At 47.0% G+C, this 144179-nt stretch overlaps 1 protein-coding gene and 1 long non-coding RNA gene across 2 annotated transcripts; one reads left to right on the top strand and one right to left on the bottom strand.

The window, feature by feature from the left end:
* Positions 1 to 80953: 80953 nt before the first annotated feature.
* ICE1 (interactor of little elongation complex ELL subunit 1) lies at positions 80954 to 137189 on the bottom strand. The gene is made up of 19 exons (XM_026506660.4): positions 136869 to 137189; positions 124139 to 124197; positions 123574 to 123608; positions 121100 to 121118; positions 120231 to 120342; positions 118685 to 118761; positions 117683 to 117720; positions 115995 to 116077; positions 115762 to 115801; positions 115624 to 115680; positions 108583 to 108669; positions 105358 to 105767; positions 98457 to 103259; positions 97065 to 97233; positions 94402 to 94562; positions 90755 to 90945; positions 88703 to 88809; positions 82838 to 82936; positions 80954 to 82016 (listed from the first exon to the last, which is right to left on the bottom strand). Exons 1-19 carry the CDS (start codon positions 136950 to 136952, stop codon positions 81835 to 81837), a joined length of 6813 nt encoding a protein of 2270 aa, XP_026362445.2. The 5' UTR covers positions 136953 to 137189; the 3' UTR covers positions 80954 to 81834.
* A 284-nt stretch (positions 137190 to 137473) lies between these two features.
* Positions 137474 to 140166, top strand: LOC130543683 (uncharacterized). The gene is made up of 2 exons (XR_008959179.1): positions 137474 to 138408; positions 139294 to 140166. It is a non-coding gene; the product is annotated as an uncharacterized LOC130543683 (long non-coding RNA).
* Positions 140167 to 144179: the final 4013 nt, after the last annotated feature.

The following is a 144179-nucleotide window of genomic DNA, read 5'->3' as shown; positions in this document are numbered from 1 at the left end:
TGTAAATGTCAAGACGAGCCTGGCTTCCACCACCACGCAGGTGCAAGGCAAGTCTGCCTGCTGTTGCAGTACTCAGAGGTAGGTAGGAGACTTGGGAAGAAAAGGCCTGCCTCTCCTGAGTGGAAGCTTCCAGAAGATGGTGTGTGTGTAATCCTGGAGCAGGGAGGCTTCTCGAAGTGTAAACAGCAATAAACCATCAGCTTTCTGGAAACAGTGCATGTTCAATATCGTGCATAAACATGATCTGATCTGTGGTTTAAGGCTCGGATGTTGGGAAGCACGTAAATGACTCAGCGGGTGTGCGTGAGGAGCTCAGGAAATGGTGATGATACGTGAGTGCAAAGTGCTCTCGCTTCCATGCAGTTGGGGGTTTAGCCAGTGGAGGGATGCCCGCTGCCTTGTAGATCACAGCCGCCGAGCTCCTGGAGGCTCCAGACTCTACACTCTTCCTTCCCAGAATGTTCTCAGGCAAGCTAACAGCACCTCGTTCTTAACTGAGAATGTGCCTTAGCAAAGGGCGCTCATCTGGAGGCCCAGGGACCATACCGCCCCACCAGCCCCCCCCGCCGAGTCTGGGACATGCAGCCCACATGCTGGCGGGCTCCAGGACAAAGAGCCTGGGGATTGCAGGAATGGGCCTGCGCTGAAGTCAGGGGAGGTGTGTGGCAACATTGTGACTATTTGGCAGAATCTGCTAGGAGGGTCTCTGCAGCACCTCAAAGAGCTGAATCCCAAATATTCCTCTCAACACAGACACCACCGACACCAACAAGAAGTGCTGTTCGCAAGCAAAGGCAAAGACATTCCCAGTTCCTTTCTTAACACACCCAGCTCCCCTCTTGTTTAAAACATTGTTGCCCATACTTGGACCTGTATGACATACCGCCTTCTCAAAACACAAAACAACAGTCCTTTAATACGTGAGTACTACGTAATTACATGTCTGCGTGTATGAATGATCCCATTCTAATTTTTTTTTTAATGGCAGAACGGACCAATGATAGTAATCGGAAGGTTTTTCTTTTTTTCAAAATAAAACTGGCCATGAATATTTGTTTCTCTTTGTTTCTGATTTCTAAAATAAATTTAGTTCTTAGTATCACTCTGCAGCAAGTGTTTTTGTAAGTAGACACTGGCTGTAGTGTCAGGAAGGAAAATCCAAGCCTGGAAGTCAGAGAAGCACACAAACAATATTCTCTCTGATTATTTGCAGGCTCCAGAAAACCCAAAGTTGAATCAGCAAGATGTGCTGAGGGGTGAGTTGGAAGCATGCGGGACCTTGAGCACTTAAAACAATGCCTTGGGGGGCGCCTGGGTGGCACAGCGGTTAGGCGTCTGCCTTCGGCTCAGGGCGTGATCCCGGCGTTATGGGATCGAGCCCCACATCAGGCTCCTCCGCTAGGAGCCTGCTTCTTCCTCTCCTACTCCCCCTGCTTGTGTTCCCTCTCTCGCTGACTGTCTCTATCTCTGTCGAATAAATAAAATCTTTAAAAAAAACAAAAACAAAAAAACAATGCCTTGGATATTGTTAGGCTCAGTAGTTGTGTGACTAACATACAAGTAAAATAAAATAAAGTAAATTTAGTTTTTATTACAAAATGGTACACGTGACCGTGTTAAGTTGCATAAGCAGACATAAAGCAGAAGAAAATGATGACAAGGTATGGGTACAATACCTCGAAATGTTGTTATTTCTCTTTCTAATGTTTGTTCTGTTCATTTTTTCTTTCTTTTTTTTTTTTTTTACAAACATTAAATTCTATTTCAACTACTGTTTGGTAAACTTTATTATTTAATAGGAAACAAACATGTTTTTCACATCATTAAAAGTCTAGTAAAAAAAACCTGAAATCATCAGATTAAAATGTATTCGTAATCAGCCTGCAAAAGAGCTACACAAATGTCTTCTGGAACAATGAGCATCATTGTGAGGGAATCAATCTGGGCACGTGAGAAATACTTGATTAATGAGCTCTAAGTGCGTTTATTCGAACTCCGACGGATCTGGAGAACACCTGTTGTTGTGCAGAAACGCATGTACCCACACCGCTATTGTGCTTCCGGGCACTAACACGCACCGGAACCTATACCCCACAAGGGGGCACGAGCTCAGAGCTACTCAAGAACCACTCCTGACCATCACAGGCACGTGGTCAGCGCTTGCGGGATGCACCCAGTCATCACTTCCGGCGAGCAAGCCCACCTGTGCTTCATTGTCACATCAGGGAATGTGGTCAGCCGCTCATCAATGACCAGGCTCCTCAGCCATGGGGAATGTGAGTAAGATAATACACACCTCCAGGTCTGTGACTTCTTGGAAGTTTCTCTGAATACTCGGCTTCTAAATTGCACTGAATCAGCAGCTGTCTGAATGCACTCTCCCCTCCGGAGCCCGGCATCCCTGTTGCTGTGTCTGGTCGGCCACTCTTCATGCCGTCTAGGACTCCGTGGTGTGGCAGTGCCCAGAGTGTTTATCCGTTCTAACGAAAGTGCATTGTTTCCAGATGTTGACTGGTGTACGTAGTGTTAAAGTACGGAGGCTCAGAGTACATCCTGACAAGCGGCCGTGCAAAGTGGTGCAAATTTGCATTTCTTTTTTTTTTTTTTAATGATTTTTTATTATATTATGTTAGTCACCATACAGTACATCCCCGGTTTCCGATGTAAGGCTCGATGATTCATTAGTTGCGTATAACACCCAGTGCACCATGCAATACGTGCCCTCCTTACTACCCATCACCGGTCTATCCCATTCCCCCACCCCCCTCCCCTCTGAGGCCCTCAGTTAAGTCAAGCAGAGAAAGACAACTATCATATGATTTCTCTCATCTATGGAACATAAGAACTAGGATGATCAGTAGGGGAAGAAAGGGATAAAGAAAGGGGGGGTAATCAGAAGGGGGAATGAAACATGAGAGACTATGGACTATGAGAAACAAATTTGCATTTCTATCCCAAGTGCACGAGACAGCCGGTTTCCCCACATTTTTGCCAAATTTAAGTCTGCTTTGTCTTTTTTTTTTTTTTAATTCTAGCACCAAAACAATCAGCTCTTCACTTGTTATTTTTAAAAAGAAAAAAAGAGAGAGACACAGAGGGAAGTAAATCGTAAGAGACTCTTCACTCTAGAGAACAAACAGGGTCACTGGAGGGGAGATGTTTTGGGGGGATGGGGTAATTGGGTGATGGGCATTAAGGAGGGCACTTGTGATGAGCTCTGACTGTTGTATGGAGGTGATGAATCGCCAAGTTATACTCCTGAAACTAATATTACACTACATGGTAACTAACTAGAATTTAAATAAAAATTTGAAAAACCCCTAATTGGGATCGCTTTGCATTAATTCTATAGAGCAATTCAGGGACAACTGACCTCACATTCAATCCACCTGCAAACACAGCTTATAGCATTTATTTAAGCTCTTCCTCGGTTCTACTCAGGAAACTTGTATGGATTTCGAAGTACAGCCCTCGTGCATCTTTTGTACTATTTCTTCAATTCTTATGGTTGTGCTCCTTGTGAGCAGAATACAGCTCCATTTTATTTTTTATCCAGTCTGACTGTTCGTATCTTTTCATTGGAGTATTTAGTCCATGTGCATTCAGAGGAATGACTGGTATAGTACCATCTTCCTTCTTTTTTAAATTTGAGCAATGCATCTTATGTTTTATTTTGTCTCCTTTATTGTCCACTTTCGGATTAATCAAATACTTTAAATTGTTTTATTTTCCCATCTGTTGGATTAGCAATTAAATATTCTTTTAGTGGTTACCTTAGACTTTATAACATGTATCCTTTTAACCTTTGTTTATTTATGATACTTTTAACACTACCCTGACAGGGTCAGAACCTTCACATTTTTAACCCCTTCCCACTGTATTATCATCTCGAATTTAATTCAATACATATTAGATTCTATAAGACAATATTATAATTATTTTTGCAGTCAAAAATCATTTCCAGTTATCCACATATTTATCTTTTCATGTGCTCTTCATTTATTTCTACATTTCCTTTCGTACAATTGTAACATTTTCCTTTCACTTGAAAAACTCCTGTAACATTTTTTAGCGTGTGTTGTTGATAACAAATTCCCTTAGTCCTTATTTGTCTGGAAATATCTTTACTTCATGTCCATTTTCTCCAACATTTTTTTACGAAATTGTTCAAGCCCGCAGCAAATCTGCAATAATTTCACACTAAACACTAACATGCACACCCAGCTTCTACCATTAACATTTTACTCTATTTGATTTATCACACATACAAACTTCCATCTATCCATCTATCAACCTGCCTTGTTTTATTACATTTTATTTTATTTTCTTTAAGATTTTATTTACTTGACAGAGATAGAGACAGCCAGTGAGAGAGGGAACACAAGCAGGGGGAGTGGGAGAGGAAGAAGCAGGCTCATAGCAGAGGAGCCTGATGCGGGGCTCGATCCCAGAACGCCGGGATCACGCCCTGAGCCGAAGGCAGACGCTTAACCGCTGTGCTACCCATGCGCCCCTGTTTTATTACATTTTAGAGTAAACTTTAGATATCAGTACACTTCCTCCAAAATACCTTACTATCGATATTATTCTAAGAATTTGGCATTTGTTAACAGTTTCTCTCATTTGATGTAAAATGTATATACAACAAAATACACAAACTTAGCTGTACATTCTGAGTTTGGAAGTGTGTGCGCATACCTGTGCAGCCCAATGTCCAGCAAGATAATGAACAATATCACCCCAAAACTTCCCCGTGTCACCCCAAATGTTTCCTATGTTTTTCTCATCAATTTTCATGCCAACCCACAAAAAGTAGGCACCTTTCTGTCTTTTCAAATCAAATATTAATTTCCTCTTAACAACCAAAAAACATTGCTAGATGCATTTAAAAAGACTTACATGAATGGAGAGATAGGCCATATTTGTGGATCAGAAAACACAACGTTCAGATGTCAGTTCTTTCCAAAGTGAACCAGAGAGTCAATGTGATTCCAAATACAGTTCCAACAGGCTTATAATCTAATAATTCACAAGCTGATTCCGTAATGTATATGGAAATACAAAGGACCTAGGATGTCCAGAACCATCCCATGCAAGAAGTTCAAAGCTGGAGGACTTCGCAGGACACCACTTAGCATTAAGATAGAGTGAACAAGACAGGACACAAAGACAGAGTGATCTACGGCACAAAATAGAGGACCCCAATTGAGGCCCATAATAAATAGTCGCTTGATTTTCAAAAATGTTGCCAAAATAATCCAAAGAAGAAAGAAAGTATTTTCAATAAATGATTCTGAAAAACTTGGATACAAAAAAAACAAAACAAAATAAAACAAAACAAAAACACATGACTCCCATCTCACACCGTGCAGAATAGATCTAAACATAAAAAATAAAATTGTGAAGCTTTAGGGGAACAAAGAGAATAACATCATCGCTGTGATGGGTAACTTTTCACAGGTAGGTTATACAAAGCAATAACCATAACCTCATCAAAATACAGTGTCCCGGTGATTAAAAGACATCTTTAAGGAGGGAAATCCACTAGCCACAGAGTGAGAGAAAATATCCTCAAAATCTTTAGCTGGTAAAGAACTTACATATAATATGTAAAGAACCTCTACCTTCAATAATAAAAAAAAGAGCAATCCAACACGAGGGCAATTTTTTAACAGACACTTCACAAAAGAAAAATGCAAATGATTAACAGCGACCATACAAAGGCTTCAGTATTTAGTGGTCCCTCAGTGAACTGCAAATGGAAACTACAAACAGACAGCCCTGGACACCCCCTAGAGTGACTAAAATAGAGGCGTGTGCAGAAATTCTGGACAAGATGTGCTCTAGTGGGAATCCTCGGGCGTCGTTGCTGGCAATGCAAAATAATACAAACACGTCGGATGACGATCTGGCAGTGTTTTTTATAAAACTATATGCACCCTTACTGTGTGATCTCATAACCCCACTCGTGGGTGTTTATCCAAAGGAAAGGAGAACAAATTTATATTGTGTTTGAAGAGCTGAGTCAACCTGTTTTCCAGAGCGTAGACCGTATTTGAATGCATGTTTCCTGAAGACACACACTTTATTATCAACATGACTCCCCACTTCGCACACAGTAAAACACACGTGTGCGTAGGAGCCGTCCAATACGTACGATATTACATGTGTCAGGGGCGCCTGGGTGGCGTAGTCGTTAAGCGTCTGCCTTCGACTCAGGGCGTGATCCCAGCGTTCTGGGATCGAGCCCCACATCAGACTCTTCTGCTAGGAGCCTGCTTCTTCCTCTCCCACTCCCCCTGCTTGTGTTCCCTCTCTCGCTGGCTGTCTCTCTCTCTCTCTCTCTGTCAAATAAATAGATATTACATGTGCCGATGGATAAACAGTGGAGCGGACACCACTGTAATGGTAAAAAGTCTTCGCTCACCTGCTCCTCTCACGCACAGGATGTGTGATGGGCGGGATATTCCAGGCACGTCACAGAGCAGTACTCCAGCTCTCCTTTCACCGTCCAGCAGATAACTGTCAAGCAGCCAGGGAGGGCCTTTGTGCTTTGCTCTGGAGGTGAGTTTCAGCGCTGGGTGCTGCTTGACCAATAGCTGCTACAAGCAGCCAAGGCCAGCAGCTTCTATCTGCCTGGAATGTGATCTGGTGTCACTTAGAAAATGTCCCGTAGGCAGGGCATATGAGGATCAATTCGGTCAAGACAACTGCTCACACGCAGCTTCCAGAAGGCTTGAGAGTTGAACGTGGACAAGCAGCCTGATGGCGGAAGTCCTCACTGCTAAGACAAAGGGTGGAGTCCTCTGTGCCAGGGCCATCGGACTCACGGCCTCCCTCGTTCACTGAGCAAGTGGCACCTTCGAGAAAGGAGGCTGCTGTGCACATCCCCAGACTGGAGCACAATTCGGGAAGTCGGAGTTTTCTTTAAGCCAACAAGAGAGCTTTATCCCATTTCGATGATTCTGCGTACTATTAATAACCTAAAATGATGAGAGCAAATTTAATCTTTAAACTTCAAATAAAAAATAACTCTACGAGTACAGAAGTTCCTTGAAGGAGCAGTCATTTTCCCACCTAACGTATTATTAGCAAACACTTCAGCACACTAATTATTTTCACAGGAACTCGTGGAACACAAGTGAAATGCCACTGTGAATGTCTTTCTGCAAGAAGCCGACACTGAAGACAGTTTAATTGGCTATTATGCTCCTGAAATAAGATGTAAATTATATAAATAGTTACAATCCTCAAAGTATATGCAAACACACTTTAAATGAATTGCTCACAATTAAAAGGTCCAGTTCCTCAACGGGATCACACTGCAGCCTCAGACACTCAGGCAAGGCCGGGTAGGAAAGGGCCTGGACCAGCGGCATCTGGGCCACCAAAGACTCAGCGTCGTCCCTCCGCCCAGACAGGGCGGGCAGGCCTGGGTCCAGTTCGAAAATGGACCTGTTCGTTTCCAGCACCGAAGTCCAAACTCTTCTTTGAGTTTTCAAATCTCTTTTTTGACTGCAACGGAGCTGATTATCTGTCCACTTGGGAGCAATGAATCAGATGGAGGGAACTGAATAAAATTCAAATCATGCCCTTTCTCTTAAGTTAGCTTACGTGGGCTTCTATTTCTTAAGCCAACCAGCCCCAAGCTGAGCTAACTCTCAGCGATGTCGGTTTCCTCCCTGTCCCCGTCTACCAAGAGAGCCACAAGGGAAGGAGGCGTCTGTCATCTTCCTCAAGCTCTCCCAGGGAGTCAGCGATGGTTCTGGGCATGAGACCAAACTCTCCTGACCTATTAACCAGACCCGTTGGTGTATCTCACATTTACTTCCTATGTTTAGATAATGAGATAATTTTCATTCAACAGGCTATTAATTATTTGACTCAGCATGAGCACTGAGTAACTCTATCACCTTATACGAACAAATGATAGGGAATTTCAGAACTGACCTTGTAGCTACTAATTGTGCCTCTAAATATTCAACAGTACAGAGTGAATACTCATTCACTTTTTAATCTCAAATTAAAAAAAATTAATCTCCAATTTTTAATCTCCAATGAGCCAAAAGGTTCATAGCATTGTGGAAAAAGCATCATTAAACGAATAATGAATAACAATAACAAATAAAAACAAACACCAGGGGGGCGCCTGGGCGGCTCAGTCCATTAAGAGTCTGCTTCCGGCTCAGGTGATGATGTCCGGGTCCTGGGATCAAGCCCCATGTTGGGCTCTCTGCTCCTCTCTCCCTCTCTCTCTCACTCGCTCTATTTGCCCAGCACACACAGCAGGTGGTAGCAGAGTTGGGATCTGCACCCACATGACTTGGGTATAGTAACCACTCTGGTGTCTCATGTGGGTGCTGTGCACCGGGCTGGGGCCCCCCACCACCTGGCACCTCACCCAGGAAGCTGTGTCCCCTAACCCCGCAGCCACAGCCAACGGCTTATTGATTCAAGCTACAGAAGACTGTCCCCTGCCTCAAAGGGGGTAACACTTGGTGTGATTTTGGATCCAGAGCTCCCCCCCATCCCCAGATCTTTCCCTGAGACCACAGCCTGCTCGCTCAGCCTTCTCCCTCCCCAAGCTGAATGGCTTTGTCTTTCAGGGTTTTGTTTCCTGAGAAGCACGGCTTTGACATTCACACACACCTAACCTCTGTCTCGAGATTCCGCTCCTTGGGGACGCGAGCTCACAGGATGGGTTATGACATCAAAGTCGGAACTGTTGCCTCTGGAAGACAAGGGGAAGAAGGAGGGGAGGTCCCAGCCACTGCCACCCCCAGGGGCCCACCTGGGGGATCTGTATGACCCATCTCGACTAGTTTTGGCTCTGTGGCCAGTCTTCACTCAGAGTGAGAGAGAGGTGGTGCTACTCGCAGGACACAGGGACCGACCTCCTAAATGAGAAGCAAGATCTGATCGCTGGGGTGGCTCCTGCGCACAGCCAGCCGGCCCAGCAGGCACAGAAGGCAGCTGCCTGCCCCCGGGGGAATGCACCTTGAGCACCATGAGGTCCAGACCGCACTAGCACTCAGGTCATCCTCACGGTGCTCGCTGGAGACCCACGCAGAGCGGGAACAGTAGTTGGTAAAAACAGCAACCATAGGGACGCCTGGGGGGCTCAGTCGTTAAGTGTCTGCCTTGGGCTCAGGTCATGATCCCAGGGTCCTGGGATCGAGCCCCGTGTTGGGATCCCTGCTCCGCTGGGAGCCTGCGTCTCCCTCTCCCTCTCCCCCTGCTTGTGTTCCCTCTCTCGCTGTGTCTCTCTCTGTCAAATAAATAAAATCTTAAAACAAAAACAAAAACAAAAAAACCCAGCAACCCTAGCCTGATAAGGGTTCGGTCGCCAGGCTCTCAGATCTGGAGGAGGGTCGGCTCAACACTGCAGGCGGTCCGCGCAGATCCCCCTTGCTGGTTAGCAGTGAGGATTCTGAGTTAGTCGGAGAGGAGGGAGCACTTTCAGTGTGGGCCGTCTGTGACATGGTGGGTAGAGGTTATTCTCAAGCCCCCTTTTGGAAGTTGCCCAGACTTGTGACCACAGAAGCATGGGCAGAGTGAGGTTAATGTGGGACCCGATTAGACCCCCTCCCCAGTCTGGCGCCCCCAGCTGTCGTGGGTATTAACGGCCGGCCCACAGCCACGGCCTCCCTGAAGAGTCGGCCTCCGTGACCAGAACTGTTCGTCCAGTTCACCACCTCCCTCCCTTCCTTCCGGGTGTTCCAACAGGGCCATCCCTCAGTAAATCATGAGCACCCAAATCCCTGTGTTTGAATTCTGCTTTTGAGGACCTCAAGCGAATTAATCCACACGTAGTTATCATCATCCCTGTAAGAAGAAAAACACAGCTCCTGATTTGCGGTTAGTTTTTACAACACACCTTAGAGTTTTCCTGGGTCTCGTAAGATTGCAAGCCATAGCCACACACAATGTATGATATTTGGTACAACTGAGACGGCAAAATTAAACTGACCGGGCATGATACAACTGCTCCACAAAAAATGACTATCTGCGTACACACAGGACCGATTCATCACTAAATGGCTGCCTCATTACCCGTTTTCATTCGTTCTTGTTGTCACTGGCTAAACCTCGACCCTATTCGAGGTGTGGGGTATCTTTGGTCCATCTTCTCAAGAGCAGACTCCTGTTTCCAACTGATAAGATTATTTTCTTCAGGGTCTCCAGGGACATGTCATCGAAACTTGAAAAGAAACAGTTTCATTATATTTTTGAAAGAATTTCTCTCGTGTCAGCATAGTTGTGACAACTTGTCCGTAACATACGTCGATTCGCTCATGGGTGAACAACACGGCAGCCCTGCAGAGAGCCTTCCAGACAGCCGGCACGGGACGTTTTGTGTGGGGGACTGTCTCCGAGCTGTGCAGATCCAAGGCCAGAGGGCTGTGTTGGGTGCCCGGGGCCTATCCGTGGGACGGGAACACACGATGACACAGAGGTTTCATTTCAGAGGGGATCTTAAAAAGGCCTCTGCAGCCCGAAGTCTCCAAGCATCCCCCCACCCCCGTCCTTCACTGTTTCACATACATGCCTTTCAGGTCTTTTCGTTTGTGATTTGCTTACGGTGCAGCAAGAACACTTCCCGTGAGATCGGCGCTCCTAAACCGTCGAGTGCGTGACACCGTGTTGTTGACTGTGCCACAGTGTCCTGCGGGAGGGCTCTGGAGCTTGCTCCCTTGTGTAACTGGAACTTAAAGCCTATTAATTGGTAACTCCCAGCTCCCCTCCCCAGCCCAGCCCCTGGCAACCACCCTCCCACTCCTTGGCTCTAGGCATCTACTTTCGGTGTGTCTTTCAAGCGGAATCATGTGGGATTTGTCTTCTTGGAGCTGGTTCGGCAGCGCTGTCTCATTGCAAACCTGCTCCTTCCGTAAGGCTGAGCGGGCCTTCCATCGTATGCCCGGAGCACGCTTACGTCACCCACTTGTCTGCGGATGGGCATCTGGCAGTTTCCACATCTTGACTTCTGTGAATGATGTGTAATAAACACGGGAGTGCTAATATGGGCTTGGGATCCTGAGTTCAATCCTTCTGGAAAATAACCAGCGGAATTTCAGGTTCATACGCTGGTTCTATTTTTAACTTTTTGAAGAACCTCCATACCCTTTCCACGGGCTGCTCCAGGTTGCCTTCCCACCAGCCGTGCACAGGGCACCAACCTCAAGGATAACACCACAGAGCCTGGGGGCTGACAGAAGATCATGAGACAGGACAGAATCTAAAACCTCTGACCTCAGTCTAAACTTTTCCTGAGGTCAGCATTTGAAGCTGGGGGAAGAAAGCTAGGAGTGGTTGACACACGGAATATACAATGTACACTCAAAATAAAATAAATTCATTCTTCCAGCAGTGCCAAGCAGTCAGTCACCCCACGGGGCTGTGCGGTGCCTGTCCCCTAGCCAAGGCCAGGGAAGAAGGACACACAGCAGTGATGACGTGTCTGGTTGAAATCACTGCTGAGTCACTTCCAGCCATGTTGTGGATCTCAAGGACAACCGCCAACAGGACCAAGGATTTGCAAACAGCCGGACTATGATCCTATTACAACAGGAGAAAGAAGCTAACCCAAGAATATGGGAACTTTTAATATTCCTCTCTCTTTTCGTATTTTTTCTCTCTTTTTAAAAAAGATTTTATTTATTTATTTATGTATTTGACAGAGAGAGAGATGGTGAGAGAGGGAACACAAGCAAGGGGAGTAGGAGAGGAAGAAGCAGGCTCCTAGCAGAGCCGGGAGCCCGATGTGGGGCTCGATCCCAGGACCCTGGGATCATGACCTGACCTGAAGGCACACGCTTAACGACCGAGCCACCCAGGCGCCCTTCTCTTTTCGTATTTTGAAGTGTTTTAAATATGCCAAAAAGAGGAGAAAAAGACAGCCAACACCCACTTACTCATCACTCTTTTAAGAAATATTGAAATGTTGACAAGTTATCAGAATTATTTCAGATTTTGTTTAAAAATATATATATTTCCCACCAGCTTTTTATAAGCGCTCTCTGATTCCATTTTAAAAATTCACTACTTTTCTGAAATTTACATGTATCATTCATGACACGTGAGGTTTTTCTTTTGTATGTTCGTGTACATGAATAAGAGTGGTCTCGAGTGATGTTAAATTTATGTGAACAACAAATTATTCTGAATGTGTTCTGCAGTGTGTTTTTTTCCATTCCAATAGAATAGAAAATTATTATTTTTCTTTTTTCTTTAATTAAAAATTTTGCCCACCCTCCTCCCCCTGCCTCAGGCAACCACCAATCTGTTCTCTGTATTCATGAATTTTTTTTTCAGATTCTGCATATAAGGAGATCGTATGGTATTTGTCTTTCTGTGTCTACTTTATTTCATTAAGCATAATGCCCTCAAGATCCATCCATGCAGTTGCAAATGGCAGGATTTCCTTCTTTCTATGGCTGAGTAATATTTCATTATATACATACAGCTATATATATATAGGGAGAGAGGGAGCACATTTTCTTCATCCACTCAACCATCCATGAGCACTCGGGCTGTTTTCATTCTTGGCTGTTGGAAACAAGGCTGCAATAAATATGGGGGTGCAGATATCTTTTTGAGGTAGCACTTTTGCTTCCTTTAGATAAATGCCCAGAAGTGGAATTACTGGGTCATATGGTAGTTTTGTATTCAGTTTTTTTTGAGGAAACTCCAGATTGTTTTCCATATGTATGTGTGTATGTGTCTGTGTTTCTGCGTATACACGTCCGTCCGTATATACATTTATTTTATATAGATTTATTTTATTTACCATTTTACATTTATGCATTATTGAACTTGGTTTGTTAATGTATTATTTAGGGAGTTTGAATCTGGGATCCTGGGTGACACTCTCCCTTCCTTCTTACCTCTATTCTCCATGTTTCACTGAGTAAGGGGGCTGCTCGAGCCTCGTAGAAGGAGTTAAGACGTTCTACTGCTCTTCTGGTGTCTGGAACCACTTGCACGTGGTGGGAGGGATCTGATTCATGAAGGTTTGATAAACCACCAGGAATGTCATCCATCCCCAACACGCATTTGCAGGGAGTTTCGAGAATAATCCGGGGCTCAAATAGAGATTTGCTTTCTTTTTGTTGTCTGTTGTTGTATTTTTTTTTTAATTGTTATTGGCATAGCATTTTCTCTTGATATTGGCTTACAATTTTTACGCTCTGTGATATCCTTAGTTATCTCCCTATTTTGACTCTCGATCTCACGTGCACCTTGTCTTGATTGGCTGGGCCTAAGGTTCGTCGATGTTCAAACCTTCTTGGTGAAGCACCAGGTTTTCACGGTTGGTCTTGACCTTACGTTTTGTGTATTTCTTTAATTTCTTGTCTTATTTTTATCATTTCTTTTATTTGATTTCTTCCACTATTTTTTCTCTAATGTGATTTCAATACTTGGGTCATTCATCCTCCATCTTTCTCCTTCAATAACGTATAGATTTAAGATGATAAAGTCTCTTACAGGAATTTCCTAAATTAACAGTTTTAGCAGATAGCATTTCCATTATAACGGAGTTCCAAATTTTTTAAGTTTTATTATGATTTCTTGTCAGACCAATGAAATATATAAAAATGTTTTTAATAGTTGCCTCTAAAGCATGGTTAGTTTTACCTCTGTGTTGTTTATTGATTTTGAATTTTCTTATTAGTGAGAGTCAGAGAATGTATTTTCTACACTATCCAAAAGGCTTCAATATTCAGAAAATGACAGGATTATTGATAAGCACAGTGTGAATCTTCAAAGACCTTGAAAAATACAGAGCAACCTCAGAATTTTCTAAAGCTCGGTGGGACTTTGATGGAACATGTCACATCGGCCCTTAGAGGCCCTAGCAGGACAGAACCAGCTGACAGAAGTCATCTTCCAGAGCACAGAAGGAGGCCGTATTATAGGCAAACCATTTTAAATCACTACTTTCAATGCTGTCCTTTTAAACAGGCCCATGACTAAGACACTCTGGAATAAAATATTTCATTGTAATGCCGCTCCGACCAAGATAACATTTATCCTGAAGTTAAAATATTGGAGATTATGTCCAGCGTAAATTACATACCAGTGAGTAGGGTACCACCGTCTCAACCACAGTCCAGGCAGTGGGTGAGAGCAGGGCAGCTGAGAGTCTGGGCTCCGTGTGTCCTTGGATCGTCACCGGGGAGCTGCTTGAGGGGCAGGCAGACCAGCGGCTCCAAACGGTCACAGCTTGTGGCCGTGTGAGGGGGCACCTGTAGCATTGGTCATTTACGGCCAAAACAGTGCAAGAACCATCCGTGAAAACAGGGCCCTCTCCTCCCAGGAACTTTGGGGCCACCCTCTCCCACTTTTAGCACAAATTAACTGCCTTACAAAGACAATGAATATTCCTGGACTCTCCCCCAAAACAGATACAAGAGACAGGGTTGGCGTTATTAAGAAAATGAGAGCTAAACAATTGTTAGGGGCAGAGCCACCCATCCTGCAGAAGGAGAGTGAGGACGGGTGAGGCTACTCTTTCTCCGCCAGCACAGGCATCACCGCGCTGGTCCTGTGGGCACCGCAGCTCCTCACAGAGCCTACCCCGAGTGCCTGGGGCTGCCCAGCCCGCTGTGGTCAGCCGTTCTGTCTGCTGTTCATCAAATCATGGTTCAGAAATTAGCTCGTGGGATGAGGTTAAAATCATAAAATTTGGTTGCACAGAGCAGACTGTATCTAAGAGGAAACATTCTGAAATCATTTACATTTTAATTTTTAAATTTACATTTTATTTTAATATAAGGTCCCGCCTAGGTAGGCACACGAGAGGAGACAAGAGGAGGGTCAGAAATGCCTTGAAGGGGCCCATTCCAGGAAACAACCTTTTCTTGCTGATGTCATGAAATCCTGCAACAAGCCTGAGTGTCCGTGACCCCCACTCATGCAAGAGGATTGCCTGGCAATTACCCTGTAACTGTCTCCATATGAACTTGTTTCTCTGCCTCCAAAAGCCACCACTCCAGACTGACTTCCAAAATTCAGAAGAGTGCTAGCCAAATCTAACACCCAGGGGTGGAAAACAGACCTCCCAAGGTGTCCCCCCCCCCCCCCCCCCCGGAGCTGAGATGCCCTGAAGCGGTGTGTTAGAGAGAGAAGCTGTTTCAATGGGACTTCCCCTCCCTTCCTTGCCCTCTTCCCTCTCCTGGCGTCTGCTCTCTCCGTGCACGCTGCTCGCCGCCCTCCCTAATCTCCGCCAACCCCCGAGGACTTTCAGCGGAAAGAACAGTTTTGTGAGAAACCAGCACCTTCTTGGGGGCTCCAGGGTCCCCCAGAAGATGTGTCCACCTGGAACCTCAAGACATGACCCCAGTAAAACGGCCTTTGCACATGTAACTAAGGCAAGGCTTTCGAGATGAGGTCATCCTGGATGAAGGTGGGCACTACGCCAGGTGTCCTCACACAAGACAGAACAGGAGAAGATGCGCAGAGGCAAAGGCCATGTGACAGTAGAGGCAGAGACTGGCATCTGGATTGCAAGCCATCGCCAGACGCCAGGGTCATTCTCCCTCACAGGCCTCAGAAGGAACCCACCCTGCCAACACCTGGGTCTTGGGGTTCTGGCCTCCAGAGCTGTGGGAATAAATTTCCATTGTTTCAAACAACCCACATGCGGTCCTTTGTTACGGCATCAATAGGACACTCTGCACCGCCCTTCCCCCAAAAGCACCCCTTGTCCCCTGATTACACATGGCCCCCTCACATTAGCACCTGTGCCTTCTTCACAGTCATCTCCCCAGAGCTGGTGCATGGTGCACCCTGGGAGCTCAGAAAATGCCCATGAATGACGCACTTGGCTGCGCTAGGCTCTGTTACATTAACCCCCCCCCAACCTGCAGACCACAGAGGCAGCCCTTCCCACTTACAGTGATCTAACCTTGTGCCTGGGATTCTGCAGCAAGTTCAGTGCCCACTTTGTTCCTCTCAACAACCCAGAACAGTTATTGCTCTCCCCATTTCATGGATGGGGAAACAGAAACACTAAGGTCAGATACCCTAGCCAGAGTCTCCTAGTGCTGTGCCAGTGCTGGGTTCAAGTCCATTAGCTCGGTTCCTGACCATGTGGCTTCCAATGCTAGCTAGAACTGATGACAGGCTTAATGAGCACTTTCACCTGCTACTTTATCTTATGTGGACTTGGCTGCAGTGGGCATGATAGGAGGAAGATGGATGCAGGGTCTGTGCACTGCATCAGCAGGAGCCAAGAAGAGGTGATGAGAACGGGAGCGATACTGCCCTCTCTTGTTACCACAAAAGGGAACAGATCTGCCCCCTGTAAAAGCACCCCTGGACACACCTTCTCTCAGTCCCTTCACACCAGCTGTTGTCTGCCTTCGTGTCTGGGTCTTTCTGTTGGAATCCTGCACCCTTGGAAGTTTTTGGTTTTTTTTTTCATTATTGTGAATGTGTCAGACTCTATCTTATGTGTAGAAATCTCAGGATGACTAATGGGACCCATTGCAGTGAAATCAATGCCTAATGCATTGTTCACACATCATTTCTAGAAAGGCAGGCGTTAAAACAAAGCATTAGCCAATACTCTTTATTAGATGATCGCCAGAGCAGCGGGAAAGTGTATTTTAATTTCCCTTCCTTATGAATTTCCAGTCAGTTAAGGAAGGGTTTGATCTGTCAAGCACGTGGGCCTCCCCCTCTCTGTCAGTTTGCTCTTAAATCCACACTCGCACACGGCTCACTCTGTCTCTGTTGGGTGCAATGTACCTTTATGGGGTGCAACTTCCATGACCGTGCTGTCTGCAAACCCTGGGCTCCCAGCTGTGGCTCCAGAGGCAACAGCCACAGTGTTCTCCAAATCAAAGAAAAGGAGCCAAAAAGAAGTTTCAGATGAAAGCTATCATGGAGGGTCTGAGTACCATGTGGTCATTATTTTTCTTATTCTTATCAAAGCAATGCAGACACCACTAATTTTTATTAACGCTTCCATGCAACACCCCATTCCATCCTAGCCACAGGCTACAAAGCCTCTTCTCATCTCAAATGAATCAAGAGGATCCATGTTGACCTTGCTCTGTAGGAACTAGCAAACAGCTCTTGTGCCAGATTGCCAACCCATAAATCACCGCCCCTTCGGGAAGCTTCACGGGCCAACAGATCGGGTTGCCTCTGAAACTGCTCCACACGTGAACATCAGTTCTGAGTTCCAAACACCCAGGGGCCCTTTGGGACTGACCCATGCTCCCTTCAAACCCCCTGTTCCCAGGGCACGCTGCAGTGTGTGACCTCTAGCGTTACCCAAAACTTGAAGGGGCTACGCGGACACAGACACTAGATTGTGACTTGGTGGGTGATTCGATACACTGGCTCTGCACACACACTACCCAACAAGGTTGTCAGCTAAACTACCCGAGTAAGGAGCGCTGCTTTGATTTTTAGTGCAAATCATCCCACCCATTGTCCAGTTCTGCACTTTGCTCGAAACAGTCTCTAATGACCAGCGGGCTCTCAGAGCAGGACGCAGCAAGGAGAGGACATGATTGCTGTGCTAATGGGTACTAGGTATCTCTGTTCTGGAATTTCCCATTTCTTACTTAATCTAGTCTCAATAAAAGAATCAAATTATTTTTTAAAAAGATAATAAAGATTAACCTTCTGACTTCAACTGCTGAATGTTTAAGATGCCGTATGTAAGGCCAAGCCAATGACTGCTTATCCACATGAGCCTGTCCCGACCAGCCCACGTCTGACCTCCTCCAGCCCTTGATGAGCGCTCGGCTCCTCACTGTGCTTCGGGCCCTGGACACTGGCCTTAGGGGTGTCTCTTGCTCCTTGGCAAGATCACTTTCCCAAGCTCTGTTGTTGTCCCCAGGCCCTGTCACCTCCACACCTTGATGAGGCCAACACCCAGCTCTGCCCTCAACTGGTCTGCTCCTCTTTGTCACCTGGGAAGCATTAATGTTTTGAATCACTGGCTCCTTCAGAGTTCAGGGCAGGGACCCTATGGAGAAGCCAAAGAAAGTGAGCCCTGGTTCACATTTCGGTTCTCCGCGTCTCCTCCTGCCCCCTTCCTCCACCCCAAGTCACAACCTGCAAGCCCCGCCCACGGTCAGCCTAAACAGAAGGCATCTGGGGGTCACAGTAGGAGTTTTGGTAGTGGGGTTCTTGACTCTTTCCAGTCGGGCCTGATTACAAGGAAGGAAAACGTGCTCACAACAAGAGAGCAAAGTTGATGCGTGTCGGCGGGTTGCTGTCCCCTGTCCGGCAGTTCTGCGTGCCTCCTGCCTCCATTTCCCAGCCTCTGTGTCTCTGTCACAACTTTGTAGGCACGACTGTCCCCAACTTTCTCCTCTCCAGACAGCGCTTAGGCCTTGCCGAGCCGGGGCTCCTCAGAGGGCTGCCCGACCCTCAGAGCTCGAGGTCACAAACGGTGACCTACAAGGGTGCTGCAATTCTTCCCACCCTGCGCTCAGAATCTTGAGATCATTCCCTCACATTTAAAACCAACAGCATAAACACGTGCCTTTCCCGCTCTCCTTTGTAGAGAGAGCCCTGGGCAGCCCTCGGTCTGAATGTGCACGTGGCACTCACTGGCTGGAGCCGGTCACTCGGTGCGTCTCACCCAGTGCAGACTGCAACCACCACCCCCCCCCCCGACACAGGCCCCTGTGGCTTAACTGTCCCGGCGGAATCTTGGGTCCTCCCAAAATTCACGTGGCGAATTCAAAGCCTCAGAGTGCTGGCGTACGCCGCTGGGGCCTCGGGGAGGCGATCGGGTCAAGGGCATAGCGTCCTCAAGAACGGGGTTAGTCTCCTTACAGGAAGAGGACAGAGCTGGGTAGCTCTCTTTCCACAATGCGAGGAGGACACAGTGAGAAGGCATCGACTCCGCCCCGGAAGGGATCTCTCACCAGAACCGGGCCGTGCCGGCGCCTGTTCTCTAACTTCCAGCTTCCAGAAATGTGAGAAATAAGTTCCTGTTGTTTAAGGCGCCCTGTCTGTGGCGCTTTATGATAACAGCCTGAACTAAGACAAGAATCAAGTCGTCAGCCAACTCACGAGGCAGTGACCCACCGGGGTCGTCGGAGTCTCCTAAAACACTGCTGTTCTGATGTAAAGGGTCTGGGGTCCAGCCTGGGAGTTGGGATTTTTAAGAGGTCCCCGTGTGATTTTAAAAGCAGCACACAAGGGCCTGACGTGTAGCCTTGAGGATTACTTCTTGTCCTGGACAGGAGTCATATGGCCTCTTGGACCCTTTTTACTCTAACACTCCACTATTGTCTGATTTTTTCCCCTTAGTCCGTTGGGCATCATAAGAGAAAAAAATAACTTACCCTACATAGTTTAATATATGTTTTGCTTTTCAAGTTTAGTTCAAATAAGCCTTAAAACATGGAGAGCAAAGTAATCCTTTTTTTTTTTTGCTAGCTTTATTGAGATATATTTGATATAGAACATTGTGGAAGATTAAGGTGCACAACGTGTTGATTTGATATGCTTACCTACTGCAAAATGTTCACCACCACGGGTAACAGCTCCATCACCCACATAATTACCATTTCTTTTTTTGACATGAAAATATATTTCTTTCTGAACTTCTCTGGTTAAAAAGAAAACAAAATCATTCATGAGATTTAAACTCCAAGCAAGTAGAAGTCACATTTTTATTGCACTGGTAGCACCGGATTGACAGTTTGCGATTAATGATTCGGAGGGAAGGAGAAGAATTTCTTGCATCTTGAGATAGCTACTGTCAATAACGTCTAGAACTTACAACATTAAACTACCAGGTAGAGCTTTCTTTACACGGGAAAAAGAGCCTCCATTGGACAGTGACCATAAGTAAGCGACAGGTGGAGGAGAGAGTTAAAAAACACATTTCTTCATTGTTAAGTGATGGATAAGTATCTCTCTGTGGATCATCTCATTTATCTGCACACCACCACCAAGATAAGGTTCCTGGAATTGCTCCCAGATGGCAGATGAGAAAAGAGAGAGCTTAAGAGTTTAAGTAATTTGCCCAGGGTGACACAGCCAGGAAGGTATAGAACTAAGACTAACTCTCCCAAACCTTGGGCTTTGGACAACTGTGATCCTTCATCTGCCTGGGGGGCATAAGGAGAGAGCTGGGCAGTCCCTGTGCCCAACAAGCCGCTCAGCTGGCATCACTCAGTTCCACCTGCTAGCCAGGGCCATGACTAGGAAGAAGCATGCCAAAACGGAGTTCAGGGACAAGCGAAGGGCAGAGTCCACAGGGAGAGAAGCCAGCTATGCTCACAGGCTCTACTCGTCTCCCTACCAGGTAAAGATGGCTTATTTATAGTCTATCCCCTTCTCTTAGCAAGATGAGAACTTCATGGAGAAAGACTCATCCCCATCACACTTAGCTGCCCCTGTCTTGCAGGCTGCTGAAAGCTGATTCACACAGATGGCTCTGCCTGCCTGCTCTCAGCATCACTCTGTGCTCAGTACCAAAAGTCTGAGAGGCAGCCAATGGCTATCACGCACCACCTGGACATCCCCTGGCTCATCTTGAAATCCAGCCATCTGCATGGCCCTTGTGCATCCAAAAGCACTCTGCAACGAGTGTGGGGATGGAGCACCGTGGCCTGCCTCCTATCTTGCCCTGAATGAAGCAGCTACTCAGCCACTGTGTCTTGAGAGACAAGGCGAAATATGTCACACTGGATAATGTCACTTGTGAGAGAAGGTGTTGCTTCTCAGCAGATGGCTGGCAGCACAACACACGGAACTTTAGGGGACACAGCAAGCTGCCCGCAGACACTGTCTGGGTCTGTGCACAGCAATCACATTAGAAGGACGCAAGGAGTACACGGTGAGAATATAATGAATGTAGGCACAGCTTGGCAGCCTATTTATCCCTGGTGGTGGCAATTCAGAAGAGCAGATGGGAAATTTCCATAGAACGAGTAAATTCTGTCCATGTTAGGGAACTTCATTTGGGCTTGGAACCAGGATGTCTCTTGGTCAACCAGTAGGAGATGAAGCAAAAAGGTGGGCAGAGCCCAAAGCACGAAGCCCTCTGTGCACACGGTATCCCACTTGCTAATTCCTCAATCTTCTCTTCTGTTTGTGCATGAATGCTTTCTGTGAACTGACCCCACATTTGTCATGGATGCTGTCTCCAGTTCCCCCTTATCTCAGATCTGACTATCTCAGGTCAAGTAGAGAGAATCGTCATTGATCATCTCGTATGTGAACAAGACCCCACAAGACCATATAACATAATTGGTTTTGGTTTTTCAAAACCCCCCTCTATTAATCTCAGCAAGCCAGATGCACCACTTCCGTGGAAGGGCAGGTGGGAAAAGCTCATGACTGCACTTCAGAGAAGGAGCACTTTACGGAAAACTTTACTGAGCCAACCACCCCACACTTCCTCCCCCAGCCTCCAGCCCTCTTAATCCTTCCTAGATCCATGTGGACTTTGGGGTGTGAATGTGCATCACTATTATGGGATCAACTACTAAATTGTTCTCTTTTTTCTAAAGATTTTATTTATTTATTCAAGAGAATGAGTGTAGGGAAAGGAACAGAGGGAGAGGGAGAGGCAGACTCCATGCTGAGTGTGGAGCCCGACGCAGGGCCTGATCCCCCGACCCTGAGATCTTGACCCAAGCCAAAACTGAGAGTTGGACGTTCAACCAACTGAGCCACCCAGTTGCCCCAACAACTACTAAATTGTTCTTGATCCCAGTCCTATTATGGGGAATAAAGATCATCATGGATTTTGTCAGCCATTATTGTGTTTATGTCCTTCTAGCTCTCTCATATATAGGAATGGTATGAGAGTATCACTATAAAGAATGAAAAGAGGACAGGCTTTCAGTGAATCATGCCCCCCACTATGAGTGTTTTCATGAGTCCAGACTGTATTTAACCACTGTTCGCAAATACAAGCACCCAGTGAGTACCTCAGATAAACCCATGTGAGAAATCTGAAGAAGCCAACAGAACCCAAACTGCTGCAAAGTTGGGGGGGGGTTACTGGATTCAGGGGGTAAAATGCCATCTCTGGGGACAGATGTGATTGCCATACAGAGAAAGAGAGAGACTAAGTCCCAGTACAGCACATTCATTCATCTCTTGACTGAAACTAAATTCTAAAAGGGCATCATTTGCTCCCGTGGGCTTACTGTTTACACACATGCACAAAGACCACATCTCATATCTAGTAACTCTCCTTTTTATAGTGTAATTGTAAAGCTTTATCCAAGGATCGCACAGGCGGGAAAACTAGCTCTGAGAACTTTATCAGAACTCAGTTTTCCCAAATGGGTAATGGAGTTCAACCAATCTCTTCACTTAGAAAATTAGTAGAGTGTGGGAATCTTCCCATAGGTGTGTATAAATATATATATATATATATATATATATATATATATATATATATATATATATATATATCCTACCCACCCATTCAAGGTTTAAAAGCTCAACCTTAGGGAAAAACAAAACCAGCATAACCACAACAAAAGACACTCTAATTACCAGAAACAGCTGACAGTTGGAGCTCAAGGCAGAACCTAGGACAGCTCCTCACCTCCCATTCTCTCCCCTCAACATGGCAGCACCTGACTTTCTGTCTTCTCTTCTACTGTCCACGGGACTGCACTGAGAATGTCACTGTAGCTCTCAGTCCTTCCTCTGACCAGCCTAGTGGCCTTTCCTCAATCTTCTTTCCCCAGCTTTAACACTTTGAGCAATGCCTCCTCTTGCAATTCTCTCCCACCCACTGGGTCTTTCTGCCACCATTGTGATGGGATCCCTAACATCTGCTCTTCCCTTTACTCTCCTCCTGCACTTCCCATTCTTCAAAACTGAGGGTCCTACCATGATTTTTCTCATCATTAGTTCTTATCCCCAGCTTTCTACTGTTTACTCCACCAATGTTGCATAAGCATGTCTAATTCAATAGGCTGGATGTTGAACTTAGCATTTCCCAATTTACTCTACTCCAAATAGTCCTATTTTCTACTCCTTTCTGGTTTCACAGTTGAAAGATTTCCTTAAAAATTCCCTTCCATATTTTTACCAGTTGATTTTTGGAGCTCTTCTTTTAAAGTCTCTTCTATCGGCATTTTGCTTCCATTTGCACTGCCATATTCGTTACTCATGCGTGGACTTTTGCAATTATGTTCTGTCTATGTCCTCTTTCTCCTCCAATTCACTTTTTATACTACTGCAAAACTAATCACTATAAAACGCTGCTTTGAGCAAGTCACCCTCTACTGAACAACCATGAATGACCGCTCTTTGCCTGTCAGATAATGTGTAACTCCTTACCATGAACTCAAGATATCACCTAGGACTCTCCACTTATTATATTCTTTTCATTATGCCTTCATTTATTCCGTTAGTGCCTACTGTGTCCCAGGCACAGGGCTGCATACTGGTCATTTACTATTTCACTGAATTATCACAACAACCTGCCAAGGTTGGTGCTAACGTTCCATTTTGCACATGAGGGTATGAGACATGGCAAAGCCAGGAGGCTGCTGCAGTCACGTGCATTGGACCTCATGGGTGTGGTCTTAACCACAATACATGTCATCATCCATGCCATCAACAGCTTGGTCCTGATGGCTAAACATACGCCCCTATGTATGTGGCTAATCAAGACTTTAATGGATTTACTGTATTCAGATTAGCTGCAGACTTCCACTCCAGCTCACATTGTCTTTGCAAAGATGCTCACAGCTATAGCTTCACTATGCTCATTAAATCAAATGTCAGAATTCTCTTCTTTTAAATGCTAATTAAGTCCCCACAAGTCTCCCACTTCCCATAATTAAAGGGACTATCTGGCAACAGACAATAATGAAAACTGTAGCCACAGAGTCCCGGAAAAGACCTGGATGGAAAATAAGCCTGAGAAGGTCCAGTCAAGATGGGGAGGAAAAATCCAAAGAGTCCATGGTCTGGAAACCAAGAATGAGACAATCGTATCAACAAATGTTGGAGAGGATGTGGAGAAAGGGGATCCCTCTTACACTGTTGGTGGGAATGCAAGTCGGTACAGCCACTTTGGAAAACAGTGTGGAGGTCCCTTAAAAAGTTAAAAATAGAGCTACTCTATGATCCAGCAATTGCACTACTGGGTATTTACCCCAAAGATACAGACGTAGTGAAGAGAAGGGCCATATGCACCCCAATGTTCATAGCAGCATTGTCCACAATAGCAAAATTGTGGAAGGAGCCAAGATGCCCTTCAACAGATGACTGGATTAAGAAGCTGTGGTCCATATATACAATGGAATATTACTCAGCTATCAGAAAGAACGATTACCCAACATTTGCAGCAACATGGACGGGACTGGAGGGGATTATGCTAAGTGAAATAAGTCAAGCAGAGAAAGACAGTTATCATACGGTTTCACTCATTTATGAAACATAAGAAATAGCAGGGAGATCAGTAGGAGAAGGAAGGGAAGAAGGAAGGGGGGGTAAACAGAAGGGACAATGAACCATGAGAGACTATGGACTCTGGGAAACAAACTGAGGGCGTCAGAGGGGAGGGGGGTGGGGGAATGGGATAGGCTGGTGATGGGCATTAAGGAGGGCACGTATTGCATGGTGCGCTGGGTGTTATATGCAAATAATGAATCACGGAACACAAAAACTAAGGATATACTGTATGGTGACTCACATAACATAATAAAAAATTATTATTAAAAAAAAAAAGAAGGGGGCACTGACTTCTCAAATGCTACCCAGAGGCTGAAGCCAGTGATAGCTGAGAGGAGGTCCACAGCTGCCATTTCTCTTAAGTCAGACCAAGCCCACAGGGAATTTTGAAACATTCATTGTTTCTATAAAGAGTGAAGTCATGACAAATACATGAGAACAATAAATAAATATAAAAATTTGAACTACTGTGTATTCTTTGCTAATTGTGAGAGGCTAGAAAAATAAAAGCACGATGCACTGACCATTCCTGTGTCAAGAAATTCCTCTGGCCAGATCAGCGCCTCTTATTCAGCAAAGGGGACCTGTTGAGTGAAAACAGCAACAACAACAGAGCAGATGAGTGCTTTGGGATTCCACACCTGGCAGCCCTTTCCCCTCGGAGTGAAGTCCACCGGAGGATCCCAAAGGTGATGCGGTTTTTGCCGAGAACGCTTTATAGGATAATTCTTACAAACTCTGGGATTCTGTCGCCTTTGCCAACATGTTGCATCTTGTTCATGTGACCACAAATTAAGGATGTGATTATTTAGCATGAGTGGAAAGGAGGGAAAATCTATTTTTTACTTTATTATCTTCATTTAAGAGCTATGCCTAATGAGGCTTCAACCAATAGGGAGACTGATTTTGCTAAATTTCTGTTTGCAGCCCTCTTTCTTAATCTCCTACGTGCTGCCATCCCCACCCACCATATTAAGGCTATCCTCTGTGGTCAGCTTAGAGAACAACCATTAGTATCTCCAAACTTTAGGTGCCATTCAGACGTTGTTTGGGTTTTATTTTTAATTAAAGAGATAGCCTTGAGTACCTTGAACACTATGGACTGAATTTCATTTTAAGAAAAAAAAATGTGAATGGGGTACGTCATCAGTATTTTATGTATCAGTGCTTTATGAATAATTTTAAAGGTGGGGCTGAGTATCCTACTCCCCGTTATTGATATCTTTCTGTATTGTTTGACGGATCTCAGCCACGGAAGAGCCACTGTCAGAGGGCCAGGAATATTCACTCTGTGAATCAGGCAGGATCCCGCTGCTTCTCTCCCAGACTGCCCGCCTTCGTCCCCCAGAAGTACCACACTGCCGTCTGGGACTGCAGGGCTGCCGGGAGGGTCCAGGTCACTGAGTCCTGTGAACCGGGGGACCCCGGCACAGGACATAAACACGCGTGCTTAAAATGTCCTGCAAGGTAGGAACGTAGGGACCAACTCCTAGCCCAGCTCCCTGCATGGCTGGTGCCCACACTGTCCAATCTGCTCCTTCTCCCACCTTCAGTCTGGTGACAACTCTCGGCACAAATAACCCTAATACTCGGGCTATAGCTTTACACGTAAATATGTGAACAGTACTCGCTCACAATAGAAGTTCCAATCCTAAGCTGCCGATTTGGGAATCTGATGTGGAGTTAACTTAAAAATTATGTTTTAAAGAATTTTTTCTAATGGAAAAATTAATGTGTATTTTCACCATAGAAAATTTGGAAACTATAGCAAACAGAAGAAGTTTAAAATCACTGTTGTTTCTTCTATCTGAAGAGAACCGCTGCTAACAGTGGATTGGTGTATCTTCTAGTGTAGATATAGAGAGATATCTGTACGCACCGTGCATGTAGGTATACGCATGGAATACACACTGTGTAATAATACACATGCTACGTGTGCACACGTGTATACATAAACATGTATATAACACACAACACATGCAATACATACTTACACGCTACATGTACGTATGGAACTAGTAAGACAATACATGTCAGCAGTGATTCTCTTTATATCTACAATACATGTATCTACAGGATATATCAATAGATAAATATTTACGACTACATTTTATCGCATGCGTATGTGCACACCCGTACATTTGTCTGAACGCAGAATCATGGGTTACTTACCAAATTAAGGTAACTCTTTCCACGGACACCATGAGCTTGCAGTCATTCCACAAAGCCCCCGCGTCCCTTCGACATCGTAATCCTGCTTTGAGTGGCCCACCTCCCTGCAAACAATGGGATCATAGCGGTAATAATATCTGGGTGCGGGAGGGCTTCTGCAGGCAGGCGTTGTTCTCAGCAATTCACATGCATCCGTTCATTTACAGCTCCAAGCAGCACCACAAAGCTGTGAGTGGGGACACCAAGGCACGAGGTGCCCAAAGGCACCCAGATAAAATGTGTTGGGTCATGGAGGGATTGTGATATAATCTGACATATATGTTGGTCTTCATCTCCAGTCCCTGACATAGAGCTCCTAAAACCCTTGTCATTTCATGGACGATAGGAGCATCTTTTGTTCTCATGTGGTGACTCTTGGAGGCCCTCAGGTAGCTTCCAGGAGGAGACAGGTCATCAGAAAGACCAGACTTAGATTAGAAGCTGGGAATTTTCAGCCCCGCCCACCTTTTTCAGGGAAGGAAGAGGGGCTGCACATTGGGTTAATCATCACTCATGACTGCAAGATGAAACCTCCTTTCAAAACACCCCTGGATGCCAGGGTTCCGAGAGCTTCTGGGCTGATGAGCAGATCCCCATGCTTGGAGGGTGCCGAGCCGCAGCTCCACGGAGACGGACCCTCCCGGACCTCGCCTCACTCTTCATCTGGCTGTTCATTTGTATCCTCAGTGACATCCTTTATAATAAATCCATACAAATGAAGTATTTTCCTGAGTTCTGTGAGCCTTCATGACACATTGTCCAGCCGGAGGCAAGGGCTGTGGGAGCCTCTACCTATAGCCAGTTGCTTAGAGCCCGGCGATAAACTGAGACCTACAGTTGGGGTCTGAAGAGGGGGCGGTCTCGTGGGACCGGGCCCTTAGCCTGTGGGCTCTGGGCTAACTCTGAGCAGTTCGTGCCAGAATTGAATTAAATGGTAGGTTGCCATCCACAGAGAATTGCAGAATTTCCTGGTGTAGAAAACCTGCCCATTCAGTAGGTTTTCCTATCAAAAATCATAAAATCCTAGCTGTCTCCAATTTTATTACTAAAAATGATATAATGAATATCTTTATGGCCAAACGTTCATGTATATCTGTGATTCTTTCTCTAGGAGAACAGTTTTAGAAGCACGATGCTGAGCTTAAGTATATGTTTATTTTAAAGACGTGCCGTGTGCCTCTTCCTCAATTGGGCTCCATCCTGTTTCTTAATTTGTGGGCTGGTGAGGGAGACACAGTTATTTCTGCTTTTACTACTCTTATTATGTACCACAGTGGACTCCAAACAGGAGCTCCCTCCCAGAGATGTGAGGCTCCTTCTCTTCCTCAGTTTCCCTGGGCGGGCCAAGCTGATTCAGCATCGCTGCTGATAAACAGCACAGGGCGTGTTGATGGCGCTGGGGCACCGTGCCCTCTGCCATCCGATACTGGACCTTTACCAGCATCGTGAGCAAATACACCAGTCCGGAAACCCTGCCAGCTTGTTGCAAGGCTCCTCCATCAAGGTCTAGCAATGGCTTTATTGGAAGAGAGCCCCTTGCCCCGAGTGGCTGGAGATGGCAGCTATGAATACAGATCGATATATGAATGGACACTAAGTCTATTTCTATTCAAGCTCCAGCATAGGGGCAGCTTTTCAATTTATGGTCCTGCTCAGCAACCCTTTTCTTTCATTCCTCGTTTACTAGAAGCTTCCAAGTATAATGTGCTCAGCACGGAATTCAATCAATATCCACATTAACATCCTTTCAAAGGCAACAGCCCACCAGACAAAGTTCTCACTTCCTGTGACCTTGCTCTGCACGCAGGCTGGGCATGTGCTCAGCGCCGTCCTTACGACTCCCCTGCCAGCGTGCTGCAGGCATCATCTCCCAGATAACATCCAGGTTAATTAACCTTTAGGTGAAAATGCCGAGGATCCCTGTGATACTCACTTCCTTCTCGCTCATTACATTCAGCCCGAAAAGCAGCAAGGAGCTGCAATAAATGCATTAATTAGGAAAATGATTAAGTGCAGTTGCCTTTATTACCTTGGCAGTTAATCTTCTCTGCAAGGTGCCTGAAAAGTCACCCTCATCAGGGGGGAGTCCATGCAGGGGAGCGGCAGCTGTGAGAAGCCCTGGGTCCTTCACTTTCTCACTAGAAGATGCCCTCAAGATCCTACCAATTCCACAAAAGCCCAGCCCAACACCGAAAGAGAGCATGGTCACCTGCTCTTCTCCCAAGCCGCTCTGCTGAGAATGTCTTAGAAGAAGGCATGGACATCTGCCACCTTTGTCACCAGCAGAAAGAACGAACCACGTCACCCACAGGTGGGAGCCCTCACAGGCTGTCTAGTGTCCCAGGTGCTTGATACGGACTTCCACGTGTGGCTTGAATGGAGATTAATAACAACCCTTGGTAAGATAGGGCAACAGTTCCAAAGAGAGAGAAAGTGATCAGTTGACAGACCTCCTCATCAAGGAGATACGGTCAAAGCTAAACAGCACTCTTCCAGGGTGATCATGCCCTCCAACCCCAGGGGCCGTGTTGGAACCTGATCTACCCTGCTCCACCAGGAACACTCACCGGGGTCGTGTTAAATCGCATCCAGCGGACAGACCGTCCAGAGGACCTCTCTCTCTCTCTGCTGTGTATGATCCCAGTGTGCCCAGTGGGATGCTCTTCCTCCCGTTTCCCTTCAAAAGCCAAGCCTGGGGGCGCCTGGGTGGCACAGCGGTTAAGCATCTGCCTTCGGCTCAGGGCGTGATCCCGGCGTTATGGGATCGAGCCCCACATCGGGCTCCTCCACTATGAGTCTGCTTCTTCCTCTCCCACTCCCCCTGCTTGTGTTCCCTCTCTCGCTGGCTGTCTCTATCTCTGTCAAATAAATAAATAAAATATTTTTTAAAAAAGCCAAGCCTGGCATCGCCCACCCTTCCTGACACCACCCAACTCCCTCCACTCCATGTAGACACGGTCACCTTCCCGCCCACCACCTGATGACCATCCTACAAATCACAATGTGACACTCTTCCCAATACACTGAAACTCACCCGCTTGGCTCGCTTTCACGCCCGCCTCATCCGTCCTCCAGAAAGTGCGTGCCGCGTAGCAGGTGCTCAGTAAACGTGCACAGAGCCTGAATTAGAAGCCTGATACAGAATATCTTCTGCAAAGATTTCAGGGAAGAAAAGCCGCTGTGCTGCAGAGTCCGTGGGAAGGTAATACTAGCCTGTGTCAGGCTGACTGACTCTAGGAGCTGATGGAGGACAGGAGGCTGAGGGGGGAGAAGCAACAGCGGTCCCACCTTCGAGGCAGGATTCTCCTCGGGAGCGCCGTGAGCGTCAGCTCAACGCCAGCAAAGCTCCTCCCACAACCACCCTCTGTCCCTCTGTCTGCAGGGGCCCCTGGCTTCCTGCCGCTCCGTCCTGTCTCCATATGCCTTCCTGAGAAATACAACTGAATCTCGTTAAAGGTGAAGTCTGAGACTCAAGAATTTTGACATTTACTGCCTTCTACGGGGAAAAAAAATACCAAATTATTAAAAATTAAAATTATTACTAGCAGTGACTGGAAACCTCTTCTCCCCCATCAGTTCCAAGCACCTGCTGTTGACAGAAGTGCCTCAGCCGTGGTCTGTCCTGCTCGCTCCCGCCCCCTCCCCACCCCCCCCACCCCACCCCACCCACCCGTCCTGCACCCAAGGCCTCTGCCAGTTGCGGCCAGGCTGACATCAGCAGAACAGAACCAGCTCCGTTTCTTAAGGAAACCCATGATGGAACTCCAGCTTCGTAACCTGCCCTTTAATCTGAATGAAGAAGGAATGGACTCATTTATCTCCAGAGTGATTTGCTACCATATTTGGAGAACAACAGCAAGGGCCCCACATCCTTGGAACAGCTCCTTAAAAACCACAGTTACTTCACTGCCAGGAACCTCGTCCGCTTTGGGCCTCAATGGCATGGAAATTCAAAGCGAAGCCAGTTCTCTCCACCAGCGCAGACACTCCTGGTGCCTTGAGCATGGGGAACACCAGGCCCTCGAAGCTGGGCTCTGCCCCGTCTGGGTTGAATCTGCACTGGCTCATTGCGCTGCCTGGTCTGCAAAATTCACGGAAGTCCCAAGGGCCAGGACCTCAGAATGTGACCTTATTTGGAAACAGGGTCCTTGCAGGTGCAGGAAAACTGAGATGAGACCAGACTGGAGGAGGGTGGGCCCTCCTGCAGTATGGCTTGTGTCCCTATGAAAAGGGGAGTTTTGGACACAGAGACATGCACAGGGGGAGAACGCCATGGGATCACAAAGGCAGAGATCGGGGTGAGGCCTCTACAGACCAAAGGACACCGCAGTTCAGCAGCAAAGCACGGAGTCTAGGGGCGAGGCCCGGTGGACTCCGGCTCACAGCCTTTCAAGGAGCCACCTGCCCACAGCTTGTTGGGGACCCCCAGGCTCCAGGAGCAGGCGAGCAAGAGCTGCTGTTTCAGCCGGCCCCTCTGCGTGCGTCGTCACAGCGGCCCCAGCAAATAACTCGTGGCCCTTCCTGAGCTCTCTGCACCGAGCTTCTCCTGCGCTCTGGCCCCGGAGCTGAGCTTCCCAGAGCAGGCAGGAGGCCGTTTTTGCGGCCACCTTGCCCGTCCCTGGAGCGTGGCTGCCCCGTGAACAGGTCCTGAGGACTCCCGGGGGGTCAAACTGCCACCCTGGGGATTTGGACAGAAAGGGCAATGGGGGCGCCTGGGAGGGAGACAGCATGACCCCGGGCGGGATGAGAAGCCAGGCCCTCCCTGTCGCTTCTCCACAGACTGAGGATGGAAACCAGGGCCGGGGGGCCTCTTGTTCCAGGAGGCAGACCCGGCTGGGGGCGGTGGCCCCTTGGTCTCTGGCATCAGCCATACAAGAATTCAGTCATCCCAGCTCAGCCCCGTCCAGCCCGACTGCGTCCCCCCCCCCCCCCCCCACCGTGCTCTCGCCTTGTCCCAGTGGAAGTTCGAGCACCAAGCCAGGCAGCAGCTCGGATCTGGGCACCACCCCAGCCAGGCGCCTCTGGGCGGCCAGGAGGACACTGTGTCTGAAAGGCAGGAGGGGAGCAAGGCCCTCTGGCCTGGCCTTGCAAACAAGCGGCCATAAGGAGGAGGTTCAGTGGGTCTGCAGGGGGCAGGGGAGGCGAGCAGGGAGCAACAACGAGGCCTCCCCCCCCCCTTCAGAGCACCCAGGGGCTGCCGCTGGACCCCAGGCCGGGCTGGTGGGCCCATCTTCCCCCTCAACAGCGGCCCACTGCCCACCTTCAGGGGGCGCTTCTCTTCCCCTGGGGCCAGCTCTTCAGTGACGGGAGACCCTCAGGACTGGGGCCTCTGAATTCCACTTGGAGGGCGAGCGCGGGCTGAAGCAGCAGGAGACACTACACAGTGAGCGTGTGGGAGGAGAAGGGAGAAAGCTGGCAGGGCTCCCCCAGCCGGGAGATGTCCCCAGGCGGCCCTGTGCAGACACTCCCGCGGCCCAGCTCCCGCGCTCCAGCCCGGCTGTGGCCAAGAGCCAGAACGAGGACAGGCTGCCGCTGGTGACCTTCATGTTCCAGGTCCCTAAAGCTCCCAGCTTGGACTACTTCTCAGGAAATATTTCCCCCCGGGACTCACCATAGCGGGAACATCCCAGGCACCACCTCGCTTGGCGCTGGGCCAACGGCATGATCTGCAAAGAGTGTTCTTTCTCGAATGTGCAGACACTTGCCAAGTGCACTCCTGCAGACGCTGGACGTTGGTGTGGCCGCCACCGGGCGCTGGCACGGAGCCCCACAGGGCCATGAGGTGCTTATGCACTAAGCCTGGAGAAAGGGACACAGACTTTTTGCCCCCAGTCCAGAGCACTGGAGTCACCTCTTTCTGCCTCTTCGACCCCAGGGTGTCTCCCCGACCTCGGCTGGAAGAGCAGCGCGGGCTGCGAAGCGTGGAAACGAGCTCTTTATCACCCATCTGAGCCAACATCGCGGCGCCACGGCTCTGACGTCCCCACACTGAGCTGACCTTGACACCGCGCCATCTGTCCCCCTCACGTCCCTGTGACTTCGCATCAGGGGAGTTCGTCTACAGCAGACTCGCCCCAAGCAAGCATTACTTCTTCCTGGTATTCACACCTATGTGTTTTTGACATTCTAATGACTCTTAAATACGCATAATCATTTTCAAGAGAGGCATTCCACACTTTATAATCACTTGCATAAACCCACCGATGTGGAGAGCTCGCCCCTGGAAAGGGGGCACAAGCGAGCTGTAAATTTAATTTGCTCTCACATCTGCCGTCATTACACGGGAGCCTCCTGGGCTCATGACTGTCCGGGACGCATATGTTCTGACGCCTCATGTTTGTTGTGACTGTTTTTAATTATAAGCACTTGCACCAGAATGAATCACCGTTCAAAATTCCAGTGGGGGAAGTAATTTCTTTCTCCTGAGCTAAACTGAACCAGGGCACATTCTGGCAAGAAATGCAGGGGCTCAGAAGGATCCATGACAGGAGCGAGCCCTGTTTGCCGCTGTTCCTGCAGGGGAAGAACTGACCCAGCTCTGGGCTTCCGAGCAGCACTGTGCAGCCGAAATTTTCAGAGAGTGGCTGTCAAAGCTCGAGGAGCTGCATGAGCCCGGCGGTTTCAGGGATCCAAACACCCCCCAGCCTTCCACTGGCCACCCGTTGCTTAGAGTCCACGCTCTCCCCTCTTGTGCTCTGCAGTGAGCTAATATCAACGAGCAAGGGTTAAGACAGTGTGCCCACTGGGAGCCGTGCACACCCCCTCCAGGACACACGAGATTCAGGGACCCAGAATTCCCCAGCCACACAGCCACGAGCCCCGTCCAGCTGATCTTTCTGGCTCGGTGCGCCCAGCTAGACCTCAGCGGCAGAGTGCAAGGCCCCAGGGGACGATGCAGGTGCCAGCGGAGGGAGCACAGACCCTCATGCGGGGTACGTGAGCACTGACCCTGGGGCTGTGGGGCAGGGCAGAGGTGGGCTCAGAGGGGGCTGCGAGCCTGGAGCCTCCTCTCCGTACCCTGGGGGAGTCTGAGAATCCATATTCAAACTGGCCTTCCCCGAGGTCCTTAGAAAGGCACAGTGGCCAAGACCGGGGGAGAGAATATGTTCTGTTCAGCAGCTATAACCCTAACAGCCCTGGATTATAACCTGCCCTGACCGTGAACCCCAGCGGTGGGCCTGCCTTGGCACCTTGCCAGATGCCCAGAGCCCCTCGGTGGCCTGGCCTGGCTTTGTCCAGCAAGGCCCTCTCACAGTGGTTGTGAAGACTGTAGAGAAGCAAAAGCCTCGGAGAGTAAAACCACAGTCCTGAAAATAAATTCTTGTTTAAGGGGGGAAAAAAAAGCACCAGAGTGACCCCAGTGTGTTTTATACGACTGCGGGGTGTCATCTTTTTCTTTTAGAACCCAACTTTATGGGTTAGTAAGGAGAAAAGGTGGTGCTTGGTTTTGAGGGACAGTTTGAGGCTCCCACAGAGCCAGCGTCCCGACAGGAAGGGGCAGCCCTGCGCTGCCTCCTCCCCTTGGACAACTATATTGTTCATTCGTCTCTCCTTCACATGGCCTGGCAGCCCTCCTGGGCGAGCCCAGGGACTGGGGTCAGGCAGAGATCGGCGGGGTCCCTGGGAGCTCATGGAGAGGAGACGTGGTGTGGCCGCTGGAGCAGCAGCAGCTGCGGTCGGCTGGACGGACCAAGAGACCTCTAGCAGAGGACAGAGTTGAAATGCAGTTGGAATGCAGTTGGGGTGTATGGTTTGGTCGTGTGGAAGTTGGGTGGAAGGCGAGAAGCTTCCAGAGGCAGCTCCAGGTAGCAAAGCCTAAGAAGGAACAGGCCAGAAGTGACCGCAGACAAGCGTGTGATCCAGGACGTTGTGGATAAAAGAGGTATGGCCGGAAGTGCAGATGGAGACAAGTCTCAATGGCTTTGGATAGCCCACTGAGGACTTTGGACTCTACGAGGCTGTGGGCGAGGGCACAGGGTGAGGGAGGTGGTACTGTCTATGCGAGATGCCATCACTGTGATCACCTCTACAGAGCGTGGCTGACAAGGAGCTAAGGCACAGAGCAGGGAAGGGAAGGGCCCTACCGCCACCAGGAGCATGGGCCAAGGACGCGGCCCAACAGCCCAGCACGCCTTCACGCAGCATGTCCACTGTGTCCTCACACCTCCACAAGGACGTGATGCCCAGTTTGGAGACCCAGCAGAGACTCAGAGAGGTCCAGTCATTCACCATGCAAAGCACAGATAGCACACCAGCATTAGCCCTTGGGTCTGAGTAGCCCCGAAGGCCATTTCCACCCATTATTTCACAGTGAGGCATCAGAAATTTAAAATTCCAGTATATACAGTTCTGTAAGACTTGGTGACGCATTATTCTGGGAGGTAGGAAAAAAGAAGGAAAATAAACATAACTGAAGCTTGAAAATCACTCATTGTATAAACACATGGAGGTTCAGGGCAGGGATTTATTTGGGGAAAAGAACAAAAGTTCAGTCATTAGGCTTGTGGACTTTATGATAAAAAAGAAAAAAAAAGAGCACCCAGGATGCTCGGCAAATAAATTACATTGCACGAGGGGCGGAGGCTTTGGAGACCAGGGCGTGGAGGTTTTGGTTGCAGGTCTGTGCAGAAAAGTGCTGCCAGGGTCAAGGACATCAGGGAACATAGGTCTCAGAAAGAGGGAGTGGTTCATTTTATCAAATGCCTTAGAGATCAGGAACTTAAAAAACAGAATGTCCTTATTTTGATGATTTTGCTTTAACCCGAGTAGAAAGAATCTGTGCCCCCCCAAGGTTAATTAGAACACATATTTGTACAAAATAGAGGAAATCAACCAAGCCAAAGACTATTGCAACGGTCCATCTCACAGGAGCTCTCGCTCTGGGAGCCCAACAGGCCAGCTGCTGCCCTTCCTGAGTGTGGGCTGGACTTAGTGGCCCACCCCGAAGACAGAATATGAAAGGGGACCGGGTGTGAAGGGTCCAAGGGCACCACGCCCCGCCTCTCCCGGGAGGTTTCCCTTCCACAGGGAAGCCAGAAGTGGCCAGTGTGGTGAGTGAGCTGAGGCCATGTGACTCAATGCCATGGGACACCTTGCAGTGCCCGTCCCTTTCCGACCCCCACCCCCAGTCTGCCACACCTCTCCGCCAGGTGTCTCTGGGGTGCAGCTGACATGGAGAGCAGTCTCCGTTTCAGTGAACGAAGAGCGCCAAACACACGCGCTCCGGTGAACACACAGGATCGGGAAGCGAGGCCCGGCTGCTGGAGACATTCCGACCCAGGAAGGGCGTGAAATCAAACAGGTCTTGGCTGCGTCCCCAGCTGCTGAGGAATTCCTGACGATCCTCAGGACATTTTCTCCCATCTCGGTCCCCTGTAGGGATGCTGGAGAGCAGTGATAAATGGCCCGTCACCTCCCTTGCCGTTCTGTGTCCAGCTATTTGCTGACACTGGGTTCAATGCTACACAGTCCACAAACCCTTTTTAAAATGGCTCTAAAATGCCCCATCCACAGCCGAACCCCATCCTGCGCTTCTGAATGCTCTGTGTCACCTGAGTGCTCTGAATGTTGTCACAGCCTGCGTTTCTCAGACCCTGTTTCTCTTTGCCCAGGAAAGGGTCCATGCAGCAGCGTCTATCGGGGACAGTAAGCTGGAGTGGAGTTGGGCGTGCGGGTCTGATGGAGGGCTGTGTGCGGTATACTACCCTTCATCCGGTCATCTGTTGACGGACATTGGGCTGTTCCTACCCTCTGGCTCTTGTATGTGTACCGGTGACTATAGACACACACTTGTTGAGTACTTGTTTTCAACTTTTTGAGTCTATGCCTAGGCATAGAAGGAGGAAGGGGGTCATGGGATAATTCTGTGTTTAACTTTTTGAGGAACTGCCAAACTGCTTTCAACAGAGGCCGAACCATTGTCTTCCCATGGCAATGTACATAAGTAGGCTCTGATTTTTCCACACCTCACCAATGCATGTTATTTGCCTTTTCTTCTCTTTCTTTTTATAACTACTACAGCCATACTGGAGGGTCTGACATGGTATTTCGTGGTTTTCATTTTCATTTGACTGATAACTAATGCATTTCTTCATATGCTTGTTGGCCATTTATGTCTTCTTTGGAAAATCTGTATTCACATTCGTTGCCCACTTTCTTAACTAGGTTGTTTGTCTTTTGTTGTTGAATTCTAAGTGCTCTTTACATATTTTGAGGTATATATCAATGATCAATGTGTAATTTATAACCATTTTTTCCAGTCTGTACGTTGTCTTTCCACTTCTCCATAACGTCCTTTGATGAACAGAAGCTTTCATTTTGATGAAGTCCAATTTTTCTGTTTTTTGCTGGTGTTCATGCTTTCAGTGTCAGACCCAAGAATCAATCCATTGCTAAACCCAAGGTCATGAAGATGTACCCCGATGTTTTCTCCTAAGAATTTTATGATTGTAGCTCTTATATTTGGATCATTGGTCCATTTTGTGTTAATACCTGCATGTGTGTAGGTAGGCGCCTGACTTCCCTGTTTTGCACGTGGAAATCGAGCGATCCCAGCACCAGCTCCGAGAGACGATCCTCTCCCACGTGAAGAGCCATGGCACCCTTGCTAAAAATCAACTGACCATAAATGTGTGGGGTTATTCTGCACTCTTGGTTTTATTCCATGGGCCTACATGTCTGCCTTTATGCCATTTTCACTACTGTAGCTGCGTATGCCGCTTTGTAAACGTTTTGGTTTTACTGAATAAATAGAACAAGTTCTATAATAAGAGAACTAGAAACATTCTCCTACAATGTCATCAGTCAACCTCTTCTGTGTGAGTTGTCCGTATTTCTTTATTATCAAGAGCAACAGAATAAACACACTTATAGTTTCATAAATGAGATAACCTGCAATTATTCCTCAGAATAACTTCCTTGAAGTAGGATCACTGAGCCCAAGATTTTGCAAAACTCCCAGAGTGTGAGTAGCTGTTGCTGAATTCCCTTCCCGAGAAGCTCTGCTAGCTTGTCCCATCACTGGACTGAAGCCACTGGCTCTGACCCTGTGTCCCATGCTCTGTTTGCCCCAGCCAGGCCCCAGTGATAATTGTCCCTCTTCTCTTCTACTTCCAACTGTGTTCCATATCACATCTTCTTCTTTTCAGTTTTAAAACTAACTGCATATTGGAAAATGTAGCACACCCTTCGTACGTCTTTAGCCCAGAGATTGAAAAAGTCAGCTCCCTTGAAAAAACCTAAAAGCCCCATTCCTAATGTGATGGCCCAGCAAGGACGGTGTTTCGTCTCGGTGCCGCTTGGCCATTGTGAATCCACTAGGCACAGTGAAATGACGGGTCTTCGAATCCCTACCGGGCAATACCAGCTCCCAGTAATTGCCTTTAGAACAGAGATGACGGATGAGCACTGATAGTGGAAACTATCCCACATAAATAAAGTTACTCGTCTCAACTGAGTGATGCCGGCAAACAGAGCCCTCCAGAGCCCACTGGGCAGGGATGACACGACAGGGAGAAAGAATGCCTCCTTCAACCCCGGAGGCAGCCCCTGCTCCCTGCACCCCTGAGAAAACGCGATTCTGAAAATTCCTGCTCTGTGGCTGACACCTCGTCAAAGCCACACGGGCTGAGAAGGTTCACCGAGACAGACCCGTCCTTTGCCAGTGAACTCAGAGCAGGGGTTGCGGAAGGGCACACGGGGACAGAAGAATACGGGAGATACTCAAGTCCCTGTGCTCTGAATGTCCAGGGGTGAGGTGCACGCCGCAACTCAGGGGCTGCCCGCAAAGCTGCCTGGCCAGTGTCCCCGCGCCCACTACAATCGCTGAAGTACCCCTCTCGTCGGCACGAGGGCACAGAAGGGAAAGTGCTGGAGGCTACTCCCATCGTTGAGTCATGAGCAACCACAAAGAAGAGAGAAACTGCGGCTGGACTGAGCGGGAGACCAGACTCGCCACCCATGTGCCACCTGTTCCCGGCCCTGCACCTGCGCAGACCTCACCTGTGGACGGGCCAGTGCCTACCTGCTGACCCTGGCCTCCATGCCATGCTCCAGGAAGCCACCGCAGCCACGGCCACACCGAACCCACATACAGAGGGGTCCCGGTGGCATGCCCCGTGTAGACGCTGCCCTCCCTAGTCTGTTCAGGGTGGACTCTCTCCTTTCCCCTTCTCCCTGTTTCCCTCTCCTCTCACCCCTTTCCCCAAAAGGGACCCATGTGAAGGAGAGAGGGGACGACGAGGGAGGAGCTGTAGATCTCAGTGCATGATCTTGGCCTGCTGGTCCCACGGGGCGCAGACGTGAGGATGGGCTCAGAGGAGTCTCTGAAGGGGAGTTTCCATCCAGAAGAAGCCCAAGTGGGCACTTCTGCCTGAAAAGCATCGTTTGCACTGGAGCGTCGGTACCACGGCCTTTCCGAGACAGACGTTCCGGAGTTTGCAGTTATTTCCAGGCTCCTTACAGAATATGACACAGAGCAAACGAGAGATTGGAAGTAAGGAGAAACGGAAAAGCAGCTAGGAGTGAGTAGGGTAAGGCGAATGTGCTAGACAGCAGGATAGAGGCGTGGGCTGCGATGCAAACACGGTAAATACAGACACGGCTTTCCATTTTTAGGTTCACTTCACAAAGCACTTCAAAACTGGCATCTCATCATCTCCTAACTACATCTCCGGGGTAGAAAGCATCAGCCTTCTTTTCCAGAAGAGGCGGGGGGGGGAGACGCCCGTGGCCCAAGCAAGGTCACGGAGCTCGTTAGTGGCAGACGTTAGCTGCCCCCCGTCTCCCGACTCCTGTTAGCATATCAGCTAATGCCAGAAAGAAGCACAAGGAAGAACACATTTAAGAGCCCTGATCTAAAGTAGAGCAGAAGGGATTTCGCAGAATGACTCGGAGCGGGGGCCATGTCTAAACAAACGGGGAAGCATCGCTCTGAGCGGAGGAAGAGAAGCGGAGGGTGGGTCTGGAGCCGGGCTTGAGGACACAGCCATCCATCTCCACAGCCTCCGCGGCTGAAAGCACAGAAGCCACGTCAGAAGGAGAGCAGCACACAGCAGGTGAAGTGAAGCTTCCAGATGGAGCAGAGGAAGGACAGAGGTGCTCAGAGGACCGTGCCAGGGTCCTGGGCAGGTTCAATGTGGGTAACACCATGGGGTGGGGGGGCGGATCCTGAGGCAGGGGTGACTCACATCCGAGACTCTGATCACAGCTTTTTGTTACTTTGGGTCAAACGAGTCTGCCGGCACGCCTTAGTTCCCCATCTGACACTTTCCTTCCAAAGGTGCTTGAGGAAAGGGTAGTAAAGTCCACCGAAGGATTTCGCCCGGAACTCTCTGATGGGGCCCCACCCGCCACGGCTAGTGTTTTCATTTTTAGGGCCTTGCTTTCAGAAAACATGGTGATTTGTTTTCCTTGGAGAAAGATCAGAACAGAGTGGCTTTCAGTAGCCATTAATCCCGGAGACCTCATTCACTATTCTGTTCAAAGAGGGCAGAAACCAGAAACAGATTTCAAAGGAAGGCTCCTCTAATGAGCAGAGACAGACAGGCAATCTGGGAGTAATGAACCCCGAGCCCATAATCAGCCACTGTGTCACAAAGTGTCCCCAGATAAGAAAATCCTCTGAATCTGAACGAACACACAAGCACACGTCTTCCCTGGTGTGGCTTCCTTTCTCCAGAGCACGCCCTTCCACCTGTAATTCCTTTCTGCTTTTTCTATCCCTGCTTCCCTCAAAGGCCCAGGCGAGTGGTTTTGGGAATAAGAAATCTGTTTATTTTATCTCACCCAGTGGTTCTCAAGCAGAGATGACCCCCCAACACACACCACTCAGGGGACATTTGGAGAGTCCAGAGATGTTTCTGACGGTCGCGACTGGCCGGAGGTGGTTCTGTGAGCTCTGGTGGCGGGAGGCAGGGACCAGCTGATCATCCTGCAATGTGCAGGATGGCCTCTAGGACAATAATCCAGACCAAAATGTCCCTAGAGCAGAGGTGGAGAAAGGCTAACTGAAAGACATGAATAAATCCGCTCTCCACTGTCACCTCTGAGGTCAGAACTGTTCACACTCTAATCCTGGGGTCTGTCTTCTTTCTCCCACGTACCGGATTTTAACATTCACACATCTGAACAGGGACACGTGTAGGTGACGCGCTGTTGTGTTCTCCTCCAGCTGAAGCATTGTCTTCCTGCTCACGATGCCCCTGGCAGATAAGGTAGGCCTTCATTACACAGTGATCAGGGTGGGGATAGTTCCAGAATGTTGACTGCCTGGGGGAAGGACACGGTGTAAGAAACTAACTTCAGCAGACCCCACATGTCCGTGTTTTGGGCAAGAGTTCCAGAGGCCGACACTCCTACCTACCTGCCTTGTAGAGGTCTGCTACCTTCTGGACGCCTTATCCTGTCCCGATTGGCAGCGGGATCCTAAGAAAACGGAGGCCCCTCTTTAACCCCAGACACACGTGGCTACAGGGAATTTGGAGTCTAGCATGCGTCGGCAAGAAGAAGGAGTTAGGTATGTTTTTAAATCATAGTGAAAACAACAAAGAAAAAGTCCACTAGAAATACGCACGCAACAAAAGCCAAAAGGTGGCCAGCACCCAAACAGTCATCCGTGATGGATGGGTGAGCAGGAGCAGCCTGTCCGGTCATTGGCGGTACAGAGGAACGAAGATCTGGCACACGCGGCAGCACAGATGGACCTGGAAAACGTGACGCATAGGCATGTGTCATATGATTCAACTTACATGCAACGTCCAGAGTGTGCAAAGAGGATGAGACAGAAATAGAGCAGTGATCGCCGGGGTCTAGGCAAGCAGGCGGTGGGGGGTAAGCGCTCACTGGTGAGGGTGTCCCTTTGGGGCAATGAAACTTCTCCTCAACGAGGTGGAGGTGGCTGTTTGCAGGGCACCGTCAGTGTACTGAAAACCACTAAAATGTAGACTTTCACGTTGTTAAATGGTGCATTTTCTATTCTATGAATTTATCCGAGTTTCAAAAAAGAAAACATGTTTTGGGACCCTTCACTTGGGAAAATCAGATGAAATGAGTTCTCTTGAATGGGAGGGAAGTTAAGTATGAAACACCATCCAGAACCTATTGACTTATGAAAAATAAAGCCAAACAAATAGCAAAAATGATCCCAATGCCAGGTGTGTGTGGATGGTAAATGACAGCATGCAGTCCTGGCGCTGGTTTTGCCAGTTCTGGGACAGGATAAATGAATACATGTCAAAGAACGTAAGTCAGTCCCTCATCACTGGCCCGCCATATTGTTCCGCCATTTTCATTTTTAATTGCTCCATGCAGCTTCGTTTCACTGTGACTCTGAGAACCGAGTGTAATCACGGTCATCGCTTGGGTGACTGCCTATCCATTGGGACCCTGAGACCTCCCTCCCCAACTCTGTCTCCACCACTGGCATCAATGAGTGTCCCTTCTGGAGTCGAAACCTTGTCTGCAGATGGTCCTGGGGAGGACAGAGAGTGCCAGGAGATGTCATCTGTTAAGTCGGCGTGACCCTCAGCAAAGGGTCAGGTGGCCAGCCCCCGAGTTACATAAACCACATTGTGCTTCCTACCAAAGCCTGTGTCAGGCTGGAGACCCTGAGAGCTTGCACAGGCAGAAGACAAGGAGGAAAGGCAGAGCCATTCTGAAAAGGAGGTGGTTTTCTTTTTTTTTTTTTTTTTTTTAAAGATTTTATTTATTCATTTGACAGAGATAGAGACAGCCAGCGAGAGAGGGAACACAAGCAGGGGGAGTGGGAGAGGAAGAAGCAGGCTCATAGCGGAGGAGCCTGATGTGGGACTCGATCCCAGATCGCCAGGATCACGCCCTGAGCCGAAGGCAGACGCTTAACCGCTGTGCCACCCAGGCGCCCCAAGGGGGTGGTTTTCAACGAAGGAAGGTAGGGGCGGGCTAGGAGGAATGCCAGATGGGAGGTGGCAGAGCCCTGAAGGTTAGCTTCATTGCCTACCCCTATCTCCAGGCCCCACGTGGAGCTCAGTCTCCTGTCATCCTGTGGTTAGACCTGACTTTGTCCACACACTCCAGCACCTCTCTTCTTTCCTTATATGCCAGAAAAGGTAGACTTCAGGGTTCCAGAATGTTCCAGCAACTTGTCAATCCCACAATCAAATTCACAGGTCAGTCATTGGAGAAATGTGGAACCCACTTCGACCAAGACATTCTCTTGCAGAGGAGGACAGGTGTGTTCAGACTGTCAGACTTTGGACATCATTTTTCTTGCTCATTTGTATATCTCGGTTGCACATGACTGTGTTTGGCATTTGGCAGTGTTAGAAGACAAACGGAGGCCTGTCAAAACTGTTAAGAGTTTATTGAGCAAAAATCCATTCAAATCGGCAATATCCAATCTAGCAGCTAGAAAGGAGTTCCGAGGTCCTGTAAAAAATTAGAGGGTTTATAGGCAGAGGGGAGCATAAACAAGGAAGTTATACTGGAAAAAAAAAAAAAACCAGGTTGGTTATTGCAAGGTCACTTCCCTTTAGGGGATGGAAAAGGGAAAAAAATCCCTTCTACCCTCCACAATTCTTCCAGCTGCTCTAATAATTAGATTGACATGACACAGCTTAACAAGAGAAAAAACAACCCACGAAGTTTTATTATGTGCACTCAGAGACCCAATAATGAAACTGAGACCCAAAGAAATGACCAATGAAGACGGTTTTTATACTTTTTAGACAGACAATAAATCTGTGAGCAGGTGATAAGGCAAAAATAATTTTGGGAGCTTCAATTACTAAGGAATTCTAAACAGAATTTGAGCTTTTAGTAAAAAGTAACAAGGGGTGTTTTTTTCTTTTTTTTTAATTTAAATTCAGTTAGCCAAGGTATAGTACATCATCATTTTTTGATATAATGTTCAGTGATTCCTTCGTTGAATATAACACCCAGTGCTCATGATATCACATGCCCTCCCTAATACCCGTCACCCAGTTACCCCCCCTTCTGTAACCCTCAGGTTTTTTTCCTGGAGTCCAGAGTCTTTCATAGTGTGTCTTCCTCTCTGATTTCTCCCCATTCAGTTTTCTCTCTCTTCCCCTAAGATCCTCTGCACTATTCCTTATGTTCCACATATGAGTGAAACCATGTGATAGTTGTCTTTCTCTGCTTGACTTACTTCACTGAGCATAATCCCCTCCAGTGCCATCCATGTTGCTGCAAATGGTAGCCATCCTTTCTGATGGCTGAGTAATATTCCATTGTATGTATGGACCACATCTCCTTTATCCATTCATCTGTTGAAGGACATCTGGGGTCCTTCCACAAGGGGTGTTTATACAACCTTCTGGGCTCAAAGTTCCGTTTCTCTGGTGGTAAGGGTGACTCTTTATGTCCTGGTACCTTTCACGCGGGACATTTATTTCCTGCTTTCTGGAAGCAAAGTGGGGGTTAGAGTGTTCTTTTTGCACTGGCTGTTCTTAAGTATCTTTTAATTCAAAATAAATAATCAGTATGTCAAAGTGCGGCAGTTTGGGGCAGGGTCTTGGCCCCTACAGGGTGTATAAGGCAGATCACCTACCTGGTACCCAGGAACTGAGAGCCCAAACTGGAAGTTGGTTCTTGGCTTGGTGATGTGGGGCTTGGCATAAGCAACTCCATTTTGGGATTGTTGTCTTGTTTTTAACAACAGTCTGGGTTATTTTTTTTGGTTTGGAGTAGGGTTTAAAAATTACCGTAGCCACCTGGAAGCTATCCAACCATTAAGAAAAAATAGTTCCCATCTTAAAATTGTGTGTTTTTTTAAGGATTTTATTTATTTGAGAGATAGAGAGTGAGTAAGGGAGAGAGAGAGAGAGAGGAAAAAAAAACACGAGCAGAGGAGAGGGGCAGAGGGAGAGGGAGAAGCAGACTCCCCACCAAGCAGGGAGCCCGATGAGGGGCTCGATCCCAGGACCTTGAGATCATGACCTGAGCTGAAGGCAGATGCCCAACTGACTAAGCCATCCAGGTCGTCCCTTAAGATTGTTTTAAATCCTGACATGGTTTTTGTTTTAAATGTTCAAACAACAGCAGAAGGCTTTAATGAAACTGAAAAGAAAAACAAACTGACTAATATATAAAGTGTCAAAAATCATAAATCTTTCTAGGCTCCTCACATGGGCGCCCGTGCTTGTCTAAAAACGCACATGGAGGGGAAACTGAGGACCACAACTGCATGCGGCTGCTTCAGTGATTACACGGTCACTACACACAGGCAAACACCTTGCTTTGTGAAACGCGCAGTCCCGGACGCTGAGAGAACACAGCGGGGGGCATTCACACGGCACCCACCGTCCTACCCGCGTTCACACGGACCTGAAACCCCTCACTGTCTGCTGAACTTCCTCCTCGGGAACCTGGTCTATGAGCAAGCCTGGGCTCAAGCCTTCCGTCTGTACTGGAGCCAGGTCAGAGGAGGTCCTGCAGGTCAGAGGGCAGGACAGTGTCAGTGCCCGAGTCCAGGCCCTTGCCGAGGGGTGCGGTCACCTCCCACAGGGCCCCACTCTGGATGGGGGGACGCCTGCAGAGCAGAGACCGGAAGGGGAGGGGGTCGGTGGCCGTGTAGGTTGGGGTTGACATGGATCCCAGGCTACTCCTTGCTCCTGAGGAAGGGGTAAGGAAGGCCAACAAGGACTTCGGGGTGTAGGTGGGAGCATTTAGGGACTCCTTTATGCGTCTGGAAGATGCACTCGATGTGTGAGTGTGAGTGTGTGTGGTGCACGTATTTGTATGTCCACACACACACACAAAGATGGGCATAAAGAGTCAGCTTGAGCTGTTGCGCAAAGTACCACAGACCAGGTGGCATAAACAACAGAAACGTATTTTCGGAGGCGCCTGGGTGGCTCAGTCCTTAAGTGTCTGCCTTCAGCTCAGGGCGTGATCCCGGGGTCCTGGGATCGAGCCCCCCATCGGGGTCCCTGCTCTGCTGGGAGCCTGCTTCTTCCTCTCCCACTCCCCCTGCTTGTGTTCCCTCTCTTGCTGGCTGTCTCTCTCTGTCAAATAAATAAATAAAATCTTTAAAAAAAAAGAAAAAAGAAATGTATTTTCTCCCAGTTCTGGAGGCCAGAGTGCAAGACCAGAGTGCCCCCAGGGCTGGCGCCTTCTGAGGCCTCAGGGGAGCTGTTTCCTACCTCGCTCCTGACTTCTGGTCTTCGGCTTTGTTGTCTTGTGTGAGCACCCCTCACCCCTGCCCTCTTCTTCCTTGCGTGCGTGCCTGTGTTCACGTCCCCCCCTTTTCATAGGACACCCGTCATGTGGGGTCAGGAGCCCACCTACTCCAGGATGGCTTCATCTTAACTAAATACACCTGCAAGGACTCTAGGTTTCAGTAAGGTCACATTCTGAGGTACTAGAGGTCACAGTGTCAACATAGGCATTTGGGGGAGGCACAATTCAACCCATAACCTCTCCCAACACGACCACATTCAGGGGCACACACATACTCAGACACACACGCTCCGCGTCCTGTCTGCACGTGTATTCCCACCACGGGCACGTATCTCACTGTGCTGTGGGGCTACAAGGTGCAAACGTCACAGAGAAGCACAAACCTGGATTAATCCAGAATACGTGACTCACTTCCGGCTTTCTTTTCCATTGCCATATGTCAGCGTATCACTGTGCCCGTGCCATCCAAGCTCCAGTCCCTGGGGTTTCTTCAAACCCAACAATCCTGGATCCCATGGAGACGGGGATAAGGAGAGGGAAGTTCTTGCCTCGGGGGTCCTGGACTCACACCCTTACTCTACTGAGAATTAATGTAAAGAGAGTCGTGTTCTAACTTTGTGCTGTGGTTTCCTCAGTACAATAAAGTTTCCATAAACTTTATTTATGCCTTGAATGGAATTCATTCATTCCTGCCTGCATTTGGACTTTCTATCTGCCAGTTACCGACAAAGAACGGGGCACACAGAGACCATGAGAAGCAGCCCTGGGGTCTCCGTCCTTCATTTTCCTTCTGTCTCTCAGACTCAGTCACTCTAAACTGGCTGACGACACGGGTTCACCGGGTTTCTGACGATCCTGCCACGTGGTGGACAGGGTCATGGGCAGCCACGCTTTAAAGCCTGCAGAGACTGCTTTCTAGGCCGAGACTGGCACACAAAACCAGCCCACACCCGCATACTGTGCAGAGTTTGGACTCACTCCGTTGCCGACAGGCAGAACAAAGGCCAAGTGCGCCAGTAGGACTCCAGCCTACGGGGCGCTTACGACACAGGCCTTGTGCTGCCCGCTGTCCGTCGGCTTCCCCACCAGACCCAAGGGCCTGTTGCAGGGCTCCCTGCTACGCAGGCTCCCTTTCGGCCTCAGCCCGAGGACGCACCGCAGGACACCGGAGGCAGGGCGAGAGAGTTGTGTTTTCTCCATTTCCTGTTCCAGACCGTGCTTCTGGCAGTGACTGGGGTCCCTTCTCACCACTCCCACTCCTGCTGAGCTCAGATAGAACCCTTTCCTCCTTCTTATTAAAGGGAAAAATTATTCATGACACTTGGTAAGATGGCGACGCAGACTTTATTCCGAAAGATTCTTGCAAGAGCTCCAGGAACCGCCACAGCAGGGCTTCACAGTAGGAGAGGGGGCTGGGCTCAACTCTGAATACGAGAAGGAAACGTGGGAGTTTATAGCAGAGGGGGGATTCTGGCTCACCTGGCCTCTCAGGACTCTTGCTGGAGGCACGCTGGGGGTCCGACATCATCAGGACAGTGCAGGTGACGGACCAGAGCCGATGCTGGGGGTAACCGCATGGGCAGGGTGGGCGGTTCTGGCTAAACCAACTTAACAGGACTTTTGCTGAAATTGTGTGATGCAGAGATGGACAGGGAAGTCCAAAAGTCGGGGTCCAGTTTGGAAGATGGTTCAGAGAGCCCTGACTGGGGTGTGGTCGAGGAGGGACACTTCACCACCTTGGCCCTCTAGGTCTGGGGAGTAACAGTAATCTTCCCTCCTTGTTTCCTCAAATAAGCCCACACGTCGGAGAACAGACCTCTCCTCAAGGTCTCCCGAACCATCTGACTTGGATTTTATCTTCTGCCGGGCCCCTGACTGATCCATGCCTGGGGGCCAGGCCTGTCCCCGTGCACCACTGAAGTCGTCACTGGTTCCCAACGCGAGTTACTGTTTTGTTTCTTGTGTCACCGTTCAACAGAACTCTGAAGCTCTCCTAACAACAGACAGATCCTTCCTTCAAAATGGAGGCATGTGAAACATGGCAGCTCCCGCATGATTTCCTGTGTGCTCTCAAGGCCTCCCAAATGAGTGGCTTGTGAATAGGGAAGATTTATCACTGTCATCCCTGCTATTGAAAACAAGCCTGCACCTCACATCAGAGCATTCCAGCTGCCGAGAGCAAAGTCAGACAGAATCAGCCCCTGAAGACAGCTGGAAGGCCTCCCCACCAGAGCTGGACTGGCGCTCATTCTCTCTCTCATGAATGCTGATCGCCTTTAAAGGGAATCTTTTCTGCACAGCGGTGTCCACACTTCCATTCTGAGCCTCCTTTTGTCACTGAGAACAATGCAAGCACTGAGCCCAGTGTGTGGAGTGACCCATCTTGTCTTGCTAAAAAAATCCTGTCATGACACAAGGTCAGGTAAATCAGAATTGGGTAAAACATGGAGGAAGAGGCCTCCTTCTTTTCTCACACTCACAGAGTAAAATGGTATCTTTCTTCTGCTAATCTTCCTTCATTGACTCCAGAGACCAACAACAGCTGAACTAAAATAAATATTTTATATCCTGTTGTTCAAAAGCCACCTTAAGGGGGTGCCCGAGACATATCCCACAGTCCAAGAGCCTGGCGGGGCTCCTCTCCGTCCAACCTTAAAGTATGCTTCTCTGGAGGGTGTGACAAGGACCCAGGGCTATCTCTGTCCGCCCAGTCCTTCCAGGTCCCCTTCCGGCCCCGTCAGTCTTGTCCCGTGGGTGGCCTGCCTAGTTTCGCTGCACTTTCTGTAACTTACAGCCCGGCATCTTTCTGCTCCCTGATGACAGCCTCCCTGGTGGCCAGATGACAAAGCACTTAGCTCCCCGTCCTTGAGCAACACGGAGTGAGACACCGGCCTGCAGAATTCATGCTGAGCACCTGCAAGACAAACCACCTTGAAAATAAAGACACGTGGAACCTCCTGAGGTTCCTCCATGTTCTAGAAATCCAACGCAAAGCTGAAAGATGCCTCCACTAAAGGAAAACAAGGTGTTCAATGGAGGCTTACATGATTAAACGCCTCGGGTCGTATCTGGAGGCACAGTGTTGGCTGGACGCTAATGCCCTCACCCATGCCCTGCAGCTGACCAGCACTCCCATGTCCACAGTGTCTGCGCACCAGACAACGTTGACCAGGTGACAGACGAGAGGCTGGCGAGCCACAGCCCGTGGTTGGCCCTCAAGTATTTCCAAATAATATCAGGCTTTGGTCTTTGGGAAAACTGGCCGAGGGTTCAATAGCAGATCCTAAGAACACTGTTTCTAGATGAAACCACGTTCCACTTACAGAAATTTCCCTCAGAACATAAACTCTATTAAATGTGAGGATGTCTATGGAGGCTTGGGATTAACTCAGTAATTTATTTACAAATAAAATACTCTTCATACATACTGCATTAGTCAGGTACTCTAGAGAAACAGACCATAGGCTATGTATAGACAGAGAAAGAGAGAGAGAGATTTATTTTAAGGAATTGGCTCATGCAACTGTGAGATCTAGCCAGCCTGAAATCCTCAGGGAAGGCTGGCGGGCTGGAGACCCAGGGACGAGTTCATGCTGCAGCTCAAGTCTGAAGGCCTTCTGCAGACAACCTTCCTTCTTAGTGAACTTCGGTCTTTCCTCCTAAAGCCTTCACCTGATTGGATGAGGCCCACCCATATTAAGAAAATTTGCTTTAATCAAAGTCTAACTATTTAAATGTTAGTTACTTCTAAAAAAGTCCTTTAATAGGGACATCTAGACAGGTGTTTGACTAAACACTGGGTATGGCTCAGCCAAGCTGACGCATTAAATTACCAATTGTACATACGCACATATACAGAGGTAAAAGGTAAATAATAAAGAATGGCCATAGAATGTGCAACTTGTCTACCTTCAGGCAGTAACACATTTGAGTTTTTTGGGCTAAAGTCCTACTAAATAAAATTAAAGTCAATAGCGTTAGACAGTCTTCGTTCCTAAGAATAAACACCTCTGTGTACCTAAGTTCTCCTTTCTGGAAATCGAGGTGCTTCTGTTTGTGCAAGGCGCTCTAACAAAGTGGCGTCGTGCAAGAGCCAGGGCGCAGGGGAAGAGCCAGCCCAGTCTGACTTCACCTCTTGGCTCCTTTATACACTCCCCGTGTGACCTGTACAAGCGATGCAACCTCTTTGGGCTTGTTCCCTAACCTGTCAGGTGAGCACGGAAGCATGGAACTTGCAGAGCAGTGTGAAGAGGTGTGCCTGAGAAGCATAAGGGAGCTCTCGGAGGCAGTGCCAGGCACACAACTATGGCGTAGCAAACGGGGGCTGTAAAAGTGAGCCAGAAAGGGTTTCAAATCACTGTCTACCATGCGCAGCGTAACAAAGGCAAACTCAGATGAAGACCATAAGGACACCCGAGCAGTAAAAGTAGCCGAGCGTCAAGGCAGAAGGGGGATTGGTGGTGGCCAAGACTCTGCAGCGTTTCTAGGCAGGTGAGGACACGGGAGATGCAGCCAGATGGTCCAGTGCCCTGTTTAAGGGGATGACCATCTCCACGCTGATTTCACAGGCAGTTAATATCAGAAAACACAGTCAGGTTGGCAGTGTATCTGAGCGTCCTGAACATTCTAGAGCAAAAATATTGCAGTGTTGTCATGAGAGCTGTCCTTTCTAGCATGATCATAGCCGTGCAGAAGGAGATTGGCAGGTAGCTTCGATTTCTTCCCCATGTATTATATGCAAAATTTCTACAAAATAGATTTATCTAATAAATGGTTAACATACTTCTATACAGGTGAGTTCCAGCTTCACTAATATCAGACTAACGCTTCCCAATGAGAACAACCATAAAATCTGAGCAAATATTGTTGAAATGTATTTAAAGTTGTCATAAAACTAATACAGCAATAAAAAATTATAGAACCAAGGTTTGAGAGAAAAATAAAACAGGCGAGTCTAGCATTTGGGGACATCTACCCTAGAAGCTTCCCCTCCTGCTGAAGCGAGCAGCAGAACACAAAGTGATGACCACAACCTTTGACAGACTCCCAGGGGTAGAGACAAAAACTAGAATTCAGGGTACTCCGGCCACAGAGGGTGGCTCTGTAAACAGCGAGGCATCGAGCTGGAACATCAAAGAGTTAAAACCTAGGAATAAAGGTGGAGCACCTGGGTGGCTCAGTCTAAGTGCCTGACTCTTGATTTTGGCTCAGGTCATGATCTCAGGGTCATGGGATTGAGCCCCAAGTTGGGCTTCATGCTAAGTGGGGAGTCTGCCTGAGATTCTCTCCCTCTGCCTCTCCCCTGCTCACATGCTCTCTCTCTCTCTCACTCTCTCTCTCTAAAATAAAAATAAATAAATCTTAAAAAAAAAAACAACAACCTAGGAATAAAGGTAAACCAGAAGTAGACTGACCTTCAGAAAAAGATGTAGTCAAGCATTGATCCACACCTGTCCCTGAGAGTCAAGGTAATCCCAGCTTTGAGTCCCCTCTCCTAGTTAGGGTCCTCTACGTAGGAAGAGAGCATCACACCGAGCTCGAATTATCTCTACAACTTTTCAAATATAATGTCTGCACCCAGTCAAAAATTACCACGCATGAGGAGATAGGAAAACATTACTTAAAATACAAAGAAACTTCAACCCACAAGGGATCCAGACAATGGCACTGTCAGACACAGGCTGGAGAGTAACAAGGCTTAATGTGCTCAAGGAAATAAAGGACAGGCTGAGAATTTTTGCACAGGACTAGAAACTATTTTGTAGAGAGCTACCAACTATTTTTAAAAGCCCAAGGAGATCTTCAAGGACCAAAACAAAACAAAACAAAAAACCTACATTGACACCATATTAATGAATTTAACAGAAAATTATGAAGAGCTGAAAACAGAATTGGCAAACTAACAGGTCGGTCAGAAGGAATTACCCAGACAGCATGATGAAAATGACAGAAAGAAAATAGGAGAGACAGGGATGTGATAAGAAGGTCTCCATTACCTGCAACTGGAGACCCAAACACAAGAAGAAAAATAAAGAAGCAGAGGAAATTATGATAATTTTCAAAAACTAACGAAAGACCTAAAGCCACATATTCAATCAGCTCTACAAACCCAAACATGGTAATTGCAAAAAACCCTCACCTACACAGACGTAGGAAAATGTAGAAAAATGAGAGAGAAATCGGGCAGAGAAAAAAGACAAGTGACTTTCAGAGTGGTGTCAGTAAGAGTTACAGCTGACTATTCCTAGAAATGATGGAAGCCAGGACAAAATCAAGTTCTGTCTTCAAACAACAGCAACAAAACCAAGCATTTAAATTAAAATTCTAGGAAAAATATGTCTTAAGAATGGAAGTAAAATTAAAACATGTTGAGGCAAAAAATGGACAGAGTCCATCAGCTTGAGGACCAGCCTGACAGAAAGGCTGAAGAAAGTCCTCCCAGTGGAAGAGAAATGACTCCACGTAAGACCTGAGACAAGAAAGAGAAGGGTAAACTTCAAACATGTGAACAAATCTAAATAGAAGTGTCCACATCAAGTGAAAATAATACACAATTAAAGTAAATGACAAAAATAACACAAGAGGTGGGACAAGGCTACGTGCAGTCAGGGCACCCTACCTTTCCCGCCACGGCTGGAAACAAGTAAAAGCATTATTTTATATTAAGCTTGGTAAGTCAGGGTGCCTGTTGCATTCTCTAGGGTAATCACTGGTTTAAAAAGAGTACGTAACGATGAAGATAATGAGCACGGGGGATGGAACAATTACAAAAATACTTAACCAGTTTAATAAAAAAGGCAATCTTAGAAAGAAAAACATCTCTTCCAGATATCAGTGAAGTCATTCACCAAGCATTGATCATAGAGCAGGCATGTCATTGGCCCAGAAACCTGTACCTGGTAAGAGGACCCCAGGTCCTCCATAGAGTTGGACTCTGTCTCTTGACTTCTGCCAGAGAAGGGTTGCGTTGAACTATGATGATTATATCAGATAATGATGTATATATCTGCAATACTATAAAGGCAAGTCCCAGAAAGTAGACAAAAGAACATGGAATTTGAAATCATAACAACTGTAGTTCAGACCCAGTGCAATCATTAAATTACATTGTTTTAGCACGTATTTTAACAAGAAAGATCTGGAAGAGAAAATATGGAGTATTTATCATTTTTAACAGTAACATGAAACATTACAACTTTATGGCCTTATTCATAATATAGATTTTAAGTGAAATGTAGATGGTGTATAGTCAGAAATCCCATCAGGGTTAGGAGTGGATGAACCACAGGAAAACAAAGATCTGATAAGAAATTAGGTGGATCAAATTCTCCCCCAAGAACCTGTCCCACATTAGGAATTTCGGAGATTTTGAGGGACTCAGAGGGTCCTCAGAGAGACAACATAAAGAGTTGCAACACATCTTGGAGCTCTAAGCTGTGAGAATAAGTATGTAAGGTTGGTCCTGCTGGTGTCTCTTCAGGAATCACTGCCCTGAGCTTGTGCCTCTTTTGTTCTGGTCTGTCAGAAGGTCTGTCCCGTTCGGGAAAGAGCAAAATCATGATCGGCAGTGACATCTGTGCCTCAACCCACACCTTCCCTGGGAACTCTAAGAGAGTCCATCTAACCATGCATGGTGTAAAGTGCGGCAATGCTCCTGATGGAGACTGGCCTGCTGAGCTTCCTTCATCTTCTCTCATCTTCCTCTGAGCACTTTGTCTCAGTTTCTATGTCTCACCTCATGGGGCCATCAGACAGGGATGGATGGCATCCTGCCTTCAACATCACATATGTGATGATAGATCCATGAGAGGGCCCATCTAATAGTCCATATTATAGCTTTTCCAAAAGAACTGTCCCAAACAAGAGGAATAAGACTCCATCAAGGAGAGTCTCCAAGTCTCCTAACCAGGCTCATAATACTGACTAAATCCTAGGGCTTCAGGCTTAAATTAGATTAAATTGGAGGTAAGCACCTGGAACAGAGTAAGTTCTACAAACAATAGGAATCATCATCATCATTATTGTCATCATCATCTCTACCATCCTTGTTCTTATCACCATCCACACCATCATCACCACCATCATCATTATCATAGCCATCACCACCATCATTACCATCATCATCACCATTATCACCATCACCACCATTGTCACTATCACCATCACCATCATTACCATCATCATCACCATTATCACCATCACCACCATCGTCACTATCACCATCACCATCATCACCACCATCATCACCATTATCACCATCACCACCATCATCACTATCACCATCACCATCATCATCACCACCATCATCACCATTATTACCATCAACATCATCACTGTCACGTCACCATCAATCAATACCATCATCACCATCACCATCACCACCATCATCACCATCACCACCATCATCATCCACATCACCACTCCCGTCATCATCACATCACCATCAACACCGTCATCACCACCATCAGCACCACCATCACCATCATTCTGGAGCTGACACATTGTTTCTTCCTTCTTTGTTTTTCCAACCTCTCACACTCCAGAGTGCTCCACCTCAGACCTCTGGAAGTAGTGTGCCCAGCCATGCCCATCCTAGAGGCACCGGCAAACTGGTGTGGCCCCCCTCCCTGACCACATGAAAATGGCAGGAATGCACGACAACAGCCAGCCATGCGCTATGTGAGCCAGACACAGCACAGACAAGCCTGGACACACGGCTTTGAGCTCAGTGGACACCGAGCAGGAGGACCCTGGTCCCAGGAAGCGGTATGACCAGATGGCTAAGAATAAAGATATTAAGAAACTGGCTGCCTGTGATCTTGAAAGTGCAACTGACTCATGGCCACGGGGAGTCTCTTTGGAGACTTTCACCTTGATGTTTTGAATGGAGCTCATTGTGATGCATGCCTGTTCTGCTTATTTATAGCGATGAGATATAACCCAGGTGAGTTATTTGGCAGCAGGGAATGCTGCTGTTTTTAATCAAAGCAAATAAAAAGACAATCTCTTTATTGAAAAGCTGTATCCTCAAGGCCTTTTACAGACTGCAGATGTGCGCACCTTAATCTTACATTCCTTTGAAAAGAGAACGCTCTTGAAACGCAATCTATATATTCCTAATTTCACAAGGAAATACTTGAATAGTTCTACCTTTCTGAATCAGAAAAGAAAAGAAAGGGGAAAAAATAAGCCGGCTGTGACATAAGAACCATCCCAGGTCACCAGCTGCAAGGCCACATGCTGGGGGAAAATCAAGTTCAAGGCTACCAAGCCTCAGGCTGCTAAGAGGCAAATTCGGTTTTGCAATATAAATACGACAAATCAAGACAATGACTGAACTATGAGGATGCAAAAGATGAACAGAGCAGCAGAACCCAGACCGTCCAGGGTGATAGCTGCAGACTTCCGTACTGTCAGAAGAGACTGCGCACCCACAAGGGAAGGGCAGGCTGCAAGCCCCCCGGTATCTCCTATACAACAACGGGAAATGGGGGCACGTGGATTCCAGTGCTGAAAAGCAATAAAGAACACATCCATCTCCGTGCGTGCTCCCAGGGAGAGACGTGAAAGGACAAGCTTCCTGGCTGAGTGGACAGAGCGACACCGTGTCCTCGAGCAGGAAAGAGGGAGGATCCGTCTGGGGTGTGGCTGAGGAAAAGCTTTTGCTTAACTCTTCAGTTCTCGTGACTTTATCGACACCAGTGTGCAGAAAACACTGGTTTTCTAACGTGATTTCTTCACCCAACCAGACTGGAAAAAAATAATATTTTAAATTTCTCTTTATTTTTTAAAAAACTGGTTTGTGTTAGTGCAGATAGAATTTTTCCATTTCTTTGGTTGTTGTACTCTTCTCGCAGGACTCTTCCACCAAACCAGTGATACCTCACGGAGGCTTTAATCACGAAAAGAATGTCAGGCCAGCAAGACGAGGCGCCAGGACTCAGGGCCTGAGCTCGAGGAGATAAGTGTGTGTACTCATGAAATGTGTACCGGGCAGAAGAGTGTCTCCCCGAAACCCACATCTACCCTCCGACCCGGAGCCTCATGATGTGACTTCCTTTGAAAAGTTGAGGAAATGGGTTGAATAACTTGCCTGAGATCACTGAGCTGGTGAGACACTGATTTGGGATTCAAATCCAGGTCCTGCAGACTTGAGCAATGCTGGCCTTTCTACCTCCGTATCCTTACCGCTCGATAGGGGATGGCACGTTCTGTACAGTTCTTATGCCATGTGTCATAGGCATAGGGTTCCCTACGCCACTGTATCAGTCATGCCACTTCCAACTGCACTGCTTTTTGTGGGTTTTCTTTGTTTTTTCCAAAGTGCCTTATTTATAATTTAAAAAAAATAGGGGCGCCTGGGTGGCACAGCGGTTAAGCGTCTGCCTTCGGCTCAGGGCGTGATCCCGGCATTATGGGATCGAGCCCCACATCAGGCTCTTCCGCTATGAGACTGCTTCTTCCTCTCCCACTCCCCCTGCTTGTGTTCCCTCTCTCACTGGCTGTCTCTATCTCTGTCGAATAAATAAATAAAATCTTTAAAAATAAATAAATAAATAAATAAATAAATAAATAAATAAAGGAAAATGAGTCCAGATGTGTACAGCTAGACAAACATCACAAAGTGATAATTATCAATGAGCTTCTTGTATTTGTGAGTCCATGCCCTTCATCAAGAGCACCTTTGAGAAATTCTCAGCCATCATCTCTTTGAAGATCATCTCTGATCCATTCTCTGTTTTCTCACCTTTGGGGTGTTAATGCTCTGAGCATCCAACCTTTTCATGATGTTTCTCCGTCCCTCCATTCTTTGCTATATTTTCCATAACTTACTCTTTCTGTGATTCAGTCTGGATATTTTCCTTCTCTTGCCTCTAGTTCTCAGGCAAAACCTGACTTTCGATTCTTGAACATACTCATCACAATTATTTTAAAGTTCATGTCTGCTAATTCCAATATCTGGATCCCCTGTGGTTTGGTTCCTGCTGTCTGGCTTATTCGTCTCACCTGTTTGTTTTCATTACACTATCATTCTGTGGGGAAGACTACCTCTCACTTTGGCCTGGAGGCCAGGGTTGGGTGAACGTAAGGTGGGGCTCCTTCTTCAGGAGACCTGAATGGTTCCTGGTTTAGCCCTACTCTTACATAATATCCTGCGAGATTGTCACCCGAAAGCCTGGGATAATTCCAAGGACTTCTTCAGGAAGGTCTCTGAGATCCTGTTTCTGTCCTCCAAGGCCCGGGAGACTTTTGAGAGCTCAGACTTTGGTTACTACAGCACCTTGAGAGTAAAGTGGCACCTGACCTCAGGGTTTTTCAACACCTGCCATCCTTCCAGGGTCCTGGCCCTCAAATCCTGTGGCCTTGGGAGCTCTGCAATGGCCACAAACAGACAGGCCTCTTTCCTTTATATTGTGTTCAGTTTTCTTACGGTTCTTGGTGGAAAGGTTGGTCTGCATTATCTAGAGTCCATCACCGAAATAGAAGTCTTTTCTAAGTTGCTTATAGCACATTCACAAAAGTCCTCCCATTGGCTTTCATAGCCCATCAGCGTGGCGGATGCCTAGAAAGACACAGTTCATTGGGCCGTCCCCACAGGTATAAACACAAATGACTTCATACAGTGCATTAAGCACATTCTTTCAAATAACCTCCTTAATGAACCTTTTTTTTTTCTGCCTCCTTTTGTGTCAGAAAGGGCCTATAGAATTCATTTTTTATGAAACTAGTAAATCTCTCTTGGGTTTCATCATGCTGTGTTCTTGGTAACTGTCCACTTCTCATTAAAACATGCGGGTTATAAGTTTCCAAGTAGCAGTTGGGGCAGGATACGGGGTTTCAAGATGGACAACATAACCTCAAACTTAATAAATGTATTTTCAGGGGGAATAAAGAACTCTAATTAAGAAAGCAACATGACAGATCAGAGAAATGGCATCAAGCAAGTCGATTCTACACGGCCTAATTTATTATCCGTTTCTTCTCCAGATGCAGCGTGGAGGATGAGAGCCAATAATTAGTTTGAGCTGAAGCCTTGCTCAGAGTCTGCCTGTGTGCATCCCCCAGACTCTGGGCCTCGTTACTCTCGGGACCCCATCACAGAGCCTGAGCATGAGGGCTGGGAAAGGAGGCGCAGAAGGGGGGCTCATTGCACAAAGTAGAGATGGTGTTGGGGGAGCTGCCTTTGTACAAATGAGCAAAGATGTGCTCACAGATGAGAGTGGGCAAGGAGGAGAGAAAAGCTCGCACACTCCCTGCCTAATGACTACTTTAGGTCACTTAGGAAACATACTCCCTAAAAACATCTATCTCATGTGCCAAATCTTATCAAGGAACACCATGTTGAGAAACATTCTGAGGTTGAATCAAGGTCAGTGACACAGGACACTACTCTGAGGGGTGACATAAGACACAGGCTTGCAGTGCACAGGTGTTTCTGTGTTTGCCACTTCTCCCATTAAAATGTGTGTACAATGACGGTTATTCCAGACTTGCTGTGGTGTGTCAGGGCACACCATTATTTTTTCTCTTGTTTCTAAAGCAACCTCATGATGTAGTTAAGACAGGTATCATAAATTCCATTTACAAGTAAGAAAGCTGCAATACCGAATGTCACAGGATTTGACCACATCACCCCAGCTCCTTACTGACTGTTGCTCCCATTTCTATTCAACTTCCCCACAGTCGTAAGGAAGACAGCAGGTGCCTGATGACCCGGGTGTTGTGTAAAAAAAATAATAAAATGGACCAGGCAAAGATATTCACAGCATTGTTCTCAAAGAACACAATAAATATTGTCTAAAAAGCAAATGATTCTATCCATTCATGTTTTTTTAAAGATTTATCTACGTATTTGAGAGAGAGTGGGAGGCAAGAGAGAGAGAGAGACAGCATGTGCGAGGAAAGGGCAGAGGAAGAGGGAGAAGCAGACTCCCCGCCAAGCAGATAGCCTCACATGGGGCTTGATCTCACAACCCTGAGATCATGACCTGAGCAGAAATCAGGAGTCGGCTGCTCAACCGACTGAGCCACCCAGGCGTCCCCTTCCCATTCATGCAAAAAAATTAAACATGTAATTCAGAATCTATTACAAAACATAATTAAAATATAAACATTATGAATGATCATGAATATAGTCTTTTTTCATATTACTGATGAAAGACCACACATGGTTAATACTCCAACACATAAGAAAATATAAAAGATGTCTTCAGGATTGAAAACTTTAACAGCTCGTCCTTGCGCGTATGCAAAAACAAGGCAGGAAAACAGCAGTTCAATTCAGTAAAATAAATATTTAATTGGACCATATGCAAAATGCATAGAATATACTCTATGCATAGAATATACTAGAATATAATCTACTATGGGTTACATAAATGTACAAATAACTATAATCCAAGATATGATACATGATATTGGAGAGACACAGAGAAAATATCGAGAGGTCACCGAATCAGGAAAATTGGAAATAAGCATTCAGAATGATGACTAAATGAGCAGGATTTTCATTTTTATAAATATTTAAAATTTACTTTCAAATTCAAGAAGGAAAGAGAGAGAGAAGTATTTCTTCCAATTCTGTGGATTGAGTCTGCTCCTATTTTTCCCCCCTGGAATCCTTAGATGGATATGAACAAACCAGGCTGCTAATGCATTCACGTCTATACCCAGGAACCTTTGTAAGATTGTATATAACAAGCCTCCATGCTTGTTGTATCTCAGAACTCATGGCATGGGTTTTAATTTCTGCTTACAGATCGTCACAGGTTAATAAAAGGGAAAATGTCCTCTACGAATGAATCATAGAAACCAAGAATTTGATGTAATTCCTTCGACCTTAAATAGAAATATCTTTAGACTATTCAGCGTGGACTATTACCCACTTTATTTTATGGCTCTCCAGGAAACAAGATATGAGAACTCCTTGCATCAAGTGTTTTGGCACTAAAGCTCCTTTGTGTTGCGAGCTCTTCTCTTAAGGATGAACACCTTTGTACGGGACACACGGAGAGAGACCTTACAGTTGCATTACTAACGTCTAAAGTTTCTGATCTATGAACAAGTCTCAGCAGTGGCATCTCTGTGTTGTCATCTCCCCTCCGACCTCCCCCGCATCAGGCTGCCTTGTGACTGCTTCAGTCAGTCAATGTGGTGGAAGTGAGACCACCCGACTTTTACAGGAAGGTCATGTAAGTCATGCAGCCTCGATGTGGCCTTGTGGAACACTCCTTCTTGGAATGTTCCTTCTCAGAGCCCGGCCCCATGCAGTGAGAAGCCCAAGCCTCATGGAAAGCCAGTGTGCAGGGACTCTGCTCACCGTCCTGGCAGAGCCCAGCCTTCAAGCCACCCCAGCCCAGGCACCAGATGTCTCAGTGAGGAAGCTGCCAGATGCTTCCCGTTCCAAGCTCCGGTCACCCCAGCCATTGGAGTCTTTCCAGATGAGACCCCAGGCCTTCTGTACTCTGAACAACTTCCAGACCCGTAGAATCTGGGAACATGACAAATGGCGGCTGCTTTACGCCATTAAGCTTGGGCTCGTTTGTTATGCAGCACTCAGCAGCTAGGACACCCACCATGATTTTGGCCATGTCACTGCAATGTGTCCGGTGTCCATATCACAATCCTGTTCTATTCTAAGTTCATGGCCTCTGTCAGTCCTTATGAAATTTTTCCATCTTACCACTCACCCAGTTTGCACTATTTTTTCATAGTCATATTTCGGTGTAGTTACTTCCATTTTTAAAGTTTTTTTCCTAACTTATTTATTTATTTATTTAAAAGAGGGAGAGAGACAGAGCGTGTGAGAGTGGGGGGAGGGGCAGAGAGGGAATCTCAAGCAGACTCTGTACTGAGCACGGCACCTGACTCGGGGTGCTTCTCACAGCCCTGAGATCACGACCTGAGCCGAAACCAAGAGTCAGATGCTTAACCTACTGAACCACTCAGATGTCCTTATTTCCATTTTTAAAACCATCCTAATATCATGTTTCGATTCTTTTCCATTGGCTGTGCTTAGGGTGGTGCTATCATGAATAGCTTTGTGTGTGATTTTGTGCTGGAGTTTGGGACTGGTTTTATAAGACAGATTTTTCAGAAGTTCAGTGACTAGGTTAAGAAGGATTAATGACTTACGGCTCTGGAGGCGTACTGCCAGGTTTATTTTCAAGGAGTTATAACAATTTAGAGTGACACCAATAATCTATGAGCATGTCTGTATGACTGTACCCTCTCCAGCTAAATTAAGTCTTAAAATTAAGAAAAATATTAATTTGAAGCATCACATGCACAGATTAATTTATCTCCCAAACACATGTAGATGTGGGATAACAACAAAAGCAGCTACAACAATAGGCACATTCGAGTGTGGGCTGAAAACCAGATGAAGTATGATTTAGAAGTGAAAGAAGAAATCATACCTGTCAAACCTGCGGGAGTGAGAGAAGGCGAAGGGAACAATGCAGCAGGAGGGATACTCAGAGGCGTGGCTAGACTCTGTGCACAGGAAGGGAGAGAGACAAAAACAGAGAGCTCCAGGCAGCTGGGTGCATCACCGTGTCAAGCAGGATTCTGAGGCTCCATGAAAGCCACTGGGGGCTGAGTACTGGGGCATGCTAGATGGGACTCAGTGTCAGCGGGGTTTTCAGGATCAGTGTGTCTGCAGAGCAAACCAGGTATTGGAGACACCCCGACAAGAGTCATTAAGAGGAGGTAAGAAATGCTGACCCATGGTATCACTAGGATAGAATTGCTACCCTGTTTATCATCCCATCGTTTCCTCGGAGGGACATTAGGACACAAGCTTTAGATAAACAGCTTTAGGAAAATAATTACAAAAAACAATTTGGAATGGGAGTGAACATGACCAAAAATTTGATTCAAATACCCTGACCATTGTTTTCCAACTAACAGCTCGTCTTCTTTCAGGTAAATGTAGCTCCTAGAACGAAGAAATTTATGAGAATATTCAAAATGGCATTTTAAAAGAGTGTGTTCCTTGAAATCCCACTGTTTAACGGCCAGCGTGCTGCGCTGTCCTATTTTTTCCCGGATACCAAGGGTTTGCGATAAAAACATCTGGTCTATGTGAGCTGGGTTTTGTCAATAGCACATTATGTAAATAAATATCTGCTTAAAATGCATCACACCGTTGCAACTGATGTCATCAGCTACCCAGTTTCCAAGAACAGTATGAAATAAACCACCAATTAAGCCTTGTCAACAGGAGGAGAACAACAGATAGAATAATTCGCTTCGTTCAGGCTCTGCTCTGTGCTGGCATGCAGCAGCCATGTAATTCAGGGCCCTCGATGCTCCTGGACTTGCAGAAAGAAATGCATCTTCCCCCAGATCACATTCACGTGCTTGGCACAAACATCTCACGTATACAGAATAATCAAAAGTTTGTTTCCTGCGTGGCCAGGAAATGGGTAAATTAAATATTCTAGTTTATAATGTAAGCTCTATTTAAATATCAGGTGTGTGTGGATAATCCCTCACCAGTGATCACTTATATTTGCATACTGACCTATGGTACGCATAGTAATTTCCCATGTATTACCCCATTTCGTTAGCATGATTTGACAAAAAATTATTAATGTCTCCACTTTTCATAACTCTGGTCCTGGATGGGTCCAACTGCTTGCCTACATGTGGGTAGCCAGTGAAGAGGGCAGAAATCATACCAGCACCAAAGAATGTGCTTTCGAATTTATGCTCTCCTGTGTACCTGAGCCCCCAGCTGGGCCCCCAGACTCCCACGACACTTGGGCCCCAAGATGCCAGCCACACCTGGGCCCTTAGACCACCAGGCCAGAGCCCTACCGTACTCCAGACTCAGTGGGGATTCTGTGCTCCGCCCAAGAGCCCACCAGGGTCCTGCAGCTCTCACCCACTTCTCTGTTGTAATTATCAGGGGCCCCTATGGGTTCTACTCCCTGTAGTTCTCCCAGTGAACCTAACACAGGCCTGTGAAGAATAAAAGATTTTGTAAGGTCTCAGGGGGTCTGAGGACAACCTTCGACATCTGGAGAACTCTCTGGTTTCCATGGGCACTCCTAATGGAATAGAAAGGTCTCTCTCTCACTCCAGAGCTCTTTGAAGAGATTCCTGCTATTTTCCAAGGAGCTTTCTTCTCAGGTAGAGGGCATTCTCTGCTGGGGAAGCATTGGTTTCCTTCGTGGGCCTTTGAAGAGAAGGAAAAACAACATGGTGGCTTTGAATGCTGCTTGATAGGACCTGTGGGAGCTGCTCCTGGTGCTGGGGCCCTGGCTGGCCCCTCAAGCAGCCAGTTAGAGCATCTGTCTCGGGACCTCAGCGGACTTTCACGTGTAGGAAATGTGACCACATAGGGGAGGGACAGCAGGACAAAGGGCAGAACAGCAGAGCAGGTTTAGTCCAGGGTCCCCGGCTTGGAGCTGGGCAGCCTCTGGTGATGTGTCCAGTTGGGGTCCCAAGAAGCAGACCTGAGACGAGGAGTGATATGCGTGTGATAGGGAGGAGGGACACGCAGAAACCAGTGCCAGGGTCAAAGCTGAACAAGGACGGGAAGGAAGCCAAGCAAGGAGAGATGTCAGCAGAGTCCTTCAAGTGCAGCTTAGCTGACCCCACAGGGAGCTCTGGGCATGACCTCTGCCTCCCTGAAAAAGGCAGCCAGTGCCAGGCGCCCATACCCAGAGACACAGTCAGTGGTCACCCCTAAGCTCCTGGCACTTCTGCTCTGTGCAGAAGGGAGGACAGGCCCAGCAACCTAAGGCCAGAGCCTCGAGGAAGAGCCCCAGCTGCTTGGACTGAGTGGGCACTGAGAGGGGAGCAGGCCAGCACCAAACAGCCTGGTGCCCTGACGACTCACGGCTGACTTTCTGGGAGCAAGCCCACGGCTTCTCTGCATCCCTCACATTCATCACATGCCTTCCTCAGAGCCTCCTGCTGCCGTGTCCCCAGGCCCCTGAGCACCTGACTTTGCCTGGGCCACAAGGCACCTCCTGATCATCTCCCTGAGGCCCCCAGCCGACTGCCCGGAGGACCGTGCCTCTCCAACACCATCACCACCGGCCTGCCCCACCTCTCTGGCACTGCCACCACTTCCAGAACTGGTCAACATGCTAACACATGGGATCTCCACCCAGGTGGCTGCCCCGGGGACATGCAATCATTAACACGGGGGTGTGTGCCAATATGAGCCAGGATAAAAAGCAGCACACGTTTCTCCTCTTTCTCCCCCCTAGGGTGGTTTTGCCTGAGTCATCCTGCAGAGAAGGTTCTCCTGTGCACACCTGACCGTGGCTCTCCCTGGCACCGCTTCCCACCAGCTATGAATGTAGTATGTCCCCCCAAATTCATATGCTGAAGCCTAGCCCCCAGTGAGATGGTACATGGAGATGGAGTCTTCAAGAGGCAAATAGATCTCCATGAGGTCATGAGGGTGAAGCTGCTGTGATGGGACTCATGTCCTCATAAGAAGAGACACCAGAGAGGTTGCTTCTTCTGTGTTCTCTCTGACATGCAAGGATGCAGCAAGAAGACGGCCATCGGCAAGCCCGGAGCAGACCTCCCCAAGTTTGCCAGCACCTTGATCTCCAGGATGATGAGAAATGAATGTGTGTCACTTAAGCAGTCCAGTCTGTGGCCATTTGTCATGGCAGCCTGAGCAGACGAAAACAACACCCCTGGTGCTTCACACTCCTGCTCCCTCACTCCCCAACACACACAATCCAGCAGCACGCAATCCTTTCCCCAGGCTCTGCTTTCTGGAGAATGCAGGTTTAGTCACAAGTATTTCATTTTTAAAATGGAGACCAGCAGGCTTGCTGTGAGAATGGAATCAAACGTGAAGAAGCCAACACTTCTCATGCATTGACCACCTGCTGATAGAGTGCTAAGCAGTGTACATTCTGGATCTGTCCCCAAACAACCCGGGAGGGCAGTCCTGCTCCCATCCTGCTTCATGGAGGAGGAAAGTGAAGTAGAGAGATTTGTAGAGATTTGGCCAAGGTCAAATTGTGAGGTCAGGGGCTCCTCAGGGCTCCACGCTTGCAGCTTGCAGTTCTGGCCCCAGGACAACACCTGCTTTACCACTGTATGTGATCTGAAAAGCCAGGCGTGGTCAGTAGGTGATGGCTTCCCTGCCCCTCCATCTGTGTTTACCATTATGATAGAACATCAGCTGTTTTTAGTTCAACATAATTTTGTAGCATGATCATCCCCAAATGCGTGCTTCTAGTTTTGGGGACAACCGTCCCCACGACATCTCCTACAAGCACTGCTACCACATTGGGAATTGAGTCTCAAAAAAAGCAAAATGAACGGACTGTAAAAAGGATGCTAAATTATTCTGCAAGATCCTTAAACATGCACAAGTACTCATCTTAATAAATATTTATTCTCGGAAGCTGGTGTTATTGCTGGAACTACTTGTAGCATGTTGATTTTTTATGGTACCAAAAAGTTCTTCAATTTTATTATATTTGGTTCTTTTCGACTTAACGATTTTGCAAATAACTTTTTGATTCCAGGAAAACAGATGAGTTAGAAGTCGATGGTTAGAGCTGAGTCACGCTTGAGTTCAGAGCCCCTCGTGTTCTTTCTCCGTATTATCTGCCCGTGCACAGCACAAGGGTTGCACACTGTGCTTCTCCCCTCACCCCTTTCCTTTCAACCGTAGAGGAAATTTTTTATCACTCATGGGAAGCCAGCATGGTATGCTTTTTCCAGATAATTGGAGAAATTGATGCCAGCTACTTTCTGTGTTTTTGGGCAGTTTTCAGGCACAAGCCTAGCCCCAGGCCCCCACTGGGAGAGCGGCAGGTAGAGGAAGGAAGCAGACAAGGGTCTTCCTGCCAGAACTGAAGGGCGAACGGCAGACCCTGGGTAATGGGGGGGCTGGGGGGCAGCCTCCTCAGGAAGGCTGCAGGGGTGAGCCTTCAGTTGTTGAGAAGCATAGTACTTGTTGTCCAAGAGTCTGAAGGGAAGGAAATCCCAGACACAGGTAACGTGAGCAAAGCCACAGGGGATGGAAGTGCACCCAGTCGCGTGTTCACGATGCAGGTGGCGTGTGAGATGAGGCTGGAGAAGCAAGGAGCAAATAATGCTGGTCTCCCCATGGGCCCACCACACAGCCAGAGTGCCAGGCGAGTGGAAGCAGGTGACCTGTAAAGGCAGTGGAATCAGCACCCTAACAACCAGCAGGGAAGCTGACCCAAGCCTGGAAGGAGACAGAAGGCTTCCTGTGTGTCATCTCCAAGACAAGGGGTGCAAGGGGATGCACAGGCTTCCTGGCCCCACCCAGGGCTCCCTCTGGCTATGCCTTCGAAAAGGAGGAAAGAAAAGAGAGGAGGCGGGCACCGGGGACAGGGGTGCCTGCGCCCATCTGGAGGATGGCAAGGTAGCATCCTTCGTGGTCTGAAGCTGGCTGATTTCATGTCCTTAAGAGGAACTGGAGATTGGGGATCGCTGCATTGTTTCTTTCTAAGCCCCCAGTCTTTACCTTCCTTCTGCTCTGGAACCTGTGGCCTATCCCAGTTTGGATGCCGCTGTCTTCCTCGACTCTGTGCTGAAGACAAGTCCACACCGTCAGATACGGTGAGGATCACAGGCTGCAGCTGGGCCCCATCGTGGGGTTCTGCAGTCCACCGGTGCACCCCGCGTGAGACAGAGTATGGCGTGGCTCTCAAGAGGCAGTGCTGTGGCTCTGGATAGGAGCTGCTCATCCGGGATTAGAAGCAAGGGCTTCACACACCCTGGGGTGGGGGGAGGCCGTGAGAGTGAGTGCGACCGCACGCATGCCTTGTGCTGGCGTGGACCAGGGTGGCAGGGTGCAGGCAGGGTGGACAAGGCTCTCATATGCATTCACTCGGGGGTTCCAGTCACAGCCAAGCAATCGATCCTATGATGACTATGAGAACCGACATTCCCCAGCTGGTGTGTTCACACGAGAGTCACAACCCCGTGACTGCCCTCAGCAGAAAGCAGCACATGGTGACTTAAACTCTCACAACCCTGAGATGGAGAGATGGCAGTTCAGCAAGTTTGAAGACAACCACCGCTTTTCACTGAGGGAATGGTGAACAGGGACATCGTGAAGGGGAATGTGATGAGCAGTGCCGCACGCTGTTTTAGGGACTCTGGTTTCAGGAACATGAACGCCCCCATCTCCAAAAACGCCAGCTGAAGACCCCCTTGTCAATCACTTCAAGAATGTTTCCTTCCAAATAAATAACCTGTCACACCAGGCCACCTGGCTCCTCAGAGATGGGCTGCTGTGCGGGGGCGTTCGTGTGGGCTCTCCAGGGACGCAGACCAACAGGCCATACGTTAGTAAGGAATATGTGGTTTTGTGTCTCTGGAGAACCCTGGTATGATGGATGGATGGATGAGACAGATATAGATAGATAGATAGATAGATAGATAGATAGATAGATAGATAGATAGATATGGACAGATAGACCTTTATATATCTATAGATACGTGGACAGATTCTATCTATAATTCTATCTATATCTTTCTATCTACATTGTATCAGTCCAGGTTCTTCAGAGTCAGAGGACCAATAGGACATACATTAGGATATGTAGTTCTGTGTCTCTGGAGAACTCTGACTAATGCACTACAGATAGATGATAAATAGATGATAGATACATATTAGTCTCAGGTATATCTAGACACGATATCTCTATACATCTATACAGTTATTTACATGGATAGGTAGAGAGAGATTATGTCTACCTATATAATATCTAACCTACATATCTATTGTGGATATTAATCACATTTGGAAAATACCTTCACAGCAACATGGAAACAGGTGATTGACCAAACAACTGGGCACCACAGCCCAGCCAAGCTGACATATAAAGTTAACCGTCCCAGCTGGTATGTATTTCCTTCCCTCCAGAATTTCCATGGGGCAAGAACGGTAATCCTTCCCCAGAGAACACACGGGCTGCTGAGTCTGTCAGCCCTAGGTGTTGAAGCAAAGGGAGCGGAGGTGATAGGGAACCAAGAAGGGTTGAAGGTCTGGGGCGGGGGCGGGGGGATGCAGGCAGAGCCGGCTACTCTGGGGGTTATTCTCAAGATCCACTCCTTCTTCCCCCGAGAAATTTCCCTGAAAGCCCCTTCACATTTCAACTCTGCCCTCTCAGCCTCAGGGCTGGCAAAAGTACCCATTATCACACAAGGAAAAAACATTTTTAATGTAATTTACACACTGAAATGCTCGGATCTCAAGTGGATTATTCCATGAGGTGCTTCGGCTCAGGTCATGATCCAGGAGTCCCTGGATCGAGCCCTGCATCGGGCTCCCTGCTCAGCAGGAGACTGCTCTCCCCTCTGCCCTTCACCCTACTTGTGCTCTCTCTCTCACTCGCTCTCAAATAAATAAAAAAATCTTTAAAAACAATGGATCTCATGCAGGGGCGCCTGAGTGGCTCAGTCAGTTGAGCACCCAACTCTTGATTTCAGCTCAGGTCATGATCTCGGGGTCGTGAGATGCAGCCCCCCTCAGGCTCTGCACTGAGTGTGGCGCCTGCTTGACACTCTTTCTCTCCCTCTCCCTCGGCCCCTCCTCCTTGGCTCACACACACTCTCTCTCTCTAAAGAAAAAAAGAAAAATCTTGTGCAAAACACATTTTAAAACCTGAATTACAAGGTACTCATATAGGGCGACTGTACACTCTTTCCTCAATTTGGCAATTAACGAAGATGCTGACGACTGGCTTTCATACACCTGGGGGCGTTAGATGGCCCCCGAGATCTGCCTGCTGTTCTTGCCTTTCCAGCTGCTCTCCAGCGCCACTCAGACCTACCAGCCACACCTACTTATCTCTGTCAGTCTCCTTGCCATCTAAATAGTGCCTTCTTCACATCCCTCCATTGCGTGGCACAGCAGGCGTGGCAGTCTCCAGACGGACTCGCCACCTTGATTTCTTCCTCTCTCTACTTTGAACACGCACACATCTTCTATATTTATACAAATATGCACCCTTTCTGGTGCTCTTCATCGCTTTCTACAGATTCAGAATCGGAGCTGACATATTTCTTTAGCCTGAAAAAATTATTTTAGTGTTTCTTGTAGAGAAGATTTAATAAAGAGAAACGCTCTTAGCTTTTATCTTCTCAAAATGTATTCATTTTGTCTCCATTTTTAAGTTAATCTTTTTATTTTGAAAGAATATTAGATTCACATGCGATCTCAAGAAACAGAGAGATTCCATAGGACCCTTTACTAAGTTTCCTCCAATGGTAACATCTTGCCCAAGCTGCCTACACACCACAGCGAGGATACGGGCACTGGCGCAGTCAAGGTACAGAGCGTCCATCCGACAAGGATACACTATGGTGCTCTTTTTAGTAACACCTCACACTCTCGACCCCTGTCAGTGACCCCTGGTAACCACTACTCTGTCTCCCCTGTCTGTAATGTTGCCATTTCAAGAATGACATTTTACAGGATGTAACAATTTGGGATTGCCTTAGCTTCATTTTTAAGGCTATTTTTCAGGATATGGAATTCTGGGTTGACAGTTCGCACGCACATGTGTCTGTGCGTATGTGGGTGCATTCTCTGTATTTTTCCTGATTGGCTTTTTCTGAGCATTTTGGGATCGTGGGTTGACATCTTTCATCAATTTTAGACCATTCGGAGCAAATATTTCATTAAATATTTATTCTTTCTCATTCTCTTTTCTCCTTAGATTCCAATTACACACCTACTGGACCATTTGATACTGTCCCACAAATGGCAACACTCATATATAATCTGGTTTTTTGGTTTTGTTTTATTTTTTAATATTTTTCCTCTTTGTAGTTCAGTTTGGATACTTCCAATTAACCTGTCCTCAAGTTTACTGATTATTTCCTCTGCTGAGTCATTCTGGTATTAAACCCAATAAAATATTTATTTCTGATATGATATTTCTTATTTCTACTTGATTTGTTTTCAGTTTCTATGTGTCTGCTAAAACTCACCATCTCTTCATACCTATTATATACCTTTTCTTTCTAGTAGATCATTTAGCACATTTCTAGTTATTTTAATGCTTTTGTCAAATAATTCCAACATCTACGCCATCTATGGGTCTACTTCTATTTACCGTTCCCTTTCTTGATCAGGATATATAAGAACAGTAGAGACTGAAGTAAATAATATTTCCCTTTAGGCACTTCCTTTCTGGTTCAGACCACTGGCTTGGAGCAACCAAGTAAATGTGTTTTACACTTAAGCTAGCCCTGAGCCTTTTGGCAAGTTTAGTTAATCCACCACTACCTTCAAATATTTTGAGATTGGGCTTAGGATTTTTCCATTCTGCAGTGCTTGGGGTCTGGGCAATAGCAAGACTTCCCAAATTTCTTCATGTTACCCAAATCACCAATTTTCCACACATGAGATCGTTCTGATTAATAAGTCAACCAATAGTTTTGCACATTGTTGGGGTGCTCTCTTTGCTTTCTGGTGCAGCCACAGGCCTTGGGTTATATGTAGACATCTTGTTCTGCCTGGATTGCATGGATCAGCTCTTTCAGCTCTCCCGCCCCTCCTGCAGCTAACGTTCGTGGACAATCCCCCCGGTCTCTTGCTCACACCCAGTCCTTGACAGCTGAAAATCCAGAGTGTCTCTGATTCACTTACATAGTTATCATGCTCTGCTTCTCCCCTCCTTTTGTAGGTGGTTGTCTTGGATTTGGAGGACGTGCCATGAATGTCAGGGGACATTCTCCAGCTTTCTGTCCAGCTCTGATCCTGAGCTCTTGATTAAGGCCTGTGGGAAAGAATTGCTCTTTGACCGGGGGTCCTCAGAATTCTAATCTATCAGCCTCATGTGGCCATTAAAAGATTGTTAAAATTGATGCCCACTTCTCCTTAACCCCACGTATGGCAGAATCCTTTTTCTCTTGTATCTACATCAAGAATGGGAGTAGCTATGTCTTTCCTCACCTCTGAAAACCTTGCCATTTTCTGAAGTTTAGTTCCTTATGGGATTTTTTTACATCCCAAGCTCTCTGATTGGTTTAGGATTTTGTGGGTTATACATCCTGTTTGGGTTACTGAGAGCAAGACTCTCTTGGGAAACATCTTCTGTGTCTCTTACCTTCTATTTTCTACCATTTTGTCTGAGTTGTCTTCTTGTAATTATGTGCAGAGCAATCTTAAACCAATATCTCATCATGGGTAACTAATCTGCTTATATCCTGCCTTCTGGCTTTATATTTTGAAATATATATGTGTGTGTGTCTGTATCTTTGTTTTTAGAAGTTCTATTTTGTTCTTCACATCTGTTGCCTGATGAATCTCCATAATCTCTTGTTTTCCTGCTATACTTTCATATTCCCATCCAATTTCTTTAAAATATGAAATACCATTATCGTATGTACCCTAAATCTGAGAATAAGACATATACAAACTCCATAAATCTGATTAAAAACCTAGTTTGTTGCTTCTGGAAGTTCCCACTCATGGGATGGGTTTTATTTTCTCAACTGTTTAGTAATTTTGTGGTATGAGTAGGAATCCATGTTCCTTGGAACTTTACCTATGGGAATTCTTTAAGGACTGGGCTTAAAAAAATCTTTCCTCTGATAAGGATTTGCATTTGACTCCAGGTGTTTTAAGTACAACTAAACTGGGATCACTGCAAATGAATCTGAAGGGATAGGGGCCGTACAAGTGGTGTACATTCCTGCCCACGTTCACTCGAGTGCAGGACTCGGGGTAGGAATTCTCACGCGAGATACTGGTGTGTGTGTGTCTGTGGTTTTCCTTATTCCACCCACAGCTAGGATGAAGTGGGGATCCTGTCCCTACCTTCTTCTGTGGTTTTTTTTTTCTTGGCTTGACCCAGAGTTTCATCCCTACCTGTGTCCTGGCTTCATGGGATGCGGTTGGCTGTCACTGATGGACCTCCTGCGCTTCTGGCCCCAGGCCTTGTCATCTTTACCCTTCTCTGTGGCCTGTACACCTCAACCTCTTTGCCACCTGGTTGACTCCATCCCTTTCTCATCCGGGCAGATTCTGATCCCTCCCCCTGTGGATTTCAGCTTCCTTGTCCTGTCTCTCACCCTCAGGAGATTTTCTGATTTTCTGCCACCTCAACTGTGCATTAGATTTTCAATGTTTTATTCAGCATTTTTTAGTTGTGCTCCTTGTCTGCAATTCTGCACAATTCCCTCTTTATCTTTTACTTCTACTGGGCTCTCCCGACAACTAGTGTGCAAGTTTGTGGTTTCCAGGGGCCCTCGGGAGCCATTTCATTCATTCACTCATTCATTCATTTTAGAGAGGGTGGGGAGGGGCAGAGAGAGGGAGAGAATTTTAAGTAGGCTCCACCCCAGCGTGGAGCCCAACGGGGGGCTCGAACTCACGACCCTGAGATCAAGACCTGACCTGAAACCAAGAGTTGGACGCTTAGGCGCCCCACGCGCCCAGGAGCCATATTTTTAAAGCGCACTTCAGGATTTGGGTAAGTGCAGGGTAGCTGTGTGTACTTCTCAGAGAAGGTAGCCACGCACTTCTCTGGATGCCTACCTTGCAGAGCTTCTGAAGGGGAAAGCCTGCTTCTTCCTCAGGCCACTGGCCCATTTGGACTTGAAGAACATTGGTTTAAGGTGACTTTTATATTAGTCTTTGCTTTGACAGCTGTAAATGTTGAAATGAATGCAGATGTTACTAAGTTTAAATGTCTCGTTACCACAAACTTACTTTTAGTCAAATTAAATTTCAAACAAGCACTTAGGATATTTAAAAAAGGCCTAGCGATCATTTCTAATTTCAAATTAACCATTGGGCAGAAATACATCCTTCTAAATGATGACTGGAAATTGTCTGGTGTTAACTGCTCTTAGAGGTTTTTCGGAGTGAACGGTGGAATAAGTCTGCAAGCTCAGTGAAGGGAAGTACGTAATCAAATCTGGAATCACACATGTTGTGAGCCAGTCCAGGGTAACAGTGGAAGTGGATCTTGGAATTCTTAATATGCACTGCTTTTCCCTTTCTGCAGAGAAGAAACACCTCATGTGTGGACACACACCGGGGGCAGACAGTGGCCCGGGCATTAGAAACAGCGGGTTCTTGCGGCGCCTGGATGGCTCAGTCCGTGAAGCATCTGCCTTTGGCTCAGGTCATGATCCTGGGGTCCCGGGATCAAGCCCTGAGTCGGGCTCCCTGCTCAGCGGGGAGCCTGCTTCTCCCTCTCCCTCTGCTGCTCCCCCTGCTGTGCTCTCTCTCTCAAATACATAAATAAAATTTTTTTTAAAAAAAAGAAACAGCAGGTTCTAGACTGAAGCCACCGAGACTTGGCTCACACGCCATCTCTGCTGCCCCGTGGCCAGATCTGGGGGCAGTGGGGCTGACGTTCACTTGCTTCGCGTGGTGTACTGGCAGTCCTGCTCCGCTGGACAGGGCACATCCACATCTCCCTTCTTCCAAGAGACATCCAGAGACAATGGGAATGGCTAGAAACCAAGTCTCACCTTCCTGACGCTGGTGAAGCCCAGGATCTGGGACGCAGGAAACACCTGATCCACGGCTGTCGACACTTCACGAACCAGCAGCAAGTTCCTGTAATTCTGCCCAGTGCCCTTTACCAGCCCGTGTTGTCACTGATGCCCAGATGCCCTAGCCTGCCTGCCCCTCAGCTCTGGGAACAGCAACAGGGATGGCCGTTAGCTGAGTTTCAAGCAGCCTCTTAGGAAGACAGAGACATAGAATATTCCTGTTTTAATAAAAGTAGTTTGCCTTGAAAAACTCTCTACCAAGCAAAAATTTTAAAAATTTAATCAAATGAAATTAGTGGCACTTAATTACTTCAATAGTTAGCAAAGAATATTGTGATATTTGGGTTTAAACTGGAACATTTAAGCAAATCTCCCACGCCCCCCCCCCCAAAAAACCAGAATCAACAAGAAAACAATAAAGGCAAAAAGAAAACTATCAAAATAATTCCATCCCAATGGTGAAAAATTACTAGCTGCCCATTATCAATCCACCAGGATCCTGGCAGAACGCTATCAGAGCATTAGTGGGCTGCACTAATGAAAAGCAACGTCTCCTGGGCGCAAATTCTCAAGATCCGAATGGGCATTTTTCAGGGGTGCTGTGTTTTCTATAGAACAGAGCTTTAAGGCCCACCGAAATCTCTTGGGTGACTCTGAGAAGGATGGGACTCACGGTGTGCATCAGTCATGGCTACACCAAGACAGACCAGTCCCGGGGATGCCAGGAGCCTCAGGAAGTCACCAGAGAATACAGACATTGCCCACTCCACCTCCGCCTGAGAGCACGCATCCCTGGCCCTGCTTCCAGCCCAGGGGTTCCAGGGAAGCCGCCCTGGGATTGGGTTAACTGGAGGGGCGTGGTCTCCGAAGCCCCTTGCCTGAGGTCCCTTCCCCCGCCCTTCAGGAGCCCGGCACCACCAGCCTGCGCGTCTGTGCTTCCGCGGTAGGTCGCCCCCCCGGAACACACCCCAGGAGCACGTCTGGGTTCACCTGCAATCCGTGTGAGGTCCTTTTGTGCCTGTGCTCTCCTGAACCTGGGAACCCGCGGCCGGGCTGGCGGGGGCGGGGGGGCGGGGGGGCGGGGAGTTCCTGCAGGCGGCTAACCAGGTGCAGCGCGCCCCCTCCCGGGCAGGCCGGGCACCACGCTTCCCACAGAGGCCACCTGCACCAGAGTGTTTCTAAATCCTGGGCACAAGGGTCTTCTTATTCTAACATGTTTCGTCTCCTTCTCCTGTCTCCCCACTTGGCCACGTTGTGGAATTTGAGTGAAAAGGAATTGCCAGGTAAAGGGCCAGATGTAAAAACAAACCGTGCACCATAACCTCTCCCTTTTCTTAAGCGCACTGAGAAAATGGGGGGGAGGGGGCAGCCAAAGAAAGCCAGAAATAAAGCCACGTGAACTGACAGTTCCTCGAGTTGTATTTGTCTTACTTTGTTTTTTCCAATGTATTTCTGTTTAGAAATTAAAGTTATAGATTTCAAAATTGCATCAGAATCCAGAAAACTAATTTCCTCATCACTAAACAAACAGGCTTTATGAACAGGAAGACCCATGCAAATGTTATTGTGGATGATCGCCAACGTGTTAGGAGCCTGGTTTCTGTCTCCTTAAAAACACAAATTAGGAAAGGTCAGGAGTGAGCGCTTTCAAAACTGTTTTCCCCTCCAGCACCAAGGTAACAGATTTCCAATCTGCAAACAAAGCCTCACCCTGGGGGGTAGACGCAGAGGGGAGGCTGTCTGCACACCCCCTTGGACTGAGTCACACCCTTCCTTCCACCCCAAGGGAGCTCCCCAGGGACTGTCCCTGGGGTCTCAGGCTGGAGACTGCCCTGCAAAGGGACGCCTCCCATTTGATAAAGCACTTCTTTTGAATTTGAAGGTGGGAGCCAGGGTCCTGTTTGGTTTTCTCAGTTGGTCTCTCCTTGGATTTTTCCAGAAGAGAGGACTCTTGAGCACTTACTTGCTGCCACCATGAAGGACCAAATTCTGCTTTTCTAGATGTTTCCGCACTCACGAGGCTCTGGAATCAGTGAACACCCTATAATTGGCAGGTCCTCTCCCTGGGAGGGTTGTCTCTTTCCTCTTCTCCCCCATAGCCCCAGGGTGATGGGAAAGCAAATGCTCCAGAAGAAATCGTTGAGAACCTCTGAATCATTGATGGGGGCACCCCGTGCTCTGCCAGCACAGACCTTCCTCTGCCAGGGTAGGTATGAGGGCTGGCAGGGGCTCCGCGGAATGCCAGAAACCCCTGTAGGCTAAATGTTTTTTTTTTTTTTTTTTAAGACTCCACACTCTTTCTCCACAAACTTATTTTTTTCCACAACGGAGAAACGTTGAAAAACCAGAGAGATACAGGTCAGGAGACCTTTCTGGCTGCATCAGCACACTCAGCACTTACCAAGTGTTCCTATCGAGGAAGTATCTGCAGGTCAGATTTGGGTTGTCCAAACATTTGCAAACAGGACTGTTTTCGATTAAAAGAGGAGTCCTGGATTATATCTGCTAACGATAGATGGGCAGGTCGAGGCGCGCTTTCCCTGCAGCCCGCGGGAGCAGGTTCCCCGGGCCCCTGGGGGACACGTGCGAGAAGTGCCCGGGCAGGGCAGAGTACCTGGCACGTGTGGTTTCGGCCATGCTGTCAACGGTTCGCTAACCTCTGGTCCCCTTCCATTAGTCCACACGACCGGGATGGCCTTAAATACAGCGTGGAACAAAGCAGGTGTGAACAGACACTGACGGTTAACTATCATACGACACGTTTGCCTCTAGACGCCAACCCCCAAAACATTACTAGGGGTTTGTTCGTAGAGGATTGCCACACACCTTAAATAGGAATTCCTCAGAAGTCAGAATGTTTCCTTCATTTGGGGATTTGTTATTTATTAAGGTCGTTTCTAAGAACCTAGCTGGTGTTGGGCTTGGACATCATGCAATCATGGAACAGTAATGCACCTGAGCTAGGGGTTCAGGTGTAAGAGCCGTCTGGGTGAAAGCTGGGTTCAGAAACCCCACACACCCCTGCTCACCAGGCCTCCCCTTCGGCCAGCAGTCTCCGGCCCACCCTTTACGGGGAGCAAGAGTCCCAGTGGGAGCTCCCGCACCCAGAATCCTGACGCTGGAGCAAAGCAACAGTCCTCCAGACCGGACTCCCCGGCACCTCCGGCTTCGGAGGGTGCCCACTTCAAACGGCTCAGCAGGATTCAGCTCTCTCGGTCACCCCAGGCCCTCCCGTCCCCGTGCCTTCCACCAAACAGACAGCATCCCCAGAAGACCCAGTTCCCCATGGGCAGGAGGGTCCGCAGCTCAGCTGTCAGGGACCTCTGGGGTCCGGGGCAGACAGGGGTGAGAAGGCATGTGGCCCCTGATGTTGGCCTCAGGACACTGCCTGTGCATGTGGAAGGAAGCCCGGGAGCCTGGTCACGGAGCTGTCGGTCCAGAAAGCAGGGCCGGAGGAACGGGCCGGAGGGAGACGGATGGGCCAGCATGTGACGGGCTTTCATTTTTAATTTACGACATGCATATAGTACAAAATCAACATGAAAATTAAAAAAATACACTGGATCACAATGCAGACTATTAAAAGTGGGTATCTGATACATATTTACATATGAAACATGACAACCAAGTGGAGCAGCTTCCATGAACGTGAAAGGCGCGCTGGGCTCAGGGTTTACACATTCCACCCCTCGCCTTCCTCCTCTTTCGTCAGTTGTACACTCGTGATTTAGGGTGAGATTATCCCAGAGCAGCAATTAATGACTATTTGTTAAGAAAAAAATTAACACTCTTAAAGACTATGCGAACAATTTAAAACAAAGAACGGCAGTTCTAGACAGTGGGAGGAGGGGAACAGGCTGCCCTCCTCCTCCTCTCCCGTGTCCCCCAAAATGCATGAGGAAGGGACAAGGGGGGCTAGGCTGAGAGTGGCTGGGAGGGCAGAGGCAGCTCTCAGGGCTTCCCCAATGCTGGGGGGTGTGCACCTGGCCCGGAAGATCGTTACGCACAACCCCAGACAGCCCCACTTCGGCACTCAGTGGGTGTGGGGTGAGGCCACGCCCTCTGAGAACCTGGGGTGCGGGGATCAGCCCGCCACGTGCTCCCCTTCAGGGCACCCTCCCTGGGCAGAGAGCCCCTAGACAGGCTGGGCAGCACCAGCTTTCCCAGCAGGAGTCAGAGGCCCACCTGGGGGAGGCCAGGCTCCAAGTGTGCACACTGGGCATGCTGGGGCATGTGTGCCAGGGAGCCCTGGTCCTAGCGTCATGCACGAAACCCCAAAGTCCCCCATAAAACGCCAAGCAGACACTGTTGCTTTCCTACAACGGGAGTGTGCCATTCCTGCTGGCATGTCACTCACGGCTCCATCTTTGCCAACACTGTCTGCGCTATTCAACCACACTCAACACACTGGCTCAGTGCAGGGACCGCTCTGTAATTCACAGAAATGACCCCAGCACATGGAGACAGAAATGTCACACCGTACAAGTAGGTCCTCCTCACAATTCTCCAAGGAGGAACACGAACAGTCTGTTTCACAACCATGTACTGAATTTCTCTGAGAAAGTGCCAGGCAAACAGAAGGACATAACGGAGGAAGGCGTTTAAGTTAGTGTCTGTGTATTCCTTTTGAAGCCCTTCCCCCCAGGTTTCTAGAAGATTCCACAGCAAATCCTTTGTGGCATCTTCAGTCTTCATGAGGCAGGATGGCTTGACGTACATTTCTGGGCTCTCTGCACACTACAGATTCCTGACAATACGGTTCTATGCGAGAGGACACATTAGGGATGTTATCTGGAAGAACTGGGCACGCTCAGCGTGGGCGGGCTGACGTCACCGCTGTTCACACGGCCTGGCTCACCAGGCGAGCACTCAAGAGCCTTGCCACCCACCAGTGCCACCACTGACCCACCTGGCCACCTTATTTATTCATTTTGTCAAAGCATTCCACACTCTAGGATCATTGAAAAATATCCAGGAAAGAACACAACAGGCAAAATCTGTGCATTTGCAGTTGGCGAGGGAGAGGAGTGCTCTCAATCCCACAGATCTTACCTGTTACCCTTTCCCTGCATCCTTCCCGTTCACTGCTGGGGAGAATGGGCCCAGGCTCAAAAACGCACTCACGACCCAACATGTGAACAGAAGCAGGTCTCCCTGGGTGACAGGCGCTGAGAGTGTGACCCTGCACTTCAGCCACATCCCAGTTAAGGTGCCTGCTGCGGCCAGATGGTGCTGTTCATGGGTGAGGCTGCAGCGCCCCCTAATGGCCAAGGTGCAACTCTTTCCATTCCCAAATTCAAAATCCAGTCTCCTGTTCTAAAAATTCAAATTGTGAGTTACACTGTCACATCCTGTCTTAAGAAACAAAGCAAGCAGCAACCCAGTGGTCTCAGGGTGAGAAATGACAGCCTGAAGTATCACATGCCAGTGGATTCTGTGTTTGGGATGAAAGGCTGGGAATTCCTGAGGAGAGCCCATGGGGACAGGGCTCAGAAGTGAGCTAAGATCACGGGCCACAACTGCTCGCGGTCCCTCCTCACCGCCACGGTCCCAGGAAGAGTTCCTCAGTCTCCTGCACCCTCAGCACCCAGCGCATGGGCTCACATGCGCGTCACCACAGGAGCAGTGGGCCAGGCCTGCCCGGGCTGCTTAGTAAGCTATGTGGGACCCAGCTCGGGCCACCTGGAACCCGTGTGCTTCCTGGGTGCACAGGACCCAGCGCAAGTCTAAGGCCCCCCATTCAACTCCAGGTTCAAATGTTCATTCACTTGGCTGTTTACTCATTTGCTTTAAATGATACAACCCGCGGCCGTGTTCTGCTTGGGTACCAGAAATTCAATCTAACAGCTTAAAACTGCGTCCCCCGCTGCAGAGGCCAGAGCACTCTGGGGGAGGCCAGGTCTGCTCAACAGGCCACAACACCAAAAGGATGCTAACAGGTGAACTCCACGCACCTGGCAGCCGGAGTACAGCAACCAGTGGAAAACGTCAGTGCTTCCGATCCTCTGCCAATCAGAAACACATAAACCTACCGAGGTTAAAAATCACTTTTGAAGTGTATGACCAACCCATTCACCAGGCAAACTCCCCCACAAGCCCACCTGCAAACCTAATCTCTTTGCCTTAACGCCCTTACCTTTGGAAAATGCTGCCCAAGGTCACCGCCACCCACCGGAGGCAAAATGCAACCATCACCTCACCTGACCTTGCGGCTCCAGCACAGACGGCCACCTGCCTGCCTCCCCTGCCTTCTCAGCCGTGACCAGGAGACAGCCGCCGAGGGACCACACCACTGCCCCCAGCCCGTGCAGCTTCAAGTCACAGGACATCCTGGTTGGCAAGGTCTTCTCCCTCGTGACTTCATTCTCTCTCTCTCTCTCACACACACACACCCCTTTAAACAGCCTCCCCACAATGTCAACTCCCCAACTTCTGCCCAATCTAGTCTACCTCCACACTTTCATCTGTAAAGGCTGCCATCTCCATTTGGATGCCTCTCGGTTCTCACGTCCCGAACACACACTTAAGATTCATGATTCCAACCACCAAACCTGTGCACCTGTCCCCAACCCCAGGTACCCAACTCAGTAACCTGGGAATCTCAATTCCTACCTGTCCCTCTCCCCCAGTGCATGAATTTAGCAGGGATCCTACCTCCAAGATATACTTGAAACCCATTACCCTTTATCTTCTGTACTGCCACCCTATGCTCTCCCCAGACTTCCTGAGCGGTCTCGGCTTCCCCTCTTGCCCTCCTTCCATCCCTTGCCCCAGAACAGCCCTAGTGAAATGTGATCACATAGGACACCTCTGCTCAAACCTCCACCCAAGCACGAACGAGCCCAGGGCTGCCCAGGACCCAGTGACGGCAGTTACCTGTATGACTGAACGAACAACACTCGCCCCCTTAAACAGCATGTCCGGGCTACACCAGCCTCCTTCCCGCACACAGTGGGCTCTTCCCTCTCAGAGCCAGTCACCAGTCCAGGAGCGTCACTTGTTTCTTCTCAGGGCTGGCTCCCCCCTCCCAGGGCCTAGCTCACCTGCTACCTCCTCACAGGGCCCCTCCTTGACCAACACACAGAGAGGAGTGGCCCCGGCTACTCCAGCGTGAACCGCCGCGCTTACTTCATCGCGCTTACTACAGTTTCTGACAATTTCTGACGCTCATTCACGGGGGGGGGGGTGTTCTCTCCCGGAGGTCACAGGTCTTTGCCAACTTAGCCCTTGCTGTCTGCTCTCCAGGCCCCCCCTGCCCCCCACGAGGCCCCTAATACGAGTACATGCTCAGCAAACACTGGCAGGAAGAACAACACGCCAACAAAAAGCTACCGAAGGGCAATGCAGTTATTTATAAATCTCAATTACGTTCATTATAATTACTTTAAAAACACGAGGCAGGGGTAACAAAATAGTTGTCACATGTTAATTTTTACAGGGCAGCAATATTTCTAAGTAAACGAATCCGATCATGAGGGCCAATCAGTACATAATTATCTGGTCTCCAATATCGCTACGAGCATCTCGGAGAAACACGCTCGATGATGGCATGTAATATTTCTATCATTTGGAATGGCCATTTTATCTTTGGTTAGAGTGGAGAATTTTCCATCTTTGGTTAGAGTAGAAGTAACGCCCAGTGTCTTCACTGATCAGAACAACCGTGTGCATGGCTTACTTTTATTTTTTATTATAAAAAACACATACAAGAGTTTTAAGAAATGATGAATATAAGACAAATCAGAACCACGGTGAGTTATTAAACCCATTTTCTATGTACAAATACTAAAATTCCGAAAGTGGAATATCATCAAATGTGAAACACATTATAGCCCGGTCCATATATACACGGCACACACAGAGACCAGCCCACGCGCGTCTCTGGATCGTCTATGTACACGTCGCTGACACACACCCTGCAACTGAACTTCTACTCTTCAGCCCTCCTTGTCCTGACACAGTGACAGTTTGAAGGACCTGCAGAGACAGGACGAAGATGCACTGGAGTGGGTCTCTAAGGCTCTCCCAGGTTTTCCTCTGACCAGTTGTACCTATACCTTGAGAAACAATTTTGTAGCCCGTCTCCAGCTAAGATAGTGGGAGAGTCTTCTAGCTCTTTCTTAGCCGATTTATCTTTTCCCTAGTCAATCATTTCAGCGCAAAGTCCAAAATTAGCTCAGGAACCAAATCAATGCCTTTATATTAAATTCATTATAAAATGCCACTCAATTTTAAAAAGCGACTAAAAGGACACTTTCTGCAGCAAAAAAGGGCTAAGTTCAAGTTTTTGTTGTTTGACCAAGACACAATAATACAACCCACATGTCATGGAATCACAACAGCCTTAAGTGAAATGTATGCGGTTTGGGGAAAGGCAGCCCTGCCACGGCTGGCTTCTGTCTCCTCGCCACAGCGACGAGAGCCTCTGGGCATTTCTCTTCTACGTCTTTCCTTCTGAAACCTCAGTTTGTGCTCCGCGAGCTGACTCATCTATTTATACTCGAGATATGTAAAGGCACTTCTCTAGACGCAGTGGCGTGGGGCGGCTTAGCCGACCTCCTCCGCACACAGCGAGCTGACTTCCTCCAGGCAGCTGAGCACCGCGGAGGGCACGCTGTGCGCGGTCTCTTGGCGCCAGGCCTCCAGGATCTTGGATATTTCCGCTGGATTGCTGGGACTCAAATCACAGAGCGCGTACACAGCCGCCAGCTGGATGCCCCACGGGATATCTGCAAGAAATTTTCAGATCAGTCGTTACACAAGAACACGCTTGTTATTCAGAATGTTCGTGTTGTCCTCCACCAAGTCACTCCTCCCATACAGGACACTCTGCCGGCAATGAAAAGTAGAACAGAAAAACCCCGTGACGAAAAACTGAATTAAAGACGCATCTGCAAATGGGAAGAAACAGAAGACCAGAAGAGCTGTGTGCAGGTCCCGGTGCCGGCCCATCTCCCGGGCACTGGCAGAGTCAGCACAGGACACGCGGCCGCAAAGGTCCCGGCCTTGCGTGACCAACGCCAAACTTCCCAAAGCAGCTCCGAAGAAGCATACTCCATACTGAAGTTTCGACAAAATGTGGATCCCAACACATTCGTCAAAGAAGTGACTCGAATGGACAGCCACAGGAAGTGCTTCCACATGGGCTCTGAGCACAAAGCACGCAGAACCGAGTGAGAAGCAGCCCATCCTCGCGCCCGCCTGCACAGCGCACGATCAGAGGGGTGGCAGGGGCTGGCAGGCCACCGCGAGGCCCGAGACTCTGTTGTGTGAGCCTTCTCATTTAGCAGAAGGTTACTGAGAAGCTATTTAATTAAACTCCGGTGCAGCTAAATTGTAGTTAAATTGTAATTCAAACACCACAACCCAAACCCACAGCCGCTCCAACGTCAGTGCTGAGAACACGGGCAGAGCCGCGGCTTTTCCGATTCCTCCCCTCCCCCGACCACGCACCAGTGAAGGGCACGGAGCACACGCAGGGAAACTTGGAAAGGGTTTAGCGGGAGGGATGCAAGGGACTCAAAAATCATTTCAGTGCACAAAGGTTTACCTTCGTCCTGGGCATGCTGTATGAACATGCCAATGACGGAACTGATATTCTTCACGGCCGACGGGAAGCCTTCCTTCAAGCCCAGCTGGCCTAAACGACCTGGGGGACGCAAGGGAAACAAAACGTGAGCAACTGTCAGTGAAATGTTAACGTGTCGTGAGACCTGAACATTTCTGCTCTCTTTCCCGTAACACTACTGACGTTAAGCTTAAGGATCCTAAGTTCAAATGGGTACATGTTTCTTACACGAAAGCAGGTTCAAGGGTGAGGCGCCAGGGCCCCACAGAGCACCGTGCATCTTACTGGGGGCAGGGGCGGTGGGGACCAAGACGACCAGTTACCCCCGCTTTCTCTCACACTCAGGGCACAGACAGCGCACAGCTTTCCCAGCGAACGTATCATAAGGAATGGAATTAGGAGAAAGAGCGGCTGCAGCAGCTCACTGTGAAATGGCAGACTTCTGTGAGGTTCCGAGACCCCCTGCGAGGCTGCCCAGCACGCCCGGCTTTGGCTGAACACTCGGCCCTCTGACCCGGCTGTGCAGCACAGGGACTCTCCAGTGTGGTTCCCCCAGAGTCCTCAGGGTCAAAATGATTTTCACGACAACACAGCTTTCACTCAGGAGTGACCTGCCCTCTTCCCAGGGCTGAGAGCAGACGGACGGAACGAAAGCCAGGGCCCTGGGATGACTGGGCGCTGGGCACCAACCAGCGCGGTGGCGGCGGGAGGTCCCTCCGGAGCCCTAGGCGCCCCGGGTGCAAAAAGCGAGTTGCACTGAAGAATGTCCTCTGTGAAGCAGTGACAATTACTCCTGTTAGATCTAGACCTAGGTACACAAGTCTGTAACCTTCTGTGGTCGAAGGCAGGGACACCGCACACCCGGGCACACTGGCTGTCCCCAGACACACACTTGTGCATGCAGTTGCTTGACCTGGGAGGGGAACCGGGCGCTTCTCCATGCAACACCCACATTTCCCAGAAAGAATGACTGACAAACTATAGCTATTCAGACCGAGACAGGAATTTTCTCAAAAATGAATAAAGTGAACCTGTCACTGCCGTCAAAGATAAAGTGTGAGCTCTTAAGCAAAACTAGAATTTTGGAAAAATCAGCCACTCGGGGTTTGACAGCAACAAAAATTTAAGACTTCTCAGATGAGATCAGCGATGATATTAATGCCTGTTTTCTCGATACTGTTGACATTTGGAGGATCTATGCAAATCAATATTTTCCAAGTGAGAAGAGCAGGTCACAGAATCGTGAATGGGCAAAAGGCCTCCTCCAGGCATGTGCGAGAGCCCTGGGCGGCAGGGCAGGAAGGCTCCCCGGAAGGGTTCAGACTTTATGCTGCATCCAGCCTTCAGGGAGTTACCCCTTGTTGAAGTCAACGCAGTGTCAAAGAAAAATAACAATAATGATCTGAAACGGCTATTAAAATACTCTCCTTTCATCAGCTCTATACAAAACTGGATTTTCTTCACACACTTCAACCAAAACAACTTTACTGCAAGAGCCTGAGAGCAGAGCAAAGAGGTCCATGAATCCAGACAGTAAAGAGGCCTGCGACAAGATAATGGGCCGGTTCTCCTCACTCTTGCTGCTGGGGAAATACCATTCACAGACAATGTCATTTATGTTAACACTGGTTTATTATTATTAATGTTAAACGCATAGCTAAATGTTATTTTCAATTTCGAACATGCTAACACCTGGTAGATACGACCTGGAGTGACAGAAGCTCCGGCGGTTCTCACCAGCGGGGACCTAAAGCCAACTGAAGGCTGACGCAAATAAGACGATGCCCCACAGCTAGCACCCGCTCACCCAGTCCTTCCTCTATTCCAAGGGTCCTGGGACTCGAGCCTGCTTCAAAGCACAGGCCTCATTCCCTCCCTCAGGACGAGGCCTCATGCTCCTTGTCCCTCCTCTCTCATGGGGAGAGGACTCTGGGACACGCCCAGATGAGCTCTTAACCACGTCCTCTTCCTGGGTTAACGACAGGACCCTGCGATCTCACTGTTCTGTGTCCACGTTTTCTCAGTACTACACACGTTCTCAGGTTTGTATATGAACCCAGCCCCTTGGCTTCATCTCCATCTTGAATATGGAGAAACTGAGGCCCAGGACACTACAGAAACCTTTATTCCTTAGCATCCCGGAGAGAAACCAACTTAGTGCTGGTTACATGCGACCTGAATATTGTGACAGAGAGCAGACACTCAATAAATTCTTACTGATGGATGAACGCCTGGAAAATTTTAAACCCAGAATGAAACTATGAACATCTGGATAATTTCTGGGAAATCTTTCACTGAGGCTGAAAAGTAATGTACTTCAGAGATGAGGAATTTCACTTACTGATCACTCAATTATCTGCTTCCAATTAGATCAAACTGGTAACTGTATGCCACCAGACCTGTCCTCCCAGACAATCTACCATGGGTGTTCAACACATAACTGATAGTAGAGATGGGGAAGGGGCATGTACCAAACATAGATGTGGACTGGTCCAGCCCTGGAACGTGAATGCATTCCCAGGTAATACAGAACCCTGTTATAATGGCTTCCTGTTCTTTCAGTTAAAAATGCTTAATGAATTGGATTTTATAAACTATTTAAATTAATGGAGCTATCAGGGGTAAAATAAGAGGAAATCATGACTCAGAGGCAGGTGGCTTAGGGGAAAAAACTTACATATATGATGACAAAGATGACAGACAAATTTGCTCAATACATGGGAAGAAAGGTCTTCCTACAGAAGGAACAGGAGTCCAGGGTGGCTCAGCCACATTAAACGACAACAGGTAAGAAACGTGGCCTTCACCTCCGTGTCAAAGACAGCATTGCACAGCACTCACGGAAGCGTGAGGAGGGCAGCTGGGGCCTGCTGGGAAGGGGCCCAGGTGGCCATTCAAGACTGCAGGTGCACACGTACCATGGGAAAAGTGAGCTCAGATAATTTCAGAGAAAAGGGAACAGGTCTGGGAAGAGATTGGGTACAAATCGACAATGGTTACTTCAGTCAGCCCCACAAAAACCTGCTATGGGAAACAGTGTTCTCCTAGCTTCTAGGCTCCAGTCAATACCAGATGGGCCATGGGGGGTTAATAAGCTCTTTGGGGGCAAAAAAGGTACCACACAGCTCTGCACTCAACTCGACCCAGCCGCATGCTGAACTTCAGTCTCCATTCTGCCACCTCCCCATGGTATGACCTCAGAAACGAGGGCTGAGCCTTTCCAAGCCTCACGTCTGCCCCAAAACGGGCAGACTGAAGCAGGTCCTACCACTTCTCCATGGCCCCTGAATCCAGAGCAATGCAAACACTCTACAAAAAGCTCTAACACATCAGCACTGAAGATATTAGAACCTCACCCAATAATCCTACATCTGCTAACAGCGCTGTTCACAGCCCTACCCACCTTCAGACGACCCTGAACTGCTCTGACAGAAAGTGCCTCTTACTTCTTATGGAGTGAAAAATCTAGTTAGGGTTTTGCAAATCTGGAAATAAGAAAAAACACAACTCCTTTATTTTATGAATCATTAGTGATTTCGGTCATTATTATTAAATCATGGCCTAGCAATTCAATGACTTGCTAAATTCTTCAGAGAGTGTCAGCTTCAGAAACTGCAAGAAGGTTCTCTAAAGGAGTTTCTTCTTAGAAATAGTTTGAACTCCCAAGTCTGACAGGTACACAGAAGGGTCCATGCACATCTGACCCTGACACGACTCCTCAGAACTCTGCCGGCAGGCCTCGCCTGTCTGTGCTCCCCACCCTCGATCGCCCACCCACACCCCACCCCATCACCCAGCAATATCGCTTCGGTGGACAGACAGCCAGAGCACCACTGGCTGAGCCACACTGGCCAGCACCGGCCCACGGCACCATGGCCAGCCTGGCTGTCCCAGCAGCCCTCTCCTGCGTGCAGACCGAAGGAGGGCTCTCCAGGCCTGGCTCTGCGTTCACTTTCACCATCACCACCTCCTAGTTATCCACCCTTTGGATCACATTCGATATTTATATATTATCATTTTACCCTCCAATACTGTTAACTATGTATTGTCAATTACTCCCAGAATATATAACTTATTACATACAACTTTAATTATGTGAGTATCCATATACATTTTCTAAAAAGCTTCTCAGGCAATTTGGACGACCAGCCAAATATGGAAGACTCCTGGAAGCCAACCAGAGGGGAGACTCATGCATGAGGCGGACCCTCCGCCACAGATGCACAGGGACTGTGCGGAAGTCACCAGAGGTGCAGGCTTCCACTCTCCCACACCCGTCTCCTCTCCTGTTACGACCAACACACATGTAAACAAACACCTCTGCAAACACCAACGGCAAAAATCACACCATATTTTATAAGCAGGACTTCAAAAAGTTTATCATGTTTTTTCAAAATTCCAAAGATACTTTATCTGGGTCAATATATCTATTTATGGATTTAACAACATCTCCCAATTTTTTAAATTTTCAAATAGGTTTTATAATTTAAAATGTCAGTTCCAAGTATGAACATTTTCTTGAATCCCTGAGAGAAGATGCTCCTGAAAGCAGAGTAAGCAGACGTCCGGATGCCAGCCGACCGCTGAGAATGCTGTCCCTGGCCCTGCTCTGTCCTTACTGCTTCCGGGTTAGGGCTGAAACTGTTCCTCAGGGGATCCTGACATAAGGACTCACTTCCACTACCTTTGCAGGCATCTCTTCTAATTCCCTCAGCGACTCCAGCAATCACTTGGCCCCCACACTCTCTTTTTGGTAACTTCACCCCAAGTGTATTTCTGGTGCTATCCAGTGGAATTACATGTCTTCCTTGAGAGCAGGCTGCTGCTTGGACCATTTTTCATATTTGCTTAGCACCATGTTCTTCGGTTTGCATGTAAAGTATGCACGGGAGCAGGAAAACCTATTCACTGAGACGGCAACACAACTCGCCGTTACATATATGTCACAGACAGACCTACTTATGGGACTTACTTAGATAACTTAAATATTCACAAACCTTATTTCAAGTGGTACTATCTCAAAGTTCTAATTAATTAAACTCCAAAGATCCTTAAAAGTCATGGTGAGTACGTTCCAGCCTCTGAGGGGCTGCAACACAGGTATCAGATGAGCCTCGACGGTGTGCCCCAGGGGCAATGACTACGTGCTACAGATGGAGAAGTCCACTCAAAGTAAGAAGGGCCTTCTGAAAATCAACAGATCCCATCACTGATAATTCTGCAGGGCCTGGAGAGGGACTTGTCAAAGATGAGGCAAGGAGGAAAAAATAAGTAAAAATAAAAAATAAATAATTGTGTGGGTGACAGGGAGCAGAACTAAAAACCCACTGAGGTCCTGTTCACCCAAGATGGAAGAGAATCCATGCCTCATTTAAAATCTGTTTAAACAAGGATTTTCATTTCTGTATATGGGCTTGAGGAAAACAAAGCTAGTCCCCAGTCACAGAGCTGTATGACGTGACCATGACTGGGCCAGCAGAGAAGAACGTGGTACATGAGGGGGAGACAGCAGGTTATAGACACCGAACGAGACCCAAGCGTCACGGACCACAATTCTGGGTGCTGGTGCACACGTGTGCGTGTGAACAGAAGGACCTGAGCAGCACACATTCGATCACACGTACGATGGACCACATGAAGACCTCATCTCTGACAAAGTCAGAGAAAACATTAATTTATAAAGAAAGAGTGTGAGCGAGGAGAAGGCAGTGAGAATGCATCCACTATGGCGGTGGTAAAAATCCATCATTACAGTGAGGGTTTGGTTGGCATCTATTATTACACTTTTATTCTCCCACCAAGACATGATCAATAACAAGGAAACATTTCATAAAACAGACAACTCACCAATCAGCCTCAGTATCGATGCTATAATAATATCAGGAGTATATGCAATGTTCGCATGTCCTTTCCTGTATTTTATCCACTTATCCATTACAGGCCACAGCTCTTTACTAGAAAACAGAAGCATATGTATATATGTGTGTATATGTATGTATATTTATGTACAGGAACATGAAAAGCATGCATGCTCACTATCACTCAAATATTAACAACTTAAAAAAGGCCCATAAGAAAGAGACAACTGATAAAGAAAAGGGACTTTTCTTTTTAATTTACTTTTTTTTAAGTAGGCTCCATGTCCAATGCCGGGCTGGAACTCACAACCCTGAGATCAAGAGTTGCACGCTCTACTGACTAAGCCAGCCCGGCGCCCCAGAAGAAGGTCTTCTGAAAGTGTATGAGATCAGACACTGGAAGCTCATACACTCTCCAACTATTCGGATATTTGGGCCCACACGGGCTTAAAAGAGGCTACAAATGCCTATGCTTGCATCTTTACTCTGTTTTCACCCTTTTTACAAGGCTTTGAGTAGGGACCCTGGACAACATCCCCAAGTCAGAACTGTCAGAGGTGGGAGTCTGGATTTTCACTGGGACCTTCCAGACATGCATGTGGCACCTGTGTTCTAGAAGCCTCTACCATGTCCCAAGAGGAGCAGAGAGCTCAGAGGCAACAATCAAATCACACGTCAGAAACTCTCTACTGACTGAAAACACTGCCAGCTCCTTTCTGCTTTCTTTCTTCAAAAGTGTATTTACTACTTATGTGGTATTTATAGTACTAGAAAAATTAAACGCCAACACACACAAGAAAAAAGTAAATTAAAAGCACCCCAAATAATACATTTTCAGATAATATTACTCAGCTAATTCTGGACTTTTCTTTCCCCATGCTTCTCTAGGTGCACGTATGTATAAACCCAGGAGAGGTGACCACAGCGCTTGGGGCTCCGTGTGGGGCATTGCTCAGGCAGAGATCCTGCTCTTCAACACTCAGTCCTCACCCCCCACAGGGATGCCCAGAACCACCTCTGGTGGGCTTACCTGCACCCTGCTGCTGGGCTCCCCCGAGGAGTCAGGAGGCGAGGCCCACAGGAGGCACTTACAGCTCTACACAGACGGTACTGGACGGACCGCACCGTCACTCCCTTAGTTAGCAAAGCACGTGAGCTACTCCCATGTCAATACCTAAACATCACTCACAGCCATTTATTTTAATATGGCAGTATCTCCTTATATACAAGTACCATAATTCAATCCCCTATAGTCTGACATGTAGATAAATGATCTGTCCCTAGTGTTAAAGAGGAAAGAGAGCACAGTTTTCCACAGAACACATTCAAGTATCTCCAGGATATGAACTATCAATCCTTTGTGAATCCTTTTTACTGTCATAAACTCCTTTAAACCAGCCTTTCTCAATGAGACTTCCAAGAAAATTAAGATCTACGGAACGATCACCTGAGTGACAATTTTCTCTGTTCTCCCATCTCCCATTCTCCCCGAGGTGGTATGTAGCTAGTGCCAGAACTCTCAGAGCACAGAGAAAAGCGGATTCCGTACGTAAAACAGATGCCTGAGACGTAGCTCCCTCCTGAAACCAAGGTGAGAAGGGCTGCCAAGCTGCAGTTCTTACTATGTCTGTTCACGTGGGTTTTCCAGAGTATCTGAATGTTCAGACCTGCTCAGGACACTTCCTCCTACGCTAGTCGTGGATGGCTCCCTACACGGGCACTGCTCTATTGAGCTGGGGATACGCCAGTGAACCCAACCCCTCCTTCACGAGAGTCACTGCTGCTTGGAGAGAGATAGTAGTAACAGAATGTAATGAAAAGAAGCTATAGCCGCCACAAAAACATAAAGCAAGGGGATGTGACAATAATACAAGTCTTTTAACAGTAGTTTTACCAACTCTTACCCAAATCAAAATGTCACTTGTAAATGCTTCAGCGACCTTCAAGAGCAAAAACTATTCAAACCACAATTCAGCAACCACTCAACAGGCTACCTTCTAATTCAAGAACCCAACTTCCAGTTAGCAAAACAGCCTTGTACCTTATAATGTTATCATGTGTCCAAATCCACTTCTGATGGCAGCAGAGCAGGTCAATGGCAAATATGTACTCCCAAGTGTTATCACTTAAGTCTTCACCAAATGTTTCACTGGACTGAAATTCTGTTTTTGGACACAGCTGTATGGTCAATAGCAGCTTAGAAACCATGAAACCCACGTCCACAGGAGCATTCTAGCAAATGAAAAAAGAAAAAAAACCCCACAAAATAAAATTCAGAGTGTCAAACGTAACACATCTACGTTAGTCATCTCACAGAGTGTAACAAGCATTAGATGAATAATCATTTGATTTTCAAAGACACTTTTTGAAAGCTGTATTTGAATAAGAAATCATATTTCTCTTAGTCATAATACTTGTCCTACGATGATTATAAGCATAGAGGTTAGTAGGCCAGATAAAAAAGATCCAGGCAGGGGGCACCTGGGTGGCTCAGTTGGTTAAGTATCCAACTCCTGGTTTCGGCTCAGGCCACGATCTCAGGGTCCTGAGGTTGATCCCAAGGACTCTGCGCTTGAGACTCTCCCTCTGGCTCTGCCTCTCCCCCCAGAGGGCACACACACTTGCATGCTCTCTAAAATAGAGAAATAAAATCTTAAAAAAAAAAAACTCTAGGCAGGATGCAGAATCTAATCAGGTAGGAAGGAAACACTGGCTACAATCCAGATGGAAATGCAAATTTTTATTACCTCAAGTCAGAGAATTAAAGTTATTTTTTTCAACTTTAGAAAGTTCTTCAAATTCTATCTGACCCTATTATCCTTCTGACCCTAAATATCAGTCTTTTTACAGAAATTCATAAAAGCGAATCAGCCAGCACTAGACTCCTCGTCTGGCATCTTTCACACCTGTGCACGTTTGATGACAGGTACCCGCGTTCTTGCACGTGCCCGTAGTCTCAACACTCCTTCCTGTCGCTGAATATCATCCTTTACATGATGGACCAGTCTGCTTATCCACTCTCCTCCTGACAGACATCCGGGCTCATCCTGCCTGAGGCTAGCCGTGATGCTGCTATGAACATGCATGTAACAAGTCTTTGTTGGACATTAATCTGACTTCTCTTGGACAAATACCTAGCAGTGGATTTACAATTTTTTCTTACTTGTGCTATTTTTTATTGGGTTTTGTTACTAAAAATAAAGAGAAGGGCGCCTGGGTGACTCAGTCGGTTAAGTGTCTGACTCTTGATCTCAGTTCAGGTCTTGATCTCAGGGTCATGAGTTCAAGCCCCGCGTGGGGCTCCACAATGGGCATGGAGTCTACATGAAAAAAATAAATAATTCAATAAAAAAAAACTAAACAGAATTTTCAATCTTTTCTTATACTTGCAAAAGACTGGAATTATTTGGTTCTTCAAAAGATTAGGCAAAATTCAGATGGAACCTACACATGCTTTTTAGATGGTAAATTTTACATCAACGTTTCCACTTCTTTTAGATTAACTGAAAACTACTGGTTTATCAAGTGTTCTACCTCTAAAACCAACTCTGATGATTTTTATTTTGCTAAGAAATCATCCTCGGTTTCCAAACCTGTCACTACGGAGCTGCAGGTGGTAGCCTTCTCAACCTTTCTCCTCCATCTGGAGTCTATTTTCTTTCTCATTTTTGAAATCCTCAGTATTTTCCATTTTCTCTTTTTTCATTAATCTGACCTGGGAGCTATCTGCTTTGTTACTATTTCTTAAAGGCAATGTGTTTTTCTTCTATGTGTTTTTTGTTCTCTGCTTCATTACTATTACCTTTTAAACTCTATTCCTTTTTTCCTAGATTCCTTCTCAGATATTTAATTTCTATGATGATAATCAGCCACTTTATTATTTAATAATGAAAACATTTAAACTACCTTAATAAGTTTTGCGAAAACTAGAGATCTTTGGTATGAAGGGTTTTCCTTTTCAATGACTTTTAAAACATTCATTTTACTTTCGAGTTCCTATTTATGCCCAGATTGTCCAGGACCGTGTACACCAACTTTCAAGTAGTGTTTATGGAATCTTTGAATTATTACAGCGAATTTCACTGAATTACTACCAGAGAATTTTGAGTATGGAATCTTTATTTTTTAAGAATTAAGGTTTTCACATAGCCAAAGTTCTGACTGGTTTTATAAATGTGCCATAGGCATACAAAGAAATACATACTCTTCATTCAAGTTTATTTTTTGTATTATTGAATTCTACTATTTCCACTCATTTTTGTCTATCTGATCTGTTGAATTCTGTGAGAGAAAATTTGGAAGTCTTGTATATTTATAATGGTATTTTTACTCCAAGTATTACTCATTTTTTTATACCTCCGACTTTGTATTTTTATTTGATACGATATAGAGCAAACACATTTACTAAAATTCTGTTTTCTTTACAACGTCTTTTATCATCAAATTACCACATCTGGTTTCATCCTGACCAGGCCGAAGGAGGAGGCTCCCATGTAGAAGGAAGAGGACCAAGCAGGTGCAAGTCCCTCTCTGTAGGAACCCGCAGGGAGGGGCTCTGTAGCTACTGGAGGAGGCGGGGTGACAGAAGCGGGTCAATGACAGGAGGTGGAAGGGCCCTTCTGACTAAGCCCCTGACCTGAATCCGACGGTGTCTCCCAGGACTACACTCGGGTTTATCTAGAAGAGTTGCTGGGAAGATGATTACAGACTTGCTTTTTAATATTTCCTTAACTTTTGTTTACCAACAGCCCTTTCCTTTACTTTTCATAAGAAAATGGAAGTTGGGGCACCTGGCTGGTTCAGTCAGTTGGGTGTCAGACTCTTGCTTTCTGCTCAGGTCAGGATCTCAGGGTCGTGAGCTCGAGCCCTGCATCAGGCTCTTTCTCAGCTCGGAGTCTGCTTGGGATTCTCTCTCTCCCTCTCCCCTGTGCCCTTCCTGCACTCTCTCTCTCTCAAAAAAAAAGATTCTCTCCCTCTGCCCCTCCTCCTGCACACGCATGTACACACTCTCTCTCTAAACAAGCAAAAAATAAAAAACCAAGATCAATCCCTCACTGAATTTAACATCTCTTCTTAGAGTTTAGACTGTCAATTCAACCTCGAGAGATTCTCACTAGATAAACAGCTTTAACATAAAAGAACACCAATCTAGATGGTATATTAGCACTCAGTTACCAAGGAAAATAATAAAAAAAGGAAAAGAACACGCAGGAACAAAATACTTAAATAAAAACTCCATCACCAAAAAAAAAAAAAAAACCAAAAACAAAAAAAAAACCAGACTATTGGATCAAAAAAAGTCAAAAACAGGAAGGAGTCGCAATGACATTTTTCAGCTCTCCAAGTGCCTACCATAGAAGCAAATGCTATGCAGCTCCTGTGAGCCCTGCACACACACACACATTCTACACGGGCCTCAGCAGTCACAGATCGGTGAACAAAATAAACTTTGATTAAATTAACACAACACCTACATGTCTAATTCTTCCCAAAGTGCCTCATGCATATTTCCCAAACTAAATACATAAGCTCGGGCTAAAATGGTATTTTAAAGGATCTAACAGGAAGAAGCCATGTCTCTGAAATTATCTACGAACTAATTTGACACTAAATACAAAACCGAGTAAGAACATTCATGTGAGATCTACAAGTAAGGTCTGACAATTGAGAAATAAAAACAAACCTCACCTTTTCCCAGTTGAGAAAGGCTCTCAAACAGCTCCGAACCTCTCCTTTAGCACGTTGCCTGGCAACCAACTGCATTGCCTTATTAATCACCGACTGGGAAATAAATATATCATGCCACATGTTTGCAATGAACAAAGTCAATTTCTCTGACTCTGGAAAATCTATGAGAAAAAAGACAAAAAACCTTTATGTCTGATCAAGTGAATAAATGACAAGCTAAGAACCTAGTTTAATAATTTCACTTGTGCCTTGCAAGGCCTCCTAACACTGAAGGGAGGTGCCCGAGGAGGCCCTGCTTCTTCCAAATCTGCTTCTTCCTCCCACAACCCCCTCCCTTTGGCAAACCTTCCTTAATTAAAGTTGAAACATAATACCTGGATATACGCCACTGTATTATGAAAAGAGCCATAAAATCCCAAACATGAAGCAAAGGCAAGCCTGTCTCTCCAGATTTCTGCAACCCTAGAACCTCACCATTTGTGACGTGTCCATTTCAGGATATTTCTTATGCATTTGGAAGAAAGAACTCACCTGTGAAACACACAGAAGGCTTTTGATTTGAAGAGATGTTTTCACACCCTACGGTCGATAATCTTCTACTGTGAATGCTCTTTCCCACAGCTGGCTTTGTTTAAACAACCTAACCCACATGCAGCTCACATGCAATAAAATACACTCTTCTTAAGCACGCAGTCTGATGAATTCTGATGAATGAATATATCCACGTAACCCCCACCACAATCAACACATAGACCATTTTCATCATCCCAAATTCCCATGGTCTGACCCCTTCCAGCGCATCACTTTGCCCCAGATACAGACAACCCTGATCTGCTTACTGCCACTGAAAATCAGTTGCCTTTCCTCAAATGTTCATGACTGGATTCAGACAGCACATCCTCTTTTCTGTCTGGCTCCCTGACTGAGCAGACTGTTTCTGTGATTCACCCATGTTGCCACACAGATCGGCAGCCCCTCACTTTGTGGCCAACTGGTATTCAACTGCTAGATACTGCACACCTGTTCTTCCTTCACCTGCTGATGGACGTCTGTCTCCAGCTACAGGTGACAACTAACGAAGATGCTATGGGTAATGTCTCTAATTCTGTTAGATAAGGACCTTCGAGTGGGATTTCTAGGACATATGATAAATGAATATTTTGATTTTATAAGAAACCATCCATGTTTTGCAACATGGTTGAACCAGTCGACACAGATTTTTACCGTTTGGCAGGAAGCCACATCTTGTGTTTCCAGAGCAGGTAAGTCAAAGCAGCAGCTCACAGTAGTATTCTGACTTGCTGTTTCTGAGATCATACGTCCTCCAGCCCCAGGACTTCACCATATGCTGCTCTGTCTGCCCAGCATCATCTCCCTTTCATGTTTCTTCTAGGCATTCGCTGGCGAAGCCGCTCTGACAAGGAGAGCTTCTCCGACCCCTCAGACTCTCACAAATTCCCTTCCACAGCACAGTCCCTCACACAACAGATCCTCAATGGCTGCATACAACGCATTCTTGTGCGGTAGACACAAGTAGGAACGACACAAACAGAATCCCTGCCCTGACAGAGCATGCAATCTAGTGGAGGAGAGAGACAGCAAACAAAAGGGTTCAGGATATAAGGCAAAGGGGGTAAGTCCCATGAAGAAAAAGCTAGGAGCATGCGGGATGAAGAATGGCCACGGGGGCCCCGACAACATGGGGGCCAAAAAGAGAACCTCAGCAGGGGCTCAGCAGAGTCCACGCCGCTCGCCTTCCTAGTGCCCGCCACTGAGAGAGCCCTGCGTGCGCCGCGGCCATGTGACCAGCAAGTATGGGCCCCACCGTACAGGCGTGTCTGCATCTGGTTCCGGTCACCGTCCAGGCCCTAACGCCCAGCAAGCACCCCGTGAACTACTGTTGAGTCCACCAACGACTGAAAGAGTAAACAAAGAAACGAAGATGGCAACAGACGGCAGCCTCCTTCAAAGGTCTGCACTCGAGGGGCACATTCCACTACCTGCTTCACAAGCCCTGTGAACATTATGCTATTAGAATGAAAAACCTTCATCGTCGAGATAAGACTTTCTGATAAGAAATTAAATTGCATTTGTGTATCAGGTGCCTGTTCACAAATGTTTCCACCGAGGAAGTCCTATTACAAAGGATGACTCCTGATCTGCCCCGTTAGTGGGGATGGAAGCAATGCAAAGGAAAAGGGGATCCCAGGAGAGCCCTCCTTTCCACCGCCCTCTGGTTCTCCTCTTGCTCTAGGCTCACTACTCCATTTTACAGGTCTGCCTTTGCCAGCCAGTGACACAGCAGCATGGTCTGTCACTGACTTTACAGTTATTCCCGTATCTCATGTCACCTTTATCTGACGCCTCAGTAGCTGCGCCAGGAAGAGACAAACACGCAGTAACGAGACCCCCTCGATTACATACAGGTGCAAATGTATGTACCGATTTAAGCAAGTTTAAGTCACGTAAATTCTCGCACTGAAAACCAGGCATGGCTTGGTACACCTAAGGCTCTTCACGTTCTCTGGTAAATGCCCCAACATTAACACTATTTTGAAAGATAACCAGCAATCGCTTAGCTGCAAATACAGATCCAAGTGTAACAATGAGGTAAAAAAGCAGTAGTGGACTTCCACTACAGAAATGTCACCATCTACACGTACCTTCCTTAAGTAGGCTGTAGCAAAACAAGCGAGCTCTTTCCAAGTCTCCAAGCTGCCGACAAATACCCACATACACTCTGCACAGGGCATGAATGTAATTGCGCTCCATAGAGATCTTCTGAATTTTTAGTTCTGAGAGAATAGAGTGAAGCAAGCACTCTGCTAAATGCTGGATTGGAGGGAAAAAAAAAAGAAAGAAAAGAAAATGTACACTGGTCTTTCTTTTGCCTACTAAAGAATAGCTAAAAGTTACAAAATTAAGTATCTATTAGGACCATAAAACATGCCCTGTATCGACCAGTAGAAAAGAGCAGTCACTGTGGCAAACCACCTGCTTTACTCAGCCCGCTGAGCCCCCTACCCCCCGCCCCCGCTCAGGTGTGGGGGGCAAGAGGCCCAAACCCGCAGGCTGCCTGCAGGTGTCAGAGGCCACGTCTGAGCACACCCACCCGCCTGCCGCCCCGGCCACCACGCCAACCAAGCACACTCCCTTGGTTTTGGCTAAAACGATTTGCACGTGTGCGTTAACCCACTTTAATTCTTCTCCCTTTCCCGTTTTCTGAATTCGGACGTGCCCTACACATTTATCCTGTTTAGGTCTTAAAAATACTGGGCATCGTTTTTCCTACTTAAGAAGGACATTAAATAATTGGATCCATTTGTTCATTTGAAAATAAATATCTTTTCAAAGTGACATGTACTACTCTCTATGCTTTCTGAAAGTAAGCAATCTAAGAAAAATACATACATATTTATACCATTATGACTCCAAGGATGTGCAGATAACCAATAGAGCAGGATCCATGAGGCACTGGAAATAATCCACACAAGGTGTCGACATGGATACTTGGAAAATGTAACCCTGTAAGTCCTAATAAACAAGGTGTAGGAATCTGCACAATGCTCCCACGTTTTAACTGCCCCTGTCCTGAAGCCAGGATCTGTTCCTCTTTCATTTGTGACAGACATTAAAGGAGGGGCGAGGGAACCCCATGCTCTCTCTCTGTTAGACGCTCAGACTCTAAATGTGTGTGTGCCATTCACGGAAAAGAAAGGCTCAGTTACAGGCGAATAATCTGATGCTTTGAGCCTTTAAACACGCCAGAATCGACAGGCAATAAATATGCAGCTGTAGTCCTGACAGATACTTCTGTTTCTTCAAAATTTTAAGGTATTTGATGAATACAAATGATCAAATCACCAGTGTCTTCTCACAACCCAGTGTACAAGATGCTGACTAGAAACAAAGTATAGGTCACCACGTCTATATGGATAACTGTCGATCTCTGAAATAGAAGTTCTGTTCAGGGTAATCTACCACTGCTGGGAGCAGACAGCCTGTCTCTGAGGACCTGCAATTCCTAATGCTCTTACAGAAAAGCGGCCACGTACCTTTTTGGTTGTGCTAAATTCATAAACAACCTCCTTCTCTTGATCTCTCATTACAGGCTTTTTGGAGATATTTCCCACATACACGTGACTCCGAATGACAGGTAAGAGATCAAAAGACGACTCTGCAATCTTCTTCAGTGCATCTGCTATGGCTTTGTCATGGGACTCCACAGTTTCTTTCGGGTTCGGAGGCAACTGTGAAACCGTACCGACGGTCAGAAGAGAACTTTCTGCCTCTGTCGTCTCACCTTCAGCCTGAGGGACGTTCCTCCGGAGGGCCTTACCGACTCCTTCTGTAGCGGCGCCCCCAGTTTCCGGTTCCGGGGACCCGCTGTCCAGCCGAAGTCTTTTGGCACTCCTCAGGGTAGATGCAGACAATGTCCTTTTCCCACCTGCATCCTGGCGAGCCCCCCCATCTCTGGACCTCTCTTGAGTGCAGTCACTCCCTGAGCTGCCCCCTGTCTTAACAAAGGCAGTGGACGTCGACGTGATTGCCTTGAATCCTGTTAGAGCGCTGACAGGCCCTGCTAAGCTCTTACAGTCTGCAGAAGGACCTCGAGTGAGCTGAATATTCCCTTTGAGGATGTTGAGGGTGCGGGCCCTGGCAGACAGCTCTGGGTACATGGTATCAAGGATTTTAACGGAATTCTCCTGGGGTCCAGCCACAGCCGTGTGGGCAGATGCCAAGGGCGGGAGGCGGCCAGGCACGGGGAGGGCATGCTTTGGGGTCGCAGCACAGAACTGCAAGGGTGATGACAATATCCTCTCGCCCGCCAGTGCAGTAGACGGGGACGGAGATGTGCACAGGGGAGAGGGGCATCCCGGCTCTTCCGGCAAAGGAGACATCATAGGAGGCACTGGGATTTCACACAAGGGAGAAATCTGGCCAATAGGAGAGGTAGGTGAGGAGGGAGAGGAAGTTGCTATCAGAGGAGAAACTGGTTGCGAAGTCCTTGGAGGTGTAGCGACCAGAGGAGCGAGCAAGGGCGGCAGAGGGGGGCCCACCTCCTGCCGGATTTTACTCAGAGTATCAGAGCAATCCGTAGGAGTCGATGTGTCAGCATTGGCTAGAATGGTCTGAGTTTGATTTCTCTGCATTTTTGTGTTCTCTCTTTCCCCCGAAAATGACTGAGAGCCTTCACTCTGATTAGCTTCAACTTGGCTTGATGCCAAAGCCTTTGCTGGCTTGTTTGACTGATCTTTGTTTGAAATCTTTGATCGATTCTTATTTTTGCTGAAGGGCTCTAGTTTCGAGTTAAAGTATGTGTGATCAGATGCAATGGTCTGAGACTCAAAGTTCTGATCATAGATTTCAGAACTAATCCTTACACTGGGCTTGACAGGTCTATTGCGCAAACGACTTTTATCGAAGTTGGTGCTCTGGCTACTGCTGGAAATTTCCTCTTGGGCACATGACAGGTTGCTGCCACACTGGAGCTCCTGAAATGGAGGGCCAGGGTGACCGGTCTCTGGGGACTTCTCCATGGAAGTAATGGAAATGAAGTCAGCTCGATCTGGGGAAACAGGGATGTCTTCAGGACTGTCACACAGTATGACCTGGTCCACATTTGGCATGAGAGCTACCCCATTTATGATGGTCCAGTGGTCCCCCTTTTCAATGACGAGATTCTGATCCTTATTGATGAGCACGTTTATGACTTCGGAGGTCACTGTTGATATCTGACACTGAAATGTCGTTTCTGTCCCCTCCTTGGCACTGCCCTCCGTGGTCTGCCCCACCACGGAGTCAGAGCACTGTGGGGAGGGCTCTGCCAGCTCTGAAAGGACCTGTGCCCCATCGCGGATTGGGCTGGTGACATCAGGGACACCTTTAGGACTGCATGGAGTGACCCTGTTACTTGATGTGCCGCTGGCGGAAGAATGGCCCTTGCTGGCCACGCTGGCTGTTGGAGGGGGCGTACCTGCAGGATGTGGTGGGAAGCCACTCGCCTCCTGAAGTGGGATGTGCTCTAGGACAGGCTTAGTGGCCATGTTGTCATGCATATTTAAGAGCACTAAGCCACCAGTGTCTTTTCCAGGAGAGCTCTCACAGCTGGTCTGAAGTTCCTGTCCAATCCTGGTGAGTACCTCAGACAGCGTTTCCAAGGAACGCCGGGTAAGCTGACTCGTGCTCCTCAGAGGACCGTCATCTTCCTCAGATTCAACCCAATCGTCAGAGGTTTCAAGGGTTTCTTCTTCACAAAGCTGCTTTCTGTACTTTTCTCCTGATAGTTCACCTAGCTTTAAGTCTTTGTTCGTTTCTTTATGTAGGGTTCCTTTGCTAGAACATTCTGAAACAGAGTCCCCTGAACTATAATCTCTTAACTGACAACTTTCAAGAAACATCACGACTTCTGATGTAGAAAGTCCGTCTATCTCAGAAAGAGTACTGATGTTGAAGTCCTGCAGTGCTGAGGTCAGACAGCCCACCTCTACGGAAGGCCTGGTCTCGGCTGCACCAGCACTGGGGACTCCTGAATCTTTCCTGGAGGCACGGGTGGCACTTTGCCAGCTGTCCCCCATCGCGGCTTCGGGCTCACTGTCCCCCTCACTGCAGCTAGGTGCCTCACTCTCCTCCACCTCTGTGTCACCACCTCCTGCCTCCCGAATGCCTGTGTAGCAACACAGCGCCCCAGCAAGGCCACTCTGGGGGACAGCACGCGTCTCTTCATCTCTTCTGAGATTCGCCGACTGAAGAGCGGTCCCTGTAGGGCCTGGACCTTTAGGAGAAGCACCACCAGGAGTCTGAGATGGCCGCTCTAGAGACGTCTTCAGGCTTTGCCGGACACGAGGAGAGTCCTCTGGGACAGCCAGGGCCGCACCACCCGAAGTGCCTGCACCCCCACAGGGTACTTCATCAACAGGAAAACTTCTCGACACTGGCACTTCTGTGGCGGGAAGGAGTCGATCCACATCCAGCCCAGACGGGTCCAGACTGGTGGCATGAAGGAGCAGTGTCTGCTTCTGCACGGCTTCCTGTGCTGAGGCTTCCGTCACAACGTCCTGGTTTTGAACTGAGATGTTTTTAGAAGAGAAAGACAGTTTGCTATTTGTGGAACAATGAGAATTTCCTACTGGTACAGAACCACTTGGAAAACCGAAATCTAATTTTCTCCATGAGGCAGAAACCTGTGGCGAGGTTCCTTCAGTAGCAGCCGCCCCCGGGGCACTGCACGCCGTGTCCTCTCTTTCTCCGCCACGTCTGGCTCCTGAGGACGTGGGAGCAGCCCCAGGACCGGCATGTGCTGCTGCGACAGCAGGCTCAGCCCTCTGCTGCCGCCAGTGCTCCAGTCGGGTGCTCTGCGCCGTGTCGGGCCTGGCCTGCTTGGTGATCACGGACACTTGATTAGGCAACAGTGACGTAGCAGCCCTGAGCCCCACGGGGTGATTTTCTCTAGCAAGTTCAGGCTTGGATGCGGATCCTCTGCTTTCTAAGGATGGCGCTGCCTTTTGCACCTGATGGTTTGTTTTCTGTTCATGCTCTGACTTAGCTCTCAGCCTTTCTTCGCCACCTCTCCTTAACAGATCACTGTGGTGCCATGAAGGGCTTTTAACAAAACCAAATCCACTCTTGGTCAAGCCACACTGAGACTCTAGCAATGGTGTAGAATCCGCCCTAGTCAGGGGGGGCTCAGTTCTGGGGCCCTGACTTCCACACTGTGCCTCTTTCATAGCTTTTATAAATACTGACTGTGCAAGTGAACAGACTTTAGGCATGCCTTTCACAACGTTTGTGCACCCGACCTCACTGCTGCTCTGATTATTAAAATCTGATGCTCCCAACTCAGGGCTCAAAGCACACAAGCTATTCTCCAGATGGTTCTCTCCGGCAGGACACTCCACGGGCTCAGGCTGCAGACCTAGCATGTTCAAGGGTTCAGCTGATAACTTTTGTTCTGACTGATGCAGTTCCACAGGGGTCACTTTAGCAGGAATGTGTAGATCATGACCATACTTTAACCCAGAGGGAGACGGGGAGTCACTGCAGACAGATGATGCTCCCGAGGTAGAAGAGGAAGAAAGCCTGGCATCAATACCGAGCCCTGTGGCACCCAACGCATCACCGGCATCGTCCTCCGGTTCCGGTGATTCTCCTGAAAGCAAACCTTGAACATCTCTCTCCTTTCTCAATACTCTACACATTCCCTGAAAGTGGTCAGAGATCGACAGATGGTCTGATTCAAGAGGGATTTCATTAGTTAGTGTCCACTTAGTAAACTGTGATTTGGGGGATCCTATCATTTTGGATAGCAGAGTTTTTCCTTCAGATTCCATGAGCTCACTGAACGGCCGCTTGCCGAGGGGAGAAGAACACATGTCAGGGTTCTGGAGGGCTACTCCCCTGCCCTGTGCCCGGCTGCCAGACGACGTCTCAACACACACATTTCTGATGGGCTCACGAAGCGTGTTCTCAGTCTGCACCGACTTATCCACCTCCCTAACGTCTCTCTGTCTTTGTGCCTCATCTAAAGTGCCTCTTCCCCTATCACTCGTGGATTCAGATGACACCATCCAGTGTTTCTCGCAAGCTAAGGAGCATGCGGCTGAAGGCTCTCTCAGTGTTGCTGTGAACGTCCCAAACCCAACAGCTGTCACTTCATTTACTTCCAATGCAGTCAGAGCTTGCGTAGCTTCGTGTGATTTGAGCTTTTCCTCCCAGGTACCACTACTTCCTTTACTTTTTCTGGATGAACCAAAATACTGTGATTCAGACGTCTCATCTTCTGAAACAGACTCAGCAGAATTTCTATGTTGGGACGACTCATTATCACTGGAATCTGTGTACTCTCCAAAGTAGTTTTCCTTAAAAATGAATGAGTTATTCTTATTAGTTAAGTATTAATTGAACTGACTAAACATACCTACCAATTAAATGCCTTAAAAAAGTGATTCTTATGATAAATACTAATCGAACTGACTAAAAACAACTATCAGTTGAATACATTCCTAAAGAATCCTTTAAAACACAGCTGAGGAAAGTGTAGTTGCCTGTCTGGAAGCTACTGGGGATAGGTAAGTGCACTCTGAGCACCCAGCTACCACCGTTTCCCTGACCTGTCTCCCCGAGTTCCCCACACTCCCACTGCTCACTCCTCCCACAACACACACAGCCTAGGATTAGGTCTGTTCTCCAAAGGGCCAAACATTCCTACTCTCCAGCTCTTCCTCCTGTCTCCTCCTGTTTCCGGTATCCAACTCCGGCTGCACAGCCCTGTCCCCTTGCTTGCAGGTCAGGGCTCTGCCGGCGTCCAGCTCCAGTGCAGCGGGACTGGCCAGCACTCTGGGGAACGTCTTGTGGGTATCTCGTGCCCACAGTTCCTCACGCCTTGGCTGCGTCTGGGATGCTGTTACCAAGCGGACAGGCTTTACCTCTTTCAACACTATGCACACTGACACTGCTCCTTCCCACACACCCGCTCTCCATCTCCGCTGCAGAAACCCTCCACAATCCCTGGGCGCCCCTGCTGTCTTGGCTGAACTGCCCCCATCACATGCCCACCAGAAGACCTGGTTCCTCAACCACTTGGCCGCCTTCTGAGCACCACGCCCATGGCTCTAAAATCCAACTGCACGCGTCCCCTTGGAAGTCCCATGCCAACCTCGTATCCACACCTAATACAGCACCCTCTCACCCAAGCAGGGCTGCTGCTGTTCTTTACTATTTTCCAGCATCCCTGCCTCCTCCACCTCCCTAACCACCACACTGAAAACCTCGCCAAATGCTGCTCATTCACCCTTGTAACGTTTCTCAAACCAGCCCCACCTCTTGAACCCCAGTGCTGCTACAGGGAGGGGATATCGAGAATGGTGGAAGCTGCTGATTCAGTGATTCCCCCCTCTATGCTCTTGCCTCTGTCCAGACTATCCCCACTCCCTACTCGATCACACAGTGGCTAACTGGAAACTTGCAGCTGAAAATCTATCATTAAGTCCACTTCTCAGGATCCACCAAGGACCTCCCACTGCCCTCATGATACAACGGAAAGTCCTAAGGACACAGACAGCCTCTGCGGACCTGGTAAGCGGGAACGTTCTCTAGCACAAGCTCACCTTCAGTCCCATGACTCTGCACAAAGAGCTCCTCACCTGAAGCACCCCCGCCCTCTTGAACACTCAGCGGGGCCCTGTCTCCCTGGAGCATCCCTGCCCTCCCTGGCCTCCCTGCGGAGCCAGCCTCTTGCCTGGGTCCTGTCCAGCAGGTGTGCCTCCCAGCCCGGCAGTCTCCACCACAGCGGTGCGATCGCCTGCTCCCTTTTCCACCCAACTGCCACCCAAGATCCAGCCAAGTGGTAACTACGGCCTATGTCACCTCCATGTTCCCAGGCCAAGCACAGTCCCTGAACAGAACAGACATACACTGCTTCCTGAAAAAAGGGAGCGACTCAGAGCAATGCATTTGTCTACTCCTTAAGCCAAAAAGCATACAAATCTGCTTCATAAAGACTCATTTCCTAAGAATTTACAATAAACCATTCTGCAAACACACGAAAAGGAGATGAAGTCATCAAGCGGAAGCGGCGCATTCGGCAACACAGGTTAATGGGCATGCATGCTACATACATGGATTCCCCATCTCTGAAAAACCCCAGGCCCGCAAACACGCACTTAATCCGTTCACTGCATTAGGTGCCAGGCGGCAGAAGGAAGAACAATTAGACCACAGTCCTCGGGCAGGGGACTGCAAATCTGATTATGGATAAAGACACACAGAACGCAACTGTAAGTGAACACGTCATGTGATCCACACCGATCCAAAGAGTGCAGGCATGCCCTAGTCGATGCTCACATTCACCCCCAGTAACGTCTGGTCTGTCACTGAGCAGCACTCCCTAAGTATGGCTAACGTGGTAGGATGAACAACACGCCCACGTGATAACTCAAATGCCAAGTGCAAACTCACAGGAGCGAGCGAAGAAGGTAATGTGCTCAGGGGTGGTAGGGACACCAGAGGGGGTGACGGCACCGGAGACAACAGAGGAGGGGGAAGTCTGAAGAAGTCAACCGCAGCCTGGAGATCTTCATCGAAACAGTGATCACGATCAGAGAAGTCAGTACTGTCCTCATCATTCCTCAGCACTGGAAGTTCAGGATGCTGGCCCTCACTAGAAATGCGGTCATTACAGTGCGTGGTTCCACTGGGCCCCTCTCTCCCCACACGTCTACACGCAGAGAAGTCGCCCTCTATTTCCATGGAGAGTTCCGCCAGGCACGTCTGCACAGCTGCGGCTCTGAGTGGCCTGCCTCCCGCTGGAGGGGGCGCGACATCGTCCCTGGACTCTGTGGGTCCGGGGTTTTCTTTGGCAGGTTTCTCTGTGGGAGAAAAAAAGTAAATACTAAACATCTGTAACATCAAGAAAAGTTAAAAAAATTATTCTAACTGTTCAAAACGCTTACTTTATTGAAGAAACCGAAATAAGGAGAAACATTTTTTAAACGGCACCCGATCCCTTCCTACAGATTATCCTGTAAGACCTGAACACATTTCATGTAAGTGCACTTCCCTCACAACAAGCAGGACAAAGAGGCAGGCGGGCGGGTGGAGGTGATGCCCTGTGGCCCACAGGCAGCAGGGCGCATGCGTGCAAAGGTATCATGGTGGTGGGAACGGGTCTGGATGGCATGCTCCCTCTCTCAGTAACTATCTTTCCACACAACCAGCAGCATTCGGAGACACAGCTTTGTGCAGAGGATGACAGGGAACACAATTTCCTCTGCCTGAAAAACAATCAAAAATCAGCCGACATCAAGCCTACCCAATAACCATATTTGTACAATGCTGCAATTAAGGGACTCGACCAGGTCACGAACATACTTTGTATTACAGTGCAATAGGAAAGTTACTGTAAAAACGCAGTGGTTTGGGGGTCTTGATTTTGGTGAACTGCAGTGGTGCTAATTATCAGTGAAGATGTCTGTGTCCCGGGAAATAACTGGAAATAACCATTTGTCATAAATGAAAGCTATAAAAAATATATTTTACATAAGGACTCAAGGCTCCCTAGAGAAGTGACTGACTACAGGGCTGGGGAGGGAAAAATACAAATCGGCCCTGAAACATCTTGCAGAGTCAGAAAGGAGTTCTCACAACAGGCTGGGGTATGCCTCAAGGGCCCAGGAGCCAACCTGAAAATAGTCCCAAAAGCCGAAGCTGAAGCAATTTGAAAGATGAAATAAATACTGGTAGTTATGAATTATAATGCAGAGAATAAAGAATTCCAATTAATTAATGCAGAAGGAACGAGAGAAATAGGAAATCACTATAGACTAAACAGTAACTGTGGCGTGCAGGCTTCGGCTGTGGAGGCTAAAATAGGCAGGCTAGAGTGGGAGAGAAAGACTATTTGCAGAGTATCCACGTGTCTCCCTCAAGATAATTCACAGTAATATAACGCTGGAGAAGCCTGGCAGACACCATTTTAACAAGTGGCCCCACTGTCACCCTGTGTCATCCATCCCCCCATCCCCTCCCCGGGACGAGGTCAGAGCGCCGAGGAACCACGAGGACACCACCGTGGAACTCTTGCTGTAAAGAGAGTCTTCGCCTAACATGAGGAAACAGCACACAAGCCAAAACGGACAGGTTTCCTACGAAATGATGGCTCCTCTCTGAGAGTGGCAAAGCCATGAGACAAAGCAACCCAGCTGAACCAGCAGACTGGGGGCTGGAAGGTGGAGGGCTGCTAGGTGCGACGTGGGCTCCAGGGACTGACACGTTCCCAGAGACATCCATGTGAGCTTTCAGTTCGCTAACAGTCTTGCACCAAAGGTTAAATTCAGGGGAATCTGGATGCGGAGTCTAAGGGAATTCTCTGCACTATTTTTGTAGATTTTCTCACATAAAAACAAAAAATTAAAAAAAAAAAAAAAGAGTACGTTTTAAGATTGAAGATTCCAAAGACTCCATGTTTCCCTTTCTACTTGAAAAAGTTAACACTAAGCAGCACACTTACCCTTCAAAATAGTTTGGTTTTAAATAAAAACACCAAATTATTAAATGGAGAGCCCTTTTCATAACATCTTGAACAACATGAAATCAGTGCTTATAATAAACCACGACTACTTCCTGCTGAAGCCGACCGAGAAGAGCCCCAGGCCGCTTCTGCCTCAACAGATGAAGACGCGGACCGCGAACCGCAGCGGCGGGCTCACAAGACGCAGGCGCCACCTGCCTGGATCAGCTGTGCCGCCACGCAGCACGCGACAATCCACGTCACAGCACCCCATCCCACGGGCCTCTCTTCACCTCACAAAACCTCACGAGCTCTGAGTCAAGCACAAATGAGAATCAGCAACTTGTCTGGTAACATTTTTTGGAGGGAAATCTGCCTTCAGAAGCCTGAGAGAGAAAAACTAGGTACACATCTCTACAGATTTAGATCCTCAATGATCTGTGAACTCACGGCAGCTAATCATAAGAAACCAGTAAAATGGGGGGGAAAAAGTTAAGTAAGGAGCTCTTTAATCTTATGCATGACAGCTAACTTCCCCCATCCACTGTGGGATGACTAATACCTATTTCCAAATCTTAAATCCTGAGTAGGGTGTAACTGAGAACACGGCAGGAGGCCTCCACAGCTGCCTGCAGATCAAGACAGCCCACAGGCGAAGTCAAATCCGAAAACTAGCGGTGGTGCTGCAGGGAATCATCTGACGTGACAGCATGAAAGGAAACTTCTTATCGGACAACAGCAGTGTTCTCAAGCAGACTGTGAACGTACAGGAGATCAGCCGCTAACAGTTCAACCAAAGGAACTGGTTACAGGAAAAGGAAATTCAGTGAGGCTGCTGCTGGATGGATGACACTCGTGAAGTGATTCAGAAAGCACCATGCCGCCCCAGTCCTCTGCATGTTCCTGCCATACACGCTGCACTCTGTGTCCTCCCAGCTTCTCCGCGTGTCCTCGGAGGAGAGCCACTAGTACAAAAATAAAAGCTGAATGCACTTACTGAGACTAGAAGCCACGCTGAAGGGAAAGGAGCCCTGTAACTCAAAGTACCCATTCCGGTTTATTTCACTCTTTCAATGTCAGATTCAGGAGACAGTAAAAGCTGAAGGCATACAATGCCCACGGTAAACATTTCTACTTTCATGCATGAAATGTACTTCTGGAAGTTTCTCTCTCACCTGTGATACTTCGGTTGCCTTCACCAGGTAGTCTGTGTGTTGTGTTTATGCAGAGCCAGAGTTCCTTCAGAAGCAGCTTTACTTTTCCTGTGAAAAAGAGTGCAGTATTAAAGACATGTCATTCGGCTCAATCTACAAAAGGCCAAAACACACTCCGGGGAAAGCAGGACTTCTTAAGGGCTGGGGAAACAGCTAGGCACTGAGACTTCTTCCCCAAATCCAACCACTGTGAGTAATTGGCTAAGCTATGGAAGGCCTGCAATGCTCCAGCTGAATGCTGAAGACAGGCTTGTTTTTTATCCAGGGGTGAGGGGAATGGGAGGGCACATGACTCAAAAGATCAAATCTACCTGCTGGTAAAGGTCTTTATCCCCTTTTTGTATGAATGGACCAAATACACATCCTTGGCACTTTCTATAGAAGATGGTAAGAGACGAGGGACAGAAGCACAGATATAATGACCGATGTGAGAGATGTTGGCTCTACGTTTACTACCAACAACAGCAGAGAAGCACCCTCAGTGACATGAGGGTGTCAGAACACCCATCAGAACTGACCATGCTGGGTATACTGTGTGACTCATGATCTCATGCGAGTTCAAGCCCAATGCTGGATGTAGAGATCACTTTAAAATTAAAAAAGAGAGAGAAAAAAAAAAAAAAAAAAGAATTGGCCTAGCTGTAACTAACCCGGGGGTTTTGTGTATAATAGAAAATTCTTCATTAGTCTCAAGGGTTAACAGGGTGTAAGACAAAAATGTGTGTGTATAAACACATGGAAAGGAAGAGATTATCACACGAATGAGCAGACACACAGAGAAGCACATGCTTTTAGAAGGGAAGTGAGAGCCTTGGAATTTTTATAAATTTTCAAAAGGGTCAGGATTCCTACAACAGTTAAGAACCATTGGTTCAAGCTGAAAGGTCCCCATTTCTACAGATTTAGATCCTCAATGATCTGTGAATTCAGATCATTTTAACTATGGCAGGCCTAATGAAAGTCATATAACGTTAAGAATATGACACTATGGTTTTAAAGCAAGTTTAACATTAGTATGTACATACATTTCCAAAAAACTGCCAGAACAAAAAATATTCACAAAAATTGAAATATGAACAGCTTGTGGTCAAATCTGCATAGAAACACCAACCGCACTAATAAAAATTCAACTAAAAATAAGCTTTAAGTATTAGGTAATTTCAGGCTACCTCTGTTATAGTTACCTTAAAGTTCTTAAATTAGCCTGAAGCATTTATTGAAAATACTGAAATCTTTAATCCAGTTCTAGAGAAGATAAAAGACCTACCTTTTAACCCAAAATATCTATAATATAAAAACTCACAAATTTTGAAATAAATCAGCCCTATATAAGCTGGCAAACTGCATCACTCCATAAAGAGCACTGTCCCCAGAAGAGGGGACCAGAATAAGTGTTAAGGACAGAGTAACAGGCACACTTAAGGAGTTTCACATTCCCAACCTCTCTGGAGCCCAATCAACTTCTGGCTGTCACTGTGTATGAAGCACATCCACTCTTTGAGTTCCAAAATTCTGTGATCAAGTAACTTATCTACATTGTGATTTAACCTACCCAAAAGCCTGCTTCCAAATACTGTAATCCCCTGTGCTTAAATGACCTGACCAGGATCCCTGCTTATTACGTATACCCAAAGCAGCAAACAAGGAACCTTAAAAAAAAAGAGAAAAAGTTACTTTTCTATTCCTATGGAGGTTACTAAGCAGAGCGATGCCTATGCTAACTGAGCACTCGTTCACTACTCCTAATCTGACAAATCAGAACAGAACTATCCATTCCCAGTAAAGCAGAAAAAACAAAACCAAACCAAACCCCACTGTGGCTTCATTACTTAGCTGTAAAGAGAAAAGCTCATTATGTCGAATTGCGCACCTTCCCCCAATCCCGTACATTCCTGCCTGTATCAAATCTAAGGTGTCCGTGAGTGTCTCTGTACTTGTCTGCTTCGCTGACTTGCCAGGCGTCACAGGAACACCATGCTTTCACCAAGATACCGTCACAATTGTGTTTGTTACAATCTGTGTGGCCATGAGCCTTGATCAGGTTTTTCCTTTTCAAAAACTTGATCATTCCAAATATCTATCCTATCCTGATAAGCTTTCACCATCTGCTTGTCCTTTCCCATCTACAACCTCAGTGAGATGTAAGACTGGATCTTTAGAAATACATCTGGGGAAACCTCACGTCTTTACACCGTTGAGCCTCTGATCCAGTACCAACGTTCACTTACATGTTCTGGTCTTTCACGCTCTTCCGTGGCTTTACGGGCTTCCTCAGAGGCCTGGCACACTGCTTTTAGGTTTTCTCTTCCTAGACATGACGGTCCTGTCACCCTAACTGGTGTTTCTCATTCCATCCCTGCTCTGATAGGTTGAGGACGGCGCACTCCGCGTGCTCATGGGACGTATCACCACTCTGCCAAACTCCCGTTCGGTCTTCCAGCTCAGTCTACCTAGACAGCCTCATCACTTGAAATCATGACAATTTTGACTCTTGTTAGTATTTACAGCCCCTGCTCTTCTGTGTTGGCTCTGCTGCATGGCGCGGGGCCCCTAGTGCACACAGAACAGAGGTAACGAAACGCACACGTGTCTGCTTCTGGCGGGAATGACTAGGCTCTTCAGCTTTCACCTTTCTCAATTTCAAAATGTGTTTCTCAATTGTTACCTCACCGAGTACCTTTTCATGAGGAATGGATGCTGAACTGAGATGATCACATCTTTCTTCTCGTAACCAGTGGTTGTGGTCTTATGAGATAAATCCTCAAATCATGCTATGTCTGTATTCTCTATTAGTATGAGACTGGAGTTCTCAAAATTGCATTTGGCATTTTGCAGCTGTGTTCCTCAGTGACCGTGTGTGTGCTCATGTCAGTCTTAGCTGGCTCTGGTACAGGGCTGTTTGAGTCCAAGACAACGACATGAAAAGCAGTCGGTATTTTTCTAAGTTCTCCGACAAACAAAATAACTACTAATAAAGACATAGTTTTATTCACTGAAGCCTTTACAGAGCTCACTTGTAAGTCCTGCGGGTCTTGTATGGCATCAGATCTTAACTGTTCTCTTAAAGTTTCTTCCGCATTATTTTTCTGTTCAGGTTTGCAGCAACTATCCAAATCAATCTGAGCATGTTTTCCTTGAAAACGCTTCATTTCGCAAGCATGATTCAATCTGAATATAAATGTGTGAATTCAGAAATGCTCTCACTGCAGCTTTTTTGTAGCTTTCTCTGTCGAGAGGCTTTTGTGTGGCTGTTCCTTCCTTTCTTGATCAGACTTGCGGAGGAGCTGTTGGTTTCAACAGCCCTGCAGAGATCCAGCTGTTTGTTTTACTAGGCCCAAATCAACAATGCTTTGGTTCCTATTTCATTAACTTAGATTTTCTTCTTCATCAACTCCTTCTTTCCATTTCCCTCAGTTTCTGCTGCATTTTCCTACTTTCCTGTCATTCAGTTTCTGTACTTCTTGCTTTCTAAAATAATCATGGAAGATCACTCATCCCTGTGAACACGAGACTGGCAATATCTCAGAGATTTTAATACCGGCCTACGGTTATTTATTTCAGTTTTTATGTTCTCTGCTACCCAAGAGGAGCTGGTTTGTGTGAATGCATGCTCACTTACCAGACAAGTTTGGAAAGTTGTGGGGTTTGGAGGGGGAGGGAGAGTTTTATTAATATCTTTTTTTTTTTTTTTTAAGATTTTATTTGTTTATTGGACAGAGAGAGACACAGCGAGAGAGGGAACACCAGCAGGGGGAGAGGGAGAAGCAGGCTTCCCACCGATCCCAGGACTCTGGGATCATGATCTGAGCCGAAGGCAGCCGCTTAACGACTGAGCCATCCAGGTGCCCCTTTATTAATATCTTATTAAGTATCAGTTTTATAATATTATCTCATATTAGGCTGGAGTTTCTGTTGTCCAGCAAATAGCATTCATATGTTTAAAAGTATTTTGAAGAATTCTACGTTTGTGGTTTAAAGGTTAGATGTAAATCATCCTGAAACCACAAATCCAATTCCACCTATTTTGTGTGCTTTTACAAATGACGGTCTCTGAGAAACACAGTAAAGCCTCTCATGGAAACAGGTGACTATTCCCTCCAGAATTTCCAGGCATTTTACTGCAGAGTTTCGTGTTCTCAGTCTATGATAGCAACATCTTCTTGATGAATTGTACCTTTAAGAAACCTGGATATTCCCTTTTAATCCACGTACACTCACTTCTAAGCTTGAATTACTTTTTGCCTGGTTACTGCTTTCAAGTTAGCATTTGCTTGAAATTTCTCTGTCTCTCTATATTCAATCTTTTCCACTTCATTTGATTTTAAAAGATACTTCCTACTAACATGCCAGAAATAAAGATCGTACACAAAAATCACGCTCAACACCTGAAAAAGCATTTCCAATATAAATATTACATGTGTGTCCCACTCTGAGATGTGTCCTTCAATTATTTCTTGCTGACTTCTCTCCTTAGGGCTCTGGCCTCCCCTCGGAGAGGTCCAGGTGGGTGACCACTGTGACATCTAAAATCTTGTTTCCCATACTTGAGAACCCCACTGGTTCAATTTCATGGCAGCAGCCAATTATCTAAGGACATGAACTCTACTCTTAACATTTTCTTCCCTCCAGTTCGTGATTTAATACCGTTTCTTCGGGTTTTTCTCCTTGGTGCCTTTCTTCCCCATGACTGCTGCTTCTCAGTTTTAGATGGAAGTTGAGGCAGGTCATCTTTGAGAGCCAGCGTATACTTCTTCAGCCTACATTCCTCTGGCAATACATGAAGGTTCTCACTTCATGGACCTAGGGGACCCTGCCTTCGGAGGGAAGGGATGCAGAGTGAAGCAGTTACAAGGATTTACACGAAGAAGAGAAGTATCTCATTTTCTGCGAACAGGAGTGGCTATCCTTCAAAGTAGGTGTAATTACCCAATTTTCTGGTTTTCTTATATCCACACCCACTCAGAGTGCCTCCTATGTCGTAAATGACACTTGACAGAACTTTGGGCCACAACGTGTGGACAAATGCCAAACACTGTTTCTGAAACCAGAAGGTTACTCATGTCCTGCTCCGTCTCCCACTCCCTATGCCTCTGATCTGAAGAAACACAGGGCTTCTACAATCAAACTTGCTTTTTGAGGCCTATTTTCTCTGTAATTTTAGGTTTCACCACCAACTGATACCATCTGCTTTACATTTTCCTCCATGGTAGTAAACCTTTTAACTCTAAAGAAGAGTTTTGTTTTGTTTTGTTTTTTAATTTTCTGCCATCTCTAATGGAATTTAGAAGGAAGGAAAGGCAAATGTGACATTCTGGAGGCCTTTCAAAAAGATAATTCACCAAATTATCTGAGTCAACCCAATATACTTTCTAACTTGTGAATTTCCTTCAGAAGTACAGATGAGCCTTGAACTTTGACTCCCTTAAAACCTAACTAACAGCCTAGTGTTAATCAGAAGCTTTCCTGATAACACAACAGGCAATAACACGTACTTTATACATTATATGCTTAATATACTACATTCTTACAATGAAGTAAACTAGAAGAAAGAAAACTGTTAAAAAACCATAAAGAAGAGAAAATACGTTCACAGTACTGCACTGTATTTATAGAAATAAAACCTACATAGAAGTGGATATGCGTGCAATTCAAACCAGTGTTGCTGAAGGGTCAACAGTATTACGAGAGAAAAGTGTTAAAGATATACTTAGCAATTAGGAATTAAATCCCCCAAGGTCCACAAGTAAATAATTAACAGATTCCTAAAGACTTCATGTATTTACCTGGAAGAAGCAAAATGTACAGCAGACAACACTCACCCTCACGATGAGGGGAGATAAAACAATGCAGGGATAGACAGCAATTCCGAGGACTCAGTGGGAGGGTTCAGTTTTAAACAGCAAGGCTTGAGAACAGTCAAATTCTAAAACAAACCCGTCAGTCCAAAAGAGAAGATGACGAAAGCAGCAGCTGACCACTGGCTGGGAGAACCAAGCCCGGGGAGCCCTCCACTTCTCTGAGCAGCACCTACGACTCAAACCCTGGTTTTCCACACAGAAGGGGAGGACAAAGAGGTTGAAGCACCTGGACCTATGCAGCAGCGACACTGGGAACCGGCAAACCAGTGCCCAGGAAACTGAAAGGTGTTAACTATTAAAGCCTCAAGCCCAGGAAAAGGTGATCTTGGACGAAGAGACAGGGTAAAGGAGGCTTCTAAACACACGCTATATCCTTGTAGAAACAATGGAAGTGGTTTTAGTAATCTCCACTTGGAGGAAAAATAACACATCAGTGACATAACAACACCGTTATTAACTTATCATTTTAATTCCATCTCAAGAAAGTGTGAGATAAGTAGAGCAAAAATCCATAATCTCCTTTTTAAAAATGAAGAATGAAACAAAGAGAAGTAAATGGCCAAGATCACACAGCTAATAAAGAGAAATATTAAAGCAAACACTTCAATTTCTCAGCATCCAGTGTTGTATCTTCTGGCCTACAAGATAACACACTGCATGACAAAATGAAGACTGAAAGTTTGTGACTCCCTTTGTTCCACAACTACTGTCTTCCTTCTGCTTACAACGCTTGGCCTTCCCTCCAAAAATACACTGGAGGGCTTTGATTCCAGTTTTTCTGTCTTCACAATTTTTATATATTTGGCACCTAAGAAATTTTATAAGTTAACTTGAAAAACTGTAACCTAATATAAAACTACATTTATTTATTGAAAAGTATGGAAATTATACCATGGACTAGTTTTCCTTTTCCAAACAATATTGCTTTTTGACTCTTTCATTCACCAAATTATCTGATCAGACAGCAAGGTGATATAATACATGCAACAGATCTGATGAAGACATAAAATGGGATATGCCTTCTCTAACTCGAACACCTGCTAAACCCGAGAAGTTCTGCAATTACAGGTAAGAGCAAAAAGCAACCTCCCAGGTCACTGAAAGTAATGCACAGAAATTAGTAAGAAGTCTGTAATATACTCACTTTTATCTATGCTTCCGTAAGAATCACTTGAAATTTGTGTTCCAATATGTCTCAACTCTAAAACCACGGCGAAAAATACAGTTAATAAAGAATACTGCATGTCAAAACAGAATTTTCAAGCAGTAAGTGAATACTCACCCTTTTCATTTTTTTGTTTAGAAAATTCATCGAGCCGTTCCTGTGGAAAGAAAGTGCTGACAGTGTAAGGGGCAGGGAGGGCAGGCATCCCACACCCGGTGTGAGGGGGGCAGCCCAGCGGCACCGTGGACCGATTCCCCCAGGGCAGCCCCGTTCCTGATTCCCACATGACGAGGACACTATGGAGCCCTGAGGCCATGAATGTCACCTGGGTGCACGCTATTATCTATTACCTGTGTCTTCTTAAATTCCTTTTCAAGTATTTTCTTCTCATTCCTCAGTTGCTTGAAGTCCTGCGTTTGCTTGACAGCAGCCTCTTTAAAAAGCACAGTGAACAAGAGACACAATAATTATGTACCGACTTCACAGCTACCACTAATGAAATACTCAAAATATCATCTACTGAGAGCTTTTCTCATTTCATAAAACTTTGAAACAAATTTTGTAAAAAGTTACTGCTCCTTCAGCACTTCCTCAGTTAGGGATAAACGCAGGAACGCGGTTTGTTTAAACTGTTATCTATAAAACCACAGACTTGGCAGAGGCCCCAAGACACCTTTGCGATCCCAGCCGCGCCAGCCCACGCACCCTGGTCAGGCAAGAACCCGGCACACCTGACCTTCTGTGAAGGAGGGGCACCGCTCCCTCCTGCTCTTCGGCAACAAGCAGCATTCATGTTTCAGAGATTCTATAGCTGTGGTTTCATCTCGGAAGATAGTTAATACCATCCTCTGTACTGGGGAGGAGGGACAATCTTCTCCACACTTATTATGTTGTTACTTCTTCCTGGAATTCCCATCAACAAGCTAATAGTTCTAGCGCTAATACCTTTGTTCTAGATCTACTTTTAAGGTATAAACAATACCTGGATCTTCAGCAAATACTTCAATCTGGCTTTTGGTTCTGAAGCACATGGTCCAAATATATTATTAAGAATCTAACCAGCATTAACTTTACCTGAGTATGTTCATACACAATTGCCATGAAAACTAAAATTCCATAAAACACTACAGTAACAATCCTTTCCTGACTCCTCTAACGAGCCTGAGTATTTCCTTACCTGATTATTACGCAACATCCCTTACTAGGGGAAAATATTTCTGTCACATGGGAAATAAAGGCTACACTTCTCTTCAAAGGAAATCTGCCCTAAAAGCTGTACATAGTCTGAAATGCACAGGCATCTCAGATCTCTTTAAAACATTTCCTTAGATAGACACTTACCTTCACACACCAGCAAGAGAAAGCCATACTTAAAAAGAACACAGTGATGTCATACTTACTGCCATATTGTCAGTGTTTGTGCAAAAACCGAATCAGAGGAAAAATTGTTACCAAAATATTTGCAGAGTTTAAATCTAAAGACCTGGCCTCAATCTAGGTAAATTTACGGCTGGAAGTACTTTCAGCAAGTTCTCTTCTATATGCCCCAATCCAGCTAAATGTAAATTCTTACTTCACACTCTACATGAGAAACGGCCCGCGCTCGGAGGCAAAGCACCGTCCGCGTGTCATCACTACCTAAAAACACCAAGGTTCCTGGTACTAAAAGTAGTAACCTTTTCTCTCTACTAACCACTTATTTTAGGAAAAAAATGAGAAAGCCCCATAATATTCAACTTTCAAAATTAAATCCTTTTACTGATTGCTGCTTTTTAAGGTACAAATATGGATTGCCATTATTTTGAGTGCACAACACTTCAAAGATTTGCCACATGCCATTCTCCTATTCCTATCCAAGAACTGAGAGGAGTACTCAAACTTCTCCTTAACAGTGCCCTTAGCATGGTCATTCGGGGTGCGCCCTCGAAAACACCAGATGACCAGGCTACCGATCAAGTCCTACAACTCTGTACGGTCACTAACGATCTGTGTAAAGACCAGTGACTTCCATTAGCTAGACAACAATAGTGCCAATTACCTTCCAGCTTCTTCACCTTGGCTTCTAGTTTCTTCTTCCTAATAAGACAATTTCAAAAATTAATATAGTAAAAAAAAAAAAAAGAAAAAAGAAAAGTATACACACGCACACACAATTTGTGGCACATTTTTTTTAAATTACTAAAATTTATATAACAAAGAAATGTCGGTCATGATGATCATTGTGTATCAACCACTGAAATCATCAGCAACTGTCCTAAAGAAAGAGTAAACTAAGAGAGAACAGTACGGTATTTAGTGTATAATATTTCTAGAATGAAATCTGTATTTTTCTGACATACCACGTCTGGGAGTATCCCTGAGCCACAATGGCCTCATGTCCAGACCAAGCTGATGAACCCCGGTGGCTTCCTAGGACCAGTGCAGCAACCACACTGGCAATGTTACTTCTGGGAGCATGCGTGGTGGCTGTGCTCACAATTCCATCTCACAGGAGGGTAGAGGCTGGAGAGCTGCACCAGTTTTCAGATAGATTTTTGGCTCAGAGCAGGCAGGTAACTCTGAGAAAGTCTCTGAGGTACCATTACATCACACATACACTAGACTACTGTGTGTAGCTCACAAGATCTGTGAATCACGTGATTATCATCACTTGGGTGCTTTCGAACAGCTCTTTTCATTAATGGTAACAAAGACGCCCATTCCACAGGGGACCTGTTAAAGTCCCAGTGCAGAGGAAGAAGCTGACCATCATGGCTGAAAATACACAGACCACGCACATGTACAGACATAAACACTTCTATGGAGTTCTTTCTTCGTGCAGCTCTTTAATATATCAAGATTTATCAATCCGCCTTATAATCCTTCAAGGGAGGTATAATTTCCACTTGACAGACCTAGAGACTAATGTTGACTAACTAGTTTAAGATCACAGTTACAGCCCACAACCCAAAGACAGAGAATAGAGAGAGAGAGCACTGACTGGAGGACCAGACATTTTCAGACATGAAAACCGTATGTCCACAGTCATTTTAGGACTTACTGAGCATCAGTTTTCAAGCATTCTTCTTTTACACGTGCATATTCCTGGTGAGTATCTTGGTACAACTTCAGAGAACTCTAAGAAAAAGATAGCTGTTGTCAATCTGAAAGTCACTGACCATCAGTGAGAATTTACTTTGACCTTGATAATTGAAATTATTACCATTTAACAGTAAGAAATCAACCAAATGAATACATATATTAGACAGGAAACCAAAGTATATTCTCTGAACATTTTAATAGAGATAACCAGATCCTTAACAGATGTAAAAGGATTAATGGTCTCATCAAACAAAGCTACGCAAGTTAAAATGTATTAATTTTAGGGCAAATCCAAATCTTCCTAAGACCGAATAGCCAATATTTTTCTCAACCAGTTAAAATTCAAAAAATCTAAAGAAATTTTAGAGCTCATTACTACTACACAAAAATATAAAGCAAATCATGACACTTAACAATCACTGGGGAAAATGGGCTACCACCACTGAGCAGGTCCATCCTGACGGCCACTGCGGAACGGGAAAGGGTCTGTCACTGAGCACTTATCCTCCTACAACGTGCGGACGATAGGTCTTTAACTACCACAGCGCTGAGATGGATTTTATGACCCCCTTTTATAGATGAGGGGTCTGAGGATCCACAAGCTGACTTATTTTTCCAAAGTCACAGAGAATGAGTGACTAATTAGCATTTCTCATAGAGGTCTGACTCCAGTGTTCACGCGTCCTCTCAGACATGGCTGATGAGACTGTTATATATTAGAGGCAGACAAAATTCAATGTTGTGGTTGTTTCTGTTTAACCTTCTCCAAGTAGTTAAATATATAATAGACTTTCTACAGAAGTACGTAAGATCTCAGATCGGCACACGGCATTACTAAAACAGCAACAAGTCAATGACTGAGAGGCACAGACGCCATCATGAAAAGAGCTCAGAGAACAGGCTGAGAAGCATGCATCGTTCCAGCTTGGATATGATATGTCTCATGCAAACCAACTAACTTTATTGGCCTCCAACTTATGTTATTTGTAAAAGCTATGAATTCTCTCCTAAGACTCCTAAAAAGAGTAAACCACAGTTCACACCAAAAAGCAAATTTGCAGCATTTTTTCTTGCACTGCCAAGTTTAAAGCATTTTAAATAACTGTTTTACTGCAACCTGATTTTGAAACAGAGAACATGATCTCTCCACCTTTAAGTTTAAATTTTTGCAGATTATTTTACACTTACAGCAAGACCAATATGAAAAGACAACCAACGCAGGACACATAGAGCCCTAAAAACTCCCAGCTAGAAGGTTCCTCTGCAGAACCTCAAAAAACATGTAAGCAACTAACAGAGCGTCACAGAGCTAGTAATTACTGTGAGGACCAAGCCATTAATCAACTAGTTCAGTGTCCTCTAAATAGGGGAATACACTTAGTGATTCCTGAGTACCCCTTGTTTCCTCTGTTAAGACATAAAATACCCGTTCATGCCAACGACAGTGAATAAACAGATCTTAATTTATGGAAGATAAAGCTTTGTAGGAAAATTCCTTTAGGTACCTTCTTCTCTTCCAGCTCTGCTTTTAAAGATCCCAATTCTTCCTGACATTTCTGCAGAGGAGAAATTTTTTGAAGCATCTGTTCCACTTGGTGATGCAGGGTACTATTCTCTCTAAAAATAGATGATGCATTAGCATTATTATACGGAAGTACATACAGCAAATTTTTAAATATATCGACTGCTACTATTCTAGTTTTTCTAACTTGGAAGAAAAAAGGAATAAAAGAATCTCTCTTTTTAAATGCATTCTATTTATACCAACATGATCTTCATACTGCCCTTTATTCTTTGACATTATAGTTTACTTCTAATAAAAGTATATGATAAACTACTTGAGAATTACAGTAGATTCTCAATCTGATAGACGATATGTGAAAGGACAATATGCCAAATAATTGGGTTTTTCCAACCTTGAACTCAAACCCCATTTATCCAAATTAAATGACAGACAATTTTGTGATCCACTTTATAACAATGCTTTGCCGCCTTCTAGAGGATGAATGTATTCAGAATACGAAACATGCTAAATTTTCGCTACATTTTAAATCGCTTAAAATACACAAAATAACCACATTATTAAACAATCCAATTCACGCAGACTACAATTTGATTAACAATAAGCTTCATTTCAATGGCAATGCCATCAGTAAAGGTAATAAAAAGTCAAATACCAGGCTGTAATTTAAGACCTTGGTAAAAAATTCATTTGAGTAATTTAATACTAAGGAAAATGTAAATCTTTTATTATGACCATTAAAGTCACATTCTATATGATGGGTCAATCCTGTGTGGCACTATGATTGAATCTGTTTCAAAATCTAGTCTGATAAATGTCTATCCCAAAACAACCATGAAGACAGGTACTTACCTTCTTGCAAACTGCAGCTGTAAAACTTGTTAAAGAAAACTCTCAGTTTTATCTGATACTTGACAGAAGATTAAACTCACTTTAAAATTACCTGTAATAATCTCTGTTCAATGTATATACAGGCAAGTTCACAATTCCTAGAAAACAATATTCCAAGGTCCATTTATAACACAGTGTTAAAAATTTTTACTAAGTTACTCTATTTACCATAACATGTACCTAAAGTCAAAATATCTACTTCTCTAAATTAGAATAGGTATTCAATTACATCGACGATTAATACTGAGTTCCAAGAATAAACACAAAGCAATATTCAACAAATGAACACTACCTTGGATCCTATAAACAATAAAATCCCCAAACAACCTATCCTGAATTTCTCAAATAGTCCAGAGCATAATTACAGCAAACAAGAGTTAGGTGCTTATGAGAACCATGTATCAATACTATACTATACTCAACAAGTAACAAGAAAAAAAAAACACAGGGAAAACATAAAACCTAGATAACCTCTCACTTTTACAATTTACACAATATGATAACTTCGTTTCCCATCTCACGCTGCCCGTGAAATGTTCCAGGACAGCAAAATGATTACCCTTTTAAATTTCACCTCCTACAAGTTTCTATGCATAGACCACGAGGTGGCAAATGTCTGTAACAACATGCCTCTGTAACAACACACCTCAGAATACAAACTTCTCCAGATTAAGGACTATAATATTCACCCTAAGTTACCAGTCTTTGCAAAAAAGAGAAGTTCAAAAAAACCTGATGAAATAAAATATACCCTCTCCTTCTGAAAAAGGAAATAATAAACTTAACAAAACAGAATTACACAAAAAAGAAAGAAATCAAGGGGCGCCTGGGTTGCTCCATCACTTAAGCATCTGACTCCTGGGTTTCAGCTCAGGTTGTGATCTCAGGGTCATGAGATGGAGCCCCCTCCTGGGGCTTAGTGCTCAGCAGGGAGTCTGCCTGACATTCTCTCTCTCCCTTTCCCTCTGCTCCTCTCCCTGTTCTCTCTCTAATAAAACTCTAAAAAAAAAAAAAAAAAAAGTAAAAAATCAAGTTACATAACAATGCCATTTAAACATATACCATTAGCACCTCGGGTTGGAAAAGCAAACTAATGCACACTTAAGGTACAAAAAATATGTATTTGGGGCAAATATCAATCGGGTTTAAAAAAAAAAAGGAATCAGTATTTACTTGTAGCAGGGGCTGAAGATGATTACCACATCACTGAATGGGTATTCCAGAATAATCCCAAGGTTTATCAATTTTTAATAAACGATTCTAATAATTTTGATTTAAAAATTTTATAAATTTTTGAAAAGCAAATCAATTTCCCTGCTAGATTACATGTGTAACTACCTCAAAAGTTTACGCTAAAAAGGATATAATGAAAGTATATTTTCCTAATACTGGAATTAATTGGCTACCTATTTCCCATTTAGCTAATTAAAAGTACTTGTAATAACTGTTTCTGTACAGGTTTCATAATCAAAGATACTGCTCTTGTGATAATATACATTTATAGTTAAACAGACTGAGAGTTTAAACAAATGAAGCACAAGGGGGGATTTTCACTGACCTACATTTTTTAATGTAAAAATTCAGAACTAAAAATAAATCTAAGTCTTATGCGTTGATCTTATTACTCTAATCACACAAGTTAGACATGATGGTACCAACACAAAAAAATAATCAGTGATCACGTGTAAGTTTGGGGAGGCCAGAAATAATATCAAAGCAGGCCTGGGGTTCCTGCCAAAGTTGAAGAGCAGCATCTGTCCCAAGACCTAAGCTGAATCTCTAAAAATATACCCATGCTAATTTCATGGGAGATTTCCTTCATGGTGTTTTCAACACGAAATCCAGAAAAGTCAATTACACACGCTATTTTCACCCGACCAATAAAATATTTCACCAGAGGCCAACAACACTCCAGGTGCTCTGAATGGTTATTGAACAAATGCTGACCAGACTTGTCTTGTAAATACAAAATCACACCATGATTATGGATAGTCATTCTCTACAAATCATAAAGCCAATTTGCAAAAGTCACTTTTCCAACATTCTGAATATTCCTACACTGCAGGTCGTACAGAAATCCTGAAAAATTCTCAGAGTACCCGACTCGGCTTCACTTTATTCCTAAGCCTGCAGAACACCTGTCACGTGCTCAGTACAAATGAAAAAGACCTACCCATTAAAAAGTTAGGAGACCTTAAGAAAATCAAAATCAGTGACAAAAACAGAATACTCCACAACAGAGACCAGCAGTCTTCATCATGAAACATGTACTCACAGGAAAAGCCTTACGGTCACTGTGCTGCTCAGAAGGGTTCCTTCCTTAGAGGCTGTAAACACTATCTTCCAAAAGATAACCAAAAATTCCCACAGTTCTTGTAAGAAACTATAAATAAGTAAATTGAAAAACTCAAAGGAAAAAGCTAGTAAAAGGATATCATCACATTTCTTCTGATATTCTGTTAATAAATTACTGCAACAAAGAAAAGAATGATGTTACTTTTTTGGTCTAGAAAATATACCGTTAAAATCATGTTTCAAAATATGCTAGGCACCTTTCTTCCTAGGCTTCCTGCAACAAATAATGTTTAATTAATTAAATATGTATACACACACACACACATCACCTTCAATTCCTTAAAAGCGCTGCAATGATATGTGAACTTTAAAAAAAAAAATTAAATCTCATACCATGGCTATGAAATACTGTGAGGAAATCTGAGGTCTAATCCTAAAGCTAACAAGGCTTTGAAGACAGAAAACAGCTTTAAAAAAATTGCCAGTCTAGCAAAAAATCACCTCCAAACCCATAGGCCTGCTGTAAAGGGCTGAGGACCAACACCACAGCCTTCAGCCTGCGGACAAGGCTCACGAGGGTTCCACGATGACCATGACCCACAGCCCATGGGCCCCAGGTGACACACTGACAGCCTAACACACCGCCTGCTCTGGCTTATCTGTCAGGTTCACGAAGTTCAACAGAACACATGAAAACATACTCACTCTGTATTAATAATTTTCTGCTTCAAGGTAATTAGTGCTTCAACATATTCGTTTAAATTCTGAAAGAAAAAAACAGCTACAGTCAGCTACTTGTTTTTGTAATATGAATGACTCTAAATATATTTTATGTAACGTGTGACTTATTGTAAAACACGAACATATTTACTCTCACATAAACACAGAAATACATAAAGACATTATTTACGTTACACAGAAACACAGACCTACTCTGTGTGATCTTGAACCCATGCTGTATCTCTCTGAATCTTTTTTTAGGTGGATGACGCTCTCTCTTACAGTAAGGGGGTTGTGCAAACTCTCTGTGTGCTCTTAATCAGTGAGAATCTGATATGAGTGATTTTAGTTCACTAATTACTAGTAATCATCAGTCTACAACTCGCTCTGCATTGTCTCTGAAAGGATTTAAGACATCCAAAAAGTCACATAAATTATAAAAAAGGCAAAAAATAAAAATAACATGGGAAGAATAGGAATATAAAATAGGGACGAAATTCAATGAAAAATTCATTTTATAAGCATCTATATATTTTAGAGACCAACTATAAATCTGGCTCTAAATTACTGCTATCACGTCAACAGGGAAAACATCATTAGTTACACTGCTCAAAATGTTAAGACTTAAAAAGATATCTTTGCCTTTCAAGTGACTTCTTCCCTTAATATCTTCATATTACATTAGTAAATACTTAAGAACTTATTTTTCACTGATTATCCCAAAACACCTCTTTCTAGATATGATTTTGAGAATTATAGAAATATTTCCCTTTATAGTAGTCTGTGTATCTTCTTTGCAGTCAGACACATAACACGATACCAGTTAAAAAGGTCCACACTGAAATACATAAATAAGAAGTCTTAGTTTGGGGTGCTGGGTGGCTCAGTCAGTTGGACAACCAACTCTTGGTTTCAGCTCAGGTCCTCATCTTGGGGTCATGGGATAGAGCCCGTTGTCGCGCTCAATGCTCATCGATGCTCAGCTCGGAGTCTCTTTGTTCCTTTCCCTCTGTTCCACCACCCCCCAAGGCTCACGTGTGGTAATACATACATACATACATACATAAGTAAATAAAATCTTTTAAAAAAAAGTCTTTGTTTTCTTATACTCCCATCACCAATTAAAAATCACTATTCCTCCTTGTGTATCTCCTTGCAGAAATGTTCCTGCATATGTAAACATTTGGATGCGCTCAGTCTACCAATTCACCACCGAAGGCCATTCAGGTTCTCTTCTGTCTTCACCAACAGCACACCACCGGTGTCCCTGCCCATTCCTAGGAGATACTGTCTTTCCTTAGGATCAAGTCCAAATAGGCTTCCAGCGTTAGTGATAGTTATGAGCTTTGAAAATCTTAGAGCCATATTTTTCCATTTATATTTCTTTACGAGTGTGATTGAGAAATCTCTTGCCATTCAGTTTTTCTCTTATTAATAGCTCCTTAACATAGTTTGCTCACTGGTGTGGTTGCATTTTCTTATGCACTGCAATATTCGAGCAACAGCAACATTTCATTAAATGTTACAAATATATACATACAACATGTCTGTCACTTGATCACTAAAAGACAACCACATAGGCATGCAGAACTTTTCAATATTTAGAGCTGGCTCACTCTTTTAAAAAGTTTTGGTTTCCTGATATATTTAGAAAATTCTATCCCACCCAAGATTCTAAAATAAAAGGATTCTTCTCTATGTTATTCTAGTATTTTTATGCTTTTATTTTTTATATCTTTAACCATTCTGGTATTCTATAGAGACTCTAAAAATTGTAAGTCAAAAGGACTACGAGTGGACCATTCCATATTTGTATTTAATGTATATTTTGCTTTCCACATTCAAATAAAATCTTTCATTATATACAAAATAAATTTCATGTAACAACAGATTTCTCGGCACAGAGGGTAAATAATCCACCTGGTTTACTCTCTCCCTAAAAGCCAACTAAAACTAAAGCCAAGGAACTTTTTCCCCAAAGGCAAAACCCACAAAGATGAGAGCAGAATAAAAGACAAAAGGAAACTGGAAAGCAGATTCAAGAATACTGACTTAGCAGGCTCAAGAAAGCAGTAGAGGTGGGGAGGGGGGAGAGTCCGTGACACCGGGGTGCTCTTAGACAGGAGGGAGGTGGCAGCACTAACAGAACTAGTGGCAAGCTTTCTTACAAGCATTAAATCCTCAAATTCTTACCTCTCTGCCATGCCACCATCCAGCAAAAGATTTGCTGTTTGAAGAATTCTCTGCCTGAGACACTGTGAACACTGCCAGAACAAAGGGACGAAGCACCCCTATGCACACTGACCTGACACTGACCACCTGCTTGTCCCCATTAAGCTCCCAGACAGTGGCGGCCAATCCTTTGCCCTCCAGGCAAGGGACTGAAAGCTCTTTCTCTGAGGATATCTAAGTAGCACTGGCATGAGATATCCTTCAAATAAATGGCCCACCAGACCTTCTACGACGAAGCTCAGGGTCCAGAAGCCCCACACACTCAGCATTTCCAGCCAACATATTAGACAACAGTTTTAATAGGAACAATCATGGATTTCCACACAACAGAGAGAAATCCGTAACATCAAAGTGAGACCAAAACAAGACAAAGCAACTTGCAGTAAAAAAACTGAGAAGAAAACTTCAAAGATTAGTATGATCAGAGATAAATGTTATATTCATGAAACAACAATATTATTGAAAGGAATATAAAGAGTTCCTAGAAAATTTTTTTAAAAGCTCTTAAAAATTAAGAACATCCACACCCCCTAGGATGGCCAAAACCAAAACGGAAGACGACTACAAGCGTCAGTGAGGACGCAGAGACACAGGAGCCTTGGATTCCGTGCTGGAGTAGGAAGGACGTGAAGCAGCTGCAGCACACAGCAGTCTGGTGACTCCTCCGAATGTTCCACACAGTTTCCCACGTCATCCAGCAATTCCACTCCGAGGTCTACGCCCAGGAGAACTGAAAACACATACCCATCCCAAACTTGAACACTGTGACTTAAAGCATTATCCATGCTAGCCAAAAGGTAGAAATAAGCTAAATGTGCGTCAAATGATGAAGGGAGAAATGAGATGTCCCCCAGTCATACCACGTGATTACTTGCCAATGAAAACAAATGACACCTGCAACAGGGATAAACCTCAGAAGCGTTGCGCTACATGCAAGGGACTGGTCGCAAAAGACTACATGTTGTACGAGTCTAGTCACAGGATTCATGTCCGTAACAGGCAAATCCAGAGACAGAAAATAGATTAGGGGTTGCCAGGGACTGGGGGTAAGGGAGACAGGGAATGACTGCTAATGCCTAAGAGGGTTCTTGGTCGGGGCACAGGGCTGGGGGGCATGGAGATGAAAGTGTCGTGTCTTACAATTATGAAGTGGCGACACAGTTGCATAACTGTGACTGAACTAAAACCCACTAAATCGTACACATAAAAAGGATGACTTTTATGGTATGTGAATTGTATCTCAATAAAACTATCAGAACTGAATTAAAAACAGGGAAGCAAAATAAAAGCCTCAAAAGATTTGATAAAATTGGAAAAAAAAAAGTTCCCCCAAATAACACAAAACACAGACATGAGAAAGAACAAAGACAAATAAGAACAACTGCAGCATCAGTGCGAGATCCCAGATACCCAACAATAAGAGGTTCAGACAGAAAGTAACAGGAAAGATAGACAGTCAAAGAAACTGTGATATTCAAGAAATCTCAGAACTGAAGCCAGAAGTTACCAAACTGAAAGGTCCCCGCACATAAACAGAAACAGAATCCAAACCATGGAACCTCAGCACCAAATTTCAGAGCATCAGAGACAAGCAAAGACCCTACAGGAATTTCAAGAGACAAATAAAACCAAACAAGTCATATACAAAGAATGTGGAATCAGAATGGCTTTGGCCTTCAACAACAACCTAGAGACCTAAAAAGCAAATCTTCGAAATTCTGAAACAAAGTGAATTCCACGGTAAAATTCTGTACAAGCTACCGATCGACTGAGATGGTAAAATACACATTTTCAAATCTGCAGAATTTCCACAAATTTACTTCCCAGACATCCTTACTTAGGGAGGTACTGAAGGATGTGAACACGATCCACCAAAATCATGGAGTAAACCCAGACAAGATGACGTGGCACCCAAGGCAGAGGCGATGGGAATACAGGAAGGCAGCCGCGCCCCAGAGCAGAGCAGGTCCAAAGGCTCAGGAGGGAATTTTTTCCCTTAAGAAGAAAGCGACAGAATATCTGGCGGAGTGAAAGCATTAAGAGGACATTCCTACCTAACTGGCAGAAAAATCCAAGTAAATGTAGTTGGTGTTCACCGCACATTTAAATTATGGTTTTTAAAATACAAGTGGTTCTTCCTTTTTTTTTTCCTCCATCCTCTTTCCAGTTCTTTGCTAGTGGGCCTCATCTTCTCCACCTTGCCTCCAGATGCCATTCTGTAACGTTAAGTACTACGCAAGAAACATTCCAGAAACCTGACTCTAGAGTCACACACAGCTGGATTCAAATTCCTGTCCCACCTCTTTCTGGCTGAACGAACCTTGGGTAATTTTGTTCAGCCTCCCCCTGCCTTGGTACCCTTTCCAATTCTACAGATAAGGAGACTGAAACACTGGGAGGGGCAGAGCTGGCCAGCTATCAGGAGTAAATAGGATAAACCACAGAAAGGGTTTCACCCAGTCTCTGGCATACAGGAAATAGTCCTTAACATTTTCAAGATGAGGGAGCTGAATTAAGGATATCATCATTCATCAGAGGAAACAAGAGTACACACGGGAAAGGAAAAATAATCATAATTACTCCAGTGTACAGTTCTGAATAGCATAGAGTTGTAATAACGTCCACTCTGAATAGTGACTTAACCGAAATCCTGTAAGACTGGGGGAGCAGCGGGAGGGATGCTTAGGCAGGTGGGGTGCAGGGTGGAAGGGCAGCTCAGTCTGCACCTTCCAAAAGCAGAAATCGAATAATATGCCCTACACTGAAAAACAAGAAGTAGCAATACAAGCCTATTATTTAACTATATTGAAGTTCATCACAAAACACAGTGCGGGGACACCTGGCGGGCTCTGTCGGTGAAGCGTCTGCCCTCAGCTCAGGTCACGATCCCAGGATCCTGGGATCAAGCCCTGCACTGGGCTCCCTCTCCCTCTGCCCCTCCCCCTGCTCATGCTCTCTCTCTGACAAATGAATAAAATCTTTAAAAAAAAAAAAAAGTGCAATTAAAAGTGGGAGAGGAGACGTGTGGCTGGGGGCTGCAGGCTGGCTTAAGAGGTAGTGTACATCTAGCTACCTCTAAACTGCGTTCACATAACATTTGATAAAGAGAAGAATTTAAGACCACAAAACAGCATTACACAGGAAAAGCCAGATACTAAGGACAAAGTCTCAGCTTCCTACAGCATTCTAAGGCCCTGACTTTTTTCTCAGAGCTCAAATTCAGGCAGATACCGCGGCACCCTAATAACACAGTCTCTTGTTTTTCTCCAATCTGGTCCAAACGCTGCTTCAGGTGGTTGCAGCCCTGTCTAACATATCTCGGAAGCATGAGTGTGCAGCAGGCTGGGTCTCAGCGGCCTATGTGAGTTTATGGGGGTACACTGCACCCCCCCTCCCCCCGCCACCGTCCAGCCTCTGGGAGGACACAAGGTGCGAGGTGAGCCTCTCCAGGAGAGCTTCAAGTGACGTGCTTGCCCCGATGACTGTTTCTCTCCCAGCGGCCTCGCTCTTCTGGAACTCCCACTGCAACGTCTACTGCAATGCTCAGGCTTCCTCCCAGTCCTCTCCCCTAAGCACCCCTTTCTTCTTTCTCTGGCTTCCGCCTTAGTCCCTCGAGCTGTACTTGATACTTGCTCATTAATTCCCAGAGCAGCGCGTTCTATTACTCATACTTTGTACTCCCCATTTACTTCTTTTCCAAAGCATACTGTTTTAATTTCATCCACACAGTATCCTCTGGAATGTCACTGTGAACCTTCAGCACTTGAGGAAAAGAAAAGAAATCCAGTCTGTGCTTATCTTCCCTCCCTTCTCAGAGAAGTGGAATCAGCACAGTGGCTGAGCACCCAGGAGAGGGCAGCAGGGCAGCGGGAGAACCGGGGCCCAGGAGAAAGCCAGGACTAGTGGGGCGGAGGTGGAGAGAGGGGATGCCCGCGCCTTTGGGAAAATGGCAACACTAAATGAGTCAGGACAATGTGTAGATATGCAGCAGGTAAGTACAGGTGACAATGGGACAAGTACATTGCCAAAGTCAACTTCAACACTAACATTGCAGGCTGGAAAATTCTTGTTTGTGGTGGCTGTCCTGTGCACCGTGCAAATGTTCGGCAGCGTCTCTGGCCTCTACTCACTAGGGGGCCAGAGTACTCCCTCAACCGCCAAGGAGTACCTGAAGACTTAACACGGCAGATCTGAGATGCTGTCCCTGGAAAGGCCTGCTAGCAAGGTGGGCCCTTGGTGGTGTCTGGGAACTTGGATTTCTAGAGGTTTCCCACCATTCTTTCAACGCTAAGAGTGGCTCCCTGTGCTTAACTGCACCATGTGCTTTATGCTGAAACCTGCTTTCCTTCTGGGAGCCTGGAGTCTGGGTATGGTAGGCACTCTGGGCCATGTCACAGTGCACCGCTGGAGAGCTTCAGTGAGTCCAGACACCCTCAAGGGGCTTCCTTGGGCCCCACCCCATGGCCTTTCCTCCTGGCAGATTTTGCTTTGTATGCTCTCACTATAATAAGCCACCTGGTAAGGAGGACAACACTGATGCTGGGAGTGGGTGTGGGGATCCCTGATACAATGTGACCTCCCAGTGTCTCCAGACCTTGCCAATGAGAACACAAGGCTGTGCTCTTTAAGCTTTCGGGCACACGAAAGCCAGAGACTCAATGGGAGGAGGCTGAAGAGACCTAACAGTGCTCTAGGACACACGTCCCCAACGGAACCTGGAACCAGCAAGCTAGGGGATTCCTGGGCCTGCAAAAAAAATCCGAAGGAGAGGTTGGAGCAGCTGCACCAATATGCTAATGTCCAGACTGGAGGGCTGTGGGCTCACTCTGTCAGAAAGTGCTGACTGCAGGGAAACACACCCTGCAGTGCCAGGGGCACAGGGAGCGTGTGTGTGTGTGTGTGTGTGTGTGTGTGCACACCACTGACAAAGCAAAGGAGGAAACATCTGAACACCTGGTGAATGGGGTGAAGAGAATACCAGAGTTTCTGGTACTATTCCGGTGATTTTCTTCTAAGTTCTAAGTTATTTCAAATGAAATTATTCTTAAAAATCACACTAATCCCATTAATTTCTCTGCTGGGGGCGATCTGGCTCACTGTTCAGCTTGAATCCCCTCTGATACATGACATTTCCTCCTCCTACTTGTTAACTTTTTATTCATTGCTCTTATGTAAGTCTGCACTGATCTGCATCAGAGCTGTGTCTCCTGAGCAGTGAGCAAGGCCCCCATGTGATGTCCTCTGGCACAGAATGGACTGGAACAAGGCAGGAAGGTAGGAACTCCACTCCAGGAACTTCCCCACCAAACAAGCCGAGAGGCTCTGCTTCCTGGGAAGGCAGACCCCAGCCTCACGCACCTGGTCTTCAGCTGCCCTGACCTCACACGTCATGCTTCATCCTTCACAAACTACCTTCTCCCACCCCGGTCTCTGTACATGGCGCCCCTGTCCACAACACACTCCCTCCATCTCTTCCTCTTACTCAACTAAGAATCATCCTTCGGAGAGACCTCAATTCAGATTCACCTCCTCCAGGAAGCCTTCCCCTATCCCTTCTAGGTGCTCCCAGGGTCCTCTGTGTACACCCCAGCATGATACTTATTAATATACTCCTGTGGTGGCTTTCTCACCATCTGTCACCCCAATTAGAACACGAGCCCCAAAGCCGCTTATGTTCATGATTGTATTCCAAAACAAGGCATGGCATCCTAGACCCAGTGATGCTCAAGGAATGTCTGCTCACTGAACGAATTACAATTTTTCAGCCTTCTTTGCAACATAATCATTTACAAATCAGTACGTCTAAGAGAAATCATGGTTCAGGTTCCAACTGATGAAGTCCAAACCACTGGCAACTATCAGTGGGAGTCCAACACAAGATTGTATAAATAACAGACTCAAATCTGCACTGCGGGCAGCCAAACACCATCTATTCTGAATCTACTGTAGTGGCATGAGCTCAAAGTATAACCACAAGCTCTGAACTCTCACCAGGATTCCCAAGGGTTAAACTGTTTTGCTCTGCAGTGAATGAAACTCCTGAAGAGGGGCCTCTACTCCACCAGGAGAGAGGAACTTGTGCCCCTGGACTGAAAACAACTCATCCTGAGAAGTGTGTAAGTGCACACCATCACCACAGGAAGGAGCCACACTGCTCTGATGTGACTACTCAAGTCCAGCAACCCGTAGGGACCTTGGGCTGGAGCTCAGTGACCAACCATCACCACCACTGAGGGCAACCACAGCCAAGAGCGGAGCTGCGGGACTACAAACAAAGGATGCCTAACAGGTGGTTAACCCACACGCTTGCGAACGGAGCGACAATCACAGCAAGGGCATCTATTTGTCAACACCGACGCAAGAGGGCAGGGAGGAAGATTTCCAGCAAGGGGAAGGACTGCTCCACTCAGGAGAGACAGCCAGCTTCCCGCTGTGGTTCAGAACAAGCCCAGCATGGCCGCGATGCCTCCAGTGGGGCAACACCTGCAGCCTGCCCATTTCTGGCCAGGTGCGAAGTGGCTGCGCGAAACCACCCAGCGGGCCACCTTCTCTGTGCAGGGCACCCACTGGGCTCTCGGACACAAGTGGCCCTCAAGTAGGGAACCTGGCAGCCTCTCCTGAGGTGCTGTATCCTGACTGATCCCCACCTGCTCTGTTCTGGATCTCTCCCACCCTCGTTTCCTAGGTGCTTCTTGTTTTCCTAACTCTTGTTTCCTCTTCTCACCACTCCACACCGCCTTCCAGCAGCGGCCAGCACGGATTCCTGAGGACAGCACCTCGTCTCAGGACGTGCCACAAAGGTTCTCAAAATCTCTTTAAGTGACAGAACGTGCTCCCCCATTCTTCTAACACCATCTCTCCCCCAAAAAATTCTTACAAGGAACTCCACGCCAACCTACCCAGGCCTCTGCTCTAGCTTCTCAGCAGGCCATCAGGTGCTCTGGAGGCCCTGTGCTCCACAAACGACAAATATGAAAACAGATGAAAATTCCCAATACTGACCTCCTTCCAGAACTTCAATCCCGCATTTCCAACACCTCTTCTGTCTTGGTTTCTACTTCTCTTTCCTCTAACAGTTCTCAGTCACTCAGGCTTTAATCTCTGGATCTTTTATTCCCCAGACCTGAAAGCCATCTATTCTTTGTAGTTTCTCATACTGAGGCCCTTTTGCTTTTTTTTATTCCCATTCCTGTGAAGCTTCAATTCACCCCAGCTTTTGTTATCACTAGTGCGCATTAGTAAAATAATGTTCCACAGCTAGCTGCACCCCTTCCAATCCACTCCGTACACCACCACCTACTATCTTTACCCAAACAGCAGTAATTGTGAAAAACCTTTCCGTATTCCACAACACTGACAAGAACAAATATAAAACTTGAAGGTGGTTACCATTCAAGATCTTCAATAATCTGCCACGAACCTATTTTTCCAGCCTTCCTTTGCAAAATTAAAGACTGGTTCGAGACTCTACAAGTAACTAATCATCCTCTTCCCCTAACAAGAGATTCCAGGCAAAAACCCAAATGCAGTGGAGTGTCCTGACCTAGGGAAGAGGTCTGCAAATTCAGGCCCTGCTTTTGTAAATCCAGTTCTCCTGGTGGCCAGCCAGGCCCATCCCTTTCCTGCTGTCTGTGCCGCTTGTACCCTACAATGGGTAGACCTGTGAAACAGACCACAAGCCCTCCATCTTGAGGATTTTGCCCTTTGCAAGTCTGCAGACCCTGGGTCTGAAGGATTTAATGGGATTCCTCCTCTTGCTGCTCTGAGAACCACTAGTCAGGGGTGGAAGAGGGGGAGTTCTCAGAGGCTGGAGCCAGAATCTCTAAGCCAGAGAGCACAGGGGTTCACACAGAGCTGTAAGCGGTGGGGACCAGTGAGGAGGGGGTGGATCATGAAAGCAAGAGTCAGGATGTGAGAGAAAGACAGGAACCAAGGATGACACCTAGTTTCCGGCCAGGTGCTACTTTTAGCAGAGATGAGGACTACGATGGGCAGACCAGGTTTCTACCAGATCCACAACCTAGCCTAACTCACACCAGCTGCTCTCCTGCACAGAAGCCTCCGACACTCACTGTTCTTTCTGAGTAAAATCCTTGCAATGGTCTCTAAGGGCACACAGAATCAGACCCTTCTTTTTCTGAAGTCATCAGACTTCCTGACTGCTATAAACTGTTTTTGTGCCCCCCTCCCCCAATTTGTATGTTTTAACCTAATCCCCAAGCGACACCTTTGGGAAGTGATTAGGTCATGAAGGCAGACCCCTGTGAATGGGATTAGAGCCCTTTTACAAGACCACAGAAAGCTCACTTCCCGCTTCCGTTAGATGATCCACCAGGGCAAGAAAACGGCCACAAACTAGGAATCCGGCCCTCAGACACCAAATCTGCCTGTGCCTCATGGATCTCAGACCCCCCAGTTAACAGAACTACAAGGAATAAATTCCCATTGCTTATAAGCCACCCAGTCTATGGTATTTTGTTACAGCCGCCAGAACAGACTAAGACATCTACATTCACTCCACCCCAGCTACACTGGCCGCCTTCTCTTCCCAAGCACATCAAGCAAGGCATGTCAGGCCTCCACACCTCATCTTCCCACTGTATGAGCCACTCTCCTCCAGAGCTTATCCTCTCACTCCCTTTACTCAAATAGAACCTTCTCAGAAAGGCCTTCCCAGGGCTTCCTACCTAAATTCCACCAGCCAGTAGCCCCTTCCTCGCCCATCTGTCCTTTCCACCTTCTCTGCTTAAGTTTTCTCTACCATATTATCTTTTCATATATCTTGTTTAATCTGTCTCCCCCCACCCCAAATGGAAGCTGGAAGAGATCAAGGATCTCTTTTTCCTGCTGCTATAATCACAGTGCCTACAACACAGCATGTGACTTATAAATACTTGTTGGATGAAACTGGCACAAAGAATAAATATAATTTATTAAAGATTCAAGAGAACTTCATTTAAGGGGCGCCTGGGTGGCACAGCGGTTAAGCGTCTGCCTTCGGCTCAGGGCGTGATCCCGGCGATCTGGGATCGAGCCCCACGTAAGGCTCTTCTCCTATGAGCCTGCTTCTCCCTCTCCCACTCCCCCTGCTTGTGTTCCCTCTCTCGCTGGCTGTCTCTATCTCTGTCAAATAAATAAATAAAATCTTTAAAAAAAAAAAAAAAAAAAAAAGAGAACTTCATTTATACTCCTGGGGTTTTGAGAGAAAAAAATAAAAGCACGTTATACATGCCTATACAGTGCAGCTCAACTCAGAAACGATTTAACTCTCAGTTTTCCTCCTATCCAGAATGCCAGTGCATGATCCCTTTCTCTCTCCCCTGTTCCCAACACTTAAAATGTTTGGGATCAGTTCACAGATAATGCACTTAAAAAAAAAAAATCTTTATCTTGGTGGACTGTGGCCTACATTCCTTTCTGGTCTCCTCTCCGCAGCCACTCTCCCCTCCAAAAAGTGCTCGTGCCAACCTGACACTGTTCTGTTCCTCAAAGACACCCTGCTCCTTCTCACCTCACAACGTTCCCACCTGTTAATCCCTCCATGGAGAACATTCCTCCCATACCTCTTCTGCTCAACATTCAGATCTCCCAACCTCACCTTCCCAAAAACATCCTGCCTACCAACCCAACCAAGAGACAAGACCACCATTCCAACTCATTTTCTTCAGAATATGTAGAATCTTCTAAAGTCTTACTTGCACACGTCTTACTTTTAAGAACAGATCATCTACTTTTTGTTCACCACTGTGACCCTGGTGCCTAGAACACTAAGTAGAAAAGGTGATAATTTATTTCAATCTAGGAGGTAGGGCGGTGTCCCATTTTGCCATTAAAGGCACTAACCCTAGAAGTTAAAAGAGACTCCCGATGTCAGACAGCGAACAGGGTCTAGTTGGAAACAAGTACCTGGGACTATTCCCACTATCTCACAAGACTTGGGAGCCAGACACTAGTAACGCCTCTTTTGTCACTGTACAGAACAGTCCATTCTGCGGTTAGAAACTTCCAGTAACTGCAAACCTTTAATTGATTAATGACCTTCCGAGCCAACCCGCACGTCGCGCCTCCAGGCAAAAAATATTTCAGAATGAGCCAGAGCAATCGAAGATCTTACTCCTCAGAGAGATAGCTTCCCTCTGCATTTCACCCGTCACTCGTCAACTTCAAAGTCAGCTCTGGAGACCAGCCCCGAGACTCGCTAAGTGAAGGAAGGGGCCCTCCAGATCTCGCTCACTCCGCCCCCCCACCACCACCACAGCATCCCAGCAAATGAGTCCTGGGTTGCAAGCCTAAATAAAGTAAAAGAGGCGGTTCCCCCAAACAATTGCAGTAGAAAGGGGAGCAGGAAGGGGAGGAGGGGGAGCTTCCGCCGCGGAATGGGAGCAGAGCGCGGGGGCGCAGCCCGCGCGGCGAGACCCCCAACCCCGCGCCCTGGCCGGCCGACTGAGCTCCTCCGCGCCCTCGGCCCGGGAAGGCGCCGCACCTGCTGCAGGGAGGCGCAGCCCTGACACCGCGAGAGGTCCGCCGCCGTCCCGGGCGCCGCCGAGTGGGTCTCGCCCGGCATCATGGTGCCAACGCCGGGCCCTATGGGCCCGCGCGCTTCAGGGACCCGCGGCCTCGGCCCTGTCCTCCCTCTGCTGACGCCGCCGGGGCCGCCGCCTGCCAGGCCGCTTCCCGCCGAGTCCGGGCGGGTCCATCCGTGCACAGACGTCCCCGTGGAGCTGGCGAAGGGCTCTCCGAAACGGAGCCGCCTCGGGCACTAGAGAGAAACGCGACCCGGCGCGGCCCCCGAGCGCGACACCGCCCAGCCAGGACCCCGCCCCGCCCTAGCTCGCCCCGCCCCTCGCCGCGGCGTGAGGCTGCCCGAAGCGCCGCCTGAGCAAAATGCGATGGGGAGCCGGGCCGAGGCGGTGGGAGAGGCGCCCACAAAGGAAAAGTCAGGGAGATCAGCGGCACCGGAAGAGCACGCCTTGTGCTGTGTAGGAGTTTAATCTTTTATTGCCGGATTGCTGTGTGACAGGCTTTCCATTGACACCTAAAGCCTTCAGCGAGTGGGCGGTGACATCTTATGACGTCACTCAGGCGCCTGCTAGACTGGAAGGACCGGCACCCGGACGGGCAGGTGTGCGATTTGTAACCGGAGGGAACCGCTCTGTGCGAGTCCGGCCGGGTGCCCGGAGGAGGTGGAGGACTACGGTTCCCGACGCCCCGCGCGGCGGACGACCCCGAGCGATCGTCCGCGGCGCCCGGTGCCGCCGCGGTCCTCTCGACAGTGATCCTTCCTTCCTGCGGCACCGTCTTTCCACCTGGCAGCTCCCCGTGCCTGCTGTAGTCCATTTGTCGGCTTGCCAGACCCTCCCCGCGCGGCCCGAAGCCCAATCAGACACCATAGCCAGCCATCACCAGATTCCACGTTAATGCCTCTTTGAGATGGGAAAAAATAAAAAAATCCTCTCCCAGGCCGCAGTTACTGGGTAAATTCGGGTCCCGATCCTCATCTTGAACGAAGTTTTTCACTTTATCCCCCGCCACGAGAATCATCTTTTCAGGGATCACTGCCTTGCTCAGAAACTTCCTGAGGCTTCCCAGCGTCTGGTTATAAGGTCCAAATTCTTAGCATTCAGTACAAGCAATGCATGTGTTAAGTAGACGTCCAGACTGTACCAGCTCCTTCTAAAATGTTCAATATGGAATTGCAACTGGAAACAACCGTTCCAAGAAAGAAGTCTGATTCCTTCCCAAATGCCGCACCCCTGCCTTTTTGTACATAATCTGTGGCTGGCACTTACTGTGGAGTGAGGGACCAGGTATCTAGACCTGATAGCTGGATTCTCTGTCCCTGACATCTCTGGTGGCCCAGTACCTGAGAGAGTAAGTGTTCTGATGGATCCATTTACTTAAAAGCAGGAAACAAGACCAGGCTTTAAAGGGAAAGGAAAAGTGAGAAGCAAGACGGCGGGAAGCAGATGCACCTTGCAAGACGCCTGTGGGACCCATAAGAGAAAGGGGAGAGGAGACCACGTGTGAGTCCTAATGATTTTACATTTCTGGCTTCGGATCCCAGACAAATAGGTTTTCACAGTAACTTCCCTTTTATTTAAGATTTCCCAAATGAGTGGGGTTTTTTCCAGATTACTTTAGTGGAGGAGACAGCCCCTTAGCCTCCAGCCTTCTCTCCCGTTACACTGTCCCCACACACCCACAGCAGCCTACTGTTGCCGGCACTCAGAACTCTCACTGCTGCCTTCCCACCCCTTCGCTTCCCCTTTGCCTGGAACACTTTCCTCCCAGCTCCACTAGCTAGAATCAGCCGGGTAATCCGTCCAGGCCCCACATTTTACGCCCACTACCCCAAGCGACACCCACTTTCTTTTCTGCACTAATTTTTTTATAAACCCCACATTTTGACTTGGATCACAGTGATTTTCGTGTCTTCTAAGAGCTCTCAGTTTTCCTTGTAAACCTTGTGAAGTGCTGTACACAGTAGGTGCTCAGTAAATGTCAGAGTGGACCAAATTCACTGCAACTAATTGAAGGTAAAGCACTGAGGTTCAAAAATGAAAGTGCATTCGTTTCTACTTCTGCTTATCTCAGACCAGACCTTAAGACTAAATTTAGAAAAACGGAAGTCTTGTTTGTGTAATGCAGGGTCCGCAAACTCTGCAAAGGGCCACATAGTAACTATTTTCGGCTTGGGGGCCCTACAGATCTCTGCTGCATATTTGTCATTAGTTCTTGGTTGGTAAAGAACCACATAAAAACATAAAACTTGGGTGCCTGCCTGGCTCATTCGGTGGAGCATGTGACCCTTGATGTCGAGGTTGTGAGTTTGAGCCCCAGGTTAGGTGTAGAGATTACTTAAAAATAAAATCTTTAAAAAACATGAAAAATTCATTCTTCCCTTGCAGGCTGTACAAAAACACGTCATAGGTAATAATGGGAATTGATGTAGGCCGCTAATCGAGGGATGCTGAAAATTAGGTTTTTCCTCTTTCCCACGTGAGAAGCCACACCTGTTCGTCATTGTGATGGAAACAAGCGTCTACACTGCAGAGAGTGGTGAACAGTGAATTTAGAACCACACACCTGGCTTTGAATTCTCAAGCGAGTGGCCTGTTTGAGCTGGTATTCCCTTACAGAGCATTAGCTGTCATTTAAGTGAAAAGTGACCAGGACGGGGCCAAATCCATAGGCTCTACTATGCAGAGAGTAGTTCACAACAAGCTAGTGACGGCGTGATCCATCTTGGAAAACAAATGTGTCTTTAGCTTACTCAGAAAAATTGTGGGGTTTTTGGTTTTTGTTTTGGGGTGTTGCTCTTTTTTTTTTTTTTAATCATTTTTCTTATCAGATTTCCAAGAAAAGTGTTGCATTTTTCTGTCGGTGTCGCCAGAGCTGGAGGGATGTCTAGATTCTGGCTTCTGATGTGGGGGCTCCCTTGTGGCTGTGGAGTCCAGTCCACTGTTTAGAGGATCTGACTCTTAAAAAGTTTCAGTCCTTGCCTCACGACCTCCCAAATACTCAGTCACTTCTGCAAATTAAAGCTTTAGGATGTAACATAATTAAGAGGCTAGTTAAACTGGTAATTTATTAATATGTGCTTCCACTGAAAGGGTTAATAGATTTGGTCTAGAAGCCAAGGAGATTATCATCATATCAACTCAAAATGGAAAGCAATGTGTTCTCTGGAAGTTCCTATATTTTGCTTCATGAAGAGCCATTCTTCATTTGATGCAAATATCCATAATAAAAATAAACTACGTTACATTATTTCTTTTAAAGCCTCTAGATGTGTTTTATGGTGTCCTTGGCTGCTCTAACAGTTTATGATTTAGTGACAGTATCTGATTAAGTTCTATGAATTTTCCAAACCTGTGATGTAATGCTAACAAATGGCCACGGGATGCCAGTCTTTCCCTGTGTCCCAGAGACAAACGGAATTCTCCAACAGATTTCTGTTCTCTCCTCTGAGGCATCTCAGGGGGAGGCGCTCTGCAGGGCACCTGTGCCCCTTCACTGTCCACCACACATGGTCCTAAGCTACCTTCACTCCAGTGTTTCTTACTGTCCTAGGTTAGGCCATGATTTGTCCCCAGGGGCAGCAGTAGGCCCTGGACCCTTGCTTAGAGCCCAGCTCCCACCCTGGAAGTGATGCAGAGTTAAGGGGGAAAGACGGCTGCTTCCTGGAAGATTGCGCTCAGTCAGCAAGCAGAAGAGTCCATTTCCCAAAACAGGCATCGTTTGCAGTAGAGCGCAGAACCGACATGACTGTTAAGGATGCAGGAAGCACAGTTTTAGGGGACTCTCGCAGTTGTGTGACCCTCTTCAGGGGAATGCGAGTTCACTCCCCTCGTGGGGTATTTTATGAACACCAGGCAGCTGTAACAGCTTGTCTCCTAAAGATGCTTCCTGTGGCTCCCGAGATTTGGAGAAGGGAGGTGGCTGGCAGTCTCAGAGAGGGGTGTGGGAGAGAGGATTCTGTTAGGGAGGATTGGTGTGCAGGGTGCAGCCCACCCACCCCCAAGAAGAGGGTAGGAGAGGGAGGAGGGAGAGGGAGTGTGGGGTGAACCACTCCAAGCTAGATCTGTGCCCTGGCGTGACCGCCTGGGAACCCTGGAGGGCCAGAGTGATGGGAGATGCCCAAGGCTGTGGGAAGCGGGGCAGAAAGCACTGGGAGCAAGATGCACTTTGGCATGGGACGAAAGTGAGGGTTTTCCGTGCACTAGACACTGTGGACCTCTCAGTGGAGGCTGTCCGGGGACCTAAGAGCACAGCCAGCAGGTAGGTAAGATGCCTAGCAGGTGTTCTGGATGCTGGGGCCGAGACAGAGTGGAAGCAGGCAGCCAGAAGTAAAATGTGGCTCCCACACCCACCGTCAGAAAAAGTGCCGCTGTAAAGGGTTGATCCTGGCCACCTCCTGGGTCTGGTACCAGCAGCAGACCTCATCCACTGCTTGGCAAATCTGTTTCAGTTTCTCTGAGGCATTCAAGAACTCGCCAGCCCCCCTTGGAACAGGCATGCAACTGTGTTCTGGTTGAATGTCAGCAGCAGGGGCCCGGCTCATCAGGCCTTCTCACGCTCTTTACTTCCGGCCCGCAGGAGCAGAGATGAACCCAGGGCACAGAGCCAGCAACAAAGCTACTGTCTCGAAACCCCAAACCTCCCCTTGCATACCCTGCCTTGCCATACTGGGACCGGGGAGTCAGGTGGCCACCTTGCCTGCTGGGGTCCGGCTGACTGCGGACAGGCAGTGCACTGGTCCACAGTGATGGGAGGAGGGCGAAGGCTTCGCTTTTCCTCCCGTCAGATTCTGGGTCCTGTCCGTGACTCTCGTCCTTGCTTTGACCCAGGCCACATCTGATTCCTTCTTCAGTTTCTCTGACACATGCAGAATCAGCCTCTGAGACACACGGGAGGCAGGGGCCTCCAAGTGCAGAGACCCAGCACCAGCCCAGCAGGACCGCTGCTCCGATGTCTGAATTTGAGCTCCAGCAGGCATGCCCTCCGAGTGTCTGTGTTTTGCTCATCCCGTCCTTTTCCCCTGGGTGCCTATAGCCTGAGGGGTGGCAGGAAGGTCTTGCAGCACAGAAGGTCCCCCTGCAGGGCTGCAAGGAGGGGTCTCGCCTTAACAACCCATTCATCTGGCTCGCGCTCCACTCCAAGCAGGTCTTGAACCCACGTCACAGCACAACTAGTGATGAGAGACTGTACCTTCTCCTTGTCCCCTCTCCCCTCAACCCAACCCTGGAAGGACCACACTCTGGCTGGGGTGTTGGAGCAAAGGAGAAGCTGGCGCTCCTTCTCTGTCCCCCACCCCTCCTGCGGCGTCTGAGAGCAGACCAGAGATCCACGGATGGGAGAGGCTCCAAGCTGAAGACAGGAGATGAGTAGCCAGTAATTCATACTGGGCTTTGTGTTGCCCGGGAACGTCTGTGAGGCCACAGGCCCGAGACGTGGTCTAGGGTAAGAGAGGCCCCAGGGAGCCAGAGTCGCAGGGAAGGTGACTGAAAACTCAGGGACGCGGCTTCACGAGGGCTGTGCCATACCGGTGTGTGCTGTGCGGGCGCCGCCCTCCTTCCTTCGCCCGCTGTCTGCACCTCGCTGTGGGCACCAGGCCCTGGCAACGCCCGGCTCCATGGCCCGCACACCTCGCCGCTCTAGGCCCCGCTCAGAGTGGTGGCGCTCGGCGTCCCGGGTGGTACAGGCTCCGGTTCGAGGCTCGTGCCCGCACACCTTCTCTGGGCATCTCCATGGTCATCCTGCAGGTCTCACTGTTTTAAAGATTTATCCATTTATTTTAGGGGGGCGGTGCTCACGCTGAGCATAGAGCCCAACGCAGGGCTCCATCCCAAGCCCCCGAGATGATGACAGGAACGGAAGTCAGATGCTCAGCCAACTGTGCCGTCCAGGCACCCCACGTGTCTCGTCTTATTGTCTGATTTTGACATCGTTCCTGCTCCTCTTCTCCCCGCGCCCCTCGGCACAGCTGAGCATCACCAGGCCCCATGGGGCCCCTCTCTCCAGCCGCCCGCCTCCCCCACCCCCTACCCCCCAGGGATCACCAGCTCCTGGACGGCCTGGGAGCCCCTGACAGCGAGCTCCCGCCCTTCGCCAGCCGCACGAGTGGCATCCAGGGGCTCATGAGGGTCACGCAGCCAAGAGGAGAGAGGTGGGCAGGCTCTGGATTCGCTGCGTCGCATCCGCTGCAGCAGAAACAAAGTTGGGACCCCCGTCCACGGCTGGCAAGCTCCCCTGGATCTGGCCCGTGCCCCCTTCGTGCACGCACCCCCACTGTCCTCCAGATCTCCTGGGGTCGGCTTGTTCCCGTGGTCGGAATCTCAGGCCACGTGCCCCTCGAGTACAGCTCTGTGTTTACTTCACAGCAGTACCCCACTTCTCCGCACTTGATCCAAGCCTTGCCTTGTCCCCTGTCCCCCTGGAACGGGAGCAGGGGAGCAGCCACGTTCCCAGCTTGTGTTTCCCGAAGCTCAGAGTGGGAAGGAGGGGGGGGGGACACGAGCACCTGTTGCACAAGGGGACAAGTGTGCTCCTTCAGCAGCACTAAGCAGATGCTCGCTTACAAACAAAGGAAGAGCTCAGACTCAGAGCAATGAAGTGGCTTGTCTCCCACGTTGCAGGGAGCAGTGGCAGAGCCCCGGGACCACACAGCAGCCACTGAGCACCTCTGGGCCCGTCTCGGCCTCCCCTGGCTCTTCTCTGAACTTGGCCGGAATATCCCATCACCTCCCATCTGCGGGTTCCCCGGGCTCTCCCCACCTCCACCTGGTTCCCTCCTGCGTATCCCCGCATGCACCTGGGATCTGCTAGGGTCTTTATGCTGCAATTATACGGTAACGTGGGCCTGCTTCCCTGCTCACCTCTGTGCTCACTGAGACCAGAGACAGAGACCACATTCCGTCGCCTTCTTCTCCTATCGTCCCCAGCGCGTGTGCATCATGCAACAAACGCTACTGGATGAGAACATGCACCTGGGACTGTCGCAGGCACATGGGAAGCCTCGGGGAGGGGACCCGGGACACCAATCTCTGCCCTCATGCAGCTTGCTCCCGCCCTTACTCCATAGCCGCTTTGTCTGCTTGGACCCACCTCACCAGACTTGCTTCTTAAAAGCACCAACACTGCAGGCCCAGCTCGCTTCTAGCTCCTTCCGGCACCAAGACTGGCTACACGATTTGTGAGGCCCAGGGCAAGATGAAAATGCCAGGCCCCTTGTTCAAAACTTATTAAAGCTTTTAAGGTGCCAGCAGCAAAGCATGAGAAGAGTGGAGCCCTG

This window comes from Ursus arctos, unplaced genomic scaffold (genome assembly GCF_023065955.2).
Source record: "Ursus arctos isolate Adak ecotype North America unplaced genomic scaffold, UrsArc2.0 scaffold_15, whole genome shotgun sequence".
Taxonomy (NCBI): domain Eukaryota; kingdom Metazoa; phylum Chordata; class Mammalia; order Carnivora; family Ursidae; genus Ursus; species Ursus arctos.
Note: the sequence above shows the minus strand (reverse complement) of the source record. Positions and strands in the feature narration are given on the sequence as shown.

Coding starts and splice junctions, on each gene's coding strand:
- ICE1 (XM_026506660.4), bottom strand. CDS start 136,952: ATGATGCCGGGCGAGACCCACTCGGCGGCGCCCGGGACGGCGGCGGAC. Junction 115,802..115,994: donor AGGAATTTAAGAAGACACAG/GTAATAGATAAT, acceptor TTCTTTCCACAG/GAACGGCTCGATGAATTTTC. Junction 94,563..97,064: donor CTACAGCCTACTTAAGGAAG/GTACGTGTAGAT, acceptor TTTTTCTCATAG/ATTTTCCAGAGTCAGAGAAA.